A 144,179-nucleotide genomic window follows, 5' to 3' on the forward strand; every position below is an offset into this window, starting at 1 on the left:
CCCTCTACAAACAGGTGCTCCTGGTTCCTCATCCATTACGTCACGCGGTACCATCCCGTGGCTTTTTTTTTTTTTTTTCCCCACATACGATTTAGAAAAACTCGCTATTCACACACTGATACATTGGTCAGTCACTAATACAAGGTTTTTTTTGTTTTTGTTTTTTTTAAATCATAAACATGTTTTTATTGGACTGCCCTTGACAAACATTCCAGTGCCATCATTGCAAATTTGCAGCTGATGACTGCAAAAAAGAAGGAAAGAAAAAAAAAAACACATGATAACACATGAAAGCAATCAGGAATGCATGTCAACATAATTTATAAGAAAATTGTACAATACGGTACTTTTAAATAAATGTCAATTATTGAGATCTGCGCTTGGAGAAAACAAAAAGAGACTATTGAGCATTACAGAAGACTGGAAGAGTGCACAGCCTGGGTTTTCAACAAGGGCACATGGACCCCTGGGGGTCCTTGAAAGCACTGAACAGGGTCCCGGCCAAACCTGGGACGCAGTGACTGTATAGATTTGAGAAAATATTAAACTTTTAAAAAATATAACCATCATTATCTTGGGGTCCCCTAGACGCCTTTGAGTCTACGTGGGGGTCCCTGGATCAGAAAAGGTTGAAAGCCCCTTGAGCAGACAAATGTCCAGTTAAACAGAAAAGTAAATCTCTGGAAAGGACAAATATTAGAGATAGTAATGCAGGAAAAATGTACAGTAGGCGTCCTGGGCTAATGAGTGTCACGATGAAAATATTTCATTTTCTTTAATCACCATGCTTGATGGTGATGTGGATTGACTGTTTTATTTCTCCCAGCAGGATGTTCACATAATGAAACACAATGAACACAATGACACAGAGTCAAACCGATAAATTTAATTTCAATGTACACAAACACAGCTTCCATTCTTTAAAGTGTTTTCAGCAGAAGTCTTGACAGATATATAGCAACACTGCATGTACAGTGTTTACGTGTACCAGTGACTGGTCACAGATTTGTTTTGATAAAATATAAAACAAACAAATCAAATAAAAAAATCTAATTGATGGAAGAACACTTTATAAGTACCGCATCTTCAAGTCAGTCTGAATAGACTTATTGTAAATATATATTTTTTTATTTCTGGATGAAAATTACAACTTAATTTTAATACTAATAATTTAATTAACCCAGAAAAATACATTAATGCAACTTAAGACAGACCATTTAAATCGGAACATGTACATAATTCATATAACCATTATAAAACCAGCAACCCCAAAAAGGTCTGATATTAATAAACAAATTAAATGAAATGAAATATATTATGATACATAATTAGTCTCAAAATATTGATATATAATTATTTGGAAACAAAGTAATCTCAAAAGGGGCCAGGAAACGCTTTATAAACTTTTTCAATTTACTCAAAAAAATGTATTTCCTGTGCGTTGAACCTGGTGAACTGCCTCTTCTTGAGGGTCGACTCAGGTCATGTGACAGGAGGAGATAAATATCTCTATTCAACTTGTGTTGGCTACATCTCTGTTGGCCCTCCATTCAAAGACAACTGAGGCAAAGCATCAGGCACCTGGGGGGCAGTGAAATTAATCTTGAAACAACAATTCAACTTTCTTAACACTGAATACATTTACAGCAAAAACACCCATTTTAGTAAGGTTTACTATAAATACAAAATTGAGCACAGATCTTCTGTGAACATAGTTCATTGTAGATTTAACATTAACTTGAATTTAGGGTGTTATTTGCACAAAACCCTTGTATTTAACATCCGGTGGGATTGACGAAAATTATTATATTAAAAGTTAGGCATAAAATTCATTAAGTTTATAACAATATTCAACCATCAAAATGAGCGACGAGTCTATTAAAGACATCACACTGTAAAAATTATGAATGAAATTGAACACAAATTCCCTGATTTCAGGTTTGATGCTGCAGTTCTTGTAAATGAACTGCGTTTACATAGCGCTTTACAATTGATGCCTCGCATTCACCCATTCACACACACACTCACACACCAACGGTGAAAGGCTGCCATGCAAGGTACCAATCAGCTCGTTGGGAGCAATTAGGGGTTAGGTGTCTTGCTCAGGGACACTTCGACAAGCCCAGGGTGGGGGATCGAACCGGCAACCCTCCGACTGCCAGACAACCGCTCTTACCTCCTGAGCTATGTCTTAAAGTGAATTCTCACGCCCTTGATCGAATGCGTTCTGAAGCTAAATGATGGGGAGGCGACAGCAGGCGGGCGGCTTGTACTCACCGCTGGCGAATTGGTCTCTCCTCCGACGGGCATCTCCGAGGACACGGCGCCACCTGTCCCGCCGTCGGGCCGCTCCCCTGGCTGGGGCTCCGGCGTCTTGCCCTCCTCTCTCTCCCGCACCTCCTTCTCCTTTGGACACAACACAATGCGCAACCATCACTCAAGATTCAGAACTGTGTGTGTCGCTCAGCGTGGGGGGCGCTGGGCTGGTGTACCTCCTTTCATCAAGAAAAGTACAGGGTGTCCTAGGGGCATGTAAAGGGGGGTTATGGGGGGGGAGGTGGGCAGTGATGTGAACTTGTTCCTTCCTCCCCATCGGCACCATAACGGCACGGCTCGCACACCCTAATGCGGAGAGATCACTGCGGCAGACAGAGATGACTCGCAAGGGTGCGCGTATATTGCGTTTTGTGGTGGCGCACATGAAGCTGTGTGCGCCTACTGAGCGCAAAAAAAGCTTGTCCGCGCAGCTTTGAGCGAAGATTAGCCAGTCGAAGGTAACGCGCTGTGTATTCTATATGCACATTCTCACAGCGAGAGCCGGTCCCTCCTTCTCCCGTGTTATGTCACAGCACATCGGTTCAAGCTTGACTTCAGGAATATAGTAGAAAGAATTCATCTAAGGTTAAGGGTTAGAAGTGCAATGCTATCTGATAGGGAAACGTACATCCTTCCTACACTGGTTCATACCAGATTTATGCTATTTATAAACCTGGCTTATACGCTGGTTCATACTGGTTCATAGTCAGATTAATCTCTTCTCGTGCAATTCCAAATTTCTTGGAACTTGTACTGTATAAATGCTTCCTCATAATGGTGTGCTCTTACTTCTAGAGGTGAAAGGAGAAACACAGTGACCTGTGACCAATGAGGTTAAAGCAAATGCCTAAGGCCAAGCTTTGTTTTTGAAGATCACTTCCTGGTCTAGGTGAGAGACGTGGATCTGTAGTGCCAGTGCGGTTGGCTCCAATCTTTCAGCCACCCGCTTCATTATAAGTCAAGGCACCAAAGTGATCACAATGGGAACTCAATTTTCCCCCACAAGTACATGTAGTTGCAATAGGTAATTTTTCTTTGTCTAATGTCTCATCTATGTTTAGTTGGCTAATGTGCTCAGTCTCACAACGCACACACTGCATGTAATATCCGCTTGCATCAAGTCATTTGTGTTGAATTCATTATGCTGCTTTCTACTTCCAAACTACTACTAATGGAACTCTAAAAATCTTTCTTTCCAGTTTTTTTGGTTAGCCATTTTTACTATTATCTTTACTTTCTTGATCAACTAATTAGTTAGCAGCAACCTACCAACCACAACCAAACATCACAAGCTAACATTCATTTTCTATATTAGGCAGCCCTTGGGAAGCAACGTAAATGTAAAACCTGTCAAATGTGGTTAATGGCTTGGCAGGTGTGTACATGCTGTACTTCATCCCATGCTCTCCACTAGCTAAGTGCATTGTATGCAGAGTGAATTTGGACATTGAGGACATGCATTAGTCAAACAGGCTGGCGTATTTTTCATTTCAGGTTTCCACTTCAGGTTGAGCAATACATTAACTTTTAATGCCTGTGGGGATTCATGAAAACCTGACATAGCTGTCATTTGTCACGCTTGTTGCAATCGCCTCACGTTTCCTCGTGTCGCTCGCATTCGCTGTCTGTAAGCGGTAATGACGAGGGATAAGCAGACATCAAGGTCATGGGCTCTTCAGCCCCAGACTGTCAATCACATTGTGGCCGGACCCGGCCCTGACTTCATGACCACATGAGAGTCCTTTCTTTTCCCTACTGTGCAGTCTCTGGATTCAATTTGTACAACATGGCAGCACAAAAACAAAGGCACTTCCTCAGCTTCAAAACACGTTTCACAAGCCCATGGAAAGTCAATGGGTGAGGTCACAGTTATTTATAATTTTTTTTTTAGTCTACGGCTTGAATCAGAGTTCAGCTGGGGTCATAAGCCAGGCCATTTTGACACTTTTTGTGCCTGTCAGAAATAGAACATGTTGCATATTAAGGTTATAAAAACATGCAGATGTGTCACCACTGCATGGTCTAAGCCTTTATACTCACACTAAACATCTGTCTGCCCATCCATTATATTTGCTGTGTTTTCTATCATATGACATATGCATGCCACTGTAGTGCCAAGACACCAATTTCTCTTGATACCTGAAGGTTCATCTCTGACCCTTAAAGGTAAAGCGAGACAAACTCAGACTTACATCTGTGAAACAAATGGTGATCTAAAGGTTTGCCATTTGCCTTTTCTTTTCTTCTATTCTTTTCACCGATTACCCTCTCAGTGGAACTGTCATGCTTTATATGGAGCATGACTGGACTTCTGGGGTAAGGCAAGGGATGTGAGAGATAAGAGAGGAAGCATTTTGAAGTCATTTGAATTTAAGAACATAGCTTCACGCAAAATGCACACACACGCATTCACACACACACGCGCACACCTACCGGACTTCTGGAAGGTTCCGCCACTTCTTTGATCGAGTTCTGGTTGGCCAGCGAGGAGGCAGGCAGGACTCCGGGAGGCTGTGGGTCGGCACTGGAGGGTTTAGTAAAGGACTGGGACCTCTTGATGGCAGTGGACACAGCCCTGGCGAAGCGGGACTGGGAGGTGGGCGCGTACGGCTTGGGGGCCATCAAGCCCCTCATCCTCTCCAGACTCAGCCCCACTGTCGGGTCACTGGCTGGCAGACTATATTGGCGAGTGAGCCTGGGGGCGGAGCCTGACGCCCTGGGCGGAGAAACAGTGGCATTGGGGACGAGGTCAACAGGCCTTGGGGCAGGGGCAAGGACATTGACATTAGTGGCGGGGACAACAGGCATAGGGGCAGGGGCAAGGACATTGACATCAGGGGCAGAGTCAACAGGCCCAGGGGCAGGGACATTGACATTGGGGGCGGAGTCAACAGGCCCAGGGGCAGGGCCAGGGACATTGACATTGGGGGCGGAGTCAATGGGCCTGGGGGCAGGACTTGCGAGATTGGCAGCAGGGCCGTCCACTGTGTTCTCTTCCCGAGGCTTTGGCTCATCCTGACTGGTTTCTGCCCCTCCTGCCCAGAGCTCAGGGGGAGGGGGAGGTGGGAAGCTTTCCTCCTCCGCAGGCTGTCCCGCGTCTGGCCTCCCCGGCGCCTCGGTCCGCCCGCTGGCGAGAATGGCGTTCGCGCTCTTCACGGCCGCTGACGTCACGTATCCGGGGGTCCTCTTGTGCAGCGACAAGCGGAAAGATCCCGGCTTGGGCTTGGTCGGGGGCGGAGTTTTCTTGGGCCCGGGAGCCGCCCAGGTGCCCATGCGGCGCAGGGACGGCGGCTTGGCGTCGGCAGGCGCGGGAGGCGACTGAGCGGCAGGCGACTGAGCGGGAGGCGACTGAGCGGGAGGCGAGTTTCCGTGGAAGCCGTGGACGCCGGCGAACCTCCCGTTGCTCAGCGGAGCCCCCATCACGAGCGTGGGGCTCCGGAGCTCCAGCTGCTCGGCGGGGACCCCTGCGAGACAGCGCTGGGTCCCCACGGCGACCATCTGTCCCGGGGCCGAGCCCGGGGGCTCCAGCGTCAGCTCCACCTCGAAGAAACGGAGCTTCTCCAGGGACTTCTGGGGCACGATGGTGTAGGTGGTGAGCCCCACCTTGGGGATGTATTCTCTCGTGAGCTCGTTGGACGGCTTGGGTTTGGGGGCGTAGTCCAGGAGGTATATGGGCGAGCTCTTGGGCTCCTGAGGTGACGTGGGAGGAGCCTCGCCCTGGGGGAGCTCCTCCGTGGACGTGGCCATGTCCCTCTTCGGCCGGGCCGCTTCGGAGGGAGACGCCGGGGGCAGCTGGACGACAGGCGGGGTCGGCGATGCTGCTATCGGCGGGGAGGCCGCGGGGGATACCGCGGCGACGGCCGCCGGCGCTTCCGCTATCTCCGCGCGCTCCAGAGGAGCCCCGCCGTTCGGCTCGTCGGAGGTCAGCGTCTCGGCGTCCCGGGTCTGGGGCCGGGGGGCGGGAGGAGCGGGGAGAACAGGGGGGGGAGCGGGGAATTCGGGCGCGCTCGGAGCCGTGCACGTTCCAGAGTCGCTCTTCTCCTTAACATCACCCAGCACTGAAGCACCCTCTACCAACAAGACCGTCTGCTCCGCTTCAGCTGGTGGGCTTAAATCAGTGCCTGCAGTATCTGTCCCTGCAGAATCTGAGAAAAGTAAATATGAACGCGTGTGTACACATGTGTACACCATACACGGATATGAACATATCAATGATTCAATAGTTGTGAAATGATCACAAATTTTGAAGTTTTGTAACATTTTAAGGGCACATACATTTTGAGAAGCATAACTTTCAACTGTCTGTGTGAACAGGCACATTGCTAGACTTGATACAGTTAAGGCATCAAGCTACAAAGTTACCAAGAAAGATGGATGTAATTCCTAAGTGATATAATTTCACAGACAGCTAAGTATTTTACTGCTTTTCATTGCTTTTTCGAGAACTTTTCCCAAGTATTTATATTGTTACTACAGTTTGCGCTTTTCATATCATAACTTCAAATAATGCTTTTAATCTTTGCCCACAGTACCCAGAGACCCATTTATTCAGTCAAGTGCTCTAGACCCACCTCTGTGTTCCAGTTCAGGGGTTTCCACAGTGTTCGGAGTTTGTTCAGTGCATTCCTGATCACTCGCAGGGTCCTTTGCTGGTCTGTCAAAATAGAACTTATGAAAAGTTTTGGAAAGAAAATCACACGTCACATTAGCGCCTAGTCTTTTAAGGCCTCTGCGTTCGGCAGACGAATTTCACGTCTGAAAAGCGAACAGATGGAATCTCTTAAGCAAACAAGAGGCCATTAACTGGAGGCCCATCTCTAGCAGTGCACTTTTTTCGAAATACCCGTTTCAAGAGTTCGTACTTGCCATCTGAGGACAGATCATTCGACTGATCTTCCCCCGTGCCATCCAGCGCCAGCGGAGAGCTCGCCACCGCCAGCTCCTCGTCCGTGGGAGGCGGGGGCAGCTCCGGCTCCGTTTTCCCAGAATCCATCGGGACGTCGGCAGAGGCGTCGGGGCTCCCGTCGCCCGTCCGGACGTCGGCTGCGGCGCCGGGGTCGGGGGTGGCGGTGACCGCCATCTCTTCCTGCTCGCGGATCTCCTCCAGGGGACTGTGGGGCACCGATCCGGCTGTTCCGCGGTCAAACGGGGACACACAACGGCAAACTTCAGCAGGCACAGACGCCAGCCGCTAACCCAATCAACGATACACTCGCACATTTATCACAACTTTGTCATCTGCATAAACTATAATGGCTATCGGAAAATGGAAGCCTCCGCTGAGACCTGGGCCGCTTCGAAACAAATGGGCCATTCCACTTAAGAGATCAAATGGGACGGACGGCGAATGAGATGAGTTCTGAAGGACTACTTACAGGCCACCCATCCAAGCTGTCCACCCGAGCATGCAATGATCCTTCAAATGAGGAAATGAATACTTTCTCCATCCGCCGAGCACTTGAGAGCATTACGTAACGTAATCAAAGAGGGACCAAATTAGCGCGCTAAACTTCATTATCCAGATTGCCATGAAGTGCCCCCGGCCATGCCGTGTTTTGTGCCTGCTCTTTTTCTCTTTTCTCGCCGGTGACGAGGGATTCATTACGACGTCGCGGAGCGAGGAGGCCCGGGAGCGGCCCTGTCGTCAGGAGGAGTAAAGAGCTCGGGGCGCTAGCCGCGCGGCGGCTACACGGCACAGCTCCCCGGCTTTACGGCTTCTGGTCCCCCTGCTGGACCGCGTAGCTGAGAACCCTAAAGAGCGGCCAATGGGGATGCATGGAATCCCGTCGGCTCAATCCGGCAGGGAACGCGTGAGCAAACAGCAGAAAATCTATGGTTTTTTATTGTTATAATCAAAATGAAGCGTGCTACGCTCCAACGCCTCTAACACAGGACTGTTACCAGCGGATGCTCCTATAGCTCGCCCCCTGCTGTTAGGTCTTCTTAGACCCAACATACAGAACGGTGACATCACAGCTTAAACGCTTGCAAGAATGGGAGAAAATGCGCAGCTCCAGAAAAGAAATACAACAGGCAAGATCAGATAAAACGCATGCTGCAGTAAATTCACGCACAAATGAAACAGAAAAAAGATAAACACATGTTCAATCTAAAGGGGCCATCTCTAAATCCAAGTATTAAATTGGGAGGTTCTGTCTGTAGATGTAATATTGGATTAGAAAGCACCTATGCACAAAAACTGTCAGTGGGGAATGATATGTTTTTCTTTATAAAATACTTTGAAGACACTGAATCAAATGAATGGCTTTATTATGTGCAAACAAATTGTCTAGTTCTTGCGTAATTCACAGATGTTTTCCAAAGAAAAATGTTTCAAAGGCCATTCCGAAGGGGGTGTTTTAAGTTCCATCTATAAGCAAGGCACCATTATGACCCAGCATAAATCCCACATTGTGTGCATTTATCATCGCTAGCATTTACGACTGGTCCGCCAAACGGGAAACACGCACACGCGTGACGCGCGGCCTCCAGGCGACTCGTCCGGTCGAGGCGCTTCTCAGCACGCGCAGGTGGAACGTTGACCGCTCCGGTTACAGCGTAACGTTCCCCACCTCCTCATGTGACCGACGTGGACTTCTCCGGTTGACCTAGCGCACAAGTCAAACTCAAGGCCTGTGGGCCAAGAAACGGCCCACCGCGAATTGTGATTTGGCCTGCGTTTCAGGCGAGACAATCGATTCAATTTGGGCCGTGAAACAGTGCAGACGTGCAGTTCGTGGCAGTGCTCATTTTCGGCGCAGGGTGCACCGCTCACTGTTAAGGTCACACTGCACCTGAATATTACTGTAACAGATGTGGAGTGGTATGTTCAGCCCCAAGTCTTTTTGACAGTAGATTTATTATTTATTTACTGTTTGAATTTATTCTTCATGGCACGCGATCGGAAATGAACCCCAACTCCCTGTCCAACACCCCCCGCCCCCCACCCCCCACCCCCGGTTCTGATTGCAATCTATAATATTACTACATGTCTGGCCCTGGATTTCATAATGAGGGCTATCTTTAGAGCTGTGCAGTTCACCATCTCAGTAAGTCCACAGCTGCACTGGTGAACTGCAGAGTGAAAAGATGCTTGGGCCAGTTTATTAGCCCACACTTCTTCCTGAATCAAAGGACACTGCAATGATGGGGCAGCCCTTTAATCATGATTCTGAAATCAAAGTTAGGGGAGAAAAGAAAAAAAATGAGAATAATATAATTTATTTTAAAAAAGCATAAATAATTGTATTCTTACATAAGTCAGTAAAACGTATAAGGCTTTGTATTCCATGATAACGCATGAGACCTTTGTAACACAGCCAAAATAGCTTGCTGTTAGTCATACGCTTATCACAAACAAATGCTCACACACGAAAACAATGATTCCATTTAGCACTAGATTCCTCTGAGTACTGTGTGACCAACAACTTTTAAACCCATGAGAGCAAATACTCTAGGAATGCTTAGCTACTTTTTAAAAACGCAATTGGGGGGGGGGGGGGTGTTTTAGAAAGGCTGCTCTAAAGAGAAATTGTCTTTTAAATATAGTATGACCAAACAATTGTCAAGAAACACAAGGTAAAGTCTTCTAAAAGAACAATACTGACACTGATATTTCTAGCCATAAGCAGCTTTTTTTTCCCCATTCAAATTTGTGCCTTGGCTTCCTTGACTATTTTTGGCCAAACTTATTTACCTCATTCACAGTCTGCTCAAACAAATCCTTTGGCAATAGAGAAAGCACAAAGAGAAACGGAGATGAACACATTAAAAAAAAGAAAACATTCAACAGGACAAAAACATGGCAGGGTAGAAGAACAGTTCTTTTTTTAAAAATGACACGAAAACACAGAAGAGGAAGAGAGGGGCCACCGCACGAAGCAGACAGATGCTCGGAGGGCTGAGAGCGCCAGGGTGGAGCAGTCAGAGGGGACAGGAAGTCTGGGAGGAGGGGACACACCGGGAGGGGGGGGCTTCATGCCACCCCTTCCCGTGACTCCGGGTCTGCAGGGTGGAAGAAAGGGAATGTTTGAAAACATACAACGAGGAACAGACGATAACAAACACCCCTCTAGGGCGGGAAAGATGGCCGATAAGCCCCACTGGGTCAACGTCTTATCTGCAACACCCAGAGCACAAACTATCGTGAGCTCATCTTTCATACGTCAGCCTCTCCGCCACAAAACATAATGCGAAACATAATATCCTAAGAGTAAGTGTTCAGGCCTGGGAATTTACACAGAGCATGGACCAATAGTCTTACACTCTTACACTACACAATACAGCCCTGATGCTAACACCAAAGTCTGGGTCACCGTAATTTCAATTCATTCAATTTATGAAATTATGGCCATTTTTCTATTCTAAAATTGAACACTCAAAAGACTCATCATTATCTCTAACAATCAATTTTTGTCATTTGGCCTTCTTTGTTAAAAAAATTTAAATGAATGTTAAACAAGCTTTGGCCACACATTCTGGAAGATTCCAGCTGCATACAGAGCAGAAACCCAACGAACCTGTTCGATCTGAGTAAATGCCTATGTTGGGAACACGAAAATAAGAATATGTGAGATTAAAGTGGGGACAGGAGAGCTTTGAAAGAACTATGAGAGTGCACTTGTGAGAACAAACAGAAAGTGAGTAATTAGGCATCACGACACTGCCATATCCATCCCTATACTGATGCAGGTGAAAACATGCAGGCTTTTATCTGAAGCCCGAGTCTATTTTTCATCTGGCCTTCAAAATGCATTACACTTCAGCAATTATGTACTAGGCAGGAAGTGCAGCTCCAGTCTGAAAACCTGAGCGATTTAACCGTTGAGTTAGCCTCGCAAGCTAATTACTGTACACCTGTTGAAACCCTCTATGCTAATGGAATGCCTCTGAGCCTTGGGTTAGCATGGCACCTGTCAAAAAAAGTTTCAATCCTCATTACATTTCCAGGCAGCAACCATCTTTTGTGCTTTTTTAAATGAAAAACAAAAAAAATTTCAATAAAATAATCAATAGTAATCAAACAGAATATAGGCTTGCTTAAATTTTCATTTTAAAATAAGCGCAAGATGCATTAAGGTCACACTGAGTCCAATTATTCTCTTCATATAACTTCAGCAATGAGAACTCTCGTCACCAGAATGCACTTTTTAAATATTTTTTTTAGAATGATCAATTATAATTTCCCTTTATGTGGGTCATGCCTCATGGATAAACACTTTGGCATTAATTGAAAGTGGAAGATAGATTATGGGCCAAGAGAAGTGTCAAACAGGATGACAAATTCTGAATTACTATGAAAAAGCAGACATATTTCACATCAGCCACTAGGAGGCAATATAAGTACCGGCATAAGGCAATGCTCAGAGCACGCCGCTTCGTCCATTTTCTGCTGTTGACATTTCAGGCAAATTATATTAGCGCAGCCCCAAGGCTATATCTAACTGAACATCTGCTAAGCAGCAAACACAGCATTCTCTATGTTCCACTGCGCATTAGCAGATGAATACACAATGAGGGGTGTGAAAGGGATAAATGCATTTTCGACACGAGTAAGACGGCTGAGGTAACGTCCAGACCAACCTTTAACACTCCCGTCCTCCAGAGCCTCGTCTGGCTTGGCCATGGCAGAAGGTGAGGAAGGGGGCGGCGGAGCCTTCCTCTTGGTCCTCTTCAGCGAAGACTCCGAAGAGGACCCTCGACGGATCCCAGAAACTTCCTGCACGTCAGTGACAGAACCCCGGGTTAATCCAGAAGAGGAACCCTGGAACCGCCCCGGAGACAAACCCTCCTCTTGAGACAACTTTTGACAGGTCTCAGAGACCGCCTACTCATCAAACACAAAGATTTGATTGACCCCAACCTATGAGTGATCCCTGAGACAAATCCTCAACTGGTCTCACAGACAAACTCTGACCAGATCTTTAGCACCGACCAATCATCAGCCAAACAAACCACTTCCTGGAGATAGGTATTTATAGATAGATTTACAGGTATTCTGGGCTGCTGCAGCTAAACACATCCAGTCGTATAGACTAAAGCTCAATTAAAACCCCCATTTCCGCATCTCTGGCTGCATTCACAACTATAGTGCTAAAGACAAGATGGCCGAATGCGCACCTGAAATTCATATAATGAAATCTTCACAAGGGACCCTTTTAAAGGCCATACGAGTACAGATTTGGTAATTTAAGATTCTTAAAACAGCCAATACAGCTTTAACAGTGATTAATCCACACCATGATAGGAAACATTCCAAAAGATACAACCAAATGCATCGCATCAAAATCATATTGTCCAAATCAAAGCATAAGGCAAAAAACCAGGCTGTGGGTTGTCGGGGTAAAGACCTCCCACAGTCCTGGTCCAAATACCAGAGGGGGGGTGCATTGCTGATGCTCACTCACCCGGTCTCCTTCAGAGAAGGTGTAGGTCGGGGAGTCACTGAGGCTGGACGGGGATCTCGGCGACACCATGGTGGGGGGCAGGGGTGCCCGTCTCTTCTTTGGCACGTCGGAGAGCGTGGCGCTGGAGCTGTACACGGACGCGCTGGCACCGAGCAGCGGCATGCTAACCGGCCTCGGCTTGCTCAGGACCGGGGACGTAGGCGCACTCATGGCCACCGCCTTTAAACAACAAGCATCACCGCCATTAAACCACACACATGCTTCTACTGACTTATCCTGAAGTGCAAGGTTCTACTGACTTATCCTGAAGTGCATGGTTCTAAAGACTTATCCTGAAGTGCACGGTTCTACTGACTTATCCTGAAGCGCACGGTTCTACTGACTTATCCTGAAGCGCATGGTTCTACTGACTTATCCTGAAGCGCATGGTTCTACTGACTTATCCTGAAGCGCATGGTTCTACTGACTTATCCTGAAGCGCACGGTTCTACTGACTTATCCTGAAGCGCATGGTTCTAAAGACTTATCCTGAAGCGCATGGTTCTAAAGACTTATCCTGAAGTGCATGGTTCTAAAGACTTATCCTGAAGCGCATGGTTCTACTGACCCCTTCAATAATCATAACTTGGCAGTACAAATCTTACCCACTACTAAAACGTTATGACGAATAAAAAAAGTTTGACCTTAATAAATTATCACAACACATCTATTTTCTCATTAAAACGCCCATTAGTGAGGCACCCATGGTTGCACCCATGTGAGCTCCATTTGTGAAGTGAGAAGTACACTGTACAGTTTCAACTGTAGTATCACTGGTGAAGGGAATTAATCTTTTGGTTAAAAATGTGTATAAAAGGAGACAAAGTGATTATTTGTGTCTGTTAGCTTGCTTTGTCATGTAGCCAGTAGTACTCTGAGAACAGGGAAGGTCAGTAACGGCTAGAATTGAGCTGGCTGTGTTGACCATAAACTGCAAAAATCATAGTCTATTTCCTCTCAACTTCTTAAGCTATAGAGTAATTGCAAGAGGAGGCAAAATATAAGGTTTCATTTTCAAGGGATTGTAAGTATTACATGACAACATCTACATGACAGGGGTATAATGAAAGATAAGTATAGAACGCACCTGGTCTGGCTTCTTCTTACTACTTCTACGAAACAAGCTGAACAATCCTTTGTTTTCTTTCTCCTTGAAAGATCTGCTTTTGTATGATGGACTTCTATCTCCTAAGAAAGTCAATTACAGGAAGCTAATCAGGACTCACAAAAGAGCTTTGTTCATGCAAATCAAACATCACAGTTAAAAATCAAGCACAGCCGTCCATTCACATTTCAATATTAAAAGCACTAATTACATTCAAGAGCATAAAACAGGAACTGCACCATATTACCTCTCTCTATTGGCGAGGACGGTATGTCCGAGTTAACACCTGTTAAAAGAAGACAGGAAGTTAAATCATGCATGCTAAAGAAACGCAATATAAGATACAAGGTAATATCAGACAATCTTTACCATGTTACTCTTTTAAGAAACAGTTAAAATCCAGTTCAATATGTAGAATAACTAGAATGCCAATACAGTAATATCAATATCAACATATGCTACGATATAAGCAATGGCTACAGTGAACAACATGTTCAACAGTCCCTTACTTTTAGTGTCCACTGCATAGACCTCTCTCAAGCCAAAGTCATTGAGGGATTTGGTCAAGTCCAGAGGCTCTTCTGACAGGACATCTCGCAATAAAACAGAGGTCTTTTGGTCAAATTCACATTTTTCACAAACTGCAGGCATGAGATCTTCAAGGGGAACTCGAGGGTTGACTCTTAGAATCGTCTTCTGTGTTTTTTTGTAGTTTATGACGAGGCGGACGGTAGCCTAGAGAAAAATAAATAAATACAAGAATCGCAATGTGAACATTCTGGCCTCACTTTACGATCATCAAATTGCACCTGCAGACCTTATAGTGCGGATATCATCCTTAAAATATAAAGCAGATTGTCTTGCAAGAAGAATCTAGAGGCCCTTTATGAATGACTCATGATGACACTCGAAAGTGAAAAGTACTGATGTATAGGGGAAAAAGTGAAAAATCCATTTGTATAGCCATTAGCTACACAAACTAGTGACACATAGGGATTTATGTGCTGTTAATACAAAAAAAGCAGTTTCTCCACATTCATTTAGAGATAAATGCGACAGAACCATGCCAAATAAAAAATTATTTAGAAAACCATATAGCCCTCTGTGAAACCCAAAATACTCACTGTTACCCAATTAGCCAAAATGTACAAAACAACTGCAAATATATTTTATTGAAAAACTGTAAAAAGTGGTCCATAGCTTTTGAAAACATTAGTACATTTTCAGACTCCTTCCATAGGTCTGATGAAATTAACTTTTGATTAAAAGAACTTTATAAATTAGAACAGGGTAGGGTAGGCGATTGCCTGTATCTGTAGATGTGAACAAGTACTCATAAATGGTGATAAAAAATATTTTGCTTTATTAAGTAGAGCGACAGTTCTGCTTCACAGAACAGGGAAAAATGTCTAGTTGTATAATTAAGTCTCTGAATTCCTCAAATGAGAAGATAAAAAGTGACTACTTTCATGCTGCCTCCACCTTTGCACTTTAAATGCCTCAGTGATCAGTATTGACTGATCATGTCAGTCAATAATTTTCATGGGAGTATGTCCATCCGTCAGGCTACATTTTAAAAGCATTTAAATGAAAATATTCCCATCTTCAAAACATGTTCAATTTGAGTACTGTTTAACAACTGCAATATCACTTGCATCAGCTCTTTTATGTTATGTAAATAGCATAATGACTATGTAAATAGATCTGATTATCTCTCTGAGTATGCAATTAATCTGATGTTACATGTCTCATTAGTAATCATCTGATTAATTAGTCACATGTTGGAGAAATATATTACTGCCTGTTAATCAAATTGTTTTAGTTACCAGAGACCTTATGAACAAGATGCAACATGAAAAGCACATCACAGCCTGAGGAACTCACAATCTCTGCTCCACCTAGTGGTATTGGAGGCAATTGCATGAACTCTTATGACAAATAAAAGCCATGCATAGTGAGTGGCAAAAATAGAAACAATGGGTAAATGAGGGACAACCCCTTTGTGGAAAATTAGAGGCCACAGGTGTACTGTGTCCACTAATTAAGCAAATGACACCCCAGTACACATAGGGTACCTGTAATTATGACTAAAAATAGCTGCAAAAGGAGCCCTTAGTGACTTTGAAAGAGGGGTATTTGCTGAGGCATGTTTGGCCAGAGCCTCAGTGGCAGGGACAGCTAGCGGACGTTTCAAGAGCAACAGCATCTAAGGAGCTGTCAGCCTGGAACTGCGAAGGAAAGATGACATCATCAAAGGGCAACAGTGTGTGATGGGTAATCTTCTGTGCAAGTGCAAGTCAAATCAGGCCAGCACACAGCCAGGTTCATGATACACAGTGCAGGACAAGCATGGTGTTAAACGACACCATATTTTCATTTGTTTTTCTTCCTCAAACCTTTTGAGTTTCTGTCCATTTTATGCATTCTCAGTATCTGTGCAAGCCTGTGTATTAATTACATGTTCAGTTCCTTTCCTCTTTTGTATTGATTAATTATTCACCTGGTGTGGGCTGTCTCATGTTCATTAGAAGCACTAAAGTGAACTGTTATAGCCATTGGCAGCCTGGTAATGCACCAGGAGGGAGCTTTCAACCTGACGTTTGTGAAACTTCCCCCGCTGAAAGAGATTTGAGATTAATTTCACAATGTTTAGCTTCAGTATAATTCACTTCTAATTCCCAAGAATTTTATTTAATTGGCCGATGCCCAAAAAAAAAAAAAACAACCCTGACAAGAATATCGTACATTACAGTAGACTGGTACCAATTCTTGATAAGCAGGAAATGGCTTCATGGCAGTCTCACACTGAAGCTAGATTTCATCTCTTGTGAAATATTTCACATAATATTTAACTAATTATGAATAGGGTGACCAAATTTTCAAAATGCAATTCTTGGACACATGTCACATATGCACTTATAAATACTATTCAAACTGCTTTACCATAATCACTATTCAGGTGGGAAAAAATCATCTGCAATTGCTGCTCCTCGTCTTGCAAAAAAAAATAATAATAATAATTGTATGAAGAAGCTGTCCTAACCACAAAAGTGACTCATAGCTTTTGAGAAACATTTCAGTTCAGATTAGGCCAGCATCTGCTCTACGGAAAGGGTTCCTCTTCGAATGTGCAGAATCTGAGGGGTTTTCCTACCTCCAGTCCTTTACCACAGCCAGTGGCAGGAAACCCTGAGCTCAGATCTATTCCTTTGAAGAGGAACCCAGCAGAACAGCACGCTCATATGACTATGATTCAGCATCACAAGTGCCCGTTGTAGCAGTAAGCAAATTGTGGTTTTGGGCAAAAGCAGAAAACTGGGACATTTCCTTCTTTTTTTTTCTTATTTCAGCACAGCAGGACATTTTGTGTAAACCAGTCTGGTCACCCTGGATCTCAAGTGTGCAATTAATTAAAATACACTTCTTATTGAGGGGTTTGAAAGGCTTCAGAGAGTTTAAAGATCATTTTTTTGTTTTAGAGATACCTCAATTTACCTCTGGCATTTGCGGCCCTGCCTTCTTGCTCTTTTCATCCACACCCTTGGGTTTGAGTAGGATCCTCTCGGCCTCCAAGGTTCCTATCAAAGCGTTGGGCTTGAACTTGATGTGGTTTCTGTTTGTGGAGATGAGCTCGATGGTGTGGCCGGAAGGGTTCAGGTGGTATTTTGCACACAGCATGACTAACAGGTCCATCATGGGCTTGCTGAAAAACAGGCGACAGGAACACACCCATGTAAGGCATAAGAAGACAGGAAATACAACGTGACTACATGCATGCCGCTATGGAATAATAGCACCCACATGCTAGTGAGTGATTCCTGGAACACCCTCAGCAGGGCCTGAACTTGAGCTTATGTGGAGTCAGTAAATAGCAAACAGGATGAATATGGCAAAACTACCATTTCTCAGACTAAATACATTCTGTAGGCTTTCCCTCCAACCCGAACAAAGCACACCTCACTCAACAGCTATAGATCTTGAGTAAGGTGCGCCAAATTAAGGTTGAAATGAAAACCTACAGGACGGCAGACCTCCAGGATCAGGGTTGGTTGCCACAGCTTTACGGCACGCCCTTCCTACACAAACAAACGCTGAACTCCAGAGTGAATTTAGCGACAAAAGTTGTTACGTATTAAAACAGGATTTGATCTTTACAGTGGAAAAATTTACCCCATAATATACATTCATATGAAATTTTACTGCAGGAAGTGCATATTGTATATTGAGAATATGTTCCATGGAATAGCCTGCATGACAAGTAAGCATTCCTAAGATACATATTTAAAAAAACACACCAGTTGGCACACCTGCCGCAGTTCAAGACAGAATGTGACATTCAAGCTCTCGGCTACCCTACAATTTCAAAATGAATCTGCACATATGCAGCTACATGTCCTCTGTCAATTGAGCAATTCGGCATGTCAATGCAACGTTCCCGCCGTTAAAACTTCTTCAGAGTTCATGTTTAAGCAGGCACCTCTGCTGCCTAGAGCCCCTGCCTCAAATTCACAACTACTGCAAGTGTTGATGTCATGCTAGAAATTATGGAATAAAGAATCCAGCTTTAATTGGCAGTATGACGAGGACCATAAACATAATTAAAATACACCGTTCGAGCCAAATTCCTTTCAGTTTTGAAATGTCAATTAAAATCAGCAGCATTTCCCAAGTTCAATCTTGAAAACTTGAAATTTGATAAGGGAACTGATGACAGATTCTGGCTGACTGGCACATAAGCAGTGGAACTGGAGAAATAACCCAGCATGTGACCGCATAAGCTCTCCACCTTTCAGCAGTTACAGTATCTTCGAAATTGTCACAGTACACATTCCAAATTCAGCAATCATTCGGCAATCCTGCCACACAGCTAATTATACATGACTCATTTTTAAGTGCATAGTGACACACAGGTCAAAGATTGCATTATCCCAGCACTAGAAGATACAAAAATATAAATCACATGATTTCTGCTTTAGTCAAAAATCAAATGGAAAAACGGCAATCCAGAGGCAGTATTACTTAAACCAGCATTCCCAACCTTTTCCTTCCGTGGCACACTTTCCACATAAAAAATAAACACCCTGCAGCCCCCCTCCACACGACGTACTGATGTTGATGTGACGTGCCAACAGCCAACAGTAGGCCTAAATGTTCTTTTGGGGTTTTAATTAAGCAATTTGCATTTTGATTACATTTATTTTGGCTTTTGTGAATGAGATTTGTTCATTTAAGTTTTTTTTAATTCATTTGAACATTAAATTTTTTTTTAAAGGATTTTTCACATGGCTTACCTGACCTCGCCTGACGGCACACCGGTTGGGAAACGCTGACTTAAACTACAATTTAATGAAGGCATTGGTCAGTGCAAATAATTTCTTTATAGTGGAGGTTACCCTAAATGACATGCATTTCAACAAGCGTGTGGTAAATGAGGTAAAACATTTGTCCAAGCTGGAAAATGATGTTTGCAGAATATTAGGAAAGCATTCACACAGGAAGGTTATTCTCTATCGACAAAACTGCCTCCTGCACCATGCAAGAACCAGATGGGGAACTTAGTGTTCGGCTACAGACTACCATTCCAAACCCACACCCAGCACTGACGCAATGAAGGAGCTTAGGACATCGATGGAAGACGAACTGTTGTGCAACATGGAAGAAACTGACTGAAGACGGCAGTATACTTGCTGCGGAAACGCATTTGTGGCTAGCTTGTACAAAGTAAATGAAGTAAATGACGCATTTGTGGAGAAAGCGAAACTTTGTATGGACTCCAGCCACCACAGTGTGCACATCTGTGCAGAGATATTGGTACACCGGATTGACTGAAACTGGTCTAAAACAGGAGTGGGCAATTCTGGTCCTGGACCGCCAGTGTGTACGCAGGTTTTTGTTTCCACCAAATACCCTGGCTAAATGAGCCAAAACTGGTTCACTCATAGATTACATCACCGTAATGTTTTATATAGTGATGCAAGAGTAGTCTTTGGCTGTCATTGATGCACTTATCAAGAAATGTAGCTAAATGTCAGTGATGATTTTTTAATTAAGGCTAGAAGTTGGCATGAAAACCAGAAACAGCTTTGGCCCAATTGCCCACCACTGGTGTAAAAAATCACATAGGTGAAGCATACTCTCAGTCCCATCTCCTCACCCGACTGATTTCTTTTCAGCGCCAATAAGTGAAAGCGACTTGGAAATCGTTTTCAATCTGTCAAAGTTTCTGCTCCTTCACTGCAGCCATTGTTGTTTTGTGTATCAAATGCTGTCACTTCGGTTTCCTGTGGTAACCAGAGCCGCAGAATCTGAATCGGCGTCCCCGAACTGTCACTAACGAACAGTTAAAAGGCGCAATGAGTATACACGTATGCGGCGTCATTTTTGGCAGTGGATTGAATTCAGCCTTCTCATAAAGTATACTGACACCTTGAATCTTGCAGGACACCATACATACCTTCCCAACTCCCCACCATGGTTTGGGAGTTGGGAAGGCAAAATTTAAAAAACTCCAATTAAACTACAGCATCTGATGAACGCATACCAAACACTGGGAACAAACTTTCTCAGTTCAATAAAGAAACAGAAAAGCCAGTTGTTACTAATTCTGTTGATTCCAAGAAAAGCATTCACAGTTTCATATGCCACCAATCTATAAGAGACAGTAAATCAACTGACAATGATTACATCTAACTGCAACAATCAGAACACTGGGCATTTGCATTTATGAGCAGTTGCAAATGTGTTGCATTCACACACGTCTTGATTTACATACTGTATCCCTGCTGCAAGCAGCTTGTTTAATTTGTCTACCTGTTTTTCAACACTGTAGAGCATGTTAAAACATTCAACAGCTCCTCAGACTATTTCATGGTGAAAATATTGATGTATTGATGTACACAGTCTAATACGCAGCAGAATCTGACACATAAGTGTCAACAAGCACAGTGCTTCCATTCTTCTTGTGCACCTGATTGTGTGGTGATCCAACAACTTGACAGAGAAGATTTTGCGCATGGCTTGAAATAAAGGCTCTATTGACCCCCTTGGTGGTAGAGGAAAAGAACAACTATGAATACATGCAAAAGAACAACCATTTCTCCAGGCTGAACACGTAACACTAGACATTTGCTTTGCTTGTGAATGCTGGTTAGCAGACCCGGAAAGAAAACGCCTTAGCAGAGACATCCATGTAAAACCATCTCTATCCATCGTAATTGCAAAAAAAAAAAATGCAAAAATACAATGAACAGCACGGTGTAAATCAAAGTCAAAACTTTTTTACTCCTATGCCAGTTCTGCAGAATATGCAGTCAGATTTCTAGGACGGAGTGTGGCACAGTGGGTAAGGAACTGCGCTTGTAACCGAAAGGTCGCAGGTTCGATTCCCGGGTAAGGACACTGCCGTTGTACCCTTGAGCAAGGTACTTAACCTGCATTGCTTCAGTATCTATCCAACTGTATAAATGGGTGCTATGTAAAAAAAAGTTGTGTAAGTCGCTCTGGATAAGAGCGTCTGCTAAATGCCTGTAATGTAATGTAATGTAATTTCTGAATGAAAGAACAGTCGTCAGAGCATGAGGAAAGTATTGTGTTTCTTCAAAAGAAAAGTGTTTCTGTATGGGCCGTCATGAGGATGGTCGAGCTTAATTACAAACTTTAACATTATAGTTAAAGTTACAGGTGCAACACCACCTAGCGATGGAGATCAATTCCTGATCTACAGGAAGCGGGTGAAATCAACCACTCATCGTTAAATGCACATCCAACCCCACGCCTCAAGCGGGGATGCTTTAACACGGCTAAAAAGTTTACATATGGAACAAGAACCAATCTAGCCCCAATCACTATATGCTGTGAAATATGAGAGTGACACACTTTAAACAGCCATTTCTTTTGACCTTCACATCTTTGGGACATTTGGTGGTTGCTAGAAATGATCAAAAGAATGCAAAACCTGCTTAAGTTTGTTACACCATTTTAAAAACAAGGTGCATTGAGGTTACATTGAATCAGAGCCAATATTTCAAGGTGCTTCCCCATCCGAACGGGTCATCTGCAGATGCACTTAAGCACTCCTGCTGTCAGAGAACAAAGGTGTTGAAGCTGTGTATGCATCGTACCAACACACATTTTAAAAGCAGCGGTGCTGGAACTATGTACATGTTCCCTTCCAAAACATTGGCATAATAAATGTTAAAAGAGAAAAGACAGGAAACTTCGGGAAGTTTTTTAAAAAACATGCAAACATAAAATAGTTCAAAATGGGATAACGTGGGGTCACTACCTTAGAGGACGAATAGTAACATACACAAACTCATATAACATGCGTGCAGAAGATACATCTAAATTTAACACCAATTCCATGTAAGACTATAATGATTATGTCAAAAGTATAGATTATGACATATACTGTGTCAACTACAATAAGCAAATTTTGGGTGCTAATATATACTCACAATACTTTTCACAATATTTAACGGTAGCACAATATTTAACACTCTACACAAAATTTTGAAAGGTGCAACTGAACATTAGCCACTGCATTTCTATCAGGCCTTCCTGCAGTCTCTCCTTATATCAGGGCCTAAGAGAAGCTATAGACATGCAATGCCAACATCCAAATCCTGACAATAAAGACCACACTGTACTCCTGAGTCCTCACAGCCAATTCAGATCCAGAAAATGGAAGAATCTGATGCTAAGTCCCTTTATATTAATCTTGGTTTCAATTATAGCTTGACAAGACAAACAGTCTAAATGCCTGTTTATCTGCCAGGTCTGTGAGGAGCGCACCCGAGAGACTGGATATCTTAAATAAACTTTGCTGACGGCTTTACCGGCTTTAAGCCATCTGTCCAGTTTCAAGGTGGAACAAAGGTCACACCGGTCTCCTGATAGCACAAAGCACACCAGTCTCTGTACTGTACACGGCAGAGTTTTTATTGAGCTTGCTAGCCATGGTAAGCTTGGCAGGCTTTAGAAACATACTTCAAGAAGACAGCTGCCTGTTTCTCTAGATCAGCACAGTTGGGTGTGGCCATTACATTATGCACAAAAATGCAACAGAAAAAAAAACAAAGTGCCTTTGACTCACTAAGTACATTTTGTCTATTTCCAATGAGTAGTGTCCTCAAAGAATCTTGCAAAAAGATAAGAATAAGAATAAGATAAGAATAAAGAGCTTATATTTGTAAATAGTTACTAATGTAATACCACAAACACATTTGAGCAATCAAGTACAATAACTGCAAAACACAAACACATGAAACACATGAAAAACAAACAATGAAGATATCAATTATCTACATTGTATGACGATATCAGTGCTCTGCATTGCATGACGATATCAGTGCTATGAATTGCATGAAGATATCAATTCTCTATAATGCAATACAAATTTTAATTCCCTGTGGACTGAAAAGGATTTTCAATTTTAACTAAGTCAGAATTACACAACATGGCCCCTAATCAAAGAGCAATACGTACAACATAATAATGATTAGAAAGATTGATGCAATTCATACTTTAAGTGAGTACAAATGTTTGGAAAAGCATGTAATACACAAGTAAACTAATTCACCAACACGAGGAGAAGCAAACTGAGATATTCAATTTTACTGCAAGGTCAGCAAATAGTGGACACCTTTACAAAAAAAAACAAATGCAATTCTGCACATTCACAAATACCTCAGCTAAAAAGGTAAATACATTTTCTCCAACATCAAAGCAATTTTTAGTATTTAAGTCTTCCTTTCGAGAGCAATGAGACCAGATGTTCTTCAGACAGTGAAGAGTTTGGTGGATCTCACAACAAATAACACCCAGCCTGAATAACATTGTGCAGCAGACCATCACAGGCAGTTTTACCCTCTCAGCATCATGTCTCCTGTGTGTGACATATTTGCCTTACGATTACTACCAGTCTATCAGTATTCTCATAGACTCTCTCTCTCCTCCATTTTCCCTGATCTGCACCACGCCCTCCACCTTCACTCAGACAGCTGAAGGGTGCTCAACAGGCAGGCGTCCAGCAAGGCCAACGGGAGCGCAAGACTGCAGAGCACTTTCAGATCGGCTCTAAACTCACTGCTTCCTAACAGACGGGTGCCAGTTTAAACCAGGCGCTGTACAGATCCACTGATCTTTACGTTACATCGGGCTTCTGTCGATCCAAGCGGTCGGCCTATTTTTAGCCCATCCAGATACTATGATGATCAGTGCAGTTTTATATGGAACCCGCCCAGCAGCTGCGCTAGTTTATGAAAATCTGATTAAAAAACCACCTCCGGAGGCAGCTGCGGAAGCTCTCTCACCTCCCGGGCACCGTGGCCGGTGTCTCCACCCCTCCGGGCAGAACCACGGTCAGGTTCAGGTCCTTGTCGATGAGGTTCTCTTTCTGGTCCATGGTGGAGAGCGGGCTTCCCAGAAGTCTCAGGGACAGTCTCTGGCCGTCCAGGCCCTTGGCTGCAGGTGGGGGAGGAGCTTTTCCTTTTGTCGATCTTCTGCAGGGAGAGAAAGAGAGGAAGGCAGGACACCTGAGTGGGTGTGGCAGCCTGGAACGCTGCGCATTTCAACGCGTTCCCCGAGGGGCCACGGTAAGGTCGGCGGTTTTTCACGCGCTGCAGATCATTCCAGCACCGCGCTGCTTGCGCAAGAGCCGCCCGACTGCACGGTCGGGACACTGCTCGCCGCGCTGGAGGGAGCGAAGGGGCGTGTCGTGACGAAGAACGGAGGAGGCGGTAATGATCCTCCTCAGTTAAATTCGCTAGTATCGCACAATGACAGGAGGGTAGCGTAATAGCAGACGCAAAAGCCACACAGGCTAAACTGTTGCCTGTGCTTTCGGATTGCGTGCTCAGCAGCATACAATCGCAGTCATTATGAAATGCCGTCTGAAGGCGGGAGCGCGCTTCAGAACCGGTTGTCACCCTGCAGTCTTTTCCAAGGTCGGACTGGCTATGCAGCATGGCTCCAGATATGCGTCACCTTCCAGCGAATTCATGTCTAAGGGACATGGCCAAAACTCAGTCAGTTTGTTGACAGACTCCTGTCTTCATACCCTCTCTTTGCCAAAAGGTTTCATTGTCAAATAACACCGCTATAAAATAGCGCACTGTCAACAGGCAGTACTCTGCTGCCTTGACTAGCTTGTCTAACTATACCTGTTGGTGCAAAGGCAGTACTATGGAAGGCGTTTGATTATGCTGTTTGCTCAGTGCTACTGGATTTAACCACATTTCATAATGTTCCCCTTCTCTGCTTTTAAGAATGCTTTCTATGGTAATGCTACCGAAACACAGTAATGTGGGAAAAGTCCAAGTTAGTCTATAGCACACTAGTTTCTTTCTTTTCTTGTCATTTTTGTGACTATCAGTGATTTAGATTTCAAATTTATTACATTTTGCACTTCTTCCACCTGGAGATTTTCCGACATTCCCCTAAGGGAAAATACGTTAATAGAAAACTGGGTAAACATTAACTGTTAAAGGTATGCAGAAATTCTAAAACATCAGTCTCTCACAAAGTGTGCTCATTGTTGTTTGTTTTCATGTTCTGAACTCACTTGCCTTGAAAAAATGGTCATTAAATAAAACTCAGACAGCTGTTGACATATCCACTGAATGACCTGAAACCTGGGTACTATTTAAATGTTGTGATGTTTCAGCATGGTCTGAAACCTGAAGAATAACTGAAAGACCAGAATGGAAGTGTGGAAAAACGGCACCAGTGGAGTCAATGGAAAGAGGCATACGTCCACTTCACTCAAAGAGCATAACCTTGTTTTTTTACACCTTAATTTGTAATGGCAGACTGGAGAGGATGTGGACGTGTTTGACATATAATAGAAGGCATATGACAGATCATTTCAACACCACCTGCACAGTTAATGACACTAGTACAGAACTGACTTGATATTCAAGATTCCATGTAGGTTTGGACTATCCAAACAAAATAATTCTGAAGAATGAAATGTAAGTATTACAACTAAATCTAGTCTTATGACTATTTTTCATCATGAAATTGGTATGATATAGCTAATATTTTTCCACTGTCCCCTGTAATTACCATTTAAAAACACTACATATTATAGAAATGTTATATATACACACATTTCTATCTTCCCTTTTCTCTGGCAGCTCAAACTGTGACTGTCTATTTATGCCACACTCAAGAGCATGTAGTTGCTGACTACATCAGATGCTGGCTGCAGATGTCACAGGCAGTGCTCTCCAAAAAGGACATTCAATTCTGTCCATGGTCAAGATGCCCTTCATGCCAGCATCTACAATTCAGCTATGGGTCAAGTGGTCATTCTGTTTATGTGAAATTTCTAAAATATTTTTTGGATTTATCTGCCAACCCTTTTGAATTATATCCTTTTTACACTTTGAGGCAAAACTGTAAAATAGTCTACTTTGTCAAAACAAAAACATTTCAGTGTCATAATAATTCAACCTGAAGGGCGTATTCTTTTGAAAAGAGCCTCAATTAAAAGTAACTTCTAATGAAATTGCACAAAAGAAATTCTTCTCCACCTAAAAGGGACCATCATTGAATAAGTGAGTCGGCACTACACAGCTATTTTAAGTGAAACTGATTTAGTCATCCAGGAAGAATGGGACCCATCACAGGAAACACAAGGCAGCACTGTAAGGAAGGATGCAGAGGCCAGAGAAGCCTACCCAAGAACACATTCTTTATGATGATGCCATGGAGATCATCACTCACTACAGACAATTAGGTTAACATCAGTTACAATAACATCTCAAATCACCTGGGCATAAAAACCCTGTAAAAGGGAAACTATGGGGTTTGATTCCCCACCATGGTGCTTCCTACAATATATGTCAATCCCGCCTCCCCCCCTCCCATCTGTATCTCTCTCCACTTGGAGTCCATCCAAACCTGAATACCCTATTCAAAAATGCAGATAATTGTGTATAAACATTAATCCAAAATGAAGAACACATTCAATGATGGAAAAAAGCCTTGAATACGTCTCACTCTATAGTCCATCTAAAACTAGCTAGATCTGGACGAACATCACTATGAAAAGAAAAACCAAAATATATTCTACAAAATGAAACCTAGATTTAAATGCATTACTCAACATACAGAAAGAAGAATTTGTATTAGAGCTAGAAGCAGTTTAGGTTGAACTTGTTTGTCAGAAGCCACCTTCACATCTGCAGACTGATGCTCACCTTTAACGGTTCCCTCACAGATGTTGTGTGCGATAGTAATAACCAGCACTAGCTTGCTTTCAGCTTGCAGTTTGCCCTGTGGATCCTTCTAGCACTTTTCTTGATAAATAATTTTCAGTTTTCAGTACTGTTCTTCAATAAAATGGCTTTCAGTTTCTGTGTAATAAATGTGCATAGGCTACATCAACTATGATATTTCAACAACTATAAACAGGCTATTATGCTTATGTCCTATGTTGAATGTTTTATAAGCTGATGTAGAAAAAAAGAATGTTCTTGTGAGATAATATTTACAACTCGTCTGATTATTAGCTATTATTTTCTAAATTAGTTACAGATTTAAAAAAAAGGCAATTAAAAAAATAATGTTACATGAATGCAAGTACCCGAACAGCTTTAAAAACACACTTTAAAAAGAAATTATACATAATGATAAATTACATGTAAGGGTTAAACAGACTTGGTGAAATGGCCACGTGCATTAGGCTAGAAAACTGCCATTTTCTCCCATTCACATAACTTCCAGTTTAAGTCACTCCCACTTCAGTTTTTCTATCCAAACACAGATACAGACAATTTTGCTGACTGAACAGATATAAATACAGACAGTGTCTCTGCATACCCCTTTTCCTGATTTCACTTGGTTGGAATAAAGTGAAAAAAAAGGCAAACTGTCTGCTCTGCTTAGCACAATGTCGCCATCACTGCAACAGGGAATTGGTTTTCTACTTGGTCCACAGAGAAGAATCACGGTGGCACATCAGATGGCAGAATTTTCCATGTACAACGTCCTGCTAATAAACTCCTTCCTGACCACCTACTCACCTCAGCTCTTAACCCTAGCCCTGGCCATCTTCTGTCTGGAACTTTTCCTCACTGGTCTCCCTGCCTCTGCCATTAGCCCTCTGCACCTCACCCAGAATGCTGCTGCTCACCTGCTCTACAGCCACCCCAGGCTCAGCCATGTCACTCCCCTTTTCATCTCCATTCACTGGCTATCAGTTTTGGTTCCGATCCAATTCAAAACCTAGGTGCTAGCCTATCTGGCAGCTAAAGGGACCACTCCATTATATCTTCAAAAGATCGGACCCTACGCACAAGCCAGACGTCCGTCCTGCAACCTCGAAGCACCTGGACCCTCCCCCCCATGCATGCAGCACTTCCTGGTCACACTAGTTCTGTTGTGCCAAACTTCAGTTGTCATACAGGAGAAAGTTTCAAGTGAGCATGGCTGTTGGTCAGATGCCAATCTCTTTAGTGAACATACATTTTATAAGCATTATACCTTAAACATATTCTGCATAAGTCATCCTGGAGGAGGGTGTCAGCTAAATAAATAATATAACCGACAGCATAAGGAGAGATGACAGGCTATAAAAGTGAAAGCATTTTGCCATGTGGTACGAAAGCTCAGCAAATACAATACTGGGAAGAACTCCACCATAGCAAATACACTGCAAAACAAGTCTGTCTTGCAGTAAGTGTTGTAATGAGACTTAAAATCTTTTTTCTCTCAGAGTCGAAGATAGAGCTTGTTTTTAAGTTACTTTTTGCTTATCAAGTGAAATCGTCGAACCATGAAATGAGTCAAACTGTCTCACCGCATTGGCAGTATTTTCATTTTACTTAGCAAAAAAGTAATAGAAACAAGATTTTTGTAAGACTAATGTTTTACTTGTTAAGACATACTTATTTTTTGTAGTGTATTCCAAACACAAAACAATTAGCTCTGCAAGAAGAAGGAAGTTTTGAAAGGGCAGTAAAGAAAGCGGGTTCTTTGATAAATGAAACCAAAGGAAAGTACTTAGTGGGACCATTTATAAATTAGCCACTCACATTCCTTGGGGATGGGGGGTGTGTTATTTTCAAAGATACTACTTTATTCTCCAAAAATAACTTCAAGTAAATTCCAGGCTTCTTACAGTCATAGGTTTGATGTTATAGTACATGTGTAATGCAAACTGACCATACAGCAGACAGCCCTACATAACCTTCAAGTGAGAGTTCTTAAGGAAAAAAAGGTTACGCTGTTAGATTGGTTCAAGCTAAAGAGTCAGCCTGGCAGCTGAGCAACAAGCCTCGCGACTAAAAAGCTTTTCACTGATTGAGCAGCTCATGTTGACTGAACTTACCAAAAGAAAAGCGGATCTCCAGCAGAGGATGAAAAGCTTCTATAATCCAAACATTCCCAGAGCAAGATCAAAACCCGAGGACAGGAGTTCCTGTAGGGGATGCTTCTGGACTTTAATCGCACATTGTTTTCCACTCAACGCTGTTTGTCTGATTTAGCAAACCAGAGTAAACACCTGAATGTTTGTTAAAAAGGGGGGAGGCGGGGAATCATTCGATGAACTGTCGTACTTTGACCTTCAAAACAGAATATTTCTCCATCCGGTCACCAAGCATTCGTGCTTAAATTCCCCAATACGCCCTTGCAAAACTGTATCTTTCACAATAAACAACTTAAAACAATAGCAGGCGTGTGAGCGTGAAGCAGCTGTTCAGAGAAATAAAACTACAGTATTTCAGATGTGGCAGGTTAAGCCTCATGACCTAGAGCTTAAGGAATTTCAGTGTGAAATTTCTTGCCCTGACACCGCTGGCATTCTGGGGTGGAATCTAAGCTTTAACTGCTCGTACCCCTCTAAGCTGCAGAAATGAAGGGATTAAGCACAAGTTCTCCTCTCTGTCTCTCAAACACGTTTCTTCTGTGTTGTGACGGTCATTTTTTCCAAGATTGGCACTTGTGGCACCAACGCAAACATGTCAATTTAGTCCATTTAATGTGATAGGAAGTTTAAATCATGTTTTTGGAGCACACCAAGGGAATACCTATTCAAAATGAATAGTGAATCTGTAGGGAAACCCAAAAAGTGAACTACCGTATGCAGTAGAGAATGATTACATTCACTATTGGAAACGACTCCCCAAAGCTACAGCGACTCCACGTGGAACACGCCAGCTGTGGAATCAACAAGACCACAATAAACTATACTGACACCAGCAGGTCACATAAGATGGACTTACCTCACATTAAAAAACTGTGAATAAACAGGATGGTGAAATGTCTTTCATGCTCTGTTATGATGCTCATTTCCCACTTGCTGCTCCATACATGGCAGAAGGTGATTGTTTCCTGAGCTTTCCACCGCTCTCCCTTCACATGTTAGTGGCCATTGAAATTACAGGGTTACATAAACAATGGCATTCAATGCACATACAATACTGTTCTGGAACACCTAGAAATACCCACAGAGGACAAAAAGCAGCCAAATGTATCTATAGAGACTATGTGCTAGACACATGCAGTTATCCACAACTGGGTGTGAAGTCCCATTTTCAAGGTAGTTTACATACTCTCAATCCAATAAACTTGACAAAATCTACCCGTCACTCTGAGAATCAATATTCTGTGTTTTTACAAAATTCCTTCAGCTATTCAGCCCCTGATAAATACCATCACATTGGGTTATTTTAGGACATCAGCCTATTACCAAAATATGTAGGAACAAGGTGAGAAAAAAAAACAACCTGGAAACTGAGAGCATTGCTAAAGCATGCTGTGTCCACGTAGCCCAGCCTGTCCCATACGCACCACTCACCTGCTAATAGAACAACTTAGAAGCACAATACAGCAGTGTTTCGTCTCTCTTCCAGAAAAAAAACATGCTTTTTGTAAATGGTATTACATCGGCAGAAAATAGTGAAGTCTGACACCATGACAAGAGGTGTTTTTCAGAAACATATGTGTGGCAGCACGGCAGTGACGGGGACGTGTTACAGCTTGACTCGCCCGAGTCAACTATCGTAAGGTGCCTGCGATGTTGGGCGTACTGAATACAAATGACAGCACGAACAGTTGGCTCATGCAGTACGTCTGACTGTTGAGTTTTGGGGGAAAGAAATGTTCTTGCGTGGAAGCGGCAAAACAACACGACCGTACCGCTCCGTCTTGACGGAAAAATACACTACCATTAGGTTAGCCTAAATGCCTCGATAAACTACTTTTTTACGCTATATGTAGCTATTATATGGCATACAACTTAGTACGCCATATGTTCAGTACCTACATGGCATACAACTTCAAAGCACAGCATATAAATTAAACCACAAACTATCAAATTACATTTTACAGACATGAACACAAGTTGCAACTATGTGCTCAGTGCGACTATGATTAATTACTGAATGGTCAAAACAAATGTGCCGAAGAACTGGACACGCCCCCTATTGTCCTCAGTAACACCTGGGCTGGAGAAGGGCAATGTGTATAAAAGTTTTCCGTACTTTAATGAGATAAATCACCTCGTAACAATCCACAATCAGATAAATGTCCGCGTTCCAAACCATCATTAAAATGAATTGTCTTCTTCCATTACGATATAACACATTACTAATTATCTGTTTGACATATTTTCCCGGATAAAAGTTACTTCTGTAATCATAAAACGGCTTAAAATACAATCCAAGCACTGAATCCAATATTGCACAACAGTACGTCAATGAACAAGATTGGGAAAGAATTCCTGTCCTCGTAGTTTCAGTCTCAGTTCACACTCTGTCAAGTGACAGAATTCTTAACCATACTTAAAGGGCGGAGGTAGGGTGGAAATATTATTTTGTTCCTCCAGTGCTAAGCTTATGGGCATTGTTGACACACAGTGATGTGTAGAAATTATTGTCCGTCACCTATTTTGCCATCAGTTGTTTGGGAATTTCACCCTTATCTTTGGACGATTAAATACATCGCAGACAGATGATCTCACTTTTCAAAATAAACTTTTTTTCCTTTTGCTTCTCACCATTTTCCTACTTCCAAAAAGTAAACCATCAGCAGATGTATTATAAAATGTAAAAGAAGCCAAATACCACACACACAACTGTCCACACGCTAATCTGTAAAAGATCGAATATTATAATGTGCAACATTGACATTCGAATAAACGCAGGATAAACTCATCTTCTCGGAGAACGTTAAGAACAGTGTGGTAAACTAAATGGCTACGTAGCACAATATTCGCAAGCATGCATTGTGAGTCTGGAACAGCCCTACAGGTGTTGTGAGCTCACTATAGGCTACAGTTTAATCAAAAGCAGCGAGATCAATCTGACGTTAAAAAAAAAAAAAACACTTACAGGTATATATTCGCGTTGCGAACAATACTATGCGCTAAAATAAATGTGTGTTGTTCTTACCTTTGAAGCTACCTCGCTTTACCTAACTCCTGTGTGTTCTTTAGCATGGTGAAACGCCGAACCTGTTGTAACTCGTACCAATCATGCGAGAAGCCTTAACTATTGCAACGCCCTTTTTCTGCAGCCTATTGCGTAGTATTCACTGGGACAAGTGTTCAGGCCTGCGGAAGCGTACTGCATAATTATTATTTGTAGGCCAGTGTGATTTACGTAATTAAGCCCTAAAACACTGAGGTCTGTACCATGAGAACGTGGCATCGTCACATACATTTTGTTTACACATAAAATCAATGTTTTTGAAAAGTTGTTTTCTAATTAATGTTGTTTCAGGCGAGAAACCAAAAAAAGTGCAAGACGTAGGCTATAATGAAAAGAAAACTGCTGTTTCATATGCAGTCGAAAAGGAACGAGAATTGGGATACAAATGAAAGAGTTTTGTAGATTCCTCACATTCCAGTGTTAGTTATTATTCTCCATGACAACACAGCTGGCACTCTGTTTCCCGGGGGAAACATAAGTTGAAATGTGAGTCGATATAAACGCTTAAACCCGAATTAAACTTTAGTTTCTCGACCCAACAGAACAGGTAATAATTAAAAAAATATTTAATGATGTTGCATTACTATTTTTTAACACGTGATGTTAAAAAATAGTAATGCAATATAGTGCATAATGATGTATCTTATATAGTTTGATATCCGATATTTGAAACCGTTTTCTCATCCATTAGGAATTTCATGAGATAGTGCCTGACCTAAATGCTCATAAATGACCATATTTCCATATGTACCACCCTTAATTTAAACATGAGCAGCAAGCTCAAAAAGGGCCACCCGACCACGGGCAAAATAAAGAGATGATGCCCTATTGCTTCAACTATGAATATTCATTTTATAAATTAACAGTAAAAAGCAGCAATTATATGTCCACATACAAGTTAGGAGATTAGAAACCTAGTATGCAATATCATATGAACTAAGAAAACATTTAAGAAGGTGCATATTTGGGTCCATTAGGAGAAGACACAGACTCATATGTAGCAGTCAATGAAGGAAGTAATAAAACTCGAAAGAGCTCCTCTGTTGTAAGAACATTAAAATACACGGAAGGCATGTGATTCAGTGTCAACGCATAGGCTATATAAAGCATATGTGAACAGTAGCTACTTATTTTTGTTAGTCCATTCATTTCAGCGATCCACTGATAGTGTTAGCATTGTCTGGCGAAGAGCTTTGTTTTTGCTTCACTATGCGATATAGATTTTTAATACCTTTTATATTATTTTTTATTCTTGCATTTTTGTGCTTCTATTGTTTCATTGTCACTTTTGTCACCTTTTACTACCTCACTTGTTTTTATTTTCTTTTAAATGTAAAGCACTTTGAGCTGCATGTTTGTATGAAAGGTTATTATTATTATTATTATTATAATTATTATTATTATTGATAACAGTGAAGTGGTAATGCAGCTGCAGTGTAGAGCGCGAGACTAGGATTTGGCCTGCCGCATGGTTTGGCTCCCTGCTCTGCCAAGTGAGTTCTTCCTCTCTGCAGAGCCCCTGCATGCCATGCTAGCGTTCCGAAGCGCGGGTTTGCCCACATGAGTCCGGAGGGCACTGGCACTCTGGGCTCATTAAAAGGAAAAGCTGCGCAGCGTTTATGGAATTTCTCAGAAGAGACGCATTCCAGGCTCCTTACACGTACCCAACCTATCGGTGGAATTTCGGTGGTGTTGCAGTGTGGGATGGAAGATCAGGGTTCGATTCCTGGCTCCGGCCCCTCAGAGATCCCAGCTGTCCACAGCATGCATTAATAGCTTGCTTGCCAGATGTCCCAAGCTAACTGCAGTATATTATGTTCCTGAACTGATATTTTCTTGTTAACTATTTATCTGGGATGGGAATTATTCCTGTGAAAATGCATACTTTGAACTGTTTAGTTAAATTAAAAGTGATGTTATAACAATAATTATCAACAATAATAATAAATTATCATGCCCTGAGATAGATTGGCAACCTGTCCAGGGTGTATTCCAGCCTCTCGCCCAATGCACACTGGGATAGGCTCCAGCACCCCCCGCGACCCTGTCCAGGATAAGCGGGTATAGATAATGGATGGATGTATGAAATAACTGCTCATGATTTCATGCTTAATGCACAAAATAAGAGTCTTGTAAGTGTATAAGCATTTCCCAATCTCATCGCAAAATTCCTCCCAGAGGAGGAATCCGTGTCCTCCCAGATTGACTGAGGATATTACAGGAATGGGACAGGTCTATAATAATGATTGAACAAGGCTCTTAAAAAGCTCTGCATAGTCCTGAACCATTGGGAAAAGGAGGGCCCATGTGCAGAACAAGCATGCCACAATACACACAGTACTACTCATAAGCAGACAACACCCCAGAGTATTTTAAGAACGGAGATTCACAATGCATACCACCACAGCAGTTGCTGAATCACCCCTGAATGGTATGACAGTACACCTCATACGCCCTTTCAGTCACACATTGGTATTGGCGGGACTGTATTTGGAATCTAACACATGCTTTGCATACATTTGCACATATCTCAGCAATATCAATGGCACATTTAATATGTAGAATTCAAGGCAACAGTCTATCAGATTGATAAGATCTTGTCTAATTACTTGTTCCGGAAAGTGGAACTAGCAGTACCAAAGTTTATTCGTATTCTATAATTTATATGGTACAGGTACTTTCTGTTTCTTTAATGTTCTCTTTGTATCTGTACTGTGATATATATCTGATTGTATCAAACATTAACTGTAGTGATTCATTTTCTATATTCTTTTTATAGTGGTGTATAATGAAGGACACATAATGTTTTCAATATGTTTTACCAAATTAAATGTTTTTTTTTTTTTTCTGTCTGAACTATAATGAACCACATAATTCTAACAGAAATGGATATAAATATCAAGCACTTGTAAACTTGGTTTGTCTCCAATACTCATAGGAATATGGGCTTGATATAACAGTTTGTATAAATTCATATTTAATGCTGTTTAAGAACCTTACATAAACAAGGCCGGCAAAGAAAAGCACCTTACAGGTAAGGTTTCTGAATACTGAAAGAAAGAGAATGCTCTTAGAATAAAAAAGAACTAGTCAAACCAAATGCAGTCAAAACAATGGCATATAAATGACATTTTTACTCTGTTGTTTACACTCGTGTCACATGCCCTAGAAGGATTATAGCAGAGCCAGTCTACGGCCACAAGAACAGGACTATCTGAATCCCTGGTACATGTGAGAGTGAGGTAGATCCACTGCAGCATAGGTGCAGTTTTTCTGCATGCCCTGGTCCTTACCTCTCCTCTCCTTTTGAGCTGTGAGTTCTCCTCTTAAAGGCCTGTCATTTCCCCAGTGTCCATAGAAACAGATTAGTAATCCTGGCTCTGCTGCAGGTGGGCCTCCTTTGCTCTGCCTAGCCCTGTGACATCAGCAAATCTGTCTCCTGTGCTTATAGTGACTCCAAGCATGACCCCACCAGAGAAAGCTCTTTAGCATTGAGTTAAAGAGTGTCACTCCAGAGAACCCTCCCCATTGCCAACTGAAAGGAGACCGGTAGATAATCTTCTTTTCCTGCCCAAACAACCAGGAACATGCTGTCTGGACAGTTAGCAACAGCACGGCTCACCACTACATCTACACAGGCTATGAAAAACTCACCTTATCTCTCACTCGGTCTGCACTAATGAATTGTTTTTCCTTAAATCTGATCACTAGCACTGCTGCCTATTCTTAACTTTAATGGAAAAACACCACACCAAGCACGCGCCACACCTACTAATTAAAACATGACTCACCTGGGAAAATTTGGGATACTGGGTCGATTGTCACACCTTATTAGATAAACACTGCCAAGAAAAGAACATGTCACAACAGAGGCACAACTGCATGCTGGGTACTCTTTAATCAAATCACAAGAAAACAATACGGCTACATGGGCTGTCATCTTGAAATCTCAATCTTATCATACTGGAACATTAGTGTTTACTCTGATGATCAACAGATCACCGCTGGCCACTAAACTATGTCTCACAATCATTTTATCATGGCTTACTTTGAGGTGGTGATACTTTACACAGTACCTGCTGATAACTAATGCTGCTCCAATTGTATTAGATACTCAGAATACATAGCCCACCTGGGAGGTATTTCACAAAGCAGGATAACTGAGTTTGCAAGATAACTGAGCTGAACAAAACCCAACCTTTTTTAACTTCAGTCCATGCTCCAGATTTGGGAGGGTTCTGGGTTTTACTCAGTGAAGTTATCCAGCTAGCTCATGCTTCATGAATCAGGGCCCTAAACTGTGTATAGGACACACACAATGGTCTGAATTCAGCATTCAACATTGGGCCTTAACTTGGGTTCCCAATGAAATTCAAGGAATGCTCATTCCTCCTTCACAAGCATAATTTGCAATCACCAAAAATAAATGATGAATAAATTTTATATATATATATATATATATATATATATATATATATATATATATATATACAGTTGAGGCCAAAAGGTTACATACACCTAGGCTAAAGATATTCAAACTGAGTTTTTCACAACTCTATACATACATACATACAGGTATGATTGCAATTGACAGGTACATATGTGCGAAAAATACATGTTTACTAAAGTGGCTTTTGACCAGAAATTGTAAATACAATGGAATAATGGGGTATAAAAATACAAGTTCCAATATTGTCAATAGTGTTCATGAAAATACTCTTGTCAGATGCCACTCCAGACAGCAATACTAATATTGATTTATATTACTATTGAACAAAACCAAAACAGTTCCATCATGAAAGGGAAATCAAAGAGCTCACAAAGAAAGCCAGCACATTCAAATTAAATAACGAGCAACTCCCAGGTTTAATATGCCTTAGGGGTAAAGCATGCAAGAAAAAAGGTGACTGTTACTCTCCTCTCTGCTGGAATGTGATAATTATTAACAGGCCACGTATTAGAAAATGTCTGTATAATCAGTCACTTGAGCTGAAGATGAATGGAATGATGAGGTGTATTTTTAAACACTTCAATCAGCTTTAAAATGGCTTTAAACAGTGTGGATTCAGTTTAAATTCAGTACCATGTTCAGTACTTCATTCAGTACTAATGAAATAGAAAAAATACGGTAAGGGCAGCTCACGTTCAAGGCCAGAGAACCACCTATGCCACCTATGCCCAGAGGACCAATCAACTTTCTTAAGCAGACACCTGCCACAAATGTAACATTAACACTAACAAGCTACATTGTGAGGGTAAACATGGCACTTTGTAACTCAACATTCAGGAGACTGAAGACAGAATTCAATTCTATTTGGCATAGCCTACGGTTCCCCCTAAACGCCCATGAGTACATATGCTTGCGCCTGATAAATCAACTGTGAGATTTATATATCTTTCCATCACTACAATCTTGCCTGTAAAATGACATGTGTCAGGTACGCGTCCAAATCCCACCTTAAAGCAGATCTGTGGGCTACGTGAGAGAGAAAATGTGCAGCTGTTGGCTGGCGGCTGCCTGCTGGGGCTGGTCTTGCCAGGCAACCTGCACTTCATTAGGTACGGAGACGGAGTGATGAAATCCTGAGCACTGAGGAGACCTGAGAGCTCTGTGGGAAGTGCTGTCACTGGATATATGTTTCTCTGGCCCACCAGAGAAACCTGAGGAAACCCTTACAAGGACTATATTTATCCTTTGTGGGGAGTCTAGACATTTTGGATATTGACAGTTCTTAAGTGTAATGCATTTAATGGTACAGTGAAAAGTGAAAACGCTCCATTATAATAAAAGTGTCACCATCCGCTTATTTTGAGATTAAACTACGCAAGACTAGTGTCAGCAGCTATTTTCACACATGCTGAAATGTTCTTTGTAGAATTTCATTACTCTAACGCCAGTTGCAATATAACAGCGGCTTCTTGGGGTAAAATCACGCCAAACGTGATGTTTTACTTTGATAACAGAAATAAAACGTTTCTCTTCAGTAACATTAGCCGTTTTGTTTTAAGAACACGTTAGCCAAGGTAGACAATGACGTACAATGTTGTTGTGACTTTAACAAGGGCTGTAATTTTAGCACTGGAATTTCCAGTCAGAAGCAGAATGGAGGAAATTAACTTTAGTAGAAAAAAATACATACAATTAACGCAATGTAAATCAAATACAGTTCATGTAATTCTTCAGTTTAACATTTATATTAAGCATCAGTGGTTCTGATCTTTAGAATGGTAATTATATCTCCATTATCTTTAGTAATGTGCAGTTGGTTTGCCTGCACTTAAAGCGATCTGTTCATGTTCAGCACGCTGTCCAATAAAATCTGACAACCTGCCAATTCACGTCTCTACACAGCCATCAATATGCCTCTGAAACCAAAAATATCTCTTGCAGTCCAGACAACTATAAACATCTCATATTTACTATGCCCAGATTTGAATTACAAATACCAATACTACTACAACGCTCAAAATCACATTTATTTTTTTATTTATTACACAAATAAAAAATATTGCATGTGATTATTTTCTTGGAACCTTCAGTACCCAGAAACCTCAGCGATGGAAGCCAAGCCATTTGTGTGGGCTCAGGCAACGCTACTCGCTCCGCAGGTGCTCATTCGTGTCACGGCAAGACGCTACCTAGCCCAAACTGGAAAGCTCGGTAATGGAAAACGCCTTCGAGACGCTACTCGAAGCTCCGCGCCGCCAGGAGGGGCGGGCTCGGTTCCTGTCCCCGGCCTTCTCTGCTGCTCTTTTTGGCTGCCGCCCGCGCTTTCTGCTGCCTCCCAACACCTGGAACACCTTCGGGGTTACAGGCAGCGGAGGCCTTGCCTATCAGCACGCACACCTCGAGCTGATTAGCAATCAGCCCTGTGGTAGAGCTGCCTTCTCAGGCACTTTTTAATGGCGTGGTTATGAATCACATGGTGAGAAACATACTGTATGCCTTTTCTATTGGTGAGTTTTTTTTTGTTTTGTTGTGTTTTGGTTTCCCTGTTTTTTATCTGCTATTCCCCAAGAAAAGGGGGAATAAAATTTCCTGCTGGTGAATTCAGCCATTCCTGAGTCCTTTCATACAACCACCTTCATGACAGCCACACCCATGACAATGCAGAAACCTTACTTTCTGATTATAGGCTACAAGACCATTGCATGCAGTGCAAGGCATCAGCCTGCTCATTTGTATTATTTGCATTCTGGATACCCAGCATGAATATTGTTAGACAATTCTTAGAATATTGCTTCTGCTTGTCTGTGATAAAAGCTCAAACTGACTGATTCCAGCAGCAACATATCTTACGGACTACAGTCAACCTTGACTCCTGGGCTGCTGAAAGGTCATTGTCAGCAAACAAATTAAACCATTTTTTTAAACAGTCATATCAGTACATTTTTTTCTTTCCTTCTTTCATCATTTAATCTTTTAATTAGGTTTATAAATTAATGTGAACTCCACAGCAGCATTGCAGATATGGTTGTTCTATAGTAACAACACATTTAGGTTGACTAAAACAAATTAGCTTGCAGACACAAACATCCAACAGAGTGTGAGAGTCAGAGTGTGATTTCTTATTGTTCTTCTAAACTGAATAGCTAACACATGTATGTCTGATAAGCGGGGCCTAAAACAATGTTAAAGATAATACTATTTACCCAAGGAGAAATAATATCTACTAGACTGAAACAACTTTAATGTTCGGTGGGATGTTTCCAGATGACTAAAGCACCAATGCATTTTAATGCTATAAAACATTAAATTCACATAGAACATTTTATATGCTCATGTAGTCAATGTCCATTATCAGAGATTTACTTGAAAGTAAATCTCTATGCTTATCTTGTCAAAGTTATCCGGCCAATCTTATACATTCCTATACATAGCATTCCTCTTTCTGGTTAGCTAGACTGCGATAATTCCATGATCAGATGATCTGTTCTATGAAGATCCTCCATGCCAATCATAGTAGTGCAGCAATGCTCCCCTTCAGCTCAAAAGTTTGACTGAAATTGTAGCGGCTTATTGGCTCGTTCTGCGGTAAGTTTGGGGCTGACTGCTATATTTAAGAGAAGCTCAACCTTCATCATCATGGTGTCCCCCTTCCCCTCCCAACATTGCCATGGTCTTGAGCCGGGGGGTGTGAAGCGCAACCAAACTTGACGATTCGTCAGTTTGTGTGCATTGCCCTAGAGCAGAGTAATTTACGAAAGCCGTGCCAGATATCGTAGAGAAAGGAACGCGCATTCAAGCACGCTCACACATCCAGGCTAAAACCTGAAAACACCGCGAAGCATCGCTTATTCATCGGAATTATTTTTAGCCGGGTACGGCGAAATCTGAGGAAATCGGACCCCTGCAAGGGAGAACTCGGCCCGTTTCCCTATTCTATTTTGTTTTCCAGCGCTTTTGTTTTGAAAGTGTTCGTGTTTTCGCAGGAGGTCCATTGAATAGTTGTGACTAAAGGCAGGAAACTGTGACCTTGGGACACAAGTTTACGGTGACTCACAGAAGTTTCCTATGCGTCTCACAATCAGCAACTTCTCCTGGGCTCCCTGCCCTGCTGTAGAATTTGGAGACAGTGCTTTTCATGCCTGCAATAACAGATTAACCAAGTTACTATGAGGGAGCGCACCCCTTTCGGTCCGTGCCCAAAAGCCTCTGCAGGTGTGGGTGAGTCACGTAAGTCCACACACGAGTAACAACACCTTACGGGCCTGTCTGAATTCTTCCATGAATGAACTGCATGGTAATCACTTTCTGTTCATTCTTCCACTTTAAACCCAAGAGGAGGCCTTATCAGCTGACAGTGTGGCAAACCGTGGTTGGAGCTTGAGGCCGGTGAGGGCGGGGATAAGCTCACAGGGGAGGGGTGCTGGGATTTGGGGTTTGGGGACTCAGGCAGAGGAGAGGGGGGGTGGTCCCGGTGGACAGACATAACACAGAGCCGGGGATGCAGCTGGGAATTTGGTAAGAGGTCACTCACAGTAAACATCATTTGTTTAGAAAAGGGCAGGTCTGGAAAGGCCATTACTGCAGGAGCCATGTGTAATGTGGAACTACACAGCAACTGTCTGTATGAGAACTCCCCATTTCCTGTCTGCACATTTTTTTTATTTAAAGCAAACAAATATAATTTTCCCACAGTGCATTTCAGGCAGGTTTCAAAACCTGTGTCAGCACATTTGGCACCTGTGTGAGTCATGATGATAAAGATTTAGTGGATTCTCATATCCACACAACTGCACACTCAATTATATTGCACATAAATAACACCTAGCCTTACGTGCCCACATCCCTCATTCAAAAATGAAAAACGAGGTCCCTCGGTCTCAAATCATGCTACGGGTTTCCCCCACCAAAGGAGCCACACGGCGGAGAAGAACCACGTCGCTACGCTACGCTACGTCCTCGCAGGCTTCCCAGCACACAGCGGCGACTCTGCAGTTCGCGACACCTGCGGAGCAGTCCATGCTGCGGGCGAAAGAGGGCGTGTGCTAGCTCTCCGCTGACATGCTGATACCGCGCGCGGCCTACGCGATAAGGACAGAAAACGAGCCGCGCTAAGTGCCGATAGGCGTCCGCAGGAGTAATTACATGGCTACACAGGTCATTAGCTGCCCACAATCCCCCCCTCTGTTAGCGTCGGGAACACAATTCACGCTGACTGGCAGACAGACAGTAATTGTTTTCACTCATGAGGAGGATGTGTATATCCAAGCTCACCAGGACAAACTCAATAAGCAGTACATCCCAGCTCTTTGTGTAACAGGGGGCATCAAGGTCTTTCAGAGACTGCAGCAACTTATCCTGCCAAGCAAACCTTTACATAAACGGAGTGGCAAAAACAGAGTTTCCCTCCCATGAGTCATAATTATATCAATTACACTGTGGCCATTTTTGTGAGACAATGAGCCATTGTGCCCTCCAAAAGCGTTCGCCAGGGCGAACCCGGCCCTGTGTTCCCGCCCTGCGAGGCAATGTTGGACTCTAACGGAGAGCTAGCCTTAGCATAAAGCTTTCATTCATTTCCTTTCACCGATCTCACAAGGTGCTTTCATCATGAAAACTAAAATACACAAAAAATAACCTTCTCCCTGTCCCAACAATGTCAGACAATAGCAGAGTGCTAGCCTTGGAGCCCCAGTTGCATATTCCTATTTTCACTTCATTTCAGTGACTTCACAATGAAGACTTTCATCACGAGGGCAGAAATAACCGCCCCATTCACAAAGAAACGTTTCTTTCTGCTAAACACCGCGCAGCTTTCTGGAGGACAGAGGCCAGGGTGTGGTACCTGGTTTTGCAGAGGGGCCGCACCCTGCTGACCGTCACATGGCCGAAGTGATGCTCCCCTGCGCGAGTGCGGTCACGGCCGTTTGAGACGCCCCTTGGCTGACACCATTACATCAGCCCTGAAGCGCAAGCCAGCGTGAGCTCACGCAAATAACTCACATCATATGTGTGAGCCGACACATTGCTAAAACAAAGCCGCCTTCGTGTGTTTTCTGTTTCAGATATTACAAATACTGTATCTGGTGGACACTTAAATACACGACACTAAACACAGGGTAATTGCAATTGCTTATAAATTAATTTACTAACAAAATAATATAACATTAGAAGAATCCTACCATGATGCATTTAAACCATACACTCACGTGGTGGTGAAAGTCAGATTAAGCTCTCTATATCAACACCTTTAAATCTGCCTAATAGGAGTGCCACCTTGTGTTTAGTTTTTGTCTTGCATGGCCTTGAGTCCAATTCACAATCGATGTGCATTACACAAGTCTGTATTTATTTAACTCATATTTTAAAAAAACAGCAGTTTCTCTGCCTGCTTTTTACTGCCTATTTAAGGATTAGCAAAGTGATAAAGGGGCTGACTCGATGCAGAGCATGTTGTAATCGACTTTGCAGAGCGAGTCGTTTTACTCATAATTGAATTTTGTTTCTGGGGCTGTCCTGGGCCTGATGCATGCAATCTATCTGTGATTCTACTGGTGCTATGAGCATCTGCCTGTGCACCACAGGCCAGGGGGAAAGAACTGAGCTCCTGTAGCTGGACCCACACACAGACGTGCACACACACACACAAGCACACATGCACGCACACACGAACATATACACACATACACACACCCACACATGCATACACACACACACACACACACATACAGTACACACACACACACACACACCTGCATACACACATACACACACACCCAAACACACACACACACACACACAGTACACACACACACACACACACACCTGCATACACACATACACACACACACCCAAACACACACGCACACACACGCATGCACACACACACCTAGCCACACACACACACAAACACACACAGACACACGCACACACACATACACGCACATACAGACATACTACTACTTTATTAATTAGAAATCCAAACCAGAAAGGAAACTGGAGCCCTTCTACAATGACAGTGATCTCTAGAGAATGATGGGATGCAGAAAAAACACCTCAATAAACATTTAGGAAAAAGGTGGACAGCCCTGTTAACAGTGGCAGGGTGACTCTGATCACCAACTCTGTGCTTCACTGCAAGAGTATCGCTTATGAAGGCCATTAGAATGCAGCCTATTCAGAGATCAGATGATCACATGACCTGTGCAACATTGGCCTAATTAAGGCAACACTGGTGAATTATGAGAAACACAGCTGCACACATGGCTGGAGGGTGCAAAAGCCCTAACTGGTGTAAAATGGCATCATTTCCAACACAGTAACCCTGGATGAGGAAAAGCAGACCTGTCAAAGCTTACTGTATGTCATAGGGAGGGGGCGCCACTACACCCCTGTAGATGTGGGCCTCTGACACGCCCTTATTACCGCTGCTGCTGAGCACTGTCTGCTTGCCCTAATTCTTCCCACGTATTGGTTTTAAATCACGGGCAGTACGTAAAGCTGCCCTGCAGACAAGACTGTTTGCATTCTTCTCGCCTGTGAAGCACTGTCGGACGAAAGATAACGTTTGCAACTGTCTTTCCGGTCAAACACTGTCAGCTCCTGTTTGCCTGTTTAGATTTACAGCACGTGCTACTGCAGCTACTGCACAAGAGGGGGATAGTTATTTTATTACGTTAATGGTACAAACAAGGCCTCTACTTATTCTGACCACAAATCCTTTTGTTTCTAACTCTGTACAAGAAATATGAGCTTGCTTTGCATTTCCAAGAACTTTGCAAGTTGCAGAAATCAACATTAAACGTGGAGAAAATGCGCACGGAATGGAAAAAATGCAACACACTAACCCAGATACGAAAGTGGACGTTCCATTAATGAAATGATTATTTGCATTGGAAAAATGTTTTTTCCATTTAATCCTCCAAAAAAATTTTTCAAATCATGACAGTCATGAGCAAACTATGCTCACCGCGGCCAAATCCCATGAACTATAAAACATTCCAGTTGCTCCAGCCAAAGGAAGATACAGTTTCTCTGCTGTGATGGAGGGGGAGAAAATGAAGTCACGATTGTTAAAACGCCGTTGTGCCGCTTCGGACGCCCGGCTAACGTCAAACTGACCCCAGACCCGCCAGCAGCAGCTTCGTCTCCTCGAGTCAAAATACAGAGGCCATTAGCCAGCAGCGAGCTACAACATCCCCCTGGTGACCTCTTTGTACATAGGAATACAGCATCATCAATGTGAAATCCACTCCATTTTGGCTCATAAACCAGTCGCATGCGATACTGCAATATTTACCCAGGCAGGCTCTTTTGCTAGATTTTTACATCATCCAGTTAATTAGCATTTACTGGTATTTACAGCTATTGCACTGACCTCCAGAGCGTAACAAAGAATAAGCATTATTCTCCCACTCTGGAGGATGGTCAAAGTGTCTGTTTTCCGATTCTGGGGCATAAAGCATATTTTCCATAAGGCATGAAAGGCCTAGTATTCCCCAGACAAGACGAGCTTTGAAAACGCAAGCTTGTCCTGCACTTCAATGATATTTTTGTTCCAAGAGAAATGTTGTTTTCTGTCTGTACTTCTGCTGCAACTGCCCTTTTCAGCAAAGTCTAAAAATGCAGCTGTGCAACTTTGTAAGGTGGGGGGGTAGTTTGTAAAACTACATTAAATATGTGTGCAGGCACAGTATGCAAATAACATCAGCCTAGTGCCTAAAGGTTTTAAGCAGAAGGCTTGCTTTGTAAAAGCAAAGGAGCTAGTTTGTGATGTACAGTCCAGAAGACAATGCAATCAAAAATATCTTTTTTGTCATGAATATTTGCTTAAATCTGTAACCTATTGTTATCGGCAAACCTGAATGAACTATAGGAGAGCACCTTTAGGGTGCTCTGGTAAATTCAGAAGTGCATCTATGGCACAAGCGATTCATACACACAGCTGGAATTCCCTTCCTGTCTAACGCTTGAAAAAAAGGCAACAAATAGCCTACCATTGTTCCCCAGAGGCGCTGGCCAATGAAAAAGCTTTTTAATCAGCAGCCTCCAGGTCTCTGCCTCTACCTCCGTGGCGAATTCCTCCTGAGCCCTATAACAGAGGTCCCGTTTGTCCCAGAGTTTCCGCAGACAACCAGAGGGGTGCTAACTGCTAACCGCTTTTCCAAAAGTTTCATAGAGTGCGCTCACCTCACAAATATCGTGTTCCACGCTTCCCACTGCCGAAGGGTAACTGAGAGGGCGGAGAAGGCCGGAAATTTAGCCGGGACGCCGGGGAGACCCAGCTCTCTGCAGCAAATGCCACTTGACCTTTCATAGCAACAAAGCACCTCAGTTTAAGGTCTCATCTGAAAGATGGACCTTCAGCGCGCGTGCGGGCTTCAATAAAAACCGAAGCAAAGGAAGACCTTCTGACCTTAACACGGTTCATGCGAAACTGCTCGTAGGCAGCATAGCAAAGCTTGTTCCACCTCTGACAGCCTTGCCCTGTGACTGTGGAACTGGGCTCGGTGCACAGCTGCCAGGATTCACATCGGCCTCGGCCATGCCCGGCCATCCAGACCACACCCCGCTGATTTACATGTGCACACACAGGCCAGCCACAGTTAGTGAGGGAAGGAAACTCGAGTGGCTTAACAGGCCCTTAAAATGCCTTTGATTTAAAGCCAGCAGCTTTGCTGGCTACGAGGCAAAGGGCACCCTACAGCACTTAAATGCTACATGTGGCTCAGGCATACTGGTTTCATGAGGGATACACACTCAACAAAGAAAGTTTCAAAATGACAGAACCATGAGACAGTGAAGAATGAGGAAAAACCAATGTAGTGTGTTGGGCCACCATGTGTGGCCAGTGCATCTGCGGCATAGCAGGGTCTAGAAAGGCCTGCAATTCTGCAGAAGGTCCTCGACAGCACTGTTCCAAGAGAAGTACAACAAAACTGATGTTTAGCTGACCAAAGTGTGAAATGCTGCTGCCATTCCAGAAAATCCCATTAATGGCTGACAGGGTTCAGATCTGGTGACTGAGAAGTTCATGGCATATCAAACCAGTGGGTGACTACTCCTCCTCTTTGGAATGGGGCAAGACACCCCTTTTCACAAGAAACATTTTTTTTACATTACATTACAGGCATTTAGCAGATGCTCTTATCCATTGCGACTTACACTATTTTCTCACATAGCGTTTACATTGTCTCCAATTATACAGCTGGGCTATATACTGAAGCAATGCAGGTTAAGTACCTCGCTCAAGGGTTATACTACTCTTTAATTTCGGTGAAATGATCACTCAGCGCCTTCTAAGTATGAGTGAATATACACCATGCCAGGAAAATGCAGCCCACACCATTATGGAACTGCCAGACGAACATAACAGGAGCACTGCTACGAGCGTTCCAAAGCTGAACACCGTACTAACCCCCTTACCCCTAAAAGCCCCCTGTAGATCAGTGGTTCTCAAACTCGATGCTGAGCCCCCCCTGCTGGCTTTCGTTCCAACCATATTTGCAATCCCAGAATTTTAACAAGCTGTTCATTTTTCTTCATCAGTTGCTTTTCATGTTCAGAGGGATAACCCACTTAAGCCATATTATGTCAGAAATAGCTATGCATGCCATAAACAATAAATGTCCCATGTTCACATTGTGCTAATTGTGCCATATTGCAAAACATGACATAAAAACAGGTAACAAAAACTTTAACTGGCCCAAGAGGCAACGTAATTAGGCTGTCAAACACATGTGTTTAAGTTCCATCACAATGTTTTCCTTTAAAATATTAACACAATGCAGGTTTGGCTCATTATCATTTGCTTTGTCTTTGATTTTTTGTTATCTAGCAAATGGTTAGTTCTAATGGCCAGGTGTCCACACTTTTACCAATCAGTACCCTAGGGTTTCACCTCAGTCCATGGTCTGCTCAGTTAAAACATTTTTAATCTCTTTTTTTAATTGCTTGCAATATAGCACAATGTAAATATTGGACTTTTTTCTTCCCTGCATGTATAGCTATGTCTAACATAATGTGTCGTAAGAGGGTAAATAATCCCTAAACATGAAAAGAGTCATTAAGAAAGATGAACAGCTTGTCAGAATTCTGGGATTGCAATTGTGGTTGGAATGAAAACCAACACACACAGGGGGGACATCAGAACCACTGCTCTAGATGTAGTCCACCACATAGTGTCAGCAACACATCAAACTGAGACCAGGGACAGAGGGGCGATCTGGGACACAGCTTAAGCCTCCATGTGACTTCACACTCCTACCCTCCAAAAAGCTGACCACAGGTCAGAGGTCAGTATCTGTTCTCCACTCTCTCGCTTGGACACACATTGTCACTATCCATCCCAACTCCAACCCTTTCTCTGTCTGTCTCTGTCACTCTCTTCCTCTCTCTCTCTCTCTCACACACACACACACTCACACACGCACACACTCACACACGCATGAATTGTTGTAGACTGCTGCTGGTGATTATCCAGCAATGCAATCCTGAAATCAGGTCAAATTTAATCAACTGCAGCAACATGGTAACATCTCATGGTAAGACCCTCTTCTTTTATTTACAAAACGTTTTGTTTCGAAAGTATCATTTTGAACACCTTAGCCACTTTCTGTGGAAATCATAATACATTCACACACTGCAGTGAAAAGCCAAGTGTTGTATAATTTTGTCCAACCAGTTTCACATATGATGAGAATGCCTGTCACAGGTTTAGGGTTACAGTGGGCCCTATGGTATGTAATGACATCATCAGCCATTATTATTGTACTGGGAATGTAAGAGTCATAACATTGGGAACACTGAAATTTCCAATTATCATTATAAAAGTGGCTGGATTTTCAGAGGCCACTTTCAAGTAGCTCCCAATTTCACTATAAACACAAATAAATAAGGACCATGTGTCCTTGTACTGCTACAACAGCTCTCAAAGAGAAAGGTTTTCATTTTCATGTTGTAGTCAAGCCAAAGACAGGCATGGGCTGTCTGTTACTGTGAAAATCCAGACAAAAGCGGCCAAGCTCTGGTTCTAAGTTACACAATGATATTTCCACATGCTTAAAATTCCAATTAGAAATAACAGCTTTATTTCAATAACCATTTCTGCAGCATAGCATGGGCTTCAGAGCAGTTTTCCAGCTTAAGTGTGGAATAATGGTGGAACATTCTGGAAGGCAGCAAGCAGAGATGGACTTCAGAGACTTAAACCGCTATCAAATTCTACACCTCCCCTCTAATTAAAATCAAAATAACCTTTGGTGCCAAGAGAAGGAGCAGTGGCTGCCTAAAGCTCATAAGGGTGCCTGTGTAGCCAACTCTCCCAAACTCTGGAAAACTGGGAGATAACATCTCCACCAGGTAACCAATCATGAGCAAAGGCACAGGAAATTCCATCATCTCCTGACCAATCACTCCTTTTTTATATGAAGCAAGCAGATACTGCTCACATTTGTTCCTCACATTTGGAATATGCACCTACTTGCAATGGGGACTGTAAACTTTGCCCATTCAGTTCAAGTGGTGTCTCACCTAGTCTAAAGGACAATCATTTATGCGGGCCGATGGAATTAAGATGACTGCCTCACATTTATAATTATATAAAAATACACATCAGTTGTCAAACAACCCAGCAGCGTTCTGCCTGATGTCTGAAGTTGAGTGGGTGGGCAGGGTTAGGAGATTGGATGGCAAAACACTAAAGGCTCCACTGATTTTTGGTGGTACTCTACACTTAATTAATCAGAGCGGCTGATCACACAACTCACTTCACCTGGTTATTTGGGCTAGATATGGGATGATGACATCAAAGTGCAAACAAAAACCAGGAGAGCTTGTGGCTCTCCAGGACCAGGGTTGCAGACATCTGGCCTGGGAAAAAAAGATTTCTACTGGAGGTTCCTTTAGTGAACCAACGTGGGGTGAGGTGTTCCCTCTGGACCAAGGAATCAAGCCAATGCCCTAGAGCAGCGTTTGGGAGGCTCTACTGAAGGAAATGCTGTCCTTTGGATTACATGGTAAATTGAGGTCCCGACTCACTGTTGTCCTTAATCAAAATTCCATATAAAAATGAAGTGTTTCCATGGTGCCCTCAGCTTTCTTTACCACATACACAGATGGGCTACAGATAAAGGCACAGCAAGCTGGAATGAAAATAACCACCATCTATTTGAATCAATAATGGACAAAATGTACAGCAGCCCACTATAACCCTCATAAAAAAGAAATACATTGTTTCATTGAAGTGTGTGTATTTTAAGAAACTAAAAATATGGTGCAGTTCTGTATACAGTTAACAACTATAGAGTTATTCAGTACCGGAAATAGTAGGCCTATCCATCTGGCATGATGGTATACATTTTTCCCATAGCTCTCCCAGATGGCCCAGCCAGGTTCTCACTGCTTCTCTGAACTCAGGAAATGAGTAAAAGGTCAAAGGTTACTGCAATCGCTAAAAGGACACAAGACTTCCATTTTAAACTGCCTTTGGGGTAAATAATGCATGTAAACACCAACACAAAATACTTAGCCTTACACAAAAAAGAAATGCTTCACCCATAGCCTACTTGGAAGATTAATGATGTTATGAAGCCCAAGAGAAGTTAAACATTTTAATTAAATAGTTTTTTTATATATATATATTTTTTTTTTTAGTTTTTCCAAGACAACTGAATTTGTCACACCCTGTAGCCTACAACTAATTACAGTGCGTGGGGATAACGTCTTGTTGGGTGCAAGATCAGCAAAACTTTCCGCTCTCAGACTTGCAATTATGTCATCGTGGGAATTTCCTTACGACATAGGGTGTTCAAAACTGCCTAATACGTCTGGCTTCCTGGCAAAATAACAGCAAGAGAATAAAAGAAAATACTGCAAGAGAGACATACTAACTTTATGGAACCTAGGGGGTTTGATATTGTGACACGTGAGATTAAGTAAGGGACTACTGGCAGTGAAAGACATTTTTATAATCTGCAAACACATTGCACTGTCATAACGCTGCAATAGCTGTATTCTCAGTTAAATAAATACAGAAACGCAACGCTGTAGCCATGAGACAGTGAGGGTCCCACCAATATGACCACGCAAGCACAACACGAAACAAAACACGCGAAAATGTTTCTGCTTCGTAAACTGAATGAACGTTATCTAATTAAAATGTGTGGCATTCTTAAAACCAATTTCATCTTTAAAACGACAGATCTGTCTAGCGACTTATTCCTGTATTTTCAATATCTTCTAAACATTTTCTCAAGAAGGCACACAGATTGCCGCGAAATATAAACTGTTCCTCTAAACTGCATCCGTGGTGAGTAATATAGGCTACACTCTTCTGGCATATTCCCATACTTCAACTCTAGGAACTGAATATTTACCTCCAAACATTTAAAACTTAGCCTACAGCCATCTTTCAGGGAAATGGGTCTGTCTTGGAACTCTGTGGCTATTCGTAAAGCTGTTGCGTCAATGATTCTCCATGGAAAATTAGTAACATACCTGGCAGCAGGAGGTAGCGGACGCGGGGTACCCTGAGATCCATGGTCGTCCATTCCCGTGTCTAACTCTACAGATTTAGCTATATCCGTCGGGCTAAAAAAAGCAAGAAGACGAACAATTCATCATAACTAATGCCCCAAAGATATTTTTTAATGATGCGAATTAGTGTTCGTTGTGGGCGACTGCATCTTACAGCAATCTGACAGTCACGTCAAACACTCGCCGAAGAATTTCAATTTCCCTTTAAAGTAGCCTATAACTCCTGCATGCGAACCAGATTTTCTGTGAAATCCGGCATTTAACCAACGTCAACGGACAAATCCCTCCAGTGGCAATTAAACCGTTACTTTATCATACATTAGACTACACAATGTGAATAAAGGAATATGTTCTCTCAGAGCGATTCTGTAACTGACAATCCCAACACCAATGACAATAATTCCAATTTAAATGCGTTCAATAGAGATTAATATTTACTTCCACGACAGTTAAACAAATTCCGCTGGAACTCCCACCTTTTCTCGCTCCTCATAACAGTCGATCTTCTGTTTCCACCGCGTCGCCGGGATTTACTCGGTCTGTTTTCATTAAACTTGCAGACTACATTTTCAAGTCATGACATGATGGCACGATTCAAAGCCAAAGCCCCTTTTCATTTCACACGTACATATTAATTTTCTACAGTAAAAGAGTAGACTATGCTACGACTGAAAGAGCCAAGACTTCACGTAGCGCTGACAGGCAAACTAAGTCCAGTTTATTAAAATTCGCATCACACTGTCCGCACAACTGCAGTCAAGTCCAGCCTTTGTCCTGTACCAGTCTGGCTGCGTGCACTTTTTCCCACGTAACACGCTTTTTGCAAAAGCCGGGTAGCCTCTGGAAACGAGTTGATCAGATTACATTTATCCGATGAACACAACAGTACGTTTAGTGTGTTTATGAATTAATATTACATTACATTGGTTACTCATAATTATTTATATTAATCGATGCGATGAATTAAAATATCTCATTAAAGCGCAATCACTTACATGACTTGTTTGTCTCCTTTGACACGAATGCATCTGTTTGAACTTCCCATGAGGGGAAAAAAATCAACAGTGAAATACTGTACCCTCTTTGTATCTGCCGAATTTGCCAATTAATTTAGGAAAATGTTTATAGCGCCGTCCTGTGGCAGAAATGTTTGGCTGACAGATTACACTATATTTGACAGTGCTGGTCATTGTTAATTTTTCTTTTGTCAAATGTATTCCGATTAAAAATGTTGCCCGTACATTTCATATCTAAAATCCCTTTGTGTGTTAACCATTCATACGTAGATGTATGTTAAATGTACCTTAAATTGTGTGAAGTGTCTCCTAAAGCAAGAAAAGAGGAACTTAAAAGAAGATAAAACAGGGTTGAAGAAATGGTCGGATTTATGGCAAGAGTGACAACAAAAACATACTGCATTTCCTGCATTTATGAAATCACTTTAAAAAGCATCGGACCAGCAAAGAATAAAAACAGGGAATGCGCGACACATGACGACAGGTAAAGCTACAGCAGGAAAGGTAAAATAAAATGGTAAAAATCAAGTGAATTGAGAAACATCCTGGGACAGATTCTGGGACTGTTCGGGATTGGCGGAGGAGGTTGTGCGGGCCACCGAGAGGTTGGAGGATGAGCAGTAGAACATCTCTGTCCCGTGGGAGCAGTCCTGGGGGTACAGGGCGGTCATGGTCACGCCCACGATCATAACGAACACGCCCGACAGGAGGATGAGGCAGGAGATCAGGTTCTCCCACTGGAGCCAGCGTCCGGTCGAAAGCCTGAGGTGGCACGCTGATGGGATGATGAAGATCAGTGGCGTCGCGCTGAGGGCGCCCTGTAACAGACAGGAGGCGGAATCATCCGGATTCTTACAGAGTACAGACGAAGCTCCACCAATCACAAAGTATCTGCACAGTCCACCAGTCTACACATATTACAAACATATCAACTGGAAAAAAATTAATTTAAAATGTATACTAGTGACTGACATAGCTATCTTGTTTGGCAATCAGTTACAATCATAATTACAGTCATATAATATACAGTTGCTATGGTAAGTTTCTAGGCAGAGGATTAATTTTGGCTAATAGAGAGGGTGCAGATAAGTGGATGTCTGAGGCATGTTTCTGATTTAAGGTCACAAGTTACTTTTGCCAGGTGATTTATTCAAAAAAGTGCTCTAACTCACATTTAATTCCAAAACAGTGCTGAGGCAGTTGGAGGCCAGGGAGATCGCCGTGGCCAGAGCTACAATCATGACAGTCACAGCACAGTGGGCGGCGGTGCCGAGCGTTCCGTTGAAAAACAAATTTGACGTCACCTGTGTGTTAGAACAGAAGCACATGACGCGCTGCTGTCAGACAGAACGGACCGAGCCGCAAACGTACTGCTCGCAATCCCATTTTTCTACACTTTCTTTGAGTCAATCTGGCTCTCCGTTTGGTTGATTTCGCTTTACTTTTCTCTTCGTCCAATCAGCCGTCGGCAGACACAGGCACAGTCAGCGGCACCGTGACCTGTGACCCCGCCCTTTAGCCGCGGGTCAGGCTCGTCAATGACTCGTGGACCCGCTGCTGGAGACGAGCGTGCAATCCAATCATAATCTCCATGGACAACCAAAGAGGAAGAGCTTGTGAAAGAGCTATCTGTTGCGTAAAGCCGTGACACTATGTCCTAGTCCGGAAAATCCACAGGAATAAGGCACTCCCTGTGAGGCAGACTGAAACCGCACAAATGGCAGATTTCTGAAAGTAAGGTCTCATGGTTAGGGTGGGATATAACCTATCCTCACCTTCCAATACAAAGGGAGAGAAAGTGACATCTTACCTCCCGCGTCACGAAGCATTCCAGGGGAAAAGTGGTGATTACGCTGATCCCATAGCAGAAGCGACCGAACGTAGCCAGGTCATCGTTCCTGCAGTAGTTCTCAAATATATCGCCTAAGACACGAAAGAACAACTGATCACTGAACACAGGATACTACTCGGAGAAAAAGGCTATTTACAGAGTTTACCTTGCGTGTACCCCATGAAGGTGGCGTAGCCCGCTAGCAGAGTTTACCTTGCGTGTGCCCCGTGAAGGCAGCATAGCCCGCTAGCAGAGTTTACCTTGCGTGTACCCTGTGAAGGTGGCGTAGCCCGGTAGCAGAGTTTACCTTGTGTGTACCCCATGAAGGTGGCGTAGCTCGCTAGCAGAGTTTACCTTGCGTGTACCCCGTGAAGGTGGCGTAGCCCGCTAGCAGAGTTTACCTTGTGTGTACCCCGTGAAGGTCGCATAGCCCGGTAGCAGAGTTTCCCTTGTGTGCCCTTGAAGGTGTAGCCCGTAGCAGAGTTTACCTTGCGTGTACCCTGTGAAGGTGGCGTAGCCCGCTAGCAGAGTTTACCTTGTGTGTACCCCGTGAAGGTCGCATAGCCCGGTAGCAGAGATTACCTTGTGTGTACCCCATGAAGGTGGCGTAGCCCGCTAGCAGAGTTTACCTTGCGTGTGCCCTGTGAAGGTGGTGTAGCCCGGTAGCAGAGTTTACCTTGCATGTACCCTGTGAAGGTGGCGTAGCCCGCTAGCAGAGTTTACCTTGCGTGTACCCTGTGAAGGTGGCGTAGCCCGCTAGCAGAGTTTACCTTGCGTGTGCCCTGTGAAGGTGGTGTAGCCCGCTAGCAGAGTTTACCTTGCGTGTACCCTGTGAAGGTGGCGTAGCCCGCTAGCAGAGTTTACCTTGCGTGTACCCCGTGAAGGTGGCATAGCCCGCAGCAGCGAACAGCAGGCTGACCAGCACGGCGGAGCTGACGGACATGTGAGTGACGCGCGACCAGTTCCTCAGGGTGGGCTCCTCCAGCGAGTCGTAGATCATGAAGCTGTTGTGGTGACAGATGAAGGCTGCAAGACAGGGGAAAGGGGAAAATTCCCCGCACATGATGCAATCGGCGCGTGCCATTTCCGTTACGCGGTCGTGATCTCTCGGCTACGCTCTCCGACGGGTCTCTGAAAGACGCCCACACCCGGTGGCCGCTGCTCTGCCAGATGATGTAATCGGAAGAGCCGACGCCAAGGTTCTGGAGTACAATGCGCTGATGGGTTGCGTGTACGCCAATTAGCACAACTCACCAAAAGACATGACACCAACAGCCTGAATCGCATTCCAATGGGCAAACGACCACGCATTCTCTGTAGGAGGTCTGGGGCACACAGGAGTCACGGGTGTTACCAAGGAATGTTTCTGACATCACCAAAAAGTTAACTGCATGTCTGAATGATTCCTCGAGGATTTCTCTCAAACTTTGAGCGTCTTGGCTCTCCAAAATGATTCTCAAATCTTTAATGATGTCTCAAATATTACATTACAAGAAGCTCAATTATATTTTAGTTATTGAAAATAAAATAAGCAGAATCCAGTTACCAAACATAAAACAATGAATGAATGGAATGAATGAGTGAATGGGTGAATGAATGAATGAATGAATTGATCCTCTGCTAGGTAAATCCAATGTTTCAGCAGTACCCAGAAACAGGTACTGTATACAGAGATAGAATGCACGGTGAAATGACACAGGGTGAGCGCAGATGGTACGTACATCTGTGGTCCGAGTGTGGCTGCTCTAATGACGACCGTGACAAGAACGACAAGGGTCAACACCATGGAGAGCAGGGACACCTGCCAGCACACACAGGCTCACTTCAACGTCACACAAAACCCGCAGAACTCCGCTGCAGTGTCAAATGAACGTTCCGGATGTTACCTTTCCCAGCTTGGATATGTCCCGATGGAGAGACAGAGGAAGGGTGAAAACAACGGTGGTCACGAGGATGACAAAGTGTCGCTCCGCAAGCATGTGATCGGGCCCAACTGCAAACAAAATGGTGAAGAGCATTACAGATTTCAGTACCTATTGGAATAACAAAACTTTTTGCCTTACTGTAAGTACGGCAGCCCCCAAGTACTAATTTAGCTGCAACAACAAGCTCCCCTTCACTTATCTACCGTTTAAGCTCCCAACTCAATTAAATTTAATTAAACTGCCATGCTGACTTTGCATGCACGTGTCTCAAGTCTGAACTGGCCCCTATGGTGATTGGACTGGGTCTAATTTGGCACCGCATATAGTTTTAAAGGGTGGCGCAGTGAGCAGAACTGTCGCCTCACAGCAAGAAGGTCCTCAGTTTGAATCCCGGCCTGGGTTGGATCCTTTCTGTGTTTGAAAGTTCTCCCCGTGTCCGCATGGGGTTCCTCCGGGAGCTCCGGTTTCTTCCTAAAGATAGCCAGGTAGGCTAATTGGAGTCACTAAATTGCCCATAGGTACAAGTGTGTGAGTGAACGGTGTGTGTGCCCTGCGATAGATTGGAAAAGTGTCCAGAGTGTATTCCTGCCTCTCACAATAGGCTCCAGCATCCTCCCACCCCCCCTTAACCCTGACCAAGAATGAGTAGGTACTTTCACATTCCAGTAGAGGGGGCACATGTGCACACTATTCATAGAATACATTCATTTTATTCCATTGAATTTATGACATTGTTAAAGAGCCACATACCTCCAGGTATTCTTTGAAAGACTTTGGTAAGTGTGTCACCAGTAATGATGTTATAGCTGACCATAGCTGATGGAAGAGTAATATAGAGATGTATTAAGGATAAGGATTCAGTATCTGCAAGTCTTTGTGATACAAAGCGCACATCAAATTACTCTCCAGCCACCTTCATATGAAAATGGATTTAACAGCGTTTTAACATCGGTTATTTTAAATTTTAGCCTGGTAGCTTTTTAGAAGAATGAGCTATAGGCACAATTATCACACTCATTTGAAAGCACATTTCTAGCATGTGATAGAGAAAGTTCAAGCAGGGTTATACATATTAGGACAGTAAACACAGTAGAAATGGATTTTAATAAGTTCCCCAAGACATAGTACAAGCATATCTAGCTATGCCCCAGATAGTTAAGTTGTTGTAACTGTGCTTAGCTGGTAGACTGAGTGAAAAGAAGATAAGACTGCACACATTCCAAAGCACATGTGACCTAGTGTGCACCCTCCTGACATTGAAGTGATGAGACAGGCCTAAATTTGAAAAAATGAACACACAGTCAAAAAAAACTGACTTCTGTCCTAAATGTGCCTTTGCTAGATTGCAGTGATCACTTTATTATAACCTTGTCTGGCAGGTTTTTTTTATTTATCTTTTATTTTTACAATTTACTGTCCCATTGCTGAATTGTCTTCAGTCAGTTTGGGAAGGCGCACACTGTGCTACATTAAGCAGTGCTATGAAGGAGCCAGAGGCCTGGACCACCAATTCAGCTGGAGCAGCTACAGCGCAGGCAATCAACCGACCAGAGGAGTGGCTGCTGAGGCAGAGCATTCACTGCCAACCGAAACCCTCCCTCCCTAGGTAATGCTATCAAACCATGTGATACCTGCTTCCAGTTGCCACTGGCACCATCTGGATGTGATTATAGACCATGGAGTGCTTGAACAGTGCTCCAATGTCTAGCTGTCTGGCTGGAGACTCCCTAATATCATGATATTATGTTCCCTTAATTGGAAATTGTATAATATTCAGATGTTAGTAAGTTAAATGTCCACGGGTAATCTAATGATTTTATGACAAGTAAGACATTTGTTTGGTAACTGAGAATGTCCATCTGTTTAAAAACATTGACTTGGTTCAAACCTTATATTACCATGCCTCAATAATTTGCTAATTAGATGTCAATATTACCGACCCTGGGCACTAAAAATAATTTTAATTGTTAGAAATAAAAAAACTAAATGAAATAAAATAGCAAAGCTAACTGGCCAATGTTTTAGCCCAAACTGTCACTCTAAAAGAACATCATAGCAGTTTGTCAAGTATGCAGATTCTTTCTGTACAACACCCAGAGACTCCAACCCTTTCTCAACACATACTCCCTTAGTCCAAGGACTGGTCATTTACAGGCTGGACTGCTACTCCCTCCTCACTGACACGCCTGCTTCTGCCATCAGGCCTTCACTGCTCTTCCAGAATGCTGCTGCTCGTATGAATAACAACCTCAGCCGTGTCACTCCCCTTTTTATCTTCCAACAGCTTCCATCAAAACATCAGCTTGTGTCAAATCCTTGGTGCTAGCCTCTCAGGCAGCTAAAGAGACAACTCTTTGAGTGTTCTTATTAAAATGAACATTTTAAAAGGAGCGCTTTATAAAGAGTGCACAGGGTCTTGAAGCCGCTACTGAAAGCCAGATCACCCCCATCTTAGTTTGACGTGCAGGTCTAGGTGCATGTCATATATGGGGATCCTGTTGCATATTGTGCTAGTCCCTATCTCAAATGATGTGAGGCTGAGGATTAGTACTGTGCATTTCGAACAGCTGAATCAAGTAACCTGATGTTGATTTAACATGCACTTACCGATAAAGGGGTATACAAATTGCAGTACGGAAAGAATCAAGTATCCGGTAAAGCCAAAGGTGCTTTGTACTAATGCCTGATAACTCCTGGTACCTGAGAGTTGTCCTCCTTTAATCAGAAGAATGATTGAGTAGTCTATAATAAAGAGACATATCAAAGAGTGTGTTATAACATGGCTCATATAAATTTATTAGGTTTCTGTGGCTCGTTCAACAGTTTATAAAAGTAACTGTGTTCAGGTCTGATCTACATGTTAAATATATAGTTTCACTGATATTACTCTACATCTTACTGACATACCTGTAATACAAGCAACTAGGATCATCAGCAGCATCCCAAGAGGTAAGCCTGCTTGGTTCATTGAGTAAGGGAGACCTGTAGGGAAGTTATTTAAAATATTTAGCCATTTTAATGCACAACTTAATGTTAAAATGCCCACTGTAAACTAAATATATTTTACCATTATAGTAAAGAAACGGACTAGCCTATTTCCGATGTCCCTTGGTGAACCTGTGACGAACCATTTGAACAGGCTGTCATGGTCGCCTAGCTATTCACGAAATGTAATCCTTTGATTCACTGTTACAAGAAACAATAGGCTACAGTCTATAATAACTTAAGATAAACTGTTAAATCGGTTTGTATTTAACTTAACTCAAGTGAAAGCTGTCGTGTTTAAGGGTCAGAATTAAACACATTATCCAGATATCCATTTTAACCAATGTTTGCTTTATGTAGCAAATCACATGATCACCGGGTGATTTTCCCAACGCGCACTTTAACACTTGAAATACTGACAGTAAATAATTACGGTCGTTGATAAAACTTTTGAATTCCTACAACAATATTGTTCCTTGGCTGCTGCGAATGCCTACCTATTATACCAGATCCGATTATAGAATTGATGAAATTAAAGGAGGCTGCCGGCATGGAACTTGTCCCACCTTCACCGAGTTCATTTTGCGGGGAAATCAATGACTTCCTTTCACTGAGCTCGGTCTGAAAATAAATAATATAGATACATATTATATGTATTAATTACACCAAAATGGACTAAGTATTCAACATTCTGAATGTTTTTTTTTTTTTAGTTAGTTTTTTTTTTTTTACACGTAAAAGAAAAACAACCACTGATGGTCGTTTTACTGTACCTGAAGCGTAACGCTTTGCGCGTGCTGATCGACGCCGCGTTTAAGGCTAATTTCTGTGTCCCTCAGAATAAAACCGCTGTCAGACATTGTAGAGTTGATCTCCCCTTCTTCGCATCTCCTCAGAAGGGTCAGTAGTTCTGCTGGGCAGGGATTATAGTCCGCCCAAGGAATCACCTCGTTGCCAGCGTTTCACACAAGTATTAGACGATGGTGAAGGCGCTAACTTAGTAAAAGACGTAGGCTACGTGCAAGCAACATTATGTTCATCACGTTATAAACTAGATGAGACAGTCTGTTTCCGTTTGATGAGCCGTTGATCTGGTACAGTTACACAGGATTTATTCATACTGACCTTTCCCCTACTTTCTCCCCGTTTTTGATCATACCCCTTAGAACAAGATGCTTATTGTTTCGTTTCGTGTAGTCGAGCTCTTGCAAAATTATCAGCTATGTTATTTATATATTAATGTATGTCTTTCAATCGCAATCATTGTGAGCTAGTAGTAACTCGTTCTCTGAGCAAGGAACAACCACAAACGATGGTGACAGTTCCCTAGTGAACAGTGATGTTTTTCCATCCGCTTCACAAAGCATCTAAATGATCTGTGCATGAGTGAACAGTGGATATAGCCACAGGTCGCCTCACTTCACACGTAAAGCTACAGCCGTAAAACTACATTTGACACACATATCCACTAAATTGAAAAAAAAAAAAAAACCTATGCAGTTTAGTGTTCACCACTAGAACTAGGATAGTAATATATTCCAGATTGTTAATAATCAAAAGCAAGCTGTGCAATTACATCTGAATCAAATCAAATAGACACTGCAGCTGTCTTAATATCTACATCTGGTTTAATTCTTAACCAATGCAGTAACTGTAGCCAATATTGTTCAATAGATTAATTTACTGTGATACCTCAATGCTTATTAGTGGGGAAATGCCATCCTGAGCATAAAATATAGATTTATAGTGAATTATTTAATACCGTGGACCCTCACTAGAGCCTGGAACGTACATAGTAGGATTGTTTCCCAGGGTATTAATGCAAGAGGTTTGTGCAAAAATATTATATTTTCTGATCCTCTTTTCCATTGGAAAAGGAGATGTGGTATAATTTATTTCATGATCTAAACTGCAGGCTGAGTAGGCTAACTGGTGCAGTTTGAATTTAATCTGGTTTATAGATTAGTGGAAGGCAACCCTGGTACTAGTGCGTACAAGATGTTTCTGGTTTGTGCTCCATCCAAACTCCTGACTACTCTTGAATAATTTGATTATTATTAGGCTTAATGAGCACAGGTTACCATGTACTGGAAGTACCTAGGATAGTAATGCCCAGACTGTTAATAATCAAGCAAGCTGTGCAATTAAAGAAACACCTTTGGGATTACAGGACTGGGGTTGTGAGCCCCTGTTATAGACAACTGTATCTTCATCAGCATGCCTGAACTGTGCAGAAAAGAAAATTCACCTAAACCAAAGTCAAATAGGAAAGCAGAGACAAAATTACTTGCTTCAAACAAGCAAGCAACAATTAAAAGCAATCTAAGTAAAATCTTTTGTACTGAGATAATCTTTTAGTTTATTTTAATCCATATGAAACCCCATTTAAAAAGAGTTGTATATTTGTATTTTGTATTTAAATTGTATGTACCATGCTTTTTAAGTAGCAGAGTGAGAGAGTATTTGCTAAATTAATGTTTAACTTTGAAAAACCTGTTCTTTGATGACAAAAATGAGATAAAGGCGTTCCCTTTTGTTGTTAAATGGCATGTTTATTGTAAAGGGCATTGAAATCCATAAGGGCGTGATTCATTTCTATGATTATGAATAGTCCAAGCACTGCAGGTGCTGCAACCTGCATGCCTTTTGCATTTATTAGTTCTACTGCAAAGTTGGGGAAAACTTTTGTTATTATTATTATTATTATTATTATTATTATTATTATTATTATTATTATTATCACCATCACCCCCTATTTTGTCCAATAACATGGCCTAACATAGGTTAATTTTTGTATATGTATAACCTCCACAATAGAAATGACATGAATTGGCAAATGGGGGGTGCTATAAACAGCTTCCAAACCTTCAGCCCCACCATTCCATTAGTCCCAGAATTGTCTAGCTTAGTACATTAGTGTATCTTCTCATGCTTGGCATTTTTACCTCTAGGACCCATAAGCTCTATAATATTTGGCTGCCATTTACAATTTTTGGCTGCTTAGCTTTTTCTTGACCAGCTGTGTGTCTTTGTATCATTCGTTTATGCACGAGGAAGCTGACAAAAGGTCTAGAGTTGATTCTAGGTGTGGAATTTTCATTTGTAGTCTGTTGGGGTTGTATCAACATGAGGACCAAAGAAATGTCAATGCTAGTAAAGTAGGCAATCCTGAGGCTGAAAATTAGAAAATGGACATGGAAAAATCATTGGCTGTCAAAACCTATTGTTTGGTACAGTGTTAAGATGCAAGAATGTACTGGTGATTTCCGCATTAGCAAATGACATGGTAGACCACAGAAGACCACTTTAGTAGATGACGGAATAATACTTTCACTTGTGAAGAAAACTCCTTTTCAACTGCCATTAAAGAGAAGACTACCCTAGCATAACCTCAGATTGTTCACCGCAAGATACAATCCACTGGTAAGCGTCAAAAACAGAATGACCAGGTTAGAGTTCCTAAGTGCCTAAAAATCTGTGAAGTTGTGGAACAAAGTCTTATGGACAGATGAGACAAGTATTAACCTGTACCCAAATTATGGAAAGCGGATAGTGTGGAGAATGAAAGGAACTGCTCATGATCAAAAGCGTCCCATCCCCCCACCTCCAACTGTGAAACATGGTGGAGGGTGGAGGTGATTCTCCTTGCAGCAGGACTCCAAGGACTCCAAACACGCTACTAAATGTGTTTTTCAAGGCTAAAAAACAGAATGTAACGGACTGAATGAATCATCCACGAAATATTATACTCTGCACAAATTAAGTCTTACAAGCATGAGAGTTCTTTGAGGCCCATCCAGATAGCAAGCGACCCCGGGCTGGATCTGGCCAAGATGATCTGACTTCATAATGGAATCAGAGTAGATCTAGAGTTCCTTGCTGTCAGGAAAATCTTCACCAAAAGGAGTTTGTTTTTCTCTATGCTGTACAGCCGATAGCCAAAAGTACAGATTTATCTCTCATGATGTAATCATTGGGAATTTAGTTACATCATTAATAACACGGACTCCCTCACATTACTTTTGGAAGCACCTTCAAAAACCTTCTTCTTTCGAGCCGTAAATCTGAATGACATCAAATTCATCTTGCCAACGAATATATCTTCACTTTCTGTGTGGAAAACGTAAACCATTGACCGAAAAAATTAAAGTAACATTAATGCAATCATTTTTGAAAGGGTCCCAAACACGAGGCTTTGAACAACTGCCTTATAACATGGTCTAAAAGTTGGACAATCACCCCATGTCGCTCCATTTGAACTACAGTGGGATGGCTCATTAAGATGGCAGTATATTATAAATGAAACCAAACTTTTCATTCAAAACGACGCATTTCAAATAGGAGTCAAACAAAGATGCAGATGTTTGGATGGCCAGTCATAATTCCATACTCCTGCCACCTGCACTCTTCCTCTCAAGGAAAATTCTCCCTCAAGGACCCATGACTTCACAATACTTACATTTCTGACATTTATATTATAACTACAACAAATACAACCCACTGAATACCTTCATTTTGAGTCCAAAAGTACTGAGCTGAAGAAAAACAGGAAACTTGAGAACAAATGCCTGTAGATATGAAGATAAAAATTACAATTGAATATCTGCACTGGAGAAAAGTTCTTCCAAGGTCATTGTATAATGCATTGTACAACAGTATAGTCACTTAAATGAAAGCTTCACTGTTTTTAAAATGATTTGTTCTTGCTATTAAAATACACACATAACAAACTGAATAAAAACCTTTATTCTTCTTTTTGACTGTGCTTTATAAGGGTGTATTCTAAAACTTTGACAAAATAGATACTCTTGATAATGAACAGTTCGCACATGGCGTGGTAATGCTTAACTTACTACTGATAACCTTGCATCTGCAAACAACAATTAATCGATTCAAGTGACTTGTTTTCACACACATAACAATTTACCAGAAATTTTTACTTCTTATCAAACCTACTTATGATTGCTGCATTTAGGAGGATGGTGAATGGAAGTGAGCATGGTTTTTACAAATCATTAGAAAGGGTACATCAGCTGTGCACAATGGAGGTCTTTTTCTCTAGAATCCCAGGTGTTGGAGCTGACAGGCAAGAAAGTTGTGAAATTGGTCAACATGATATGTATCTACACTAGCTATGGGCACCACACTTTTGAATTGGCTGATCAATCTAGTTCTGTGATATCAAAGAATCTGATTACAGATTATTTAAAAGTCAGTTAATCACCACTGTCACACTTCCAGTCTTTTTACTTGAAACTATTTCTGAACAACTGCTGTTGGAACATTACTTTGTGGAATGATCATTTTATTGGCTAACAGCAGTTGTTCTTTTAAGTTGAGCACATACAAAATAACTTAAAGATACACACCATCTAGCAAATGCCACATACAATAACATTGCATTTCAGTTTGCGGATTCCATCATATAATTACGGCAAAAGAATAACAGATACCAGAACTAAAATCTTTCCATGTGTTCTTGGCTTAAGAGATATAGTTATACAGGGACAGTGAATAAACTCATCCGTATCCACATTAATAAATCTGATGATACTGTTAAAATAGGATTTCATGAAAATGATTGCTTATGTGCTTTTTTATACCTTACTAGGCAAAGATACTTTGAGAAAGATGTAATATTTTCCTCTGTTTATGGTGATGAAAGATTTGGAAAACAGATGCCAATTTCTGGAGATTACTTTATTCTTTGGGGCGTGGGGGATAGGCATGGGACACATTGAAGATCATCTCTAGTAAGTTCATCATTCAGGTAGTTTACTATGACAGGCTGAAATATAGCTAAATATTACCATTAAAACTACTGCTACACTGAAAAGCATACTGTAGCTAATATTGGTGCTGCAATGTAAAAAACTTGCTTATATAAGCAGCATTTGCTTGTATTGACAGGCCATTTATGGAATGTCTCTTCTCATGCATAAACAGGGAGTAATACAGGTACAAAACAAGGCTTGACACAATGTCACAATAACAACATCAATGATGTGATAAACAACCTTTTTTCATTTACAGCTTAAAATAACAACCATTAATGGGTTCTTTTTAGAAGCATAATATAAATGCTATAAATGCTCAAATAAAATAAGCTGTCTGAACTTGTTCATAAATATTTTTAACATTCAATGTCAAAGCTCAGTCATGTTCAACATATTCACTTACTCACTCACTCACTGCTCTCATCCACAAATTCAATCACTCACTCAAGTACTCACAGCACTCCTTTCATTGTGTTTTTCATTCACAAATACCCCATTCATTCACATTCATTAAGAGACTTGATTCACTCACTCATTCTGTTCCCACTTCCACACAGGAAAATGTATGGGCAGGATGCACTACAGTCGTGTAGAAGGTGAATTTGAACCTTTGTAATTGAGGTAATGGCTACATGTGATTCTTAGTATACATTATGATCCCCAATGCTGGACTGAATTACACAACTCCAAAAAATACCAACTTGTTAACCTTTCATCCAGTAACAGAACTGATTTAAACTTTAAAGACTTGGATTTACCTCTAAAACAAGACAACACTAACAAAGCCAGCAACCATGACAAAATTCAACACGGTCTGCAATCCACCCAGAAACCTGCGCGATCATTACAGTGCATGTATAAGGCCACTACTCATGGAGGTATCTTTACATTCATCTCCACTGTGCACTGAACTGCCAAGTGCACTTATCAGCTCAGACAAAAACCAGTTAGTTCATTTCCAACATAAAGACATGCACACTCGAACGTGCCCCCGTCAGGGGCTTATCCCTATCCTAAAACATTTGTCCTGGAGCGTGGCTGTTGATTTTTAAAAGTGGGTCAGGGAGTGCCACGCTCGTGCCATCCAGTTTAATCAGCACAAACCTTGACGGCCCTCCCAGCCATGACCTGCTCCAGGGAGTGTTTAAGGAGGAACTGCAAATATCAAATATCATGCTGCTGCCGCTAGTCTGTCATGCGTCAGCTTGGGCCCCTTGGCAGCAAGATGCATTTAACCAGAAAATTGGCTGTAAAGCAGCCACTGTAAAACATATTGTTTTAAAAGTCCCCAAGCGGTAAAAAAAGAGATCATTATTCCCTGTTCAGTGTTACTCAAACGCTACATAAACATAATCCTTTCTCAATGTATATGCCTTGAGCTCCATAATGTTTGGGACAAAGGCACCTTTGTCCTTAATTTGGCTCAACTCCACAATTTTAGATTTGTAATTTAAAAAAACCACGTGTAGTTGAAGTGCAAACTCTCCGATTTTATTTAAGGGTATTTTTTACACTTCAATAAAAAACTGATTTTGAAAAGCCAAAGGCATGGCCTGTGTTTCTGATGTTATTTTTCTTTTTTCTCAGCCTCATAATGGCTCCCTTGACGTTTACTGTTACCAGTCTGGTCTTAATGTCGACAAATTCCAGTAATAGACTCCAAAGTCAATGAAAAATGTAGAATACAAACTAGATACAAAAACGTCTCTTTTACCTGCACCCAGGAAGCAATTGAACACACCTGACTAATCAGAAAAGCATGTGAAGCCATTTGGTCATTTGTCTAATATTGTGGAATATTGAGCCATATATATATATAAAAAAACATATTTCCTTGTCTCAAACATTATGGAGCTCACTGTATGTGCAATATTACTAGAAAACTTGCAGACCACAACATCTGTCCCAGTTTTGGTTGGGTTGAAAGGTATTACTTGCAATGTAATTTCCCAAACAAATCACAATAATGAAACATACAGTACCTGCACAATGCAGAAATAGGTCATGTTTCTCTAACTTTGACCTACCTACTGTACAGCAAGGGTACTGATGCAGTTCCTTTGTGCTAAAGAGGGTGTCCTTTTTGGGTGCTAAGTGGTACTCCTGGTTAAGGTACTTGTTCAGAGTTTAGTGGTCCATCCAGTGACTCAAACGGGAACCCAGATCGTTCAAAATGTTGACAGTGGCCAGAGAACCAAGGGGTGAAGAATAATTGGCCACAGCATCACGCAGGGAGGTAGACTCTTAATCAGCAGGATGGCTCTTGTCTTGTTGCTTATCAGCAGCTCCTCTGGTTGATTGGGGACTTTCAAATGACCTGTGGCAGAGCTGCAGCCCAGCTGGTGAAGTGTCAGAGCTGCACCGTGCTGCACATTGCATACTGCATGCTGCATGCATTTCACGGGTGGACAACACTGGAATTATGGGACTGGGGACTAAATTGGAGCATGCCAAAGGTATTTGTTTCAAACCTCGTGACCTTCTTTTGGTGCATGGAGAACCTTGGCTTTATCCTAAATGGTAGGATAGCTGTTTAAAGTACCTTGTTTAGCACATGCAGGAGTCGTTTGGATTTCTGTATGCATTTACAGTTACTCAGTCACTTACATGCATTTCTTGAAAGCCTGACTTAATTCTCGAAACACAAAGTGCAATTCCCTGTCATGGTTCTGTGTTCCTGTCTGTGTTTCCCTTGTTGGGCCGCCAGATGGCGGCACTTCTGTTTTGTGTCCTGCTCCCCCCTGTTTAATTGTATGATTGTTTTCAATTGTCTAATCATTGTTTTCTGGCTGTCTCGTTTCCCCTTCCCCTTCCGTGGCCCGATTGTTCATGGTGCCCTCCTGTGTCTCGTCAGTGTCTGTCTATTTAAGTTCCCGTCTCCTGGACTCAGGTGCTGGATCCTTGTTGGTTGTTTGGTCGTTTCTGATCATGTTCCTGCCCTGCATGTTCCTGCCCTGTTCTGTTTTCACGTGCTTTTGGATTTTTGGATTTTATTTGTTCTATGTTTGAAGTTTTCCTTGTAGTTTTGAAGAGTGGCCCTGCAAGGCCTTTTGTTCCCTTGGTTCCCCTTTCGTTAAGTAAAGTCTTTTGTTCTTACCCCTTTTGGAGTCTGAGTCCCCCTCTGCATTTGGGTCCGAACCCTCCACGCATCCGTGACAATTCCCAAAGGACTAATACTAGTTCTCATCACGGTGTACTACATGCAACAGAACTTACAACACTCAAAATGTTAACCACATGCAACAAAACACACAGTCGGTCAGCCGCTACAACACTATCGCCAAATATATGGCACCTTCTGATCATTGAGTAAACCTTGACACTAAAAATTCAAAGTATTTGCTTCAAAATTGGACAGATTGTGTACATAGTGTTGCTTTCTATACAAAAGATTTCTTGGACACACAAATATGTAAAAAAAAAAAAATGTCTATCACAGTCTTCACTATCTCATTGATCATCTCTCCTCCCTGTTAGGCCACGGCCCTTCATTTACATCACACCTGATGTCTTGCCTTTCAAAGCACAGGGGCCTTCAAAGCCTTCTTGCATGTTGCAGCCACCCTTGCGAATCCTCAGCTGTGATGTCCTCATGACCAGTGTCCATTTTCTCCAGTAGAGACAAGTGTTTATGGGGCTGGTGATTATACACCTTCCACCTCCATCATGAGAAGAATTCATTTAGATTGTGGAATAGGGGGGTAGGAACTCCATCAACATTCGTGGGTGGAAAAAAAAACCATTCACTGACAAGACTGGGACGATAAGAACTGACATTGTCCCAAATTATCACGTAATTTGGCAAATTCTCGTTCTCAGGGATGAGCACATTGTAAAGGCCCCCCAAGAAACCAACAAGATAGACTGTGTTGTAGGGTCCAATGGTCAGAACATGGTGGATTACACCATTCTCTGAGATGAAAGCACGCACTGTTGTTACCCCCACACTGGCCAGGCCCATCTACTGTGGCTTGATGATGTTCCTGCCACGTTGTCTAACTTTGTCTATGTTGAATCCTGCTTCATCCACATTCACAAATGTGTGTCGGGTGTCACTTGCATCCAGCTCCATTAAATATTTGCACGCCTTTGCCTTACCCTACCTCTTACCCTGCCTCCCCTTCCTCTGTGCACCCCTCTCCCCCCTGCAATACGTGCACCCCCTTCCCCCCTGCGATGCTGCCACGCATTTGAATACCTCTTGCCAGGCCGGGTTGTTGCCCCTGTCTGACACCTGCTTCTTGCTCCATTCTCAGTAGCACCATGTACTGGAACCCTTAGCTCATGTACTCATGAGTATGTACTGTTCAAAATTTGCACCTGTGGGATGGGACCAGAGACTGTAAAAAATATGGGACTGACAGCGTGTGTTCTCCATTATTCTTCAACTGTGGGAAGGAAAGTGACTCACTCCAATCATGCTGGCCTTTTATGCAAACACAATGCTCATTGCACATAGTATTTTGCATGCAATGATTTACCAAATGAACTGTGTCAATGTGAAGGGGAAATGTATATGGCCAATCAAGGAAAATACAATCTGTTTGAGTGGCGTGTCATAGCTGAATGAGAATTGGGGCTGCACAATGGCAATTGCATTTAGTGTTTTGCAAAATTAGCTTTAGCATTTGCATTTTGTGTGAACGCAATGAGAACTGAAATAGTGTCATGGCCATTTACATTAATGGTGTGGGGTTTTGAGGCACTGTTCAGAGAATGAGGTTACACATTTGATGATTCTGTCTAAAAGATTTAGAAAAAATGTAACATGACTTAACATGACATAAGATAACCAAGTCTGCACTTGCCCAGCATCCTAGTTCAAGCTGCAGCTCACTAAATAGGATCCTTTCACTTGGCCTCAGTCAAGTCCCCATGGAGAGGGAGATGTTTCATCATCACCCTCAAGTGAAAGTTTTAATTTATTAACCTTTATTTACCCAGGTTTACCCAGGTTAGTCCCATTGAGATTATAATCTATCCTTCAAGAGAGACTTGGCCAAGAAGGACAGCAGTACATACACTCACCAGCTGCTTTATAAGGCACACCTGCTCATTAACACAAATAGCCTGCTGCTCCTGCAAACAGAAAATCATGTGATTGCAACTCAATACGTAAATCTTGCAGACATGGTGAAGCGGTGTATTTTTTGTGTTCAACCAAACAGTAGAAATGACTGTGACTAAGGTATGATTGTTGGTGCTAGACCTGGTGGTTCCAGCATCTCAGAAACTGCAGCCCTCCTGGGATTTTTACAGTTTACAGAGAATTGGGCGACAGTGAGCAGCAATTCTGTGGAAAAAACAACTTGGAAATGGACGTAGTCAGAGGAGAATGCCAAGACATGTTCAAGATAACAGAAAGGCCACAAATGCTCAAATAACAGCCTTTTTTTGCAACAGGGGTGTGCAGAAGGGCATCGCTGGATGCACAACAAACCTTGAAGTGGATGGGCTGCAGCAACAGAAGTCCACACCAGGTTCTACTCCTATTAACTAAAAACAGGAGGATGAGGCTATAGTGGAAACGTGATCACCAAAACTGGACAATCGAAGATTGACAAAACATCACCTTGTTTGATGAATCTTGATTTATGCTGTGACATCCAGACGGTAGGATCAGAATATTGGATAAAAAGCATGATTTTATGGATCCATCCTACCCTGTGTCAATGATGCAGGCTGGAGGTGGCGGTGTAATGGTGTGGGGAATGTTCTTTTGGCACACATTAGGCCTCCTTACAACCAATATTTGAGCAATATTTGAATGTCACATCATACCTAAGCATTGTTTGCTGACCTTGTGCATCCCTTCATGGCCACAGTCTACTTTTTTCAAATGGATACTTTCAGCAGGATAATGCAGCATATTATAAAGCACACATCATCTCAAGCTGGTTCCACAAGCATAACAGTGACTTCAGGTTCCTCCAATGGCCTGCACAGTCCCCAGATCTCAATCCAATGGAGCACCTTTGGGATGGAGTGGAAGAAACATGCCTTCCATGCTATTCAGTCAGCATGGACCAAAATCACTAAGGAATGTTTACTCCACCTTGTTAAATCCATGCCGCAAATAATTCAGAGAGACAATTCAAAAAGAGAATAAAGACAAAATATTCAAACTAAAAATACTACACAATAAAAGCACAAAGGAGAAATGCAATAAAATTATTGACTTGGAAAAACTATGGACTAAATAGAATGATCTAATGTCTTTGACAGATGCCATTATGTGGTGCTTTTCCTTTAAAGCCTTGTAAAGTCTGTGGTATCACACTCTATTGATAACTGTTTTATTAAATTAAGCTGAAATAGTTGTTGGTATGGCTTCAAAATTTAGAAATTGATCACTCCTGATGGGAACACCTAAAGTAACGCCGGAATATTACTGTGATGCATGATGTCATAGGGGGAACACAAACAGCTCTGCTATTATACCTTTAGGTTGAAAAAATGACATAAATGGACAGCCTTTGTTGAAAAGATGACAGGAATGGACAGCATTTAAATATTTTATTCTGAATCAACGAACATTATCAGTGACTCAGACATCAGACATAATTGCTAATCCTGCTACCGCAATACAGCCGTTCAGATTTGAGTTAGAGGTGATTGGAGTTGGAGAATTCTTCCCAAAGCCAACAACCAGAGCACTTTGTGGGAAATTTGTTTTTTTTTAGCTATCTTTCTGTTGATTCATGTGAGAAGACTGATACCAATTGTGTGCGTCATTGTGCGTCCAGTACAAGGATATTAGGGATATTATCTATTAGGGCTTATTTCTTGCCTTTATTTAAATAAAATTATGTTTTTAACATTGTGAATCATTTAAAAGGACAACTTCTTCCATTTGGCTGGTGTTTAAATGAAGGTGTTTAAATAAATGGTATCTTGTGCTTACCATTTAAATTCATTGAGAGTAACTTGGTCCTGAAGTTTAAGTTTTGCTGGCTATTCCAGGTAGAGGGTGAGGAAAACATGAAGGGCTTCTTTCCCAACTCAGTCTTACGTACAGTGTCCAGAGACCATAACCCATCAGTGCTACGTTCCAGTCCATAAAAGCTGAGTCAAATGACTATCAAGCCCTCGAGCCCTGCTTTTCCTCTCACTGATGGAGTCAACAACAAAAAAACACATTTCAGTGATATATCTCAAAAGCTTTAGCAGGCCTCATAATTTCAATTAAATTAATTGTAGTTGTGCAAAAAATAAGTTCTCTACACCACAGTGACAGAGAAAAGCACACTATTTTTTCTCAGTGCTCTAATGGCAAGATTTGTGGTTAAATTTAAAGTGAATTCACGTTTATACATCATCTTTTTAGCTATATTTTTTAGACTGTTGGTCGTTCCTTGTAGCTGGCTAATGGTAAGATCAAAAATGTTTAGAATGACTTTCTATTACATACATATATTTTGTACTGAAGCACAGATTTCACTGAGCTTGGATGGGAGCAAATATTAGATATCCAAAATATCCAGTATTTTAGCTATCCAATTAGATAGCTAAAATACTGAAGCAACAGATTTACCTTTTGAGAGTGAACTATTATGAAGGAAAATAATGCTTAATCAAATGTGGTTAAATTGCTTGATAGTGAAAGTCATTAACTGTTCAGAACATTAAAGCACCAGTAGCTAATACAATCTGCATGCTTGTGGATTAGGACATCAAATTTACATTTGCATTTGGTATCAATCTATATTAACTAAAAAATTATATGAAATGTGAAGACCAAAATATTAATTTCCCAGAAGGACTGGAGGGGGAAAGAATAATGCTGATAGGTGATTCCTACCTAAATTAACAAAATCAGTCAAAAGCAGATTCAGGAAAAAGTATTATTTCATATCTTGCATGTGTCGTGCTTCTGGGAAACCATGACATGTTACATATTGCAAATTTTTTAAATGTTTTTGTTTTGGAAATATGTTAGGTTTTGCCAAAATGTAAGGGTGGTGACTGAACAAGACACAACCACACAAAAGAAACAGAGAACTAGGATCTTTGTCATTTATCCCTTCTAGGGTACTTTTGAGAACAAGGGAATGAATATGCATAGTTATAACTTAAATGGAAGGGCAGGAAAACAGTTTGCATCAGTTTTATTTTGGAATTTAAGAAATGATCCCTTACAGCAGGTAAAATAACATTCTGATTCAACAGGAAAAATATGCAGGGTATCACTATTTGTCTTTATAGACTAATGCTGAGAGAGTTCTGTTCAGGTTGTCAGAAGTAGTACATATTTAGCATGTGTGTGTATTCAATAATACTCATGTTTATAAGATATTTAATGTGGTTTTTGATTACTCCTAAGGTTTAATATCTGGTTGTGTATTAACTAAAAAGATACTACCGTGAGCGACCATTACACTTGAGAACACATTGTTCTTGCCCGAAATGAAAAAGCACTGACCGATTGCTCAGTTTTCTGTATGCAAACCAAAAAACACATGCAGGGGATACATTTTTCACTGTATTTCAAGAGCACTGCATTTTTCCATTTTCAAACATTTGTAAAAACTTAATTTTCACTCAGTAAAAACAATAGTTATTCAACGTATTTTATTTACATTGTGGATTTACATGAGCGGAATCATAGTGGCTACACTGCAAGATGCAAACCTCCCCTCAGCAGAAAGAGTCAAAGGGCCAGATTAGAATTTGTCCAAAAAATGCAAAACATAGCAGTTCTGGAATTATGTTTCATGAACAAGCGCTAAAACCAAGACTAGACACTCACTGCTCTTTTATGTGAACAATCCATGCAAAAGGAAATGTCTGAGCAACAGGCAATACTAAAAAAATATACGTATACAAATACCCAGAAAACAAAGTTGATTGCACTTTTGTCTCCTATTCACCATACACTTCTTCTGAAATCCACAGGCCTCAAGTACATAGTAAAAATAACTAATTTCATTCTACAGTTCCCATGCTTCTGGATGGCACTGTATGTAAGTTCATATTGCTTGATTAATAGTTTTCCAATTGGCAGATCAACTCACCAGTACTGCATACCCCAAAGAGACCTATATAAACCAGTTCCAGAAACAAAACACATTAGACAGCATAGTTACTCAAACATACACACATAAATATCTCTCTCTCTCTCTCTCTCTCTCTCACACACACACACACACACACACACACACAATTAGTTCTCTTCAGTGATTTAAAAAGAATATAATTCTCTAGGGAGATACAATAAGTAATACTGTGTTTTTGTTTTGACTCCTAAATTAAAACTCTAAAAATGTTGGTTTGGCATTAAATGTGAAAGGAGTGCCATCCAACATAGTGCCATTTGAAAGATTATTTTATCATCTGGCACTATGTTGAATGGCACTCCATGTACGTGTACTGCCAAACAGCCCGTTGCTGAGTTCTTATTTAGGAGTCAAAACAAATGCACTATTAGCTTATAGCCACTAGGTGTCGCCTGTAGCCTTGAAAGGAGTGTACAAGTCCAAACGCAGAGCCGAGGTTATCGTGGGCTGCTCTAATTAATTTATTAGGAAACGGCCTAGCAGTATGCATTTGGGTTCACTATTTCCTTTTATGTTACTGTGACTGCAAGAATTATACGGAAAAATTCGCATTCACTGCTTCTTCACAGTAAATACATTTGTTGAATTACTGGCAATGACATCTCTTAATTTACTTGTTTCACCTATCACCAGACAACATCTGTTGCTTTTCTTGCATTCAGTTTGCGAAGAAAATCCATTTTATGCGTACTACTAACTAATAGTGGGTTAAAGTGTAAACTGTGCGTGTGTGTGTGCGCGCGTGTGTGCATGCGTGTGTGCATGCATGCGTGTGTGGGCGCGCGCGCGCGTGTGTATGTTTTCCTTTATTCATTGGGGGTAAGTAAAAGGATATGTTTAAAATGTAGACGGCAAAGGATACATTTCATCTTAAGTCATTCCTGGGTTGTTAGTTTTATGGATATATATAAACAGTATTGTAAATTGTAGCTGTTCTACAGCATATTAGCAACAGTACATACACCCTTCTCAATAAAGATGCGTAGAAGTCAATATCGACCTTGTCGCCACCCTCTGCTTGTACAAGACGAAGCAAAGTCGAGATCAAACATTACATATTCTGTGTTAAAGACAGCTGCAGACAAACACAACTTAACACATTAATTACTGCGAGGTCCCTGTCTGCAGCTGTCGTCTGCAGTTTGGGGGGCTCACATGGACTCCCCTTCTTGACTGTTCCAGAAGAGGCGTGAAGCCCTCGGAGGAGCTGGCGTCATTCTTACCCAGAGATGAATAACCGGAAGCGCAGATCGGTGTTACTGGCGACACTGGCAGCAAATGAATAGTTCTCTGCGGTGATTGTTATTCTACCTACCTGGGAAATACACATTCGAGGAGGAAAAGTTCATTTTCATTGTTGATCAGAGCTGTTGACATCGTCCACAGAAGAAAGCTCGGGATCTGCACCGCGTTTATAGATCCCTACCTGTCGCGGATTATGATGGTGAGTACAGAGAAGATGACTGGGTTAGCAACGCCTTAAGGTGATGAAACGGGGATGCCGTGGCGGAGGTTTTCTCATGCATTAACAAGGACAAAATAATTTGTAATTTCGGAATTGCTGTAAAGAAAACATGTGGAAACAACAAAAGTCTTATATTTTAGTTAATTTTTGTATGTGTTTTCACACGATTGGTTTCACAGCTGAAAATACGTGGCCATATCTTCAAAGAAAAAATAAATAAAAAGTATGGCCCTTGACAACACTGATCATATAAAAAACACGGGTTATTAACATGTTATCTTTCTGTCTTATTACTTATATCACAAAGATCATTCACACCATTGGTCACGTAGAGCCTACCATAGCTAGTGGTTCGTTGCATCTAAAATCTCGACAGTTGACGGATTTCCTTTTAAATTCTTCACCAACTCTAAGCTTTATTTTGATAATAGCCTATTTATTGAATGATGTTCATGGTCCTTGGCATATGTCCTTAGCTCTTTGGAAGGTAATTATCTGTGGCCTCTCCAATTAATCCTGTTTTTATACCGACAGACATTGAAAAAGGCGTCAACTACCATCATTGGTTCTGAACTGCCGTCTCCAAAGCTCAATCCTTTTGGCAGATAAATATCCAAAATTAAAAATATATTCTTGCGGTTTTACGCAAACATTGGAAATGCGACGTCCGATTAGTTTTTATCATGTTTTTGATCGTGCGCTTTAGCCTATGTTACCGATCAGAAAGCTGCGGAGGCTGGTGTCTGCCCGAAAGGCTGAATTTCTGGTTGTATGGGGATCCGTTCGTATCACTGTTCACCATTAATAGTTTTCGCATGAATTTTATAACATTTTACCCTAACACGCGCATCTTTCGTTTTTTTTTTCAAGAAAAGCTTGAAGACAGTGACATTACACCGAGCAGGCTAACTTAAACGGTTATGATAGATGGAGGGGGGTTAAGGAAGGAAGGGGAACCATGCAAACACACTAAGCTAAGATAGTTCAGGGGGAAAACAATGTTAAAGGTGTTTGCTTGTCGATCAGTTGAATATGATCACATGCATATAGGCTGCTTGAACTACCTGAATCATCCGCCTCTTAGAGAGGTGGAGGGGTGCTGATTGCACATAAGGACGAACCCTAATAATGTATGGCCTGCTATAGCTAATAGTCAACTTTTGCTGGATCTGTGACTATAAAATGTGTTCCTACGAGCTGAGCGATTGTGAGTAGTACAAAAGATTCAATGTTGCGTTGGCCAGTAACTGTCATGACACCCTGAATACATTTTTATGTTAAAGAATCAACGCATGTGGCGTCTCTCGCATAGATATTCGGACTGGTGTAATTAGCTTACTGGAGAAACCAAGGGAAATGGGCAGAGTCAACCAGCTGGCCAACTTACTTTACCTGTCGCCTTGTCCGCTGAAGGGATTTACGACGTCAATAAATATTTGCATCAAATTGACAAAAAAATATTTAGATATATGACACGCACCACCACATGCTCATTTAAAAGCTGAGTTTAAATATGAAATTATATTTCTATAAAATAAACTCATTCAGACGGCAGTCAGGAAAGACATCCATCCATTTTAGCACGGATGCATATTGATGGGCAGGGTGTGGAGTTCAAATAAAATTGCCTACCGACTGAGACAAGCGCAAACCTTTTCCGATAGCTACCCGGTAGTATGTGATCTTTACGTTTTCTATGAAGGTGTATGACGTAAAGGGTCGCTTTGAGCGATATTTTATAGTGTGAATGGGCAGGGCGGCTCAGGGGCTGTTTATTTTCACGGGCTGGCGTAGGGCAGGGCGGAGATGCTGCGGTAAGAGGCATTAGAGCCTTCTCTATGGAACTAAACGAAGCCTCCAATATGGCGACAACTGCGAATCCTTCTTCCCGTATAAAACCCACGACGGACAAGGTACCGATCCTGATTTCACATGCTTTTAGAGGCAATCACAATGCGAGATTTCATTTATGTTGTCGTATCCATCTTGAACAATCCGGGGCTGTCGTTTTCCTTGCTATAAGCGCCATATTAAATAATTTGTATTTTTGTTTTGGATGCGCTTCTAATGATTAATAAAGCACGATTTGTTGAGTGAGCAAGCGTTCGAAATCGTCGTGCGTTAAATTAAATTTTACGTTACAATATTATTTTATTGAAAGCCTAATTAATAAAACAGGTGTGTGCAGACTCCAAACAAGGCTCGGTATTTGGTGTACATATATACATATATATATATATATATATATATATATATATAATTTCGCTTAGCTTTGTAGTCTGCACATCTATATTTATACATATATATTTGATTAATGGAGCAAGTAAGTTTGTTGCCCCCCCCCCCCCCCCCCCCCCCCAAAAGGAAAAAAAAAACATTTGTGGCTACGTGAAACACTTTTTTCCCCATGATCTATCGTGACAGACTAAATCATAATCAGGTGACTGTCCTTGAAGACTTCAAGTATCTCAAAGAGTATTATAGCAAACTGATCGTTAACTTAGCAATGTCATGGACTATCACGTGAGGCACATTTAATATATCTTACGTTTATATTCGGTTTATTGTAATTTCACTGAACATTTAATTCTGGGTTACTTAACTGAACAATACAGTGACTAGCATTTCTGGAAAGAATGCATAATGTCTTGGCGAATGGCAACTTGAACAGATTTAGCAGGCTGTGATAGGCTACCGGTAATTCTAATCGATAACGTTGTTGTAGACGCCCCTGTGGCTGTTACCCCCTGACCTTTAGCTGTGCCCCTTCTGTTTCCTCTCTGTGAACTTAAGCGAATGGAAATAACGAATTTCTGTTCAGCCAGAAATAGGAGAGGAAAGAACTAGACGAGCTCGGAAAATTCTACTTTCTCCAGCATGGACTCAATCGCTTAAACATACAGGGACGAAAATAGAAATGTTTATTTTTTCCAAAAATGAAGGATAGTCCTGCTTTTATTTGACAGGATAGTCCGCATGCCAGGTGTTCACTAATTCGAAACTGAAAATTCAACTTGGCATTTCAGCATTGCTGGACCGTGTTTGTTGCATGAAAACGTGAGAACGGTCATCAAACGGTCATCGGAAATCAGAGAGGCGATGTAAAAATCTTAGGCCTATCTATGTTATTTTTAGGAGCAACATTTTGAAAAAGTACTAATTTAATGTGGTCCATGTATAACAGCTTTCGTGAGCATTCGAACCTGTTGTGTTGATGTATATTAGAAGACATAGGCCTAAGTTTTGCCATGTGCTATTCACAGCAACATTGTGTTCCAACGATTAATGTTTGGATTCTGACGTAGTAGCCTACAGCCATGGTCATATCAAGAGGAAACCGAGGCTAATTTAGAAACAGAAAACTGGCAGGCTTCGTCATTAATACTCTTCTGGGAATTATCTAATTTAGGCTATGTTTCATTGTGTAATCAATATGTTGTAATACATAAAAATGTAGTTGTTCGTTAAGACATACCAGACGCTAAATAGGGAAAAATATCTCGAGACAACACCCAAATCCTTCAAGGAGTTAATATTTCAGAACCCTGGAGAGCACCACGCGCCTACGCCCGTAGACAATGTTTTTTTAGTGGTTAGGAAGACTACGCAAAACAACTAATCTTTAGGCTGTCCAGCACGTGATTTCCAACAATATATTCCTGTTTCGACTTTACTGTCCTCAACACGTTGTTTGTTTGTTTTTTATTATCTCAGTCATTGCTTGATTACCTTATGCACGGATAATACTTTTAAATCAATGTAATATTTTTGTGTTTGAAAACCGTGATATTTGTTCAAATCAGAGCATTTTTAGAGTCATAGGCACATTATAACAAAGAAAGGTTTTTTTCTCGCTTAAACCCGGCCTACTTACTTTAAAAATGCCCATGTGGTGAACGAGCAGAGGTAGGGAACACAGTTGAAAATATAAAGAAACTAAACAGCATTTTTCTTTCCTGGTGTGTGTTGTGATGTGGGTACATTGTCCTTGTTGTACTTCCAAAGTACTTCATAACTACCTAGCATGTGTACAAACGCTGCAGAATGGCATTTACTGTACACGTGGGTATGATGAAATTTGCCATAGGTGTCCCCTGTGAGAATGTGTGTTGTGGACATCCTACCTAGTGGGCATGGCTTTTCTGCCTATGAAATTTGCCATAGGTGTCCCCTGTGAGAATGTGTGTTGTGGACATCCTACCTAGTGGGCATGGCTTTTCTGCATCTTTCTGTGCATTGATGAACCTGATCTATGATTACTAGCACTAGCCTGTAGGGTAGAGTGTCCATACGTTTCTTTAAGGAAATGCCTGTATATTTATTTATGAGTTCAATAGGGAATGTAGAAATGGAAGCTCAGAGATGGAGCATAGAACTGTCTAATTTTGCCTATGGTTGCTTGTTAATATTTTATCAGATACAAATGAAAAATGTTATATTGGGCGAATTCGATGATTAGTCTTCTTTTTTATGGATTCATCTGGAAATTGTTTTTGAATGTCATTCCCTGAGATTTCTTTTGGCGATGAAGTTGTAGACTTCAGGTACTTTGTGCGATCATTGTACATTTGTGGTTTTGTTGTCTGAATTTTTTTGCATGAGGATGTTATTTCAAATGTGTTGTGATTGTGTTTTCGCGGTTGGGATTGATTCCGGAAATGTAGGGGTGTCATTCCATTGTTATTGAAGCCACAGAGAGACAGGTTGGAATGTGTTGGCTTGAAATTGTGTACAGTACATGATTTTGGGGTGTAAGATGGTATGGGCTGTTTGATGGTACAGGGTGATGCAATGCCACTCATGGCTTTTGAGGAGGGCTTGTTTTTGCACCTCTGTGTGTGTGTGTCATCTCTGGAGAAAAACGAACAGATCTGTGGGACTGGTTTGCGAAGCAAAGAGCTCACCTCGCATTGGAAGCGACCTAGGGATTTCCAAGTCAAACGTTGCCCCGCCCACTAAAGCAAATCTCTCACCAGTGCCACGCAGCAGGTGATCATGCTCCATTTGTGTGAGCTTTCAGAGGTGGTTTAGTACTGTTCCAACGTATGTGGCGATTTCCTATGGAACTATATATTAATTGATATGTGTATGTATATATAGACAGTGAGCTCCTTAAAATTTGGTACAAAGCAATATTTTTTTCTTAATTTGGCTCTGTACTCCATGATTGTATATTTGTAATCAAACAATTCATATGAGGTTAAAGTGCAGATTCTCCACTTTTATTAAAGCGTATTTTCATACATTTTGGTTTCAGCAATAACAGCACTTTTTATACTCAGCCCCCCCCCCCCCCCCCCCCTCATTTCAGGACATCATAATGGTCGGGACACATGGCTTCACAGGTGTTTCTGATTAGTCAGGCATGTTAAATTGACTCCAGTGCAGGTATAAGAGAGCTTTCAGCATCTAGTCTTCATTCTGGGCTTTTGGTTGTCTTTGGAGTCTGTTATTGGCATTTGTCTGCATAAAGCCAATGAAAGTCAAGGAAGCCATTAGGAGGCTGAGAAATAAGAAAAAAACACAGACACATAGACTAAACCTCCGGCTTACTAAAATAAACAGTTCAGAACATTATTATGAAGAAAGAGAGCACTGGTGAGCTCAGTAATCGCAAAGGGCCAAGGTAGACCTCTAGAGTTGATGACCAAAGAATTTTCGGAATAATAAACACCTGTCTTACAGATCAGAAACACCCTTTAGGAAGCAGGCATATAAATAGCAGACACAAATTATTTTCTATAATCCTGCTTTGTAATCCTGTTTATTTCTGTTTTGGTCATTTATTGTTAGGTTAAAATATATAATGACAACATTTACTTAAAAAAATAAGGCTGCAGTAATGTTACTAACCACTTCCAATTGATTAAGCAGTTTTTAAACTTTGTATATGTATGAGATCACTTCAACAGGTCATATTGGATACAGCACTATTTTTGAAAACACCATGCTTCATTAGAATAAACATCAATGTTGTCATGTAGCTATCATCGTTTTCCAGCAATTTGCATTTTGTTTACATTTGCACTAGCTCTCAGTTGTTTTGTGCTGTCAGGAGAATGCTATATTTAGGACAGCTTTAAAGACCTGAAAAACAAGAAGTTGTCCCAGTTATAGGAATTCAGCTGAAGCCTGTGACAGTGTTACTTTTCATCGCGCATCAACTAACAACACAGTTAACCTGCAAGCAGGAAAGGAAGCTGAACTTAAGCTAAACATAGCTAGCTAGCTAGTACCATTGCAAGCTGGTATAATCTACATTTTTTATTAATTTCACTAGCTGGATACTGTTGTTGGTTTTACAGATCTGCAAGTATTTCTTAAGTCCTTTGGTAAGCTCATCAGTGCAATTGTGAAACATTTAACTAGCCTACTGACGTTATTTGTCATTTTCCTTGTGGAATATTGTGGTGATGCCTCGGTAAGGCTAGCCAGCTAATTCAGAACAAATAGTTCTTGCCACAGATTATTCCTAATTAGCTAGGCTAGTTAGCCTCCCAATCCACAATCTAACTGTCAATGGATTTTTCAACATTAACACATATCTCAGACAGAGATATTTTGCCAGCTCTATAATTGACTTTAAAAGACTGCTCATACTAACTTGAAAATGCAACAACAACAAAAAATCTTTCAATGAGGAGACATTTGCATTAAGATCTTAAGCAGATTTCTTTGGTGCTAACCTGCATGTTTTTCAACAAGCAAGCTAATGTTAAGTTTCTTTACCCTTTCTCTCTCTCCCTTTGTGTGGCCATCTCAATCCAGAGCACACAGAAACTATGTGGAGTCAGTGAAAGTGCTTCAATCTCTTCATTTTCAGACATCTCAGAATTCGAGGTTATTTGAAAAGGCAGATTGTGACAAGAAATTTCACAGAGGGCATGTTGAAGTACATCTGACAAGTTGTGGACTCCATCTCCCATCAGCCCCATAAGCAATGGGGTTTTGCCATTTAAATGTATCCCAGTTCACCAGTATTTATGTAAGAAGGGCAGGGCTTTTATAACTGACTACTGAAAATGCTGGTCTCTGAAAATGGATGCTTTCGCAGATGCTTTCAATTATTTTCTTTTAGTTAAAATATGATTCGGGGATTGCTTCTATTTAGTCAGTGAACTGTAATTTTGAAACATGGCATTTCTTTGGGGTGGCCAGCTCTGCTCTCTCATGTGTTACCAATGGCTATCACTTGAATAGACAACTAATCATTAAATAGAAAAATTCAGCATCTTTTTGTTTAGAGAGTCTAGCAGAGCTTGCTGTGTTATTGGAGTTAGGATGACTAATACACTGCACAGACAGTTAAAACACAGGTTATCCGTCCACTCAGAGTGAGAGAGGGGAGAGAGAGAGAGAGAGAGAAAGACATTCTGCGCTTCGCGCTGCTGTTTATTTTGGTATGCGTGGGGCTGGTGACCCTGTCAGCCTCCTACCCTGTTGCCTATCTCTCTAATAACTGGAAAGGCGGGGCCAAGGCTGTGGCTGATGCTTGCTTCACATGTCTACAGAGACATCCTAGCATGGAGATTGGGCCACAGGATAAATTCTTTTTTATGTGCTGGTCTGTTAGGTTGTAACTTGACAGGATCATTTTCGGACTTTTGATTTTACTCTGTGATTGAGCACACAAAGCATTGCTGAGCATATTCAGACCAAAGATACACATGTACAGATTGAACTTCAGTCTGAAATTGCACTTAAATCTGCACCTCAGCAGATTAAGTGCATTTAGATTTTGTGCGCAACCAGTGTGTACACGAAGGGGAGTGAGATGCACACATGACGCAGAGTTTGAGGGTGTGTCCCACGTTAGACCGAGATGGGCACACTCAAACTATTAGTTCAATACAGTGTGTATTATTTCAGCTAGCTTGTTTGTACAAAAAGCCATTGTTGTTTGTTAGATGAATGATTGTGGCAAAAAATAGAAATGTGCAAGTATGTATAATGCATTTTAAACATTTAAACATTTTGTGGAAATTAATTTATTTGGCAAGTAACCATGGTACAGGTGGGCCAATGTACAGCAAGCTTGTCAGTTGATTCAAAATAAGCCCCATTCAGGGTGGTTAAGACCCCCCATTGGGGTTAAATTGCCCTGTCAGGGCTTACTTTGAAACTATTGACTTGCTTGATGTATATCCTTTGCAAAATTAACCCTTTAGAAACCAATGGAATCGTATGGGAAAATTATTTTATAGAATCCCAGCGGGATAACTCTTGAGCTGTTTAACCAGTTTCAGTTAGCTAAAAATAACTCTAGAAAAAAGTTAAATGTGTTATTGTAAGTTCAGGGTTATGTATCTGTCACCTAAAATAAAGTTGCAAAGAAAGCACATTGAATTTAGTTATAATGTCAGAGCCAGCTGGTGAGAATGGGAGCTATTATGGTTTTGTATCTAACTATTGGGATTGGGAACATAATGAGAAATTGGTTAGTTACATTCATAGTTTTTCCATTATCAAATTTTCAAAAGAGGCCTGCCGTTTTTTTTCAATACAGGCGCACTTTGCAGAAATGAGAAAATCTCACTGCATACTAATTTCTCGGAAGCCAAAAAAGAATAAATAGAAAGTAATTTGCAGTACAATTTTCCACTTGTTTTTTGTTTCATTTTCTGCCACAATCTGAGAAAGTCTTAAACTAGCCTTAAGGTGCTTCCATCACGCCACCACCCCCCACCCCCCCATCCCTTGTAATTGTTCTTGGTCTCTCAAAATAATGAAATAATCTTGGTCCTTGTTATCAAGTGATGAATGAGTGCTTAGTTTTGCTCATGGTTATACTTCTTCCTCACATAAGGTAAATGGATAGGAAAAATAGCAGGCATTGTGGAGGCTCATTGCTTACCAATCAGATTTTCGTGTTAACTGCTGCTGCAGGATGGTGACAGTGATGGTAATGGGTTGGGTGGAGCACCTGAGGTCTTTTCTTTGAGGAATTATTCCAGTTTTGCTTTGGAGGTGCTCTTTTAAGTATATCCTTAGATTTGCTTGGTTACGCTGCAGGCTGCAGTTGACACTACAATCAAAACATAACCAAACTAGTGGCAGCAAAACTGTGGTGATGTGTTGTTTGGCATTTTTTTTTTTTTTTTGTCGTATGGAATATAGGGTTAATTGCAGCGTGCTTAGCTTGATATTAAACCTCAGGTTTAAACCTCTAGACCACCGTTTTTCAAAATGGGTGCACCCCTCCAGGGGGGCCTCGAAATTTAAGCTAGCCTAGGTTAAAAATTAAAAAGTTATGATAAAACTAAGATTTCAATTCATAATGGAGCATTTGTAAGCTCATACTGCAAATATTACCACTGGTCTGAACTTTGTCCTTCTTTGCACATTCAATGTCTTTCTGCACTGGCTGATCTCCCATTTTGATTTAAATATAGTTTTTATGGTCTAATAAAATACTATATTTAGTATAATATGGTCTAATCCTCTGAAACGGCCAATTTTTAAAATGTTTTACCTAGATTAATGACATGGTGCTTTTGTAACATAATCTCTGAAAATAAGATTAATGAAGAAAATTTGAAAAAACTGAAATTAAGATTTCCTGCCCCCCACTTTTTATGCTGACTTTTTTATTGAATCATTCTGCTATATAGCTTGTTGTATTTACGCCAAGTATCTTGATGCATTATTATATTAGTGTAGGTGCAGGGGCCTCATATATGAAGGGTATGTACGTATCAAAGTGCTGAGCAACTTTCTATGCAGAGTACGGTAGCCTATTTATGAGAAAACGTGACGTAAGAAGTTTCCTACTCTTCTCAAACTTTATAGTTGCCATACACCGAATTTCAGGGAGACTGTACTGATTTGGCAGCCTATTTTACGACTCGCACTGGCAACAAAACAATAAGGCATACGAGAAAAGAATTATAAGTAGAATTATTTTTCTGTTCTTACTATGTGTGATAGCCTAATGTTTGATTCCAGTAAAGTACCATGAAATTACTGTCCGTGTGTTTTAATTGTCCGCGTTTAATTCACTTTTTACCTCACATGATGGTGCAGTTATGCAATTACTTCAGATCAGGTTCCCGACAATATAGACTGATAATAGTACCAGCTAGCTTGATGGACAGATAATTATATCAGCTCCCCTGATTACCTTCTTGTGTGATGAAATGCTAAATTGGCAACGGCATATATAGAGTTGATGATCGTTCGTACCATACCTTAAACCACTTTGTATTTCTTGTAATGTTCTCCCCTCTGAACGGACAGCATTCAGTGCCACAGTGACTTTCTGCTCCTCCTCATATTTCTTTTTGTTTCACACACGACTGCTCACAATTTGAGAAATAACATTCTTTCTTCACACCCCCATCTGCCATTATTTCGACATTCTGCCCTATGGATAAGATATGAACAGGGATGTATAAATGCTGAACGTCTTAATCGTGGGTGATTTCTGACCATCTGGAGGAGTGGACACTACGCGCGTGGGCAAACATTTACGCTGATTTTATCTGGGCGCTCTTATTTGTCATGAGAAACGTGTACACGGGGTGTTTCCCATTACTTTTCACTCCTCACCTCCTTTCCTCCACTCCCCAAATACTACTCGTTTCCTACCTGGAAGTATGTGGAGGAAAGGATGGGAGGAGACGAGTTTAAAGCCGCTTCTCCAATACAGTTCTGTGTGCTTTTCTCGTCGCCTACAATATTGGGTCAAAGGAGGGAGGGAGGACACAAAGATTTGTTTCCAGGGCACGGTGGAGAGGAGGTGGTAGTGGAGGAAAGAAAGATAAGTTTTTCGAATATTGGGACACACCTGTGGTGTTTGGTGAATCTGAGAAAAAACCTCCGTACAGAGCAAATCAGAAACATGCATACATTTAGTGCGGATTCTAGGCAAACTTTGCTACATGTGGACCCAAGGATCTAGCAAGGCTTGAACCCTGAGGCTGTTGTGCTAACCACTGGGCTACATTAGCAGAGCAGTCAAACTGCTAGTTATTTCACATGCAGTAATAGTCCCGCTGGCTAATGAGAATTGCCTAAATATGTCATTTCTAAAAGTTGAATGAAATGGATTTAATATTTTGACATGTTTGTCTATCTCTGTCAATACTACAGATTTACAACATTTGCGACTAATTCATCACTTACAAACATGTGTTTAAGGTGTTGCAAAGTGCATTTCGGAATGCTGCGGAAATGGAAATTATTTACAGGGTTGCCTAGGGCCTGAAAAGCTTGGGAACCATTGCTCTAGGCCACAGAACTGCATCACAACTGGAAAAGCTAATCCTTACTTCACAGTTTCAGATAGCAGTTCCAGTTGTAACAGTTATGCAGTCTAGGGTTTTAAACCTCGGTTTAAAGCATGCTGCAATTGATCCATTGTGTTTACATGGGTATATATGTTTGTATGCTAGGCTACGTTTACGTTGTATGGCAGGCTATGTATAACTTGTTGTGGGAATAGTGAGAAGTGTCACAGCCTGCTATTTCACCCAAATTCTAGTAGGCTTCTTATTTTCTTAGGTGGCTTGCAGCTTGAGTATTTAAAGGATCGATTTGCCCCTGGATGCAACCAACAAATCTTCCATGGGAAGATTACTCACCTATTCATCTGTCAGTGTATTAATGACCAATTCTTGTGCATGCCTTACTGTGTCATATTAGATACTTACAGGCACAGGTACAGTTAAAGTAATAATTTCGCAAGCCAATATTTGTCTATTCTGAAATAAAAAATGAACTGAATGAAAAATGCAATTTTATCTTCTGAATGTTTTCATAGTTCCTCTTGTCGTGTCATCTCTCAAAAGAATATAGCCTGAAAATGAATTTTCAGGCTGAATTGCAAATGTGAACGGCCACTGACCCACAAAATATACATCCAGCCACCGTGGCCATGTGTCATACCTTAACATTCTTACCCACAGCAGAATGTCTAATTTGACTGGACAAGGGCAGCATGGCTGCTTGGCGACGACCATTTCAAGTGTTCCATTTCAGTTCATATCTGTACATATTTTCAGTAAATTGTTGCTGAGAGAACTGAATGATTGTGCCAGTGTTTTTGTCTTCCAGCTGGACTTTGACCCCTATGCTCTGGTAGAAGCTTTCTATTATAAATGGAAGGCAATAAAAGTTGCAGTATTGGAGAAGCCTCCATCCTAGGGCTTAGAGAAAGGTTGGTACCAGGGCCACAGCATGATCCCAGCCTGACGCTTCATTCTAAGTTGGGGGTCGCGCTCAGATCTCATTCGCCCCGAAAGTAAGCTTTCATAAAAGCTTAAAAACGGTTTCCTTTCCCATCCATGAAGCATTTCATGCATCTCCATATCAGAATGTGCTGCATCGATTTATTGATTTATAAAAATAAAAAAAAATGTATACGTATACACCGTAATGCACCTGCCATTTCATCCATGTTTTCTTCCATTTAGCAAAAAAAAAAAAAAACGTGGGTTTCTCCCCAGCCAATCAGACTGAATTGACCTCCGAGACCGGCCTTTCAAACAGAAACAGTGCTATTTACAGTCTGTGATTTGGTCAGACATTTCACTTCGGATGCTTCAAACTGTCGACATGGTTTCAAGCTCAGGAGTTTCACGTGCACTCGGTAGCGATGTCGCTACAAAATGGCGGAAGCCAAAAAAGACAACGCATGAAAGTATGAGGCGTAAAAACTCTACGCAGAGGGACAAAATAGAAACATTATTACTCCCTAATTTTTGGAGGGATTTCATTCTGAATAATCTGTTCCATTATTCAGAATTCAGTGGCCAGCTATCTCATGTGTCAAAGTCTCCTTCATGACCGCGGCTCCTAGTGCATGCGTGGGAATGACGCCATGCTCTCACAGTGCATGCAGAACGGCCTTTCAGAAGGGCCAGAATGCGCTGCGCATGCCACTTGACGTGAATGGATTGTACAAGGTGAAAAGGAGTCATAATAGGCTACTACCCCTTGTGCATAAAAAGAGAATGTTGACTGTTTCAGTTAGACCCAAGGCCTCTATTCAATCTAAATACAATGCGTATCGTCCTTGACTTTTGAGTAACAACTTGAGCACAGCCTACTTTTTTGGTTAATACGCAGAATGCTTTGATAATATCAGTTGTCTCGAAATAAGTGATGCTTTAAAAGAAATATTTTAAAAAAAATTGATTCTCCACTCCAAGCTGAGGAAAGAATGCACTGCAGTTACATTGAATAGAGGCCTAACTGCCTTTCGGGGCTTTTGAAGGACAGAGCCATTGGCTTGTTTGGCTCTGTTTTCAGATGGTGTTTCTCTAAAAATGTTGGCCTCAGTTTGATAGCAGCTCCTGCAATAACAGTAAAGCTGATTATTGAAAAGAATAAAAATATATTATATATATTATGGGGCACATTTTCAAATGATGCAGTTGATATTTTGTCTCTGATATACACTGTCATTGTACACAAAGCCAGTACGTTCTAAATAGCGAATGTTCATTTCAGAATTACTGTATGGAGTTTCACATAGGTTTGTTTTTATGAAACTCTGGGATGTAGTTTCATAAAATGCTAATGTTTTTGCTTGTTAAATATAACATATTGACTCTTTAAAATAACCATTTGTGGAAATGGAATATACTAAAAATATATATAAAACAAATTATTTTATGGAGATATTGAAACACTTCGCATTATACAAGTATTTCAGATTATAGATTGACCAAATATACAAATTATTGTATAATTTCAGATAATGCAATATAATTTCATAATAAATATAAAATCCTGAAATAGGAAATATGCATTCAGATAAGCATTTTACTATGAAATATACATATCATTGTATATTTGTAGTTCCACAAATTGAATATATGTATACATATATTTATAGCTATATTTATATATTCCATTTCCTTAAGAGCCTAATTAAATGGAACTGAGAAATATACATAAGTTTTTTCTTAATCCAACCTGACATGATCAAAACACAAAATCAGAAATGATTGGGAAAATGAAGCTGCTTAGTGGTATCAAGCACAGATTTTTAGTTATTTTCTTGTGTGAAATTTTAAGTTGTGATTATGAATAAATGAGAGTAAAATTCAGGATCCTCGTCGCACAGTTAAACGATGAACAGAGCCATACAGCTGTCCTTTAGAATGACATTACTGCAGTCCCCAGTGAAATGATAGTTACTGATATATGCACAGTATGTAATCATGTACAGTCCGTGCGGTACATTTGTTCATGGTCCATTTGCTCAGTTCATTGGGCATTTTGAAGCTCTGAAATGTATGCGGTGGCTCTTTCTCCTTCCTGCTCTTCGGTGGAAATCGAGCATCGTTCTCCTCTTGCTCTCGTTGCTGGTGAGCCATTGAGATGATTATACAGAAGTGAGGCTGGACTGTCTGTTTGAGCATTCAGATGTGGAGAGGTATCCCTCCTCCTCTGTAATTCCTGTTTGCTGTGGCCCTGGTAATATTGTGCCGCGTCGCGTCAGTGCCTTCTTCATCTGTCTGGAGTATCGCGTCCTCCTCTCTATATCTGTTGGAGGCTCCCAGGCATTTCAGTGGAAGTAGAGGGAGTTCAGAGGGTGGGTAGCTGTTACAGTCAAAGGAGAGGGAAATGACTCACATGCATAATTTATCACTGACCTCATGTCAGTTTTAACGGAATGGAGTATACATGAGGTTAACCCATCACTGATCTCAGATTAATCTGAATGGAAGGAAGGGGGTGCAGGCCTAACTCGTCTCTGATCTCAGATCAGTATGACTGAAACAGGGGAGAGACGTGCTTAATTTATGACAGACCTCAGATCATTTTGAAAGGAAGGGAGGATGCATAGTGTACCCCCATCCCTGATTTCAGGTCAGTATGAATGGAAGGAAGGAAGGAGAAAGAGGCTTAGCCCATCACTGACCTCAGATTAGTCTGAATGGATGGGAGACTTAATAATATGATAGTATACTTTGTATAGCACTGTTCATACATGAGAGTAGCATAAGGGCTTTATAGAGATAACTGTAAATTGGTCTCTGATCTCAGATCGGCCTGAACTGAAGGGAGGACACACATTGTTAACTGATCTCTGTCATCAGATCAGTCTGTATGAAAGGGAGGGGACGCATGGATCAGTGACCTCGAGTCAGTCTAAATGACCCCTTTCTACGTATAGTGAAATACGGCAGCTAGGATCCACTTATTCCACTGGGCTGTGTTCCTTTTGCCTCATTAAACTCTGGTCTCTCTGCTCAGCTAGTTATGTGTGCGGCCTGCTGTCTATCTATGGGCCCTGCTCGGGGCTCTCATTGTTTTTAAAGAGCTGCTGCCATTTTACAGTCGACCTGTGACTTGCAAAATAGAGATCTGGGTGTGTTTACTCAGAAGGGTATGCACTTTAACCGGCAGTCCAGCACAAAACAAGACCTAGACAGACACCCATTTTTGGACACAATCAGCTTTTATAAGACAGCCACTGACTTGTGCGCTAATTATGTCTAGCTAAATACTTTCCCTGCTCTCAATGAAATGTTTGCACAAACCGTTTCCAGAAATTGAATTTGTATTGATTTCCATTTACATTATAGATGTGCTAGATGCTACATTATTTCTAAATAATGAAACGAATGGCTGAGGACCAAGATGTTTAAGCCAATAATGGAAATACGGGATTATTGTTGTTATGGAAAGGATTAATGGTGAGAGGGAAATTAAGTAGGGGCACTGAGTCGATTTCATTGAAAAGCTCTCAGGGCACTTTACAAAAATGGATGCGTAAAGACATCTTAGAAGAGGAGCGGAGCCTCCCAAAGTGGCTCAGTCAGTAAAGGCACTCCAAGCCCCATAGCATCACAGTTTCAGATCTGATCAACTACATTCCCACCAGAATGGCCATCCCATTGGTGGTATGGTTGATCACCATTGAGGCATTATTTATAAAATGCTCATTTCCACACCAACTTTGTGATTTATCCAATTTTAACTTAGAAAACAGACCAACATATGCACAGGTAGTGGCTGAAAAGTCATATTGCAAGAAACCAACATTTTTTCTTGGTTTGCTAAAAACAGATTGAGTGTGTGTACAGTAGTTAATCAGGAAAATGCGATGCTATACTAGTTTCAACAAGAGTCAAGTAGTCTGCAAATATAAGGCCTGACATCACACAGTCCATCTTAATAGTTATGTCTTACTTACACAAGACTTTATAAATGAGCCATTGCAGTGTAAGGGTGTGGTGAAAGTGTATAATGCATACTATAAAATAAATGGATCAGCACGGTTGGATAACCACAACACAACAATGCTAACCATAACACGATGCAATGATCACACCAATAGAATACCGTAACATGACAAACACAACACGCACAGTGTCAGTGTCAACAACAGCAGTTATTCCAGACTGACTGTTCTGTGCTGTTCTGTATGCAGAAAGTCTGCACTGACTCATAAATATATGATTAACCGTGCATTTTGGCATGTTTACACGTTCTGCCATTGAGCGGTGAAAGCAGCGAACGACTCCTGAATGGGTGGCTATATAAGGCCGCCTAATGGTTATTCACTGGGCATGGAGCTTAAGCTTGTGCATGCATACACAGATAAGTGTGTATACACTACTTTGACAAACACAAGTATTGTGGACTGGATTATGGATTGTGCATTTAAGTGTACACTGAAATTTAGAATGAAATTTGATAAATGAGCCCCTGGGTGTCTACAGGCTATCGCTTTGAGAGGTGAGAGGAGTGCTTCTCTTTCAGTCAGAGCTTTTGGGGATTGTTGTGTGGAAGACGTGTCACTGGCTTGTGGGCAAATGTGCTGGAGGATTGCTGGTTCTCAGTTGCAGGTCTGTTATATCAGAGATGTGGCTCAACTTTGTGTTTCTGTTCAATCAGCTGTACGCTCTAGGGATGCCTACTGCATGTACAATGTCAACTACAGCACGGGCTATATTTTCCCAGAAAATATTGCATTCATCATGTGGTTTACAAAACGTCATTAGTTTTCCATACTTGTTGATAGAGTCAGTGCCTCAGTAGCCTTGTCCTTGGTCGTGTCTGAACTGCTAGCTAGTCTCATTCGCCCCCCCCTGTCTGTTTCAGCCTTTTCTTGTGCAGGAGGCTAACAGTACATTCTGAAGGTGCAGGATGAAAAGATGGCACAACTGCTTGTACCGCCAGGACCAGACAGCTTCATCCCGTTTTGTCGCGAGTCTCTCGTCGCTATCGAGAAGCGGATCGCCGAGGAGAATGCCAAGAGGCCCAAGGGGGAGCGGCGCAATGACGACGACGACGAGAACGGGCCCAAGCCCAACAGCGACCTCGAGGCCGGGAAGTCGCTGCCGTTCATTTACGGGGACATTCCTAAAGGCATGGTCTCCACGCCCTTGGAGGATCTGGACCCATTTTACAGCAATCAGAAAGTGAGTCCGTCTGGTCCTCGGGAAGAGGCCGGCTTTGGATACAGTGAAGCCAGGAGTGACAGTTTGCTGGAATGTGCCCAGGGCCTTTTTTTTATTGGATATGAGTATTATCATTCACCAGATGTTACAGATGCAGTATTGCACCCTAATGCTTGGTCTGTTTTTCTTTTTTTTAGATAGATATGAGAGAACCTGGATTCAGAATCAATATTCGTTTCTGAATATTTGCACAAACAATTGAAAATGGAAGGCTAGCTAAACATGTTCTCTCAGCTAAAGCACTTTATAACACTTAATTCAAATCAAGGCTTTAAAGTGAGAAGCAGAAGCAGTGTTCAATTTAGATGGAGATCTGAGCAACAGAAGCTTTCCATTGTTGATGGTGTGTTTTAGGCTGACAGGCCCTGACATCTGCATTACTTTTTTTCAGTATAGATATGACAGGCCTTTATCACGTTATGGGAAAGCATACTGTCTGTCCTTTGTGCAGAAGGAGATTCCATTTGCCGGGCCCATTGATAGATGCGTTTGTTGTTCGCCTCCATGTTCTTTGTTTACCTGCATTGGCGTAGGTGCCGAAGCACACTGTCATACTCTGTCAAAAGTGACAGTAAAGCAAGGTCGGCTGTTTGCTTGGTGCCAGCATCGCCATCACGGGAGAAGTTTATCACCACTGCTCAGAATGTGTATAGCCTTTTGCTTTTATTCAACACAAGCAGTGAAACCAAGCACCGAGCAAACACCTGCACTGAAGTTCCAGCATGAATCTGGTCATCTCAGTGAGCGGAAGGTTCACAATCGCTCACTTTGACCCCGTTCCTGTTGGCCTGAGCTCCCTTTTCCCTCTTTCATGGTGACAGGACCCTTACGAAAAAATCACATGTGAAATTTGCCTTTTCTCATGTGAAAAATCGCAATTTCACATGTGAATTTTAAAATATTCACATTTGAAAAAAAAATGTCACATGTGAACTGGACATCTTCATGTATGATTGGCTTTTTTCGCATTGGAAATGTGAAAACAAAACGTGACATGAAATCACACGAAGTTCCACATTTTCATATGTGGGTGACTTTTTCAAATGTGATCTACAATTTTCATGTGAAAAACATGTGACTTGAAATAGCATAGGTTACCTTCTCCCACTCTCATCTCATTAGTGGGATTAATGTTATGTGTACACATGTGTACTCTTCGCGTGTTCGGTGTTCACAAGTGGTTTTTGGACTCATGGTTTTTGAACATGTGATTTTTTGGTAAGGGGACAGGCTTCACACTGGGGAAACAAACTGGAATACAAACTGCCTTTCTGTTTTCAGATAGCGTGTCCACATTTCTAAAGCAAGCACACTGAGTGCTTATTCAAATGTTTAGGCAGTGCATGAACAGTGTCTTGTGGTTGATTGTTACATGTGATTTCATGCCAAAAACCTTTCTCCCCCAACTCTCCCTTCTCTCTCTCTCTCTCTCTCTCTCTCTTAGACCTTTATAGTATTGAACCGAGGGAAGGCAATCTTCCGCTTTAACGCCACTCCTGCCTTGTACATCTTAAGTCCCTTCAACCCTCTTAGGAGAATATCAATTAAAATTTTGGTACATGCATATCCTTTTCCCATCAGTAACAATGAAAAATGGATGGTTTTAAAAGGTTTCTTCCAAGAAAACAATCTGGGAAAAAGTGTTGGGCTGGACATCAATCAGCAATGTACCCTTCCATGTTTGTACTTCTTGGATTAAACCATCAAATGCAAATGCACAGTTAATTGAACCATGAGAGATATGCTGCTAATCTCATTTTCTTTCCACACTAGGATAAACGTTTATTAGATCTTTAATAACCAAGGTATTTTAGGTTTTGCTGCTTGTTGAAAAGTTTATGTTAAAGTTTATGTATTGGCAGACTTCTGGCATTAGGGTTAGGGTTAGGGTTATCTCTGACAGTAAGCAATGTTTTTAGGTGATCATGGCTTTTTAAGTGATTAAGGGACTTGAAAACTATTTGTAATTTGTGGTGCAGCTGTTGCTATCCTCCCTCTCTTTTTGCCAAAAATGCAGCTGTACAATTTTAGTTGTATTCCGTCTACAAGTACACTCTAAGGTACCTTTCACTGCAACTTTATGAAACAGTTTATTTTATGCCATGGCTATTGTGAAAACGTGCCTGGCTTACAAATAATTGCCAGAAATTTGGGATAATCTTAATGGTTTGTCCATAAGTTCAATCACCATTCTTTTTTTTTTTTTGAGCATTTAAACGCACGTTTTTATGTAAGTTCACTGTCAAATGCTTGTTTGGGTACATTTGAAGAGTGCAGACATTGGTACCCTTCAAGGTCTGTTTCATTTCCTGTGGATAAAAGTTCAGGATTAATAGCAGTTTGTATGAATGTCCGGTGTTTTCTGATAACCCGTGTCTTCAGTATTGAGCTTTTAGTGACATTTGAATTGCTATGAAGAACAGTCTGAATCTTGGTTTCCTTGACAGTTCTCTCCACATTGTTCAGCATGCTAATCATGTGCACTATCTTGACCAACTGTGCGTTTATGACCTTGAGTAACCCTCCAGAATGGACAAAGAATGTAGAGTAAGTAACCATCTTTGTTGATGTATCATCGTGCATATTTGGAGATGTCTCTGGTTATGGATCTGGAACATAAAAGGGATGAATGCCATAGTTGAAAGGCTTACAGGCACTTAAATATTTACCATTTTACTTTTACTAAGTAATCTGTTTAACATGTGTCTCTTCTTTTGAACAGGTACACATTCACTGGAATATACACTTTCGAATCTCTTATAAAAATTCTTGCAAGGGGCTTCTGTGTAGGGAAGTTTACCTTCCTAAGAGACCCCTGGAACTGGCTGGATTTCAGTGTTATTGTCATGGCGTAAGTATTGACTTGCATTTAGTTGCATGCAATTAACAATTTGTTCATTACTAGTGGGATTTCTGTATCATTGGCCAGAGCTCAACTAATGATTAATGCTAGTAACAATAAATGCTATTTACCACAGCTACCATTGCCACTGCTGTTGTATTGCAGTTACTAAAAACATAGGATTTACTTTATCGGCTCATTGTTATGAACTCAAAAATCCATATTGCTTTAACTGGAATGATACAAATTTTAATCAGTGAGGAGACATATCCTGTTTGGGCCTTAATGGTGATTACATGGAACAGTTTTGTCTGTGTAACAGCTGATATGCATCTGCATGTCAGTAAATCATCAGGCCAAAATCAGGTGAGAGTTTCATCTCTAGTGGAAATGTTGATGCTAAGGATGAGATGTTTGGCTGATCCTCTGTGTCAACATTTAGTTCTTATGAGAGAATACATTATGTCCTGCTGTCACATGGCTGAAATGACATCACAGTCCCCTGGAGACCTTGAGATATGAGCACAGCATTTAAATAAAGTTTTGCTTCTTGGAACTGGGGTGGTGAAACGAGGGAAAGCTTTACTCCAATTCCTGATGTATTTGGATGGGTATTTGTAATGGGTGAATATATATAAATGAGGCTAACCATTTTAGTACTGTGAGGAAATCAGTGTAATATTAACAGATACCACAAGGTTTATATTGAAGTATAAACTGTGTGGATATGGTTGTCCCAACATTTGCAATTTTAGCATTTCAGGGATATAGACTTGGCACAAATTTGCTACATCTGATTAAATAATTGTGACTATTTTTAACTATTGTTTCTTAGATCAGCGTGTATGTGCACCTTTAAAAATTTTACAGTGAGGGAAGGATATGAATGTATGCATTTATGAAGATAGATGCTTTAATAATTACAATTCTGTATTGTTTAAATACATTTTTCTCTTGCTTTTGTCATGTGGATATACATTTATTTTAGGTTGTGTAGAAAAATGAACTCAAAGATGAAATAAGCTCTTATTTCACATATAGTATGTGAGGATCCGTAGGCGTTTTAGTCAAAGCCTAACTTTGGCTCGTGGCTTTATATGTTGAATTACATTATTAAACATGACACTTGCATGCCCTGTGTCGCGGCACACGTGACTGTGTAAGAGCTCATGTTTAACCAGACAAGGAACCCCTGGTCATGTGTGTGTGTGTGTATTCCCTGAGTACTCAGCCCTGTGGTAACTGTGAATTTAATCCTGCAGGTATGTAACAGAGTTTGTAAACCTAGGCAATGTATCAGCTCTGCGCACCTTCAGGGTGCTGAGAGCTTTGAAAACTATTTCAGTAATCCCAGGTAAGGAATGCCTGCTGCGAGGTGTTAGCCAGCCCCCTGTGTGACGTTTCCTGCGACTGCTCTTCGGTGTCTTGTCATGGCGTCTGTGTGTGACCTCCCCTATTACAGATATGTGACAGAGTTTGTGGACCTGGGCAATGTCTCTGCACTGAGAACATTCAGGGTTCTCCGAGCCTTGAAAACTATATCTGTCATCCCAGGTGAGAGCCAGGTTAAAGGTCAAAGGGCAGTGACGGTCACTCCATCCGAGTTTAAGGGTCACGTCACCTTATACTTTTCTTTAGGCCTGATCGTTTGCCTCTCATTACTGCAAAGCAGCCAGTAAAAGCAGGAATCTGAAGCCGGTCCACTTAGATGGAGAGGATTCCTTGCTTTTGGATTTGGTTTTTTTTTTCTTCCTTTTTTCTTTTCTGGTGTTCTTTTTTTAGAACAGCTTTGGGATCTGAGTAGATTTGTTTTGCATGAGACATTGCAGAATCCAGCCTTTGTGGTCACGTTTGTGGTGGCGGTCCAGTTATCCTTCAGTTCCTTTGCTAAGTTTGTGTGCTCGTTCGTGTGTCCCCTGGCCTGGGGTCTGCCTTCATTACACCTCCTGTGTCTAATGAAGACAGGCTGTGGTGTTTGTCCAGTGGGGGTGTATCATGTGACCGATCACATGATACACGCTCACAGGCACTGCATGCTTTCATTTCACTTAAAACAATCTTTTCTGCTCCAAGCAATAATGGGCTCTTATAACACATGGCACCAGTTCAGAATTAGTCAAAAGCACACAGTAAAAGTGTCTCCTGAATAGATGATTTCCCACCATGCATCAATGGTGGTTTCTAGTGTAGATTTAAGGCAATGCAGTATATTTCAGCAGGAAAAAAAGGTCCCTCATACAATTTAATGCTCCAAAGTGAAATTTATGGCTGCATGAAAAAGATGCTTTGACCAGGCAGTCATTTGTCATACAACCCACAAATTTCATTTGGAAGCTTGAAACTTGGTGGTTGTTTTTACTTCTGCAATATGTTGTGAAATTGACCTCTTTCTCAGCGCTAATGTTCGCATATGTGCATTATATTCTTTAATATAATGCGCAGTAAGGAACAACTAATTGTTTATCTGTCCAAAAAAGTAAATTCTCAGGGACTTGTCTAGTTGAACTGGTGAAGTTTCATTAAATAGAGGTTCAGAGAGAGTGTACATTTTAAGCTTGGCTGGAGCACAAACAAGTGTGTTATAAACATTTGACTTGAGTATTTGTTTGGAGTACACATCAGAAAAGATGATTCGCTTGTTATGGCTCATATGTTAATTGTGTGGAAAAAAGAATGTGATTCATATACAAATCATGTCCTTTATCCAGTAAATTGAGGTCTCCTTGCTGAAGGCCTCTGTGTTCACAATTAAATGAGCACCAGCTTTTTACAAATTGTTTTTAGTGCATTTATTTTAAGTACATGAATCAAACACATTGGCTTTCGGATAATCGTCAGCAGACATTTCCATGCCATTTTGACATTATTCAGGAATGTTCCTTACCTTCTCAGTTTTCCATACATCTCAAGACTATTCTGGAGGTAATATGTGGGTTCTGGTGTCTCTTTCAGGCCTGAAGACCATTGTGGGTGCCCTGATCCAGTCGGTGAAGAAACTCTCGGATGTTATGATCCTCACCGTCTTTTGTCTAAGTGTCTTTGCACTAATAGGGCTGCAACTCTTTATGGGTAATTTAAGACAAAAATGCATAAGACTGCCAATTGAAAATGCCACCTCAGACCAAGGAGATTTGAACAGGACGTTGGACCTAAATGTGACCGATTTCAATTTAACGAGCACGTTCAACTGGACCGAGTACTCCAACAATCCCGGTAAGTGCTTGTTTTTCCCCAGTCACTTAAAGGTTAACGAGGGCCACGCTCAGTAGCCTGGGAGACTGTGAGTCACACCTCTCCTCCTCATGAGCAGAACACGAAATGACAGAAATTGCCTGAGAGGGGCGTGCGACGGGAGCCCTGGTGAAGAACGAGCGAGCGCGGCGGATAATCGCGGTGTGGCCCATCTGTCTGCGATACAAGTGGCGCGTTTAGCACTAGAGTGGGCATTGAGTCACTGCTTTTGTGCGGGACAAATTGGACACGGACGGGCATGACACATGGAGGCCAGGCAGGCCCTGGGCACCCAGAGAGAGAGAGAGTGGCCTAGTCACCACTTAGAGTCAGCGACACTGGATGCCGAAAGGCTCTGGGCATTCTTTGAGAGAGCGAGTGAGCAAGAGAGAAAGCTCATCCTTTCATATGGAGAAAAGTAAATGGTGAAGGGGGAATACCAGACCCAGAGAGATGGGTCTTTTTCTTTCTGAGTGAAGACTAGTCAGCATTTTGAATGGGTGAAATGGATACAGAGATTGGGTTTTCTTTGGGAGAGAGACTAGAGGTCTAGTCATGTTTTTGAAAAAGTGAAAATGGAAGTAGAGAGACCAAGGTTGTCTTAGGCTGTTTGCCTGTTTTTACTCCCAGTTCGTATGCTAATGTCCACACCAGAGTTCAGCTAATTGTTACAGTACATTGTATAATTTTCATTTAGCCAGGTCGGTTTCACATTGAAAGATTCAAGCGTACCGATTTTCTAATAAAGCGATTAGTGTGTACGCAAGGGTTTGATGATTGGTCAGAAATTTGGTGGGGATTGCAGTTTTCAGGCATTCATTCGCCTAATATTAGAGGAAAAATTATGTACCGAATGATGTACTCTGGAACTTGGGACTGTCGTATTTTGCCAACGTGCTGCTATGAATACATTGCGAAGAAGAAGGCGAGCTCTGATGTTGCCTACATTCAGAATCGTGACTCCAGATTTGCTCCAAGTGTGATCAGTCTGCTTAATGTCCTCTGTTTATTGGTCATGATATGCACTAAAAGCCAACAAGGGGCAGGCACTACTATAATTCTGTTGCGCTAATCAATTAAATTAAATTAATTTTTAATGTGGCATTGTTCGCCGGTTTTGTTGAATTCCCTCTCGCTCAACTTCTGACACAATATCATAAATGTATCTGTAATTTTATGGGTTTTCTCCAACTGCTCCCTTCTGTAATTGTCAGCCCATATTTCTTGAAGACACTTGATCTCTTCTTTGCCCCAAGTAAACCCACGCGGCTCGTTGCTCCAGTTTGTCACACATAAAATGGAGCTTTGTATGTTTACAGATCGTTTACAATGTTCACCTTACCCACAGCTCACAGCCTACGCTCGTAAATTGTCCAGATAACATTTTGTGGTTTAAGACCACACACACAAACACACACACACACACACATAAACGTAGGCCTACTGCACTGCTTCAGCACTGCAAAGCCACTTCTCCGATGAAAAATGTTTGTGAGAACACAATAATATGTCTAGTGTTAATTTCTGGCTTTTCTTCTTGTCTTGCGTATATAGAGAACCATTATTTCTTACCAAATCGAAGAGATGCTCTGCTTTGTGGGAATGGCAGTGATGCTGGGTAAGACTTTCTTTTAGTCTGTCATTTTTGTTTTTTATACTATTAAATATGTATATGAGAAAACAGAATTTAAAAAATGTTTATCAATTTAACCCTCCTATTATGTTCAGATTAACTAACAACTTTTATGTTTGGGGTCAGTTTGACCCCAGCAATATAAGCCCACAGAAAATAATTGTAACTGAAAGTGTTACCCAAGTTTCTCTATAGTAGTTTTCCATTTTTGGAAGTGAACATGTCAGTTCTTGGTGGTTGAGAGATGACAGGGGGGTTTCTTGGGGGTTGAGAGATGACAGGAGGGTTTATTGGTGGTTGAGAGGCGACAGGAAGGTTTCTTGGGGGTTGAGAGATGACAGGAGGGTTTCTTGGTGGTTGAGAGGCAACAGGAAGGTTTCTTGGCAGTTGAGAGATGACAGGAGGGTTTCTTGGTGGTTGAGAGGCGACAGGAAGGTTTCTTGGTGGTTGAGAGGCGACAGGAAGGTTTCTTGGGTTGAGAGATGACAGGGGGGTTTCTTGCAGGTTGAAAGATGACAGGAGGGGTTCTTGGTGGTTGAGAGATGACAGGACGGTTTATTGGTGGTTGAGAAACAACAGGAGGGTCAGAATGTGGTATCTCAAAGGCTTCATTCTCATCAGAGGAGGAGGATGCCACATAATCAGGGTCCTCCTCAACATTATCCTCAGTCTCAGACATATCCTCATCTAAATCACTTTCACCCTCCAAGATCTGTAACAGAACCTCAGTGGCAGAAAATATATGCCTCTGTCTGGTGGTCATTTTCAAAATCTTTAGTTGAGGCACAAATGCAAAAAGAAATGGTTTAGAGGGCTGTGTGTGCAGCCCTTATTATAAGTTTGCCCCCGCCCCCATGTTGCAAGAATTATCAGAGATCTCGTGGGAACTATGTTTCCTCCTCACACACACACACACATGCTCTCTCTTTCTCTCTCTCTCTCTCTCTCTCTCTCTCACACACACACACACACACACACACTAATTAATGTGAAAGTGCTCTCAGCCAACACAACAAAAATAAGATCAAAATGATGGTTTTATATAACAATAGAGCTTGGGGTCAGAATGACCCCAACAACACACGATGCGTACAACATGTGTAGAGGACATTGAAAATAATTTTTTCATTTAATTTCATGTTTGCCATGTTTTCCCCATATAGTTAGGAAAAGTCATGAAATATCTAGCTGAAAAAAGTATGGTAACCATATTTTTAGAGACAGTAAACATTGAATGGGGTCAAATTGGCCCCAAGCATAATAGGAGGGTTAAGTATAGCTGCAATGGCAGCGTGTTCACTTTCTGTTAGAATTTTGTTGGTGTGAACTGAAGTAGTCCAAAGTTGAAAGTAAGTTTGATTCTGTGCAGAATCGGTTTGTGACAGCTATATTGTGAACATATTTCTGAATGTGAGACTGGTTTGGGCCCTGTTTAGAATCAGGTTTTTCAAGATAGTTGTGAATTAATTTATTTAAGTGGGAGTGGAATCTGGTTTTGAGAGAGTTGTGACGTAATGTATTTCAGAATGATTCTATGAGAAATCTATGCTTAGCACCGGTCTTTTGAAAGTCGCTGTGCCCGGATATGTTGCAGGCAGTGCCCAGAGGGATACCTTTGCATCAAAGCAGGCCGTAACCCGGACTACGGATACACAAGCTTTGATACGTTTGGCTGGGCCTTCCTGTCTCTCTTCAGACTGATGACTCAGGACTACTGGGAGAACCTCTACCAACAGGTCTGCGTCTGACACTTTTCTCAATCTGTAAATGATATTGAAATATGAATGTCATTTTCACATTAAGCTGCATGCGTTGTGAAGCAGAGGTGTTTTTTTTTTCATTCCAGATGAACAACTTTGAGGCAGTGGGCACTGTTGCTTTTTTGTTTTGTTTTCTGAGCTGCGCTTATTCACTGGGCTTTGATAGTTTGATCAGTGATGTCCAACGTGTGCCTTTTCCGCACTTCTTCTACCATGGAACATAAAAGAGGCTTCACGCGTGGCGATCTCTTACATGTGAATTGTGCCGTGTGGCGGCTTCTCGTTACAGCAATTTCCCTGACTATTGTCCATTAGCTCTTCAAACAAACTGCTATTGGGAGGCAGGCGCATTATGCTCAAATAACAATGGCTTAACGTGGTTTCGCAAAGCGAAGCGCGTTTGAACAAACTACAGAGCAAGTGGATTGTTTTCTCTCGAGTAGAGAACATCACGACACTCCAGTCAAAACCAAAATCAAACAGGCCATTGCAGATCAGATTTGCGATATGACATGAGTTCAGTGGATTATGTGAGTGGAGTACACAGGTGCATGCCATTTTTTGTTACTGTCTGAATTCAGTTTTCTCTAGAATTGAATTGAACTGAATTTTAAGTAGGGGATAAATGTAACAGTTTTTGGATTTTACTCCTTTGCTCTCAAAATATTTAGCCTAACACTATGAAATTTTACTTCAAACAGCTTTGACATGCTAGTGGTCTTTACCTGGTATTATATTTATGGAAAATGACAATAATTATTTGGCAATGAACACACATTCAGTAGGTTGGACTTGGTAAGACATTGAGGGCCAGTTTTTTTTAAAAGGACTGCAATTCCTAATAAAAGAAATCCCTATGTACTTGCAATGTTTACATCAGATTTACTGAATGGTTGCAAAGGGTCAAAATGGCTGTGATGAAACATAGCCAAAGAGGGGTTTGAATCTCCTCAGAAAGGATGGAGGCACATGTAAAATATGCAGAAGCTGATCACGAAGACCCCAAACCTCCACCCTCTGTCATACAAATGCACAAGGAAGTGCAACACTGGGAAATAAATTCACCCCCTCAGCCCCACCCCTTTGCATGTGGATTTTAAGAACTCGTGAAAGCAGGCATTAATTTGCTGAACACTGAGATAGCCTAGCGCACATTCTAAAAAAAGTATGTTAATAAGGAGTTCTCTCTCCAAAGCATGGCAGCAGTCATCAGAGCCAGAAAAAGACACAGAGGACAAAGCAAAAATAGGATACGTCAGGAGAGGGTCTTTCATCCAAGAATTACCCTCTTTAGTTTAACTGAACAGCAAATAGTGAAGCGATATACACAAGTTGCACAGCTACACAATAACTTAATTGCTGGAGACTATAGAAGAAGAACTTAGGCAAGCACACATAGATCAATTTGTATGCCAGTTACAGTGAAGTTTCTCTCAACTTAATATCTCCTTGTGTCCAGATATTTTTTAAATTGCAGTAATTTCAGTTTATGTACGTTCGTCCCTTTTTTCTAGTTCGTTTTGTACTGTTTCGTTGTTCTGAACTTAACATTAATTGCTAGCTTAGTACATACTTATAACTTTATGTTAACTTGTGTATATGATGAAAATGATATTTGCTTCATTGAAAGTACTTCTACTGACCAATCTGTTTTCAGCTAGCAGTTAGTGTAAAAACACAGTTCTGAATTCAAACAATTGTCTAGTTATACGTGTATGTCCTGTTTTACCTTCAAAGGCTTTGTGGCCTTCTCCCATCAAAAGTTCAGCCATGTCTATTCTTTCAACCCCGATTCACATTTTGCAGGGATTGTTCCACTTGTTGTTCTAACATTGTTCATATTCCTCTCTTGGACCACGGCCTGTGTCTTTTGGCCACATTGTGTAGTAGGAAATTATTTTATTTAGTGTGACACCAAGCATTATATATATACATTTCTTTTGTTTTGTTTAATGAATGAATTTTGTGATATTATTCCAAATGTCTATGTTGTCCATTGGTGTTGTATTCCTATGCTGTGATTTGACTTTGAGAAGCTGTATCCCTTGTACCATTACCTATTTTTATTGGAAATTTTATTTTTCTGGTGGTTGCCTTGCTATATTGTGCCTGGTTGCTCCATGTTCATTTTTTGGCCCCTTGTAATCAGGATGTGAAAGCCTGCCATATTATTCAGACCAACACATTACATCTTATTGTTTTTATGGTGTCTCCTACTGAAAAATTGACTAGTGTGTTTCACTAGTGGGAGGGTGGGTGTTTCATTCTCTGATTACGTAATTAGGACCAATCTAAGTAAATCAGTCATTCATTTGTTGGTATGTGTGACCGCAACAGAGCCACAGTATAATTTTGCATTCCAATATATTTTTGCGCTGCCACTATTTCCTTAGTAAATATGGTCTAGAGTCCCTATTTTTTCTTTCTTTTCTGATGCGTCCAACCAAACTCTCCCTGAGTTACGACTTAGCATGGAACCGTCCTAAATGCTTTTACTGAAGGATCTACATAATTAGTTTATTTGAACCTTTAATCTATAAAGTCTTCAATAAAAACAAGTACATAAAACGCACAAGCAAATTAAATGCATTATGCACTGTGCCATCTTTCACCGTTCAACATGGTGTTTACTACTTACCCATCAATCTGAGAATCCCTTTGGGTATGGTGCATTGTCTTTCAGACACTGAGGGCTGCTGGGAAACCATACATGATCTTCTTCGTGCTGGTGATCTTCCTTGGCTCCTTCTACCTGGTCAACCTGATCCTGGCCGTGGTGGCCATGGCCTACGATGAGCAAAACCAAGCCACCATGGAGGAGGCGCAGCAAAAGGAGCAGGAGTTCCAAGCCATGTTGGAGCAGCTCAAGAGACAGCAAGAGGAGGCGCAGGTACTCCACCGTCAAACTGGAGAACAGCTCCGCCATCAACCAATAGAAAAGCTCCACTGCTCAAAAGTGCTGCCTTCTAATTTACTGATTATGTCCCTTCCCTTAGAGGCATTAGAGTTGACATTCTGCAGGAAATTCAAATTCTAATCAATTTGCATGTGAGTTACAATAGAAGAGAGAGAGAAAAAACTAATGGATCTACACCATTTCAGTAACAGAAGGTTTTGTAATGTCTGGGTGTTATCTTATGAGGGTGGCAATGTGTGTATAATTCCCAGATGGAAAATGTTAAATTATTGCAAGAGGCGGTTGTAGCAATGGGACTGGCTTAAAAATACCATTAGAAATATAAAATTAGTAATAAGAATTCAAAGATATGGTTTTATCAGGTTAAAACAAGAGTAAAAATGTTGTAGGAGGTCCCATTGTAGGAGGGCCCACCCAGTGGAGATATGTGGAGATGTGGAGATATTATATGTGGAGATATTATTCTAGATCAGCAGGTCTATATAGCATCAGCAAAGACGTTCTGATGATTTAATCTTATTAAACAGTTATCTGTGCTAGTTTTAACTGGGAAGTAGATGGCGAGTTGAGCACTGCAGCTAAAATGACTCACAGGCGGAGATTTCTCCTCCATTAAAAACAGTACCCTGCTGGTGAGGAACAAGGCTGCGATCCAGTTTGATGACTCTGCTTTAGTGTGACATGTCACATCATTAACTTTATGGCTCTTTCATCTCTGAACCGACCCAGTCACCAGTGCCCTTTACATCAGACGCTTCTGAAAGTCTGACATGAAAAATTCACTGATTCATAATAGGCAGCCGCTTGAATCTGACACATTCGTGAAAAAACTGGCGACCGCAGTAGATGCTCTTTCTTTCTTGACAGCCAAACGCAGCTCCTTGAAAATAAACATTTCTTGCTTTATCGGGCCCGCAAATTAAACGCAGCGTGCCCTTTCATTGTGGCTATTTTCTCCTCCAAACGAATCGGGGTGTGTGCTGCTGCCGTGCCCACGAGGGCAATGGGTTCCGCCGTCGCCATGACGACCGTGCCTGTGTGTGTGAATTGGCTGGCAGGCCGCGGCGGCAGCAGCGGCAGCGGCCATCAACGAGAGCGGGGAGTACAGCGGGAGAGCGGGACTGACGGAAACGTCCTCGGAGGGCTCCAAACTGAGCTCCAAGAGCGCCAAAGAGAGACGCAACAGGCGGAAGAAGAGGAAGCAAAGGGAGGAGCAGGAGAGGGGAGAGGGCGAGAAGTTCCGCAAGTCCGAGTCCGAGGACAGCATCAAGAGGACCAGCTTCCGTTTCTCCATCGATGGCAACAGGCTGTCCTACGAGAAGAGATACTCGTCCCCGCATCAGGTGAGAGAGCCTATCTGTGACACGGTGTTGTACGTCCAAAGTAACATGTAGAAAACAGCGCCATACATGGTTTTTTGTATGGGCCCCACACCACTTTGAGTTGCCCTGGGGGATGAGCATTTGACTGTGACTCCACAAGTATGCATATAAGGCTGTGTCCTTTTTGAGAATTAGCAAAATGGCAACGGATCCTTGTTCGCGTTTCTTTCTTAAAATTATTATGACATGCTCTTATTTTCCTAATTTCACTGTCTCATGCATACGGCAGCACTCAAATGTCCACAAAACCTTTGTGTACATTAAAATATATTCATTACCATTTTCAATTATTTGTTTCTTATGAAATACTACTACCGGCTGTTGTCTTTTTTCTATATCCTTGAAAAGATTGGAGTTTGGATTTTTTTCCCGTTAAGCTTTTGCTAGCACAGTACTTATATATAGCCTTTTTTGAATGTGCCATATTTTTACACTGAAAAATAATGTAAATGCTGGTTGCCATGGTTTCACATAAGTCTGCTTGTGAAGAAAGGAGGATGGTTGTGTGGAGAATTAATTATTTATCAAGTTCATGCTTTATTTTCACTATCTACTGGAGAATAATTTGCTGTCATTTCAATGGACTGATAATACATTCTCACATTTGCCATGGTTCTTCTCATTCAACCAAGTTCATTCCTCCTCCAAAAATGCACAATTTATTGGAATAGAATTAAAACCCGAACCAGTTTCGACCTCGCAAGATCTTCCTTAGGGAGTGACACACCCTCTGTAGTCCCGCCCTGATGAAGAACTTGTGCAGTCGAAACCAATAAAGGCTGTTTAATATTTATTGTTCTGCGTAAGAGTGCCTGAAGTTTTTTTTGTTAGAATTCTCTCTTCTCAATTTACAATTTTGAAAAGCGTACAGGAAGATGGAACAACATTTTAAAATAATGCCTCATAAAGGATCGATGTCAACATCTTTTTCAGCTGCATTAGCCTCCATTTTGTTCTTTTCTGTCTTCATCATTATCACCATCATCATCTTCTTCTTCATTCTCATCATCATCATCAGCAGAACTTTCATCACCTCCTTTAAGTTCTTTGTCAACATCTTCAACACCATCATCATTGTGGTTGTGGTCATCTTCATCATTGGAATCGTCTTTCTCATGCCCGTTTTCATTTTATACATCAACACTGATCTCTGATAATATTCACATTGGAATCGTACCTGATGAAGTTTGAACGCCGGTCCTCAAACGCTTGTTGCATGTGAGTGGGGTGCAGAGAAGTTTCCGGTTCCTTCGCAGTGAGCAGGGTTGTGTTTGTCTTCAGTCACTCCTCAGTGTCCGGGGATCCCTCTTCTCCCCCCGGAGGAACAGCCGCACCAGCCTCTTCAGCTTCCGCGGCCGGGCGAGGGACGTCGGCTCGGAGAACGACTTCGCCGACGACGAGCACAGCACGTTCGAGGACGCCGACAGCCGCCGGGGTTCCCTGTTCGTCCCGCGCCGGTCCGAGCGCCGCAGCAGCAACATCAGCATGTCCTCGCACGTGCTCCTGCCGGCCAACGGCAAGATGCACTGCGCCGTCGACTGCAACGGGGTGGTGTCCCTGGTGGGCGGAGCCTCCGTGCCCACATCACCTGTCGGACTCCTTCTGCCAGAGGTGACAGTAGATAAGCCCACTACCGATGACAATGTAAGGAAAGCGTAGTTTGGCGCCGATGGCGTGCGCTCGCTGACCCGGCCAGCACTGTGCTGTCTCCACCTGCCGTGCCTGTAGTCCCGCTGTATGCTTGCTGTGTGCTTCCGTAGTTGTGCTTCCTCTCTTCTGTCAGATATGGCGCCTGTCTTCCAGGTCTCGAAAGACACTTGACCAGTAAAGGCAACGCTTTCTTCACTGAGGTCATGGCGGGGTCATTTTATTCCAAGTCTGCTGGTTTCTTTGCTCCTCGCAAAGCTCGGTGACTTCCAAGCTGTGACCTAGCAAAGCCTAAAAGAGTAGTTGTATTTCAAATATCACATTCTCAATAAGAACGTCTGCTAAATCGTGCCACTCTCACACAGTCTGTATAGCACCTTTTTAGGGGGTAGGGGGTTCTCAATTAGAGGAGTGGCAGGTGGTTTCCAACGAAAGAAGAATCGACATGTTTAGAGCCGCCTCATCCTACACACTATGTTGAAGTGTCTGCTTACATATACGATTTAATTAGCAACCCCCACTGGTCATTTGCCAGCAGAATTTGATTTGAGACATATGGTTCAAGAAGCAAGACTGGTACACTTGGGATAGAATGACCCTTACAGAGGTTAATGATATGTGCAGTGCGTATTGATGTTTAATGGCTTTACTATTAAGTTATTTATTCAGGGTTTATGTAGTGAATACTTGGCAAATATGTTTGACATGCAAATTTTTAGAAAACATTTAGCTGTATACCGACAGTTTACTTGTTGTGGTTCATTGAAATATCATGATGGAACATGACGTGCTTTTCAAAATTTAAACCTGCTCACAAATTAGCAGGGTAATGCAATGCATAATGTAGATCTGCACTTTTACAAATGAAACTTTTTCAGTACTGTTCCTGAGAAAATGCAACATTCTGCCTGTAATTGTGTGCGACCTGATTGGTAACTTTTCAAACCGTCTGACCTCCAGGGCACAACCACAGAAACAGAGATCAAAAAGAAGAGGTCGGGCTCCCAGCAGCCTTCCATGGACTTTTTAGAGGACCCAGTTGCCAGACAACGAGCACTGAGCGTTGCAAGTATTTTAACAAACACAATGGAGGGTAAGTTCCGCCCACTAATGAATAAAGAATAATTCCTCATTAAGACTCCAAGACAACACTATGGGATATAACTGTTAACAAAGTTAATAGGTTCACTGTCTCACACATTTTTCAATTAGAATTGATTTTAAATCAAATGTGGCTTACTAATTGGCTAAGCAGGCAGTCACTGTAAAGTGATTTATTAATCTTGTTTTATTGGTGCTCAACCCTCAACTGTTGCTTATCCATCAACTAACTTTACTTTTATGTCTTTATGAAACACAGAACTTGAAGAATCAAGACAGAAATGCCCACCCTGTTGGTACAAGTTCGCAAACACCTTCCTTATATGGGACTGTTGCCCCATGTGGCTGAAGATTAAAGAAATTGTCAACTTGATTGTGATGGACCCATTCGTAGACCTGGCCATCACCATTTGCATTGTATTAAACACCTTGTTCATGGCTATGGAGCACTACCCAATGACACAGCAGTTCAACAGTGTGCTGTCGGTGGGGAATTTGGTAGGCACCCCATTTTCGAACACAGATATTTCATCTGCAAGGTATTTTAGCTGAACATGTTAGACTCGTTAGCAAGATGCTCATTTGGTTTACTCTTTCCACCCGTAGGTGTTCACAGGGATTTTCACAGCCGAGATGTGCTTTAAAATCATTGCTCTGGATCCTTACTATTATTTCCAAGAGGGGTGGAATATATTTGACGGGATCATCGTCAGCCTAAGCTTAATGGAGCTGGGTCTTGCCAATGTGGAAGGGCTGTCTGTCCTTAGGTCATTTCGATTGGTAAGTATTCCCATTGCATGTATATTACCAATGTCTATGGATCATTTGTATGAGGTTTTGTAGCAAAAATTCTAAGTGTTTGAGTCAAAATGGAAAACTTACTCGCTATACTGTAATGATGATGTAATATCTGATTTTCAGCTGAGGGTGTTCAAACTAGCCAAATCCTGGCCTACGCTCAACATGCTCATCAAGATCATCGGCAACTCGGTGGGTGCCCTGGGAAACCTGACTCTGGTGCTGGCCATCATCGTCTTCATCTTCGCCGTGGTGGGCATGCAGCTGTTCGGGAAGAGCTACCGGGAATGCGTGTGCAAGATCGCCGAGAGCTGCACGCTCCCGCGGTGGCACATGGTGGACTTCTTCCACTCCTTCCTCATCGTGTTCCGCGTGCTGTGCGGCGAGTGGATCGAGACCATGTGGGACTGCATGGAGGTGGCGGGCCAGACCATGTGCCTCATCGTCTTCATGCTGGTCATGGTCATCGGCAACCTGGTGGTACGCTTCCTGCTCGCTGCTACCAAACCTTAGGATGCATTGCGGCTCCCTCGTGACCCAGCCCTGTCAATGCTATTGGTGCTGCTCAGTTTCCTACTCCTTTAAGTTAGGCTTTTCTTCAAGCATAGTCACCACCCAGCAACCTCTGGAAGCTGGAAGCGTTCTGGGCCACTGGCATCTCAAGGCTATGACATCACACAAAATAATATGGCTACCTGTAGTGGTTCTTTCAATATAGTAGCTAAACAGATGATTTAGTTGACAGCCCTTTTAGTTATGGTAACCATATTGCCTCAGTTCTGTTGCAAGGTCATTCTGCTTTGGCAATCATAAGTTGAGTTATCTGCTTTCACCATGAAAACCTGGCAAAGGAGCATTTTTCAAATTAAAAGTTTCAGTTTTTTCCCATGACCTAGTTAAATATGTCCACTACCAATATATAACTATGAATGGGGCTCACAATCATTTTTTATAAATTGTAAAGGATGGTTACAGTCCTTGATGTTGCCAGAGCCAATATTGATAATGCAGCATGGCTAAACAGAATATTCATGCACCATTTTATGCCTCCCCTGGTCAGTGTCTAAGTCTTCAAAGTGGACTGTACAGTTTATGTTTACATGTACATATGCATCTCATAGTCCATTATAGATCTCTATTTAAAATGGTCCTGGTTTACACTTATGTGTTTACACAGATTTTTGTGGATTGATCCATTTTCTCAAAGCAATGTGTAACTTGAATCCATGTCATATTATAGTGACATTCTGAACAGCACCCCCTAGCAATGTAGATATTCACGGCATAATGTGGGTTTTTGTTCCATATCACTTTAGAGGAAGCCCACGTCATCGGGAACATAAAGTTCAGGTTTGGCCATGCACTGGAGTATTTAGCTGAATCTGAATCTGGTTCCCAGATTTACTGCATTCTTGCCTGTTACCATAGTTACCATTTCCCAGGAGGGCCATGGAACAAGATACAGAATTCTTTCTGAGTGTGTATAATAAGACTGCAGCTACTGATGAAATGGCAGTAACATGACTTGAATGCTGTAGAGAAGCCTGGATAGGCACTGACAGGTTTGGAGCCATTTATACCCAGTTGATCCAGATTTACTGTAAAATTAAATTATTCACTTTGAGAAGAATATACATTTTCTAATGCTAAATTAAAGAAGGTTAAGCTTCTCCATTCTAACTTATCTTTTCACAGAAGTTTTTCCTTCTTTGTACCAGAATAATTAATGTGCACTTGTTAATAAGGTGTAGGCTAACACTCTACTGTAAATCTGTTTTTGGCTGGACCACAACAGCAGGGCCAGCCCTACAAATGCGAATGTCTGTGAGTGACTGAGTGATGAAGTTACACCATTGGTCGGCCGAGTTATGAAGTTACAGCATTGGTTGGCCGGAGAGGTCCAGCCATATGCTAGGTTTTGACCTGGTCTTGTTACTGTTTAAGAGCGCTAGCAGGTTTATCTCTGCATTTCTCAGAGAGGTTGACTGCTTCCACAGGTGCTGAATCTGTTCCTGGCCCTGCTGCTCAGCTCCTTCAGCGCGGACAACCTTGCGGCCACGGACGACGACAGCGAGATGAACAACCTGCAGGTCGCGGTGGGGCGAATCCACCGCGGCATCGACTACATTAAGGCCATCCTCCGCCGCTTCTTCCTGAGCCTCTGCTCCCAGAGGAAGAAGGTCCTGGACGAGATCAAGCCCCTGGAGGAGCTCCATAACCCCAAAGAGAACTGCATCTCTAACCACACGGGCGTGGAGATCACCAAAGACCCCGAGTACGGAAACGGCACGGCCAGCGGCCTCAGCAGCAGCGTGGGGAAGTACGTGATCGACGAGAACGACTACATGTCCTTCATCCACAACCCCAGCCTCACCGTCACCGTGCCCATCGCCGTGGGTGAGTCCGATTTCGAGAACCTCAACACGGAAGACTTCAGCAGCGAGTCGTCAGACATCGAAGGCAGCAAAGAGGTAAGGGGCCTCTTTATTGTGGAAGAAAGTTAGGCAAAAATGTCAAAATGATACCAAAAATGAGTTCCTTCCTGTGTTGAACCAACAATGTTAAATAATGTTAAATATCTGATGTGAGTTTTCCTGTGAGTTTTTTTTAACATGGGGTGTTAACCCCCCTCCCCCCAAATATTACAAAACAGGCTAAATAACCCTGCCAGTAATAGTGTGATGATGAGAAAAATTATTTAATGTAATAAAGATGCAGATTTCATGTTGTGATTGGGAGATACTGATCAGTAGTCTGAAGTGTTTTCCCCTCAGAATTCATCATAAATAATCATTTCCCAGCTTGTCTTTTACAAATATTTTCTTCCCGAGGGGCATTTCCCCAGATCCCCTAGCGAGTCGCAGTTCTCTGGGTCTATGTATTTCAACGCCCCCCAATATTCAAACTAAAGCTACGCCCTTGCTTCATAACATGTTTTCAGCGCAGTAATTTAAGGAGAACATTATTCATTTGTGTATTCGGCTGCTTTCTTTTGAAATGGCGACATTATCTCCAGTCTGTGGCGGTAGCCGTCTGCTGATAAGCCCCAGCCGCGTAACAGCACTGCAGGCGGGTCAGGGACAATGGAATTAAAGGACGCGAGCACAAATTGAGTAGGAAATGCCTTTGGCTCTGAAGGCAGGTGGATTGTCACTGGCTGCCGCTCAGTTGGTCATGGCAGACTAATGCGTGTTGTTTGGTTGGCTGAGCGGAGCAGTCACAGCCACCAAGTGATTCTGAATACAAAATGTCATTTTGAAGAAATGGTTAAATTCAGCGTTCTAGCCCAGGGTTAAAAGCGTGCATAATCCCTGTGTGCATCATAGCAGTTTCGCAGTGCTAGAACTGCATCAGTGCCAAGTGCTGTTTGCATCTGACAGAATGTATGCGTCATGCCTTAAGTTACATTACAATAACTTGACTCAGCTCTACATTATGTTGATGCTGTATAAGCCAGTAATTGACAACATTTCTGAAATGGGTTCAAACACAGACAAACATACGGTGGCCCACAAGAGCGGTCATGCTTCAAAAGCAAAAGGACACATGCTCCTAAACAAGAAACGATGCAAATTTCACAACACATACAAAAAGCTAAAGCAAACGCAACAGTGGGAACGTGTTGCAAGAGACGAAACACACTGCCAATGCCAAAGAACATGTTAAAAGGAAATGCGCATTGTTTCTGAACTGGCAGCACGTTTCCTTTTTACATGTGCTTTGGTATTTTGCAGTGTGTTTCGTCACTTGCAGCGCATTTCCGTTGATAGATTTTCTGTAGCTTTTATATGTGTTTTGAAAGTTGGAGCGCTTATGACCCCATGACAAAATATTAAAAACGTCAAACATTTCAAATGTTTAGGTTCAGAAAACACTTCAGAACATCAAGTAACATGACAGTTATTCAATAATGAAGAAACACCAATAAAAAGTAAATTAGTCACCAGAATTGAGTTTTGATAAAAAATGAACATAACAGCTCAACTAGGTACCCGTGGGTATCAATTCTTCATTCAGACGAGATAGGTGCAAGTTTGTCACGCTCCTGTCGACCCTGTTTTGTTTCCCTGTCATCAAAGCGTATAATGTGGGAGAAAACATGAAATGTTGCTCCAGAGACATTGTGGCTGGAAAAATTGCCCTACCAGTGTCAGAATTCCAAAGGCTTGCTGTTGCTTCACCTTTTGACTTGTACACTCCAGCCAAAATAAGTAACCCAATATAGGATTGCTAGCGGGTCACATCCAGCTCTTTCCAATTGTCACCATACACACGCCTCCGCTCTAAGTTTGTCATCTCAAGAATATCTTTTTGCATTGATGGTGTTATGAAGAGTTCAAATGCAGACTTTATGTCTTGTACATGACTGCTAGCATATCTGGTGGGGCCTGGAAACATTTTGATGACATTAGCAGCACTAAGTCTACCCTGTCTTTCAACTGGGGATCCGAACCATAGTAGTTCTCCATTTTTGGAAGTGAACATGTCAGTTGGTGGTTGAGAGATGACAGGAGGGTTTATTGGTGGTTGAGAGGCGACAGGAAGGTTTCTTGGCGGTTGAGAGATGACAGGGGGGTTTCTTGCAGGTTGAAAGATGACAGGAGGGTTTCTTGGTGGTTGAGAGATGACAGAGGGTATGTGGTTAGCGACAGGAAGGTTTTTGGTGGTTGAGAGATGACAGGGTTCTTGTTGAAGAGACAGGAGGGTTCTGTGGTGAGAGATGAGACTTTTGTTGGTGGTGAGAAACAACGAGGTCAAATGTATCCAAGGCTTCATTCAGAGGAGGATGCCACATAATCAGGGTCCTCCTCAACATTATCCTCAGTCTCAGACATATCCTCATCTAAATCACTTTCATCCTCCAAGATCTGCGACAGAACCTCAGTGGCAGAAAATATACGCCTCTGTCTGGTGGTCATTTTCAAAATCTTTAGTTGAGGCACAAATGCAAAGAGAAATGGTTTAGAGGGCTGTGTGTGCAGCCCTTATTATAAGTTTGCCCCCGCCTCCATGTTGCAAGAATTATCAGAGATCTCGTGGTAACTATATTTTCTCCTCACACACACACACACACACACACGCTCTCTCTCTCTCTCTCTCACACACACACACACACACACACAAATGAATGTGAAAGTGCCCTTAGCCAACACAACAAAAACAAGATCAAAATGATGGTTTTATATAACAATAGAGCTTGGGGTCAAAATGACCCCAACAACACCGATGCGTACAACATGTGTACAGGACATCAAAAATAATTTCTGTTAATTTCATGTTTGCCATGTTTTCCCCATAAAGTTAGGAAAAGTCATGAAATATCTAGCTGAAAAAAGTATGGTAACCATATTTTTAGAGACAGTAAACATTGAATGGGGTCAAATTGGCCCCAAACATAATAGGAGGGTTAAAAGCTCTTTGGTTCTTAATTTAATGTTATATTTGGTTCCTGCTATCAGAAGCTCAATAAGGGCAACTACTGATCGAGAGAGCAGAAAAAAAGGAGTTAAGAAGTTATGAGCCCTCAGGTTGTGGAGTCCATAGAAAATGGCTGAGACACTCGTACAATTTTCCGTAGCCATGCAGTAAGTCATTCAGTGTCTATGCTCAGTCTGAGGAAGATGAAGATAGCTTTGCCTAGTCAATCCCTTCTGGGTTTCCATCACGGGCATAAAATTAAACTTCCTCCAAAATTACATCATAACTCTTAATGGCTGTATGAGGGAAAATTCTTGAAATCCTCTTGAAGTCCACTGCTTTATTTTTATATAAAATCTTCTACTGCCTGAATGTGAATTGATATATATATATATATATTTGGTGAATTCTGCTGAAAGCTGATATGGCATCTTTATTAATCTTTGAATGTAGTTTGCAATGGAAGTCTATGTTAGTGGACACACAAAATGATTGATTTCTACTTTCTATCCACTTTGTGTCTTGATTGTAAAATACTCCAGAGGTTTCTTACAAGTTTTTTATTATTCAAATTACAGTAAATGTGGACACAACCATGTATAAAGCCTGTGTTTTTTCACAAGCATTGAACTCCCCATCAAAATGAAATGAAAGCATTCTACCCCAGGACTACCAATATAACATGATCCCTTAATGAGCTGTGTCCCTGGAGAGAAGAGAATTTGTGAAGATGGAGGCCATTTGTTTCCCAACTGAGATATAAAGTGTTTTTGAACATTCATACTGAGGCAGCTGAGTCTTGGTCTTCAGTTTGAAAGTAACTGTGTTACAACTCTTGGTCACAGAGCACCTTTACAGATTAATGTACATAGGTCTGATATCTTTTCCTTGTAACCTGATCGTATTACTGTCTATGCAATTTCTGTGAAATGTGTGTTAATATATGGAGAGTGTTTAAGTGATTTCTTGTCAGGCATGTGTTGGGCGTGAGGTTTCTTCGCTTAATTCGCCATTTGATTGTTATTTCAGCTTTTACACAGATGATCTCACGGTATCCAGTGTAAGACCAATTTATTGTACGTAACACTAACCATGGAGACTGCCAATGTCATTTAAGGAAAAAAACAAACTTTTTAATGGATTGCTCATATATGATTTTTGCTCGATCATGTATTCCCCTCCTCTTGATTTTTCTCTGAGTTTAGCTGCAGCTTTCATGCTAGAAACCGTCAATTTTTTTTTTCTCCTCCTATTTCTGTTTGGCATTCGGCTTCTTTGCAAATATTTGAAATATCATATGAATGAGCAGTGCCACTTTTTTTCCCATCAATATCTCAGCTCATTATTATGTTTGTTTTGTTTCTTCAGTTGGTTTGCCGTTGAACTTGATCGCTCTGTTGATAGCGAGCACCCAGAGCCTGACAAATCTGATTGATGCAGAGAAATGGATTTTGCTTTAGAATGCCAAAATTCATTTGAGGACTGGTTCATTGCCTCCCCAAAACATTTATTATGGCATTTTGTTTTTTTTTCAAAAGTTACACATAATGGAATGATGAAAGCAGATAAGTTTGATGGTAGAGGCTTCCAGCTTCTTTTTTTTTTCTGAAGTCATTTTGTGAATTCACAACCAAGCTTAGTATTGACAACAGATGGCTTGACTGATCAATGCAAAGGAAAATATGTTTATTTAAGAATGGTAAGGTACTAAGTGCATATATGTGATATTTTGCAGTAATTAAGGTGCAAATATGCTGCTGTATATGGCTGTTTTCTTGATAAGAAGAAAGTCAGCTACTAAGTAGAAATTCCTTTTGGAACGAAAACAATATGGTAGAAAATGCAACCTGTTGTTCTAAGTTTTCTTATCATATAACACTACAAAGACCTCCTTTTGGATCATCTCAATATCGTAGTCAACATTTTAGCCTAGCATGCTTACATCATTCCACCTTCTGCATTAGCTGGGCCCCACGGCAACCAGTGCTGTTGCTCTTTCTATGATGGTGTTTAAAGCTGCCCTCGTCCTCAGCCCCTGCCGGAGACACACCCGTGTCTGCCTGTGAGAGACGCGAGGGAAAACCAGGCTGATTGCACATTAATTAGCTCCACTGTGGAAAGATCCCACTACTGTAATTAGAATGTCCAGAACAGCCTTTCATTCAGTCCTAAAATAGGAATAATTCAAAAACAAATCTCATAATTCTTAGTGGCTTTGTTGTAAGTGAAGAAAATAAATGCTACATGATAAAAGCTCTCTTTGTACAAAATTGAATATATGATTGATGATGTTGAACCAAAATGGTTGTGTGAATGAATACAGTCCTTTAAATAATTGTATTGTCAAATAATTTGGACATTTTGGTGGGATGAGTAATTGACCTCCATAAATAGGAAATAAACATGATCTGTGGGGAAGGAAAAGATTTAAAATGACTTCCCCACAACATCACATTAATTGATATGGTTCGTGCATCTAGTCTATATTTATGAATAACCACCTGGAACGTACAGTGTGCAGTCATGCAGCTGGCTTGATGCCATCTTGGACTGAGCGTACAGTACTGTTTTTGCTGTTAAGCTAATGCAGATACCCTCCTTTTTTCAAACAACTGAAGCTTGTATATCGCCTAAAGGAATGGAATTGTGTGTTTTCATGTCAGTAAGGAAAACGTGTTTTCTGGAAAATAAGTTCAACACCTCTGTGATGTGGAGTGTAAAGATACCACCTGCCATTTTGGGGGTACAGCTACATAGGACATGAAAATACAGGAGCCCACATATTCTATGGGTTAGATCACAGGCTTGAATTCAAGTGCACTCTTAGTACTGCATGCCATGCGACTGAACTGAAATCAATTTTACCTACAGCTTGTAGCAACATAAATGCCACCTGTTCTGACAGCACTGAATATCTGTCAATATTTTGCCCAAAGGGTACTCTGATTTGAGTTTGCAAAAAGACAAAGAAAATAATCTGTAGGTACTTTTGATTGCCGATGCATGGAATGAGGAAACCATTGCCACGTTTAAACTGGAGTCCAGCGCTCTGAGCTTACGCATAGCGGCCTTGCATCAGGTAATGATCCAATATAATGAATGCGAGGACTCTGGATCCCAAGCGAATGCAAACGGCCCCCAGACCCCCAACCCCCCCACCCCCATGGCGACGCATGGCGCCATAACAGCGCTCTGACTGGGCTCTCCTTTTGCAGAAGCTGGCCGATCACCAGATGAGCTCCTCGGAGGGGAGCACCGTAGACATCAGGCCCCCGGGAGAGGGAGGGGAGTCGGTGGAGCTGGAGCCCGAGGAGTCCCTAGACCCTGAGGCGTGTTTCACTGAAGGTGAGGAGGAGCCCGGCCTCATCACTCTATTTTATTCTCTTCTGTTTGTTTAAAGGTTACATAGAGTGGCTGTATGGCTAAATGAGCCTCAGGAAAACCTGATATTTCGCATTGGGCCACATAAGGCCTGTTGGCACACTTGCCACATTATGTCCAGATAAAGACTTCCCCTGGAATTCATATTGAAATGGTGAAATGACATTTACACATAATTTCAAGCTCTGATTAGATATGGCTACAGTGCAAGTGATGTGATATTCTGAACTACTTGTTTTGTTTTTTGTTTTGTTTTTGTTTTTGTTTGTTTTGGGTTTTTTTTTGTTCAGAGAACAGCGCTCGATATTGATAATTACATTTTCTCGGGAACTACCAGAGCAGCCACAAGACATGAGAAAAAGGATCATCTGCCTTTAGCAGTTCCACAAGTGAACAAAGGATCACAGACATAGGGAATCCATCTTCCTAACGATGTAATACCAGAATAAATCTGAGCACTGGTGTGATAGCGCTTGATCGTCTTAGCATCCTGGATTAAGTTAGATTTAGCCTCTTTGTACAGATATCACCCCTTTCTTTAGTGTTCGGTTCCCTTCCACGACTGGATTAAAGAGCACCTGAAGAGTCCTTTCCCTGCGGTGAAATCTATGCCTGCCTTTATAAGATCATTTTTAAATGAACAGACATCAAGCTTAGACTCGTCTATTCATTTGGTGCATATTGCCAGGCAAATTGTTCTTCGGCCTGACATTTGATTTCGAACAAACATCTTGTCAATCCTGTACACAAGCTTAGAGCTGCTGAATTTTCCCCTCTGCCACATTACAGTATGTGTGGTGGCAGTGTTGCTTTATTGAAAGCAAGGACCTCTGACATTATCATTGTGTTTCCATTGTGTTTCCTAGAAAATGAAACATATGAACACAGCAGGGGAGGAGACACTCCATTAATTAAAGGCACTATTAACCGCACATGCACATTTAAATAATTTAATGGGAACCGGGCAAACTGAGCTGTGCAGATGTACTGTGGTCTGTGCAGTGCTGTGCATGTTGTTGTCTTTCTACACATGCGTGGGTTTTGGGTTTATTTTTGTATCTTCTGCCATCACATCTCAAGGGCACAGGAAAGCAGCCATGTGCATAGAGGGAGGGAGCACGCACCCACCAACGTCTGCCAATAAATCATTCTGGATCCCACTCCTAAACACACTGATACTGGGCTCTGTGACAGGAGCACTCCCTGTATAGGAAACCCAGAACTATGCGAAGGACAATGCAGCGTTTGTCCTTGCTTGTTTTTACCTGCTTGTTTGTGAATAGAGCCTTTGAATGAACCCTGCAACTCACCTTGGCTTCATGGTTTCTCATAATTCGTACGTCGGAGTGTGGGGGAAGCCATTTTCTTCCAGCTGCGCCAGCAGATATTATATAGATTGCTGCACTTTATTGTCTGTAGCAACATGGACATAATGTACTGAAAGAAAGGATTGGAGTTCCGTGATTTGAAAGGCCAGTGATGAGTAGTGCAGGTACGCCCCAGAGTGTGTCTCCATGGTTATCTACACAGCAGTGAAAATCATTGCAATGCTGCTCAAGGCTCTGGGTATTATATAATGCACAAAATTCCTTCATGAAAGGCACATAGAGCTGGACTCTGTAATTTGCATTTGGATTATTGTTTATCACATGTACCTGGTAGCAGAAAGACACGTGAATATAATAACCAGTGCATGTTGAAAAATAAATCCAGTATAACCGTTTTGCTGCCATTGCCACTTACACAAAAGATCGGTGTAAGCCCAAAAGCAGGTTAATTAATGCTTGACTAGATTCCCTGACCAAATACTTTTACTTGAGTTTTTTATGCAGAAACCTATTTTCAATAATTCATTTTTAATTAATTTCTTCATTTTTTCATTATTTTAAATTATTTTTTGATGGTAAAAAAGTATTTGTTGCTTCATAATTTTTGGGTGCTATGTTTGATTTCAGGCTGCGTGCGTAAGTTCCATTGTTGCCAAGTGAGCATCGAAGAAGGCAAGGGGAAGATGTGGTGGACCCTCAGGAAGACGTGCTTCAGAATCGTGGAGCACAACTGGTTTGAGAGCTTCATCATATTCATGATCCTGCTGAGCAGCGGGGCTCTGGTGAGTAAAATGCTGCTTCCTTTAGAGTTGCGCTGGCATGGCTAGGTGGTCATCCAGGAACGGGAACAGTCCCAAGTGCTGCCGGTTGGTTAGCTTCATCAGAGTGGGATGGTGTTCTGTGAGATTTCATGAAATCATGGAGTCTTAATTTGCACTTTCACCCCAGGATAGAACAAAGATCATAAATACATGGACTAGTGTGGTCACAAGTATATTTACGTATATATTACAAGTTGTGGGCGTTTAAGCCAATGTTGGGTTTCAGTGTAGGATTTCATACTCATAACAGTTGTTACTGAGTTTAAGTTAGGGCTGTAGTAGTACTGTGCGTTCTTGGCTCGAGGATGAAACCAGTTTCTTCTGAAACTCAGAAGCTACTGTGGAGCCGGAGGAACCAGAGCTCCTCTCAACCAGAGGATAAGCAGACCCCTGGGTTTGGGCACTTTCTGACCCTCTGTACCCTTAATTCCACACTTACTGCCGGTTGCTGGGATCAATGATATGGTGCCTGCAGCTTTGCCGGCCACTGAACCAAAGATCTGTGTGATTTTATTGTGATTTTTATGAGTTGCTCCTGGGCATATTTGAAATGCACTGTCTGTACTGTAACATGCGGAAAAGCTCCTGCCCTTAGCAGGGAGGGATCCAGTGGTCATGGTTCATGTAGGGGCCAATGAGATACTGTAGGTAAGGGCAGGTTTGAAGCTCTGCAGGATGCATTTGTGGAGTTAGCGGAAAAGATTAGGAGCAGAACCTCCACAGGCGACCTGTGACCTGTACAAGCATGACGGGCTGCACCAGAACCGGAGGGGTACTGCTGCACTGGGCCAGTGTATGCTTGGGGTAGCTCAGGACTGTTTAAAGTAGGGAGCTTGAGTGAAAAGTGTAGGGAGGTGCAGACTGTTCAGATGGAAGCTGTCAATGCTACCTATAGTAGTGAGAACTGATAAAATCCTTTTTAAGCAAAATTTTAGGGTGGCTTGGGGCAGTGGGGAGTGAGGGAGTGGGAGAGGATGTGTAGACACACTAGTCTGAAATGCCTTTGTTTAAATGCCAGAAGCATGAAAATACATTTTTGGAACTTGTGATTGATATAAATAATGGGGGTAATGACATATTTGGGATTACAGAGACATTTTAGGGAAGGGGAAGGGGTTTAGGGAAGGGGAACTGGTATGAATATAATACAGAGGGGTACAAACTTATTAGGAAGGTTAGATCCAGTAAGAGATATGGGGGTGTGGCCCTCTATGTAAAAGAAAATCTTAACATTCAAGAAATTCCAGAAAATAACCAATTCATACCTAGTGGGTACATCTGGATTAAACTCATAGAGGATCATGAGAAGGGCCTCAATATAGGCGTATGTTACCAGCCACCAGCTTCAGACAGTAGCATGAATGCAATGATTTTTGGAAATATAAAATAAAGCTTGTCTGCATGTGAGACTACTATTATGGGTGATTTCCAATTACTCTGTTATTATTTCGGAATTCAGGACAAGGAAAGTGAGGACGAATTATTAGATGGCATGAATAACCCTTTTTTGCCACCAAATGTCAGTCAGTATCTGATGATCCAGATAGAATTAGCGTTTGGAGCCATTTGGGAAAAGTGATCATTCGGCAGTTAGTTTTGATATATTTTGGCAAATTAAGTGGGCTTCTAAAACCAGAATTTTTCATTTTAGGCGTGCTGACTTTAACAAGATCCAAGCAAATTTAAGTGATATAGACTGGGTACAACTTAATGATTGTAAGACTGTGAATAAAAGTGTGGCAGGTTCAAAAGGGTTATTCGTGATGTACAATGTAAATTCATTCCAAATGTAAGGAAAAGTTGAAGTGGATGAATAAAGCTATACGGGAGAGTTTGAGGAAAAAGAGATAAGATACAATATATAAAAGATACTGAATATTGTAATATAACTGCTAAGGTTAAAAAAGAACTAAGCTTAGCTAAAAGGCTCTTAGAGAGGCAAATTTCCCACGATGCAAAAAGTAATCCTAAACGTTTCTTTCAATACTGCAGTAGGAAACTGGAAGTAAAGGAGGTTAAGTGCATAAAGAAAGAACGAGCAATGCTTTACAACAATAAGGATATTGCTGATGCCTTAAATAGTTATTTTGTTGATAGTTCTTTTTTTTTTCTTTGGCTGGACCGCAACAGCGGGGCTAGCCCTACAAACGCGAATGTCTGACTGAGTGAGTGACTGAGTGAGTGATGAAGTTACACCATTGGTCGGCTGGATCACGTGTGTTAGGTCCAGCCATATACTAGGTTTTGACCTGGTCTTGTTTTTTTGTTTTTTTTTGATAGAGGATAAAGCAGTACTAGATAAATTACATGAACTAAAGACAAAGGCCCTGATGGCATATACCCAAGGGTACTCAAAGAGTTAGGTGAGATCATCTTTAAACCACTGGCAGGTATTTTTAGACAGTCTTTAGAAACTGGAGAAAAATCTTGAGGACTGAAAGCCAGGTAATATATATCCAGTATATAAGAAATGGAATTGTACTGATTCAGGAAACTATAGGCCTATCAGTTTAAAATAGTGGATTTTATCATTAGAGACAAGGTAGAATTATTATTATTATTTGAAAATAACAACATCCTAAGGCATAGCATGGTTTTCACAAGGGTCTAAACCCCCCCAAGAGCAAGCCGAGGGTATTGTGGCAAGGAAAAACTCCCTCGGTGGAACAGATAGGCAGGAATCTGGGGAGGAACCAGACTCTAGAGGCAGAACCCAACCTCCTCAGGTTGGCTCAGAGTGTGCTTCTTAATAACCAACACGGGCAATCCGTCTATAATTATGTTAAATAAATTAAAGGCAGCTAGATGTGGCAGTCCTGATAGTGTACTATTACATACTCATTTACAAAATATTAGATTGTAAAGTATAAATTATCACTTAGCATGCCATGATGTATATAAACTGCCTATACTATTACTGCATGGAATTAAATTTAATCCATAATCCATAAAAATATGGTTATTTATTTACATATGGGGTAGTCAAAGAAAGTGCAATCCCGCAAGCCAGCAATTGAAGACATCCTGGCTATGTCATCCTCTACAATATGTATGTTGTATATTACAATACATTTTCTGTGCTTGTTTTTGCTGTTTTACTTTAATTGTATACGGTGTAAGAATGTGTGATTAGAATGTCATTAACTGAACATTGTGATGCTGATGTAACAGTAACAAATGGCAATTGTGAGAAATGGAGTTCAAGTACACTGACTTTAAAAAAAACTGAATTAAAAAAAACATTCCAAAAAACATACTTACAGAGCCAGCTCCTGACAAACCGTCTGTGGGCCGCACAATTCAAATTCTAAATGTTTTTTTAAGACATTTTAATTATGCTGTATTCCCTGGGTACAAATAGCTTTGTCATTGTTCTTGTTATTGTCATTGTTATTGTAATTGTTCTTGTGCCAGTTTCACTGCTAATGCAAAAAACCACTTACCGGTTCATTCTTGGTGAGGGCCAAAATCCTAGGACTGGCTCTGCCTACTTATGAAGGGTTAATAAAATCTATCTTTAAGTTCTCTGCCCTGCCCTACAGCTCCAGTTTCAATGCAGCTATCTGAATGGAGAATATCTTAATTTATTGAATGAAAACATTGTAAACACACAGCCAGGCTAACGTTGAGTTGTCCTGATTTCACATCTGTGTTCTCTAACCTGCTATGGAGTAGATACTACATGTGTTGCAATGGAAACAGGCCTGAGTAGATGTAAGATTTGAAACTGGAAAGCCCAAGTTCCATTATTAAGTGTCTGCAAAACCTCATTACTTTGTGAAATATCTCCTTCAGGACTGAGTAACTGTTTTATAGCAACAAGATGATGGACTGTAGTTACTGATTTGAAAATTCCATCCCTGCCACCAAGAAACCCAAGGTTCTGTTAACATAACTGCTTCAATTCATGGGTGAGAGCATAAGGGCTGATGGAACCTGACCATGCCAGTAGTATACGTGGCAAGATTCCATACAGCCAGGATGCACAACTCTGGTCCAGGAGGACCGTTCTCCATCGTTTTAGTTTTCTAACAGTTCTATAAACTATGGTAGCTTACTCCTGTTCTTAAGCACCATAAAGTATTTTCAATTCACTTGTAGTCTGCAGTTATAGCTGGTGCTTATATAAATGTCTAAGATCTAAGATTTCATTGAGCTAATTAAATAGCTAAGAGCAGAAGTTGGCACAAAACCCTGAAAAGGATTGGCACGTGTTGCACACCCTGCCATATAGGGAGGTGCATAATCGGTTACAGCATCACCAAGGCCATGGAGAGTTTCAAGTCACGTTGACTAGGAGCCTGTAGTTTGCCTGTAATTTGCCTATGTCAGCTGCACTTGAAGAGCATTCCTCAGACACAGTGACTGCACAGCTCAGCTGGTGGACTGTAGAGTGAAAAGTAGCAGCATGTGGCAGTGCGCATTTTGGGGGAGGGGCATGTTTGTTTGCACTCTCCAGGATTGATGAAGGACATCACCTAATGGGGGTTGCTGTGTGGCTCATCCTGTTAAAGGGATAGTTCTCTTCCTGGAGTTTTTTTTTATTTCAGTTTTGGTGTATATTTGCAATTGCCCCTGCCAGTTTTTATGTTCAGTGAAGGATATGTTGATACAAGTGTCTGATGATCTACAGGCTTTATAGTGGCTGGTGAATATTAGCATGTGCCATAGGTAATTGTTCAAAAATTAAATGTCATTTAAAAATTAAATCAGGTATTATACACATGTATTATTATTATTATTATTATTATTATTATTATTATTATTATTATTATTAGGTGTTTTATTTTAATGAACTCTGCATCATCTAATAACAACAGTACATAATTCAGAAAGGTATGCTGCACCCTTTCTGCCATCCATTCTGGTCATGCATTCCATTCTTTTTCATAACATACTTTCTGAGGTCCAAAAACATGGTAAGTTAGGAGGACTTTCAGGCTAAATAATATTTATACATAGCTCTTTCGTACATCTTGGAGTAGGCAGAGTAGTGAATTTCCACAATTGGAAATTCTTCTGGTTTAAAAGCTGATTTGTACTTTTAGAAGCTTTATACATACAGCCCCAGGCCTGTTCTCAAAAGAGCACATTAGTGCAAATGCATGATTAAGTACACTGGCAGTATACAAATTCAGCATGCAAGAGATAGGTTCTTGTCTGCAAGTGGCAAAGCATAATGAAATGGTGAAGAAAAGTAGGGCTGTTTTGAAAAAGTGTGATCGATGCGATCCTTGCTGGGGTGACAGGAACAGCCTTTGTGAGGGCATGATGAGAGAATAAGATTTTTACAATCAAGCTAATTATCATTTTATAATTATAGATTATTTTTCCCTCTCCTTCACCGGCCTCGTGACCAGCCGCCACTAATATTGCAAGTGCACTGCATTTTGTTTCTTATCAAATTTTGAAGTGCATCTGCTTCCCTGCAGGCTTTTGAAGACATATACATTGAGCAGAGGAAGACCATTAAGACAGTGCTGGAGTTTGCCGACAAAGTCTTCACCTACGTCTTCATCTTGGAGATGCTGTTAAAATGGGTCGCTTACGGATTTGTGAAATACTTCACCAATGCCTGGTGTTGGTTGGACTTCTTGATTGTTGATGTACGTACCAATGTTGAACCTGTCTGTGTGGAAGCAGTAGGATTATAGCCAGTTTACTGGACCAAGTGACCATTTATTTATGCTTGCAATATATAATACATAGACAGCTATATAAATACCTGCCGATGTATTTTTTAATACAAATACTGTATATCTGTCTTTTTATTTTTAAAGCACATTTAGGGGTTGTCTCTTAAATACTGAGTGGTATACTTCACAAAGTACTGTTTCTAATTTACCATTTTCTGTGAAAAATAAATGTTTAAATATGAGCCCCAGGAAAAGTGGATAGTTTAATATAATGAATAGTACAGACATCAAGTTGATCGTTACAGAGACTTAATGCTTGGAATAGCTGGAGCAGAGAGAAATTCTCTCTACGGCTTTCATTTCTCATTTCCATTTAACATTATAAATGGTCACGTTTAACTAATAGATTATAAAATGGGTTGTTTCGATCCTAGATGCTGATTGGTGGAGACCACATTCTACGGTGATTGTAAATCACAGTTAATGAAACAGCCTGTTTGAAAACAGAATCACTTCCAGCGCAAACCGTCATTTACAGACAATATCACAAAAGAAATAATCTTGTGTCATCAGTAAATTGTTTCTATATGCTGTAAACGTTTTATGAAACTACAATTTAGCAATGTGGTACTCAAGGTCTTATTGTATCGTGAATAATCACGGATACAGGGGATTGCAGGCACTTCACTTTGTGTTGTGCCTAACAACACCCCTGTAGCCATGACTGCATTCACAAGACAGCACGGCCTCCAGTGCCATATTGCTTAATTGTAGTTTCATCATAGAATGGGGGATGATGTCATAATGAACTATCCTCCCAGAGAACAAATGTACTCTGTGCCCTATGTGTGATCCCAGCTGTAGCCCTGTTGATAGCATCCCCTGTATTTTCCGCAGGTCTCTTTGGTGAGCTTGGTAGCCAACGCCCTCGGTTACTCGGAGCTCACTGCCATCAAGTCCCTGCGAACCCTGCGCGCACTGAGGCCCTTGCGAGCGCTGTCACGGTTTGAGGGGATGAGGGTAAGCGCCGCCACAACAGTGTCCTCTGGGACACACGCTGTCTCCACTCTTTTCAAAAAAAAATACAATTGACAAAATAATTCACTCTGTAGATATTCAGATGTCGCTTCTCTTTTTTCCATTCATGTGACTGAGCGCCAGGTTCCAACGGCAGTGCCCCTGCCCGGGAATAAAACCTGCAGCCTCACGGTTTCAGATGCGCTCGCCCAAGAAACACGTCATGCTGCGGCTGGTATCAGCTGCTGTAGTTGCGCGAGCGTGGCGTAAGATGTGCCCCCTGTGATTCGTGTGTCTCCCGCGACTGAGACGAAAGGGTAGCCGAGCGGAATAGCGAATGTCGTCTGCCGGTGCACCCGGCCTCTCTCTATCCGCGCGCATTAGCTAACATGGAGGGGACCCAGCGCTATTATGCCTGACCTTTAGGTTCGGTGACACAGCAGAACTGCCTCCCTCCCTCCTACGCGTTCACTGCGTGACGCGGCTGATGTGACGGCCCATTCTCGTCTGATATTTCTCACGGAAATGCACTTTTTTAAATGGTTTGTCCTCCATTTTCTCCCCAATTATCGGCGCTCATTGCCGTGGCCGCTGCCACTGATTCGGGAGAGCGCAGACAAGCGCATGCCCTCCTCCGAAGCATGTGATGTCAGCCGCCGCTTCTTGTGACTCCGCATTTGGCGAAACGGGGCTCACACAGACATGAGTCAGCGGACGGCACTTGATGTGCAGCCCATGGAGTCCGTCCACAGACTGAAACAGTGCTTTATCAGGATGAGTCATCTAGTAGCCCCTGTCTTAATGCACATTTTATCCTCAATAAAATAACAAATAAGATGGAAATAGAATAGCTTAGGCTGGAATGTTCCCACATATTCTGATTCTGACCTTTTTCCCGTGTGAATACTGAACTCTGTTGTAAATGATTGTTGATTTAGAAACAGTATGTTAGGACGGAGCATTTTTTGCTCTTGCAGCTGGTAAACATTGGGTGTGAAATTCCTGAGTTGTTCTTACTGTTGAAATGGCGTGTATCAGGTGACATGTTCTGTCCTCGTGTTACTGTCACCATTTTTTCCTGTTTGCATGGCTAGCTTCTTACCTTTTCTTTTTTTCAGGTTCTGTATAAATGTTGTGTGATGTGGCACTGCATTTGAATGTTGCTTGCTCTATGCCTTTTAACTGTTGCTTTTTTTTCTTTTCCGTGTGTTTTTTATTTGCAGTAAACAAATGTTGTGACTTCGTCGTACTTCAACAAGGTTTTCTTTCTGATTTGCCCTTCCATTGTCGTAGTTAAGAAACCCTCACAAGTGATGTGATGTATTTCCCAGAAAAAATAGCTCCTGTGTACCTTTCCCTGTTCTTGGCCAGCTGTGTGTTCATCCTCCTCTTAGTGCCTATGAACATTTACAGGCATTGTGTGCCATGCTGAAATGATATGCAGTATTCTACTGCAGTCCAACATTCTATACTTGTGTTATCCTATTTTTCATCTGATCAAAAATATTGAAATGAACATTTTCAGTGCTCATAATATGTTAAGCTGTGTTATTCTGGAAAGTATGTGTATACCAGCAACTTGATACTATAACATTTGTGTTTTCCTATTTTTCTGAACCGTAACTAATCAAAAATATACAAATTATTGTTGTCAGTGCCAAAAATATATAGCTTGTGCAGTTGGATTTGTCTTTTGCCAAAGTGTGTCATCCCTGAGTTTGCTGTTGCACGTTTTGGTGCAGGTGGTCGTCAACGCTCTCCTCGGGGCCATTCCTTCCATCATGAACGTGCTCCTCGTCTGCCTGATCTTCTGGCTGATCTTCAGCATCATGGGCGTCAACCTCTTCGCGGGGAAGTACTTCTACTGCGTGAACACCACGACAGATGAGAATTTCCCCACACACATCGTCAACAATAAGTCCGACTGCTTGGCCCTCAACGAGAGTGCTCGCTGGAAGAATGTCAAGATCAACTTTGACAACGTGGGGGCCGGCTACCTTGCTCTCCTGCAAGTGGTGAGTGCCAGCTTCTGTCTATTTGCACTGTGGCTGACTGCAAAGCAGCTTCACCGATGTGTTGTCCCATTGGTCAAGAAGTCATCAGAATTAGGATCAGTCAGGATCCCGCTGGATCTATCAACATCCCATACATGCTGCTTTCTCTTGAAATAGAAATGCTGTGCATTTTCTCTTCCTTTCAGAGGTGTGGATGACACAGTGTTGAATCACCAGGCACACTCGGTGAATCAAATTGGTGAAACGAAATACATCAGAGGTGTCATTTTATCTTCAGTGGTTGGAGATGACAACTAGAAAAATACTTTTATGCGGATCGGAGTCAAGAGATAAAGGTTTTTGTATAAATCTCTTTGTGTTCAGTGAGATTGCGGACTTGTAATGAAATTTGGACCCAGGGAGGTATGAGGTCAAGTGCACTATTCTCTGGAATGTTTCCATGTTCAGAAATTAAATTTTTAAAATAAGTCCCAGAAGTATTTTCAATAAACATATGCATACAGTTTTGTTTTGCTATCGATATCTTCAGAACAAAACAGATGATGTTCTGGTCCTTTACTGGACACCTACTGAAGTTCCAAAATTTGGTATTACAAAATGTAAAATATTACTTTGTTTTCATACCTCCTAATTTTTTCAGCATACGTATGATTGGCTGACATAAGAATAGAATACAGATAAAATATTAAATACAAAGCGTGTTTGACTCTAAAGAAAGATGAACCACATCATTTGCTTTGTGGAAAATTGTGTTGAACAACTCATTTTAATGAAGCAGCCCATATGCAACAAAGCATTTTCTTGCCAATGTTTGGTGGCTAGTTTGCCAGATAGCTGCTCCTACTAGCAAACACTAAACTAGGCTAGTTACTCTGTATTCTTCAAAAATAAGTAGGACAACTAAAATGTTTCTTCTAACATTGTTGAAAGTCTTTGTTGACTGTTTTTAATGCACGCCATCCTCGCCTTCCTGTCCTATTTCTAGATATGGTCGTTAATTTGCTACAGCTGTAATACTTACAATCTCTCAGTTCTGTGAGCTGTTTATTCCTAGATATTTATAGCTAAATAATCTCTCTTATTACCAGCAGATCTGGCTATGCTTTTCAATCACTACACCATAGGCAGGCTCTTGGGACAATAGTAGGCGTTAACGTCCTAGTGCATAGTATGGGGAGAAAATTGGAGGGAAACAGCAGGATACATTGTAGGAGAGATGTGTTGCTAGTAGCAACATGCTAAATGACCAGAAGAAATTTATGGTGGAAATTGCTGCTAGTTGAAGTTCAACCAATTTGAACAGGTGTTAGTCATAACTACATCTGGCATCCTACTGGGCAAACCAAAACCATTTTCATGTCATATTCAAAGAACCCCAACAATGCAAAATTCTCACAGAATTTGCAGAAATGGTCACTGATTTGTAATATGTAATCTAAATTAATTCACATTGATTAACTACTCAACCCAATATCAAGCCAATTTAGACTTTTATGTGACGTTCTTGATTTGAGGGATGCTTGTCAGAGGGTCTCGTCTTGATTCACAATTTAAATTTCCTGAAAGTAAAATAAATACACGCATATTTTAATGAGTTAAAAAAAGGTTCCACAATCAGTGTCTCTACCTTTGGCATGTGCAATAAGCTGTCTATACAAAAATGAATGAAAGCTGTACTTACAGTGGCACAAAAACAAAACATCAATGCAACAATGCAGTTACACCAGACAAAGTCACCAGCTGAGGAGTGTTTTAAAATTCACCTCAAATTCTGGGGAAACCTGTTTGCAGCAGACTTAACAAAAGGAAGGAAAGGACATGGGGTATTGAATTCAAATTGCTAGCATGGGTACCAAAGGTGACCACATTTACTTTGAAAGAGGGGTGAATATTGGAGCACAATTGGGAGGAGCTTCAGAATAAAGATAGTTCAGCTTAACTAGACATCATGGAAGAAACAGCAGCAGCAAAAGATTCAGAGTGAGTGGAAACAGTGAGTTGTGACGTGATGTGCATTAATTCAAAAGAAAACAGGCAAGCAACTGCAGATCCTTTGATTGACAGATTGACTGCAAATTTGATGACCATGCGATTCTGATTATATACATCTCTGCTTTTTACACGTAGGATTGATGTGAGCAGACAATCCATTTATGCTTCAAATGTATAGTGCATGTTCTATACAGTTTAGCTTGTTTTGAGAAAAATATGAGTACATAGACATTGTATCCCCCAAAATGATTAACATTCTTGATAAAGATGCACTGTAAAATAAATAATACCAGTAATCCTCAAAATATATTGAAAATGTTTTACTTCAATAATGATTTAATGGAACCAGCCAAAATAACCATTTCAAATCATGCATTTATTTCCAAATTCAGTGTTGCAAATATTCACATCTATATGTTCACTACTTTATGCACTCGTTCACTGCATCTTAAGATGAAAATATGTAGGGGAACTCCTCCATGCAGAATATTTCAAAATTCTTCAGATGCTTCAGTTTGCACTTGCAAACTGCTCTCTTTCACATTCCAATTGTTTCAATCTAGAGTCTGAGATGACCAATGAAAACAGTGATATCATGGTCAGTTAGCCATTTCTTGGTTGGGTGATTCTGAGGTATGCTTGGAATCATTGCCTTGTCAATAGATGAATTTGTAGCCAGGTTTGAGCTTCCTGCTTGAGGGAAACATGCTTTTGGCCGAAATGTTTTGATACGTGCTAGAGTTCATGATTCCAATGACCTCCAGAAGAGCTTCAGGAGCAACAGCAGCAAATAATTCTATAACATCAAAGATCACCACCATATTTCAGTATAGGCACAATGTTCTTTTCAGCATAAGTGTCCTTCTTTCAAGCCAAACCCACTGCTGGGTTGCATGGCCAAAAAGCTCAGTTTTGGTCTCATCTCACCATAACATCCATTTCCAATTGAAGTTCCAATACAGTTCCCTAAGATTGAGATGAAAGTGAATTGTTGTAACACATACTGTATCTATTTGGAAAGTATATTTTTTTATTAAATGTTTTTTTCTCTCTGTGCAATTGTAAAAAATATAAAATATATAATTGTTGATTTTGGAGCATACAATATAGTTAATTGCCCGTTATGAATATTTTATACCTCTTTGGTCATCTATAGCAAGTGTGTGAATAATTTGGAGGGCACTGCATGCTGTTATTATTATTATTATTATTATTATTTTATGCTCCAAATGACCTTTTGTGATCCTTTAAAGCATTGTGATTGCTAATGTGTAGCTGTGTATTATGCTGGTAAAATGTCAGACCCTAATTCCAGGAAAGTGGGTCATGAGTTCTCTTGCTGTACGCTGTCTCTGAGGATGATTGTCTTCTGCTGTTTTCCTAGGCAACATTTAAAGGCTGGATGGATATCATGTATGCAGCTGTGGATTCCCGTGATGTAAGCAATTTACACCTGTTCCTGTCAGTGCATTCCACGCATTCCACACAGCCATGCATTTGTTTGCTGTTACTTACGGTCAGTGATACGATTGTTGTTAAGTGATGGCTTCTGCTTAATATGCCAGCTGGAAGAGCAGCCGGAATACGAAGTGAACCTCTACATGTACCTGTACTTCGTCATCTTCATCATCTTTGGCTCCTTCTTTACTCTCAACCTGTTCATTGGTGTCATCATCGACAACTTCAACCAGCAGAAGAAAAAGATAAGTCCTGTGTTCTACTATTTTGGATGGAATAAATTCCATTGTTTGGTTTAGAATCAGGCTTTGTTTAGGCTGCCATTTTGAAGAATTACAATTATTTGCCTTTGCTTTTTTAATGATGATCAATGACTCTGAACTAACATGAGCTATGAAATAAATGCAGCCCATTTAAAACAAATTGTAATCAAATTATAATGTATTACTGCAGATTAAATAAGTAACATATTTGCTCTTCACTTATTTTAAAAAGCCATTAGAGCTGAGCCAGGGAGACCATACACCTAGAAGTGGTGTAATGGTGTCATATGAGATAACTGATACTGGATGATCAGTTGAGATGTGAGAGATTCTATTAACATTTTGTTTGTTGCATGAAAGGACTGTACAGCTAGACAAAAGCAGTCATTCTAATTGAGCAGGAGGCTGCTATTGACAGATATTTGTCTCTGTAGTCCAAGTCACAATTTTAAAGTTGTCAATGCTTTGAACCTTGAAGTGTGACAGGAAACTAGGTTTGAAGAACCATCTATGGCAGCATTAATAAGCCAGACCTTGAGCAAGGTCTCTGAGCTTACAGGAACATGATCCTGTGTGTCAGTGTACATGAAATGCACATGGTTGTAACCAATTTTGTACTGGTCCTTTACTTTGGAGGTCAAGATATCTTCATGACCGAGGAACAGAAGAAATACTACAATGCAATGAAGAAGCTTGGATCAAAGAAACCTCAGAAGCCAATTCCAAGACCAGTGGTATGAAACCATGCCCAATCAACATCAATAAATAATAATAAATCTGTAGTTTATGTTGGTTCTTTTTGGAAAGGAGCTTGATTACTCAATTGTGTACATTGAGTCATTTCCAGTATGAATAATTAATATTTGTCATTCATATCACTTTATTAATCACTGCATGTTATATTTTGTCTTGTTTTTTTGATGCAGAACAAGTTCCAGGGGTGTGTCTTTGACTTCATTACGAAGCAAGCCTTCGACATCGTCATTATGATCCTCATTTGCCTCAACATGGTCACCATGATGGTGGAAACGGATGACCAGACTGAAGAAACGGACAACACACTTCACTGGATTAACCTGGTCTTCATTATCCTCTTCACTGGAGAGTGTGTGCTGAAGATGATATCACTCCGCCATTATTATTTCACCATCGGCTGGAACATTTTCGATTTTGTTGTCGTCATCCTATCAATCGTTGGTAAGAATTCAATGCGGCTGACAGTGGGGACATGATTACATTAAAAACTGAGATTGTGTTTCAGTCACAGGAAAGCCCTCTACTGTATGTTAATTTTAGGTGGGTAAAATATGTGATAACCTCAGACATGTAATTGTTTTTTTGTTTTTTTTTCAGGCATGTTTCTTTCGGAAGTGATTGAAAAGTACTTTGTTTCCCCGACCTTATTTCGAGTCATCCGACTTGCGAGGATTGGTCGCATCCTTCGGCTCATAAAGGGTGCTAAGGGAATTCGCACGCTGCTGTTTGCCTTGATGATGTCACTTCCTGCCTTGTTCAACATCGGTCTCCTGCTCTTCCTGGTCATGTTCATCTATGCTATATTCGGCATGTCAAACTTCGCCTACGTCAAGAGGGAAGCCGGCATCGACGACATGTTCAACTTTGAGACATTTGGCAACAGCATGATCTGCCTGTTCCAGATCACCACGTCTGCGGGCTGGGACGGTCTGTTGGCCCCCATCCTCAACAAAAGAGAACCTGACTGCGACAGTCAGCAGGAGCACCCCGGCAACACGTATTCGGGTAACTGCGGCAACCCGTCGGTGGGAATCTGTTTCTTTGTGAGCTACATCATCATCTGCTTCCTGATCGTCGTCAACATGTACATCGCCGTCATCCTGGAGAACTTCAGCGTGGCCACGGAGGAGAGCGCCGAGCCGCTGAGCGAGGACGATTTTGAGATGTTCTACGAGGTGTGGGAGAAGTTCGACCCCGACGCCACGCAGTTCGTGGAGTACAACAAGCTGTCTGACTTCGCCGATGCCCTGGACCCCCCGCTCCGCATACCCAAGCCCAACAAGATCCAGCTGATCGCCATGGACCTTCCTATGGTCAGCGGCGAGAGGATTCACTGCCTGGACATCCTGTTTGCCTTCACCAAGCGTGTCCTTGGAGAGGGCGGGGAGATGGATGCCCTCCGGGGCCAGATGGAGGAGCGCTTCATGGCGTCCAATCCCTCCAAGGTATCCTACGAGCCCATCACCACCACGCTTCGCCGCAAGCAGGAGGACATGTCCGCCGTGATCATACAGAGAGCCTTCAGACGGTATCTCATCCGGAGAACTGTTAAAAGGGCCTCCTACATGTACAGGGAGAAGATCAAAGCGGGGGTGAACCTACAGGACAAGGAGGTCCTGGTAATAGACAAATTCAATGAGAATTCCACCTCGGAAAAAACCGACATGACCCCCTCCACTGCGTCTCCACCCTCGTACGATAGCGTCACAAAACCTGACAAGGACAAATACGAAAAAGACAAGAGGGAAAAAGAGGACAAAGGCAAGGATGTCAGGGAGAACAAGAAGTAGGACAATGGAAAAGATGCAACTCAGACATTCCATTTACTGGACAAATTGTTTACAGCCCCCGGAGGTGACATATTTGTGTCAACTGGACTCCGTTTTTGGTGTGGAGATCTATGCCAAACTGACAGTGACAGTACTTAAATCTAAATTTAAGGTCAGTGCCTAAAATGAGGCAGTGACCCATGTCAGACTGTGAACAGAAATGTTTGGGGGGGGGATTTGGACTTATTCCAGCTGACAACGTGGATCAAGTCAAAATGGTGGCTCTGATTGTGACCAGATAACTTTTTTGAGTGTTGTTACAATCTTAAACAATTAAGTATACTGTAACATCTTCTGCAGCTAGTACTACTACTGCTATATCCAGTGTCTTGCATTTCAACTGCCATATTATTTTATGTTCTTATTTTTCTTATAGAAATTTGTTTTTATTCATGTTGTTTTTTAAGCTCATCAGTTGATTGTATGACTATTTTTGTAAAAGGGTTTTTTTCTGTAACTGGGAGGGGGGTTAATGAACAGCTTGAAAGGTTAGAGGACCAGAAACTATCACTGCGGCAACCACAGTGTCCAGGTTTCTGCTGAAAATTTCTTGAAAACATTTGCTGTTCAGACTGAAAGCACGCTTGCCGTCATACATAAATGATGTCACCATCACTGGAGCGAGTCTGCTCTGTCCTGTGCAGAGTTTCTGGGCAAAATATCTTGGTGGTGCTTACGAATCATATTTTTTGGTGAATCTGGTGAATATGTATGTGCCTATTCTTCATCCCTTTTCATGCTGGTTTAAGTCAAGAGGGGGTGGCCTGCAAGCGTGCTAACAACTTTAAGTGCAAATGATACAAACCTTCAGTTCCAGAACAACCACCAGCCCCCAATATCAATGACCTACTTAACGCCTCACGCACAGTCTCATGGGTCTTCTCTCCTGAGAACATTGTACAGCACATAATGTGGATGAAGTGCATTTTTTATTTTGTTTTGTTTGCTTATTATCAATCAATTCATAGACCACAGTATTCAGTAGCCATCTCCAGCTCTGGGTAAGGTATCTCCCCAGGTTGTATATATAGTTGTTTTCTTTTTCGTTTGTTTTTTTTTTGTGTGTTTGTTTTTTACCTGCTGTATGTTTGAGCAAGCAAAGGCCACAGTATAGTAGCTTCAGATATGTACCACCTGGTCTAGTCTTTAAGCTTTTGCCAGTTGAGATGCTGTATTCTATATCATATGTGCATCCTGTCCTGCCATGCATGTTTCTGTTGCTGTTTTCCCTGCTGCGTCATGCAAAAAGAAGTGTTCAGATTCAAAATGGTGTCTTCTGTGTCACTGCTACAATCAGCAGAAACCTTACTTGGCAAAGCCTCTATTTCTCCCTGTCACCAAGCAATACTTAATTGCTTCTCCACAGTCAGTCCCGTTCGTTTCCTGCTCTCAACAAAAAAATGTCCTATCATTATTTTTTTCCACATAACGATATTGTCTTCTGTAAGGACAGAGAGGAGATCGAAAATGCAGAAGTCAATATCCAGTACAATGTTTTCCACTCAAGCTACAAGAAGTTTGGTGGTTCTTTTTCTCTCCATGTTAAAATGAATATTGTAATATACTCATTTTTATTTTTCAACCATTGTAAATAATATAAAATATGGCCACATGGTCTGCACCAGAGTCACTTTTGTTACTTAGAATCCACTGCACTTTTTTCATTCAAAGACTTCCACTTGAGAACTGAGCAGGAAGTGCATTACGCTTTTGACTGCTGGATTGTTTTTTTTTTGTTTGTTTGTTTTTTTGTTTTTTGTAGACTGGGGTCACAGTAGACTTGCTGTATGGTAATAAATATCTAAGAGAATTAATATTTATGATTCAGATGATGCACTGTCTTAAGTGTGGCTATCAAAGAGGGGCTGTGTAGGAGTCCTCAGTTTCACATACATTTGTTTACAATTTTCTATTTCAGTTTTTATTTTTCAAAATGTTCACTCTGCACAAATGATGTAAGGATCCACTGTTTTTCTTTCACATGAGCATTACAATGAACAGGTTTATATATGTACATAAATATATGTACATGTATGTATATATGTGTGTGTGTTATATTTCATATATAAACTGTATATGCATATATAGACATGTGTAATATAATACGCATACGCACATATATATGTACAAGCTTCATTCGATAGCGGCCATTTTTATTATGCTTGTAGAGTATTAGTAAACTGCATGCAAGTTATTGCAATTAGCCCATCTGACAGTAAATTTAATTAAAAAGCCAAAAGAATAAATGCTACATGTTTATTGTACCTCAGGTATGTCTGTTGAACTTCTTTCATTTTCTTTTGTTGATATGCCATTCATCACATTGCAAGCCATGCACCAACACTATATGTTCAATGTAGCACCAGTTATTTTTCGGTATTGGTCTATGCTATTTAAATACGGTATGTTTGCTTAAGACTACATAAAGGGATATATTCAATAAAATGTGGTTAAAACCAAAAATTATTTGTGTATTGAGGAATGTGTTGCTGTATGTGGAAGTATGTGAATGTTAAATTTGTCTGGCTAGATATATTTAATTCTGATGGAAGTTGGCTGATCTAATGTTCCCATAATGGGGTTTGGTTTCAAAAGTGTGAATACAGAATGCAGCATTGTGAAGCTTCTGAATAAATAACTCAAAATTCACCTTTAAAATCCCCTACATTGGGAAACAATAGTTCCTACAGTTGGTCTTTCTTGGACATACTGTTTTTGTCTCTTTTGGATATTTAGACCCTATATTTTGAATCAGTCTACTACTGATACTATACAACATCATATTTTGCATATCCAGGTATTTGCCTTTGGTATTTGAACCTAATGAGCTTATAATGAAAAGGTGCATCTAAACAGCTACAAACAGCATGTTGCATTCAACATATTTACATGTACAACCATTTAGTAATTTTTCATTGTTTTATTTAAATTGGCAAATGGCTGACAAGATGTTGTAGTCAAGAATCATTAAGATAACCCACATTACTGGTTTTTCAAGTGTTTATTTGACATTTACAAAATAAGTGGTTGAAGGCCAACTACCAACATTTATACTGCAATTGTATGACTGAAAATAACACATTCCCCTCATTTTTTGACTGGCTGTTTTGTCATGCCATATTGAAAGCCATTCACAGAACCCATTCCACTGTGGTTCCTGCCTTCCATTTGTCTGAACTGAAATAATATCTGTTGAGTCTGTGAATAAAAATTGTTAGAACTGAATGAATGATAAGTGAATGATGATAAAAACTGATTGAATTTTGTCTGAATGATGAGCATTGTAGATCAAGGTTGAGCACCAAAATCATTTCAAGAACGCATACTCTTTGATAATAGTAGCCAGACCAAACAGAATTTCTCAGAAACTGAGAGAGGTTTAGATGTAGAGACCACAAATGAAAGTTGTGGCATAACACTGTATTGGGGGGGGGGGAGGGGGGGGGTGCGTGGTGGTTAGTGATAAAGGTATAATAAAGGTTTTCCAATTCTTGTAATAAATAGGAACAGGAGTTGATCCTGAACTGCGCCAATCAAGGTTTTAGAGGATTGTGTGGCATATGCACTGTATATATGTTTGTATGCGTACGGATCCTTTTATATTGTGAGCTGTGTTCTGTATTGCTTGGGATCTCGGCTTCTCTTCCTCCTTTGCTGCATTTTCTCCTCTTCTTTGCTTTCTGCGGGGGAGGGGGGTGTTTGTTTGCCTTTTGTTTCTATCTTTGTCTACCTGCCTTGTGTCTTTTACCCTTTCATGGAGTGTGTACATGTATAGTGCTGATTTAAACATTATAGTGCTATTATCAATGTATTATTTCAAATTTTATGTAATTATATTATTTTTTACACCTTCCTTTGCGTTCTTAACACAATTTGAAATGTAGATTTAACAAAAGATATGAACACATTTACTAGTGCTGGAAGACACTTTCATGTTGAGCTGTATACTGCTTTGTGAATCAGCTGTACCTGTTTTGTGCAATGCGGTCTGCCATCCTGGATACTATACTATTCATTGAAGGGTCTGTCTTTGAACTTTTATTAGGCTACTGTGAATGGAGATTCTGCCTCCCGACCACATCCGCATGGACCATAAATCTCCCTCACATGTACAATGTACTGTTCCTGAAATGAAAAACATAAAAATATTTTATATAATATGTGATTTTTTTTTAGCCTTATTTCCTGCATCCGTCTTCTGCGTAATGTAGAAATAGTTCCAGTGGTAAGACTAATGAACAGCCTCGCTCTTGGATAAACGGGGCCGGGGGAGGATGGGGGGGGTGAGGGTTTCCATAGCAACAGTATTTTAAAACATATACACGTGCAAACGGGGCTGCTTTTTTATTGGCTCTCTCCTGCCAACGGCGCACCGCGCCGCAGACTCAGAGCGACAGCTGAGCTGCGGTTTCAGGAATGCTTTACGTCCAGGCCTGGTTTGGCCCGTTTGCACATAGGTGACAGGTGGGGACCGTGCGACGAGGGGAGGAGGAGTCCTCGGAGCCGTCACACGTCAGGACTCGTTTGTAGCGCTGTCTCCGGGTCAGCATGACGCCTCGCTTTATCAAGCCTGACCGAGACTGAGGGGGCAGCTGAAAACACACCGTCTGAGTGGGGTCCCTTTTTAAAGGCCACCTAAGCTGACACACAAAGGACCGATAAGGTAACCTCTGACATGTATGTGCCCCAAACGAGATCTTGAAATCTTGGAATTTTCTGGAAAATGCCAGTAATTCTTGGAAAGCTAAATCCAGGGATTAACTCTTTCTACATGCATCCAAATACGTTCCGTATGTTTTATGTTCTTATTGAACTACAGTCATGTCACGTTTGAATGTGAGCATCAGTGCATTGTGTCTGTATTTTCTTAAAAATAAGCAAAACATTAGTGAACATACTCACACCACAGATGTAAGAATTAATATCATATCATATGTCACAATAATTTCCAATAATTGAGCATTCAGGAGTACACCTTGAACCGGATAATGTATTGTACTAGAGCTATCATGTTATGAATCATATAAAATCCATTATCGTAGCATAGCCTTGTTTAAGAAGATAAAGTTGTTTCATGACATTGGAAAGAACATTGGAAGTCACACAAATGGGCGCTTAAGCCCATTTAGACATTCAGTACTGTAGTAAAAATCTGGTCGTGAACACCCCATGGTTCTGTATCAATTACGTAGGTCAGTTATTTACTACATTTACTATATAGCCTTCCAATATGTATTATGTAACGTTTTACATCTTTTTTGTCCCCCTTTTCTTTTATCCACAGCTTGAATGGACAGTATTACTTGTATTATTGTCCTATTGCAGAAACATCCGGCTGTTTTCTGTTTGGATTAGCTGTCCTACTTTTCCCCAACCAGCTACACTGCAGTCACTGTGCAAGAAAGGACTGCATCTTAAAGAATGGTGGCGCAGGCTTACAGTGCCAAAGAAACATTGCTTTTGTTCAATGAGGCAGACAGTACCTTGTCACCCGCTCTCTCTGGGCAATGCTATGGCTAATTGTACAGTTAGTACTAATTGAACAATTGTTTACAATTAGCTTTGGGATGGCCAGGATTTGATTCTGCACCATAGGGCACATCACTGTAATGCAAACAAATGTTTTAGGTATAAAAATCACCTGACAGGCCATGCCTGCCTCCATGTGGAAATGCATTTTCCCTTGTAATAATTGCATCATATACAAAGTTCTTTTGGTCTGATTGTCCCCTCTGTGACCCCAGGAGAGACATCTCAGGGGGGACGCAAATCGAGTTTTAAAAGGAACGAGCTCGATCTGAGCAAAGCAGCAGCTGCTGAGATAATAGTCCTCCTGCGCACCCTGTGATTGGCTCAATCAGGCCCTTGCCCCATGGCTTCTGTAGGAGGCCGAGCCTCCTGCTTGGGCCGCCGGGGCTGATGGGAAGGGCAATGGATCACGTGATAGTCGCTGGAGAGGAGGGAGCAGACCACCAGGACTCGCAGGCGTCATTAATGTCCAGATTTCCTGCTGTGGCGCATGCATTATTAAGAAAGACACCAGGAAACAGAGAGAGCCGGGAAAGACAGATTGTTGAAGAGCCTGCTTCTCATAAAGGAGTTAACACCTGTTAGAATCTTAGCAGCGCGGTCCCTGTCTTTCCTGTCTATACCTGCTATAACCAGGAAAAAACTATCCACTCACTTCCTGTAGCCCGATGTTGTTACTCACATCAAGGGACAGATTACAATTCTAAGCTTGAAATTCTGGAACAGTAATTCCAAATAACATGACACTTAAAGACATTTCAGACATATTTTATTATTTTTTTTAATTTTCATAAAAGTCTCTGGCAATGAGGTTCTGAATGTATGCATACATTGGTTCATACAGCAACATCTTCAATCTGGATGCTTCTCTCCACATTGGGTACACAGTAACTTTTATATTCTAAGGATGTTTCTTCATTATTGAAATTACTGGATAATTGATGATATATATTTTTTCTAGAGCACGGTTTGCACTCAGATGGATTTACCGAAGACTTCAGTTTCACTGAGCATATGCCCAGCCATTCCCATAACGTACAGCACTTGTTTCAATCAGTCAATCAAAACTTTATTTCGGACTCAAGGTCCATATAGCGTATTTGTATTTAATGAGTGAAGATTGCCAATTGGTACAGATTCCAGATATAAAGCATGCCTAGATCATCCGTTTCTAGTCATTCCCAGTCAGCTGATTCTCTGCAAGCCCAGTCTCAGTATTAGCAATACTACCCTTGTATGTAAGGTCATGCCTCTCTCCCGTACGTTCTATAAAGCAATTTATGTAGCCCAATGTCTGTTTATGGAATCAAGGTTAATCAAGTGTGGAATAGTTTGTTTCCACAGCGGTGAAATGGGCTTAAAACTTATATACTGTATCAATGATCATTTTAACTGCTGTTAATAGCAGTGAGTGTCATTCTATAAATGTTATCTTGGGTGGTGTGTTGCTCACTAGATGATCTTCAGTAATGAATATGAGGAAACCCTGATCTTGGATCCCTGTGACTAGCGGGTCGTGCAGGCCTCCGTGTTTCTCTGTATGTAACGCACAAGCATAGCAGTCAGCTGCTGCGTTTTTAAATGGTTCAGCGGTTGGTGATAGGAAGCTATTAAAATCCTGTGTGGGTGGAATCCACAATCAATTATTAATCACCGTCCATCCTGTAGCTGCTTCTCTTAGGAGGCCAGTGGTTTCTGTCAGGCCCTATGAATTGTGAAAGATTGCTTTAACAGATATCTGTTCTGATTTTAAATATTCCTCACATTTAAGTTTTAACAATGATTTCAAGGTCATTTTTTCTCCCTGGGATGTTGTCAGCAATGAAGCTGGCATACACGCACAATGCCAGGCTTAAGTTCCATACATATGGTATTATAGCCCTTTGCATACGTATTAATGTGTTCTGTACTGAACTGAGCAATGCTGCTGAACAAAAAGGATAGCCTAATGTTGTTATGAATTACAGTTGCTAATTCAGCCACAGCGATGTACTGCACATTCCCAAATCGATGTGAAATGAAAACATTAATGAGATATGTGATAAAGTAATTGGCCACGCTGTGTCAGGGATTCTTAATAATACACAGGGCGAGGTGCTCAGCCAAAGACGGGTAGGGCACCAGTGGAAACAAAACATTCCAGCCTTTTGGGAGGCTTCCCAACGAGGGGTGATGCTGCAGATTCTCTATTCCTGTTGCCTGGCAACCTGGCATCATAGCTCTCCCTCTTTCTCTCTTGCTCGCTCTCTCTCTCTCCTCTGTCACTGATCAGCTGTTTTGCCTTCTCTTGGAATGCGCAGCCTCCCAGAATTGTCTTTGATCATGCAAAGAAGGTGTGCCCTCTCCACCCCCCATCCTCCACCCCGGCTCCGCCAGGCATTGCTAAATGTGCATACACTTCAATCTATAATCGTTGGAGGAACAGATGGCAATGTGCATGCACACACACTCCCACACACACACTCATGTACACACATGGGGACCTGCGTACCCACACACACATGCATGCACACACATGCTCACACATGTGCACACAAGCATGCACACACATACACACACACACACAACAGCATGTACACACGGGCACACACGCACATGCACACACATGTACGCACATGCACACACACACAAGCAAACATGCATGCACACAGGCACACACACA

At 41.4% G+C, this 144,179-nt stretch overlaps 3 protein-coding genes across 15 annotated transcripts; 1 reads left to right on the forward strand and 2 right to left on the reverse strand.

Moving 5' to 3' along the window:
- Positions 1–866: 866 nt before the first annotated feature.
- cobll1b (cordon-bleu WH2 repeat protein-like 1b) lies at positions 867–52,348 on the reverse strand. 7 transcript variants are annotated; one of them, XM_064327419.1, is made up of 14 exons: positions 52,284–52,348; positions 51,250–51,342; positions 24,180–24,368; positions 17,362–17,569; positions 14,376–14,601; positions 14,114–14,152; positions 13,849–13,949; positions 12,723–12,941; positions 11,899–12,034; positions 7,183–7,446; positions 6,888–6,965; positions 4,750–6,461; positions 2,278–2,406; positions 867–1,581 (listed from the first exon to the last, which is right to left on the reverse strand). In XM_064327419.1, exons 1-14 carry the CDS (start codon positions 52,331–52,333, stop codon positions 1,528–1,530), a joined length of 3,498 nt encoding a protein of 1,165 aa, XP_064183489.1. In that variant the 5' UTR covers positions 52,334–52,348; the 3' UTR covers positions 867–1,527. The 7 variants fall into 7 exon arrangements, with proteins under 7 accessions (XP_064183489.1, XP_064183488.1, XP_064183490.1 ...); XM_064327418.1 differs by having other exon boundaries at positions 6,888–6,970; positions 7,179–7,446; XM_064327420.1 differs by lacking the exon at positions 52,284–52,348 and adding an exon at positions 51,765–51,975 and having other exon boundaries at positions 6,888–6,970; positions 7,179–7,446.
- Positions 52,349–52,655: 307 nt separating this feature from the next.
- slc38a11 (solute carrier family 38 member 11) lies at positions 52,656–60,394 on the reverse strand. 2 transcript variants are annotated; one of them, XM_064327425.1, is made up of 12 exons: positions 59,819–60,394; positions 59,543–59,666; positions 58,968–59,042; positions 58,668–58,802; positions 56,811–56,876; positions 56,022–56,128; positions 55,857–55,936; positions 55,390–55,460; positions 55,000–55,161; positions 54,115–54,227; positions 53,477–53,608; positions 52,656–53,122 (listed from the first exon to the last, which is right to left on the reverse strand). In XM_064327425.1, the coding sequence occupies exons 1-12, from the start codon at positions 59,903–59,905 to the stop codon at positions 52,829–52,831; spliced, it is 1,446 nt and encodes a 481-aa protein (XP_064183495.1). In that variant the 5' UTR covers positions 59,906–60,394; the 3' UTR covers positions 52,656–52,828. The 2 variants fall into 2 exon arrangements, with proteins under 2 accessions (XP_064183495.1, XP_064183497.1); XM_064327427.1 differs by lacking the exons at positions 58,668–58,802; positions 58,968–59,042; positions 59,543–59,666; positions 59,819–60,394 and adding an exon at positions 57,692–58,654.
- A 14,670-nt stretch (positions 60,395–75,064) lies between these two features.
- Positions 75,065–140,148, forward strand: scn1laa (sodium channel, voltage-gated, type I-like, alpha). 6 transcript variants are annotated; one of them, XM_064327431.1, is made up of 27 exons: positions 75,065–75,322; positions 92,405–92,724; positions 94,208–94,325; positions 95,220–95,310; positions 95,486–95,614; positions 96,868–96,959; positions 98,558–98,818; positions 100,391–100,454; positions 102,064–102,205; positions 104,913–105,119; positions 106,205–106,489; positions 107,810–108,172; positions 109,136–109,268; positions 109,536–109,774; positions 109,883–110,056; positions 110,198–110,554; positions 112,072–112,545; positions 118,708–118,837; positions 120,829–120,983; positions 126,455–126,628; positions 127,556–127,678; positions 129,418–129,690; positions 133,067–133,120; positions 133,248–133,385; positions 134,033–134,137; positions 134,330–134,600; positions 134,757–140,148. In XM_064327431.1, exons 2-27 carry the CDS (start codon positions 92,458–92,460, stop codon positions 135,947–135,949), a joined length of 6,012 nt encoding a protein of 2,003 aa, XP_064183501.1. In that variant the 5' UTR covers positions 75,065–75,322; positions 92,405–92,457; the 3' UTR covers positions 135,950–140,148. The 6 variants fall into 6 exon arrangements, with proteins under 6 accessions (XP_064183501.1, XP_064183500.1, XP_064183506.1 ...); XM_064327430.1 differs by lacking the exon at positions 96,868–96,959 and adding an exon at positions 97,068–97,159; XM_064327436.1 differs by lacking the exon at positions 96,868–96,959 and adding an exon at positions 97,068–97,159 and having other exon boundaries at positions 107,810–108,139.
- Positions 140,149–144,179: the final 4,031 nt, after the last annotated feature.

The sequence above is a fragment of the Anguilla rostrata genome, chromosome 3 (assembly GCF_018555375.3).
Source record: "Anguilla rostrata isolate EN2019 chromosome 3, ASM1855537v3, whole genome shotgun sequence".
Taxonomy (NCBI): domain Eukaryota; kingdom Metazoa; phylum Chordata; class Actinopteri; order Anguilliformes; family Anguillidae; genus Anguilla; species Anguilla rostrata.

Coding starts and splice junctions, on each gene's coding strand:
- slc38a11 (XM_064327425.1), bottom strand. CDS start 59,905: ATGTCTGACAGCGGTTTTATTCTGAGGGACACAGAAATTAGCCTTAAA. Junction 59,667..59,818: donor CGCAAAGCGTTACGCTTCAG/GTACAGTAAAAC, acceptor ATTTATTTTCAG/ACCGAGCTCAGTGAAAGGAA. Junction 58,803..58,967: donor CCTAGTTGCTTGTATTACAG/GTATGTCAGTAA, acceptor TCTTTATTATAG/ACTACTCAATCATTCTTCTG.
- scn1laa (XM_064327431.1), top strand. CDS start 92,458: ATGGCACAACTGCTTGTACCGCCAGGACCAGACAGCTTCATCCCGTTT. Junction 92,725..94,207: donor CATTTTACAGCAATCAGAAA/GTGAGTCCGTCT, acceptor TCTCTCTCTTAG/ACCTTTATAGTATTGAACCG. Junction 109,269..109,535: donor TTTAACAAACACAATGGAGG/GTAAGTTCCGCC, acceptor TATGAAACACAG/AACTTGAAGAATCAAGACAG.
- cobll1b (XM_064327418.1), bottom strand. CDS start 52,333: ATGGGAAGTTCAAACAGATGCATTCGTGTCAAAGGAGACAAACAAGTC. Junction 17,570..24,179: donor CCGGCCACGGTGCCCGGGAG/GTGAGAGAGCTT, acceptor CCTGTTTTTCAG/CAAGCCCATGATGGACCTGT. Junction 6,462..6,887: donor CCCTGAACTGGAACACAGAG/GTGGGTCTAGAG, acceptor TACTTTTCTCAG/ATTCTGCAGGGACAGATACT.